General features: G+C 39.1%; 2 protein-coding genes across 9 annotated transcripts; one reads left to right on the top strand and one right to left on the bottom strand.

Annotated features, from left to right (window-relative positions):
* Nucleotides 1–83718: 83718 nt before the first annotated feature.
* On the bottom strand, nt 83719–91110 carry LOC101739762 (AP-3 complex subunit sigma-2). 2 transcript variants are annotated; one of them, XM_004933261.5, is made up of 6 exons: nt 90862–91110; nt 90312–90403; nt 89265–89376; nt 88596–88775; nt 87592–87699; nt 83719–86850 (listed from the first exon to the last, which is right to left on the bottom strand). In XM_004933261.5, exons 1-6 carry the CDS (start codon nt 90928–90930, stop codon nt 86836–86838), a joined length of 576 nt encoding a protein of 191 aa, XP_004933318.1. In that variant the 5' UTR covers nt 90931–91110; the 3' UTR covers nt 83719–86835. The 2 variants fall into 2 exon arrangements, with proteins under 2 accessions (XP_004933318.1, XP_062529204.1); XM_062673220.1 differs by lacking the exon at nt 83719–86850 and having other exon boundaries at nt 87556–87699.
* A 1559-nt stretch (nt 91111–92669) lies between these two features.
* Nucleotides 92670–141812, top strand: LOC101736498 (zinc transporter foi). Of its 7 annotated transcripts, none has more exons than XM_062672860.1 (8): nt 92670–92932; nt 130720–131063; nt 135093–135628; nt 136205–137271; nt 137825–137961; nt 138997–139077; nt 139908–140095; nt 141023–141812. In XM_062672860.1, the coding sequence occupies exons 3-8, from the start codon at nt 135200–135202 to the stop codon at nt 141161–141163; spliced, it is 2043 nt and encodes a 680-aa protein (XP_062528844.1). In that variant the 5' UTR covers nt 92670–92932; nt 130720–131063; nt 135093–135199; the 3' UTR covers nt 141164–141812. The 7 variants fall into 7 exon arrangements, with proteins under 7 accessions (XP_062528844.1, XP_062528838.1, XP_037871505.1 ...); XM_062672854.1 differs by lacking the exon at nt 130720–131063 and adding an exon at nt 93510–93568; XM_062672855.1 differs by lacking the exon at nt 92670–92932 and adding an exon at nt 113354–113594.
* The last annotated feature ends 2367 nt before the right edge of the window (nt 141813–144179 follow it).

Genomic DNA, 144179 nt, shown 5'->3' with positions numbered 1-144179 from the left:
GCCGTTGTATTCTAAAACTGAGACAGGACTCGTAGGAGCGATTTCGGACCTTTAGAATATCTAACCCTTCTATGCATTCAGAAGTTGATAGCAAGTCTGTTATCCGTTTTCATCAAGCTGGCTACATACCATACGTACTGGTGGTAGGACCTCTTGTGAGTCCGCGCTGGTAGGTACCACCACCCTGCCTATTTCTGCCGTGAAGCAGTAATGCGTTTCGGTTTGGAGGGTGGGGCAGCCGTTGTAACTATACTTGAGATCGTAGAACTTATATCTCAAGGTGGGTGGCGCATTTACGTTGTAGATGTCTATGGGCTGCAATATCCACTTAACACCAGGTGGGCTGTGAGCTCGTCCACCCATCTATTTGCATTCGATCAAGTCGTCAAACTAATAGGTACCTACGCATGACAGTAATTAAAAAAATAATCACATAAACAAATAGTAATACAGTTTTGAGAAAGAAGTTTGTTTATGAGAACGACAACGGAGTCGACGTGCAGGACAATGGCGACTGACGTTTGACAGCTTTTTGACAGACATTTAGGCGGGAAAGCGACAGCGCCCGTCGGCTCGTTAACGACGCCATGTTGGTATTGTCTTTTGTTGTTGTTTTTTTCTATTGTCTAACGCGGCACCGGGGTCACGGGTTCTCGTTTGTCTGCGCTAGACAACAGCCTGCGAGTTGTTCAATGTTTTATTTCTTATATCTCATCTAGTGAGCCTTCATGAAACAGATGAGGCGCGAAGGAAATTTCCGAGAAAAGCACCGCCAAATTGGATAGAAATACCACGAAAACATTAGGAATGCGAGGCATCTCTAGAATGTAACTCCGAGCTAATAGAACTAATAAAACAATCTAACCAACTCCATTTTTAGATCAATAATGACATGCATGGAAATCAGAGAGAGCAATTTTTTTTATTTATTAATAATCTGGTATATACTGGTTAAATACACTGGTGGTAGTACCTCATGTAAGTCCGTATAGGTAGGTACCACCACCCCGCCTATTTCTGCCGTGAAGCAGCAATGCGTTTCGGCTTGAAGGATGGAGCAGCCGTTGTAACTATATTGAGACCTTAGAACTTATATCTCAAGGTGGGTGGCGCATTTGCGTTGTGGATGTTTATGAGCTCCGGCAACCACTTAACACAAGGTGGGCTGTGAGCACGTCCACCCATCTAAGCAATAAAAAATAGCCATTTTTTTTAACGCTCTTATGAGTAGAGGTCTCATAGCTCATCAGGCGTTAAGTGGTCTGTAAACATCGCGACATTTGAGATGTGTAGCCTAAATCTCAATTGTAGAGCATAACGGCTCTCTCACTCTTCAAGCTGAAATGTATTTTTATTTTTTATTGCTAAGGTGAATGGACGAGCTCACGGCCCACCTGGTGTCAAGTGATTACTGGAGCCCTTACGCGTCTACAACGTAAATGCCGCCACCCACCTTGAGATATAAGTTCTAAGGTCTCCGACCCGAAACCGAAACGCATTATTGCTTCACGGTAGAAATAGGCAGGGTGGTGGTACCTACCCGTGCCGACTCACAAGAGGTCCTACCACCAGTAATTACTTAAATTAACTAGTCAGGTCATAAGTATTGTCACACAGTAAAAACTTTTCTTTTAGAATGCTGGCCACAAAAAAGTTTATTGAATTCGAATTTCGAATTGTTCATGAAAATGAAAATGTATACTTTTAGAATTTTGACTCATTTTTAAATATGAAGTGGACGCTTAAAGAAGACCGTGTTGCAGTTATTGCGTTGCATCGTTGCGGCTACGCGCCAATTCAAATTTTTAACATACTGAAAATTTTGAATATTACCAAAAGATTCATTTATCGTACCATCAAACGATACAATGAAGACTCTAGTGTAGATGACAGGTCAAGAAGCGGTCGCCCTCGGTCTGTTAGGACTCCAGCAGTGATAAAAGCTGTGAAGGCGCGAATTCAAAGAAATCCCAAACGTAAGCAGAAACTGTTGGCCCTTCAGATGGGGTTAAGCAGAACCACGGTGAAAAGGGTGTTAAATGAAGACTTAGGGCTTCGGGCATATCGAAGAAAAACAGGATATCGTTTGAATGCTCGTCTAATGGACCTGAGACTGAAGAGATGCCGCGCTTTGTTGAAGCGGTACGCGGGAAAAAAGTATCGGGAAATTCTTTTTTCGGATGAAAATATTTTTACCGTAGAAGAGAGCTACAACAAACAAAATGATAAGGTGTACGCACACAGTAGTGAAGAAGCGAGCAACCGTATTCCGCGTGTCCAACGAGGTCATTTTCCATCCTCGCTCATGATATGGTTGGGAGTTTCTTATTGGGGCTTAACAGAGGTACATTTTTGTGAGAAAGGTGTAAAAACGAATGCAGTTGTGTATCAAAATACAGTCCTGACGAACCTTGTGGAACCTGTTTCTCATACCTTGTTCAATAACAGGCACTGGGTATTCCAACAAGATTCGGCGCCAGCTCATAGAGCGAAGAGCACACAAGACTGGCTGGCGGCGCGTGAAATCGACTTCATCCGGCACGAAGACTGGCCCTCCTCCAGTCCAGATTTGAATCCGTTAGATTACAAGATATGGCAACACTTGGAGGAAAAGGCGTGCTCAAAGCCTCATCCCAATTTATAGTCACTCAAGACATCCTTGATTAAGGCAGCCGCCGATAATGACATGGACCTCGTTCGTGCTGCGATAGACGACTGGCCGCGCAGATTGAAGGCCTGTATTCAAAATCACGGAGGTCATTTTAAATAAACTTTAGTGTCATAAAAATCTATGTTTTGTTAAGTTCATTTTGGTATATGAATGGTTACATAATGAATAAACTTGTTTCAATTATTTTACATTAAACATGTGACAGAATTTATGACCTGACTAGGTATAATTTTGCGGGTTTGATTTTTATTACACGATGTTATTCCTTCACCGTGGAAGTCAATCGTGAACATTTGTAAAGTACGTATTTCATTAGAAAAATTGGTACCCGCCTGCGGGATTCGAACACCGGTGCATCGCTACATACGAATGCACCAGACATCTTATCCTTTAGGCCACGACAACTTCATATGGTATGTTTGCCTCGCGTCGAAAATAGGTAGTATGGTGACTAGCCGTGTGTATAGAACCCTCTACTACCAATAAAGATCGGTTGGCAATTGAAGACATGAATTGAATGGATGAAGGGGATATGATAGAATTTGTTAATTTTCAGAAAACTTGTATTTGTACTTTTTCTTGGCACATGACTTCTTCATCACATGCAATTTCTAAAAATATTCTTTAAGTCCGGAGTTTTAAGTTCTAATATGGCTTATAGGCATATAACACCTTCATTCAATGTTAAAACTCAAAAATCTTAAATATGGTATTTAACCCCTTCATCCACTCATATCTTCAATTACAATAGGCTAGTATTATTTATTTGGGAAACCAACAGTACAAAACAGACATATAATATTAAAAAATATCTATATGGCTATTATTATTATCTACTAGCTGACCCAGCAGACATCGTAGTGCCTCAATTGATAAATAAAAGCCGTAAACTTTTGTATAAAATAAACTTAAAACAAACAAAAGGAATCCGTCCGACGGGGAACGCATCAAAGGGAAAACAAAATTGTTATTTTTATTTAATTCCTAGCATTTTCATATTTATCTACCTTTTAAACCTTCTCTGGACTTCCACAAATAATTCAAGACCAAAACTAGCCAAATCGGTGCAGTCGTTCTTGAATTTTAGCTAGACTAACGAACAGCAATTCATTTTTTATATATATAGAAGAAAAAAATAGAAGATAGAAGATTGCTATTATGTATCTATTGCTATTATCTGCATGGCCCAGAGAACACTGCTATCCATTCTCCGATGAGTTCATTAGTCACTCCTTACTTTTTTTTTATTCCTACCTATGATGATAGCCTCGAGAGGCTATTTCAGCTTCTCCTTGACGTGTAAGTAGGTGAAATCACGGGGCTCAAACCGGGAGTGTTGCTAACACTGACCCTAGCAAGAGCAGTGCTTCGCGGAATCTACCACCGGATCGAAAACGCGACCCACTGAGAAGATCCGGCGAGAAACTCAATGGGCTGTGGGTCGAGCCCTTCGTCGCAAGCGACGGGTTCGACGAGGACGGTGACCGGTGCTTGTGGTACCTAAAAGCACAGTTAGTGGATCGGGAGGATCCGTAATGACGTGCTTAGGGCGACGTCGACAGTTTACCATTCGGTCCACAGGATCGGGTATGGCTCCTTACTACGCACACTGGTTGAAACGAATTGGAGATATCCTAACACAGCATACAGCTAGAAGGAGTTTTATTAATGTTTTTTGATTAATTTTATTTTTTTAAACGATTGACTTCCACGGTGAAGGAATAACATCGTGTAGTAAAAATGAAACCCGCAAAATTATAATTTGCGTAATTACTGGTGGTAGGACCTCTTGTGAGTCCGCGCGGGTGGGTACCACCACCCTGCCTATTTCTGCCGTGAACTAGTAATGCGTTTCGGTTTGAAGGGTGGGGCAGTCGTTGTAACTATACTTGAGACCTTAGAACTTATATCTCAAGGTGGGTGGCGCATTTACGTTGTGGATGTCTATGGGCTCCAGTAATCACTTAACACAAGGTGGGCTGTGAGCTCGTCCACCCATCCAAGCAATAAAAAAAAAGTTCCACTACGACATTTTCTCGTTCGCTTCATCCTTTACCTAGATTAAAAAGTTAATTTCTCATGCAAAAACGTCGAATATTCACGCAAATGCCCTGCTAATATCCAGACCGCAACTTAACCGCGCAAAACGCAGTTAAAAATAACTTCAAGTCGTGTTTAAGTTAATACGCGCTGCGAAACCTGCTATTGGGATAATTTGACGAATTTACGCGAGAAGGAACCAAGAGAGAACGAATGTTAATTATTAAATTAAGTGACTACATAAAATAATAATTTATAACGGATTGGACTATACTTGTGGAGATAACTATACTTGAGACCCTAGGTGGGTGGCGCATTTACGTTGTAGGTGTTTATGGGCTCCAGTAACCACTTAACATCAGGTGGGCTGTGAGCTCGTCCACCCATCTAAGCAATAAAAACCTCTTGTTAATTCCAAGAAAACCTTGATGAATTGAAGAGTGGAAGCCATGCCAATTTTTGCTACGGAGCAATCATGCGCTTAGAACTCATATCTCAAGGTAGGACCTGCATATTTCAACGTCTATAGGTTGAATGTGTTTTTGCAGACGGTACATGAAACTAGTTTAAATTATTATTTGATGATCACATGACGTCTGTTCTGACAACCGTTTTTTTTTATTGCTTAGATGGGTGGACGAGCTCACAGCCCACCTGGTGTTAAGTGGTTACTGGAGCCCATAGACATCTACAACGTAAATGCGCCCCCACCTTGAGATATAAGTTCTAAGGCCACAGTATAGTTACAACGGCTGCCCCATCCTTCAAGCCGAAACGCATTACTGCTTCACGGCAGAAATAGGCAGGGCGGTGGTACCTACCTATGCGGACTTACATGAGGTCCTACCAACAGTATATTTAACCAGTATATACCAGATTATTAATTAATAAAAAAAAATTGCTCTCTCTGATTTCCATGCATGTTATTGATCTAAAAATGGAGTTGCTTAGATTGTTTTATTAGTTTTATTAGCTCGGAGTTACATTCTAGAGATGCCTCGCATTCCTAATGTTTTTGTGGTATTTCTAGCCAATTTGGCGGTGCTTTTCTCGGAAATTTCCTTCGCGCCTCATCTGTTTCATGAAGGCTCACTAGATGAGATATAAGAAATAAAACATTGAACAACTCGCAGGCTGTTGTCTAACGCAGACAAACGAGAACCCGTGACCCCGGTGCCGCGTTAGACAATAGAAAAAAAAAACAACAAAAGACAATACCAACATGGCGTCGTTAACGAGCCGACGGGCGCTGTCGCTTTCCCGCCTAAATGTCTGTCAAAAAGCTGTCAAACGTCAGTCGCCATTGTCCTGCACGTCGACTCTGTTGTCGTTCTCATAAACAAACTTCTTTCTCAAAACTGTATGTAATTTTTTTTTAATTACCATCACGCGTAAGTACCTATTAGTTTGATGACTTGATCGAATAAAAATAGATAGGTGGACGAGCTCACAGCCCACCTGGTGTTAAGTGGATACTGGAGCCCATAGACATCTACAACGTAAATGCCGCCACCCACCTTGAGATATAAGTTCTAAGGTCTCAGTATAGTTACAGCGGCTGCCACACCCTTCAAACCAAAACGCATTACTGCTTCACGGCAGAAATAGGCGTATCCATTTTTATAGATATTTGATATTTATTATCTGAGTGAACTTTCCGACACACATAGCTTAGGACACCGAATCTGAGCTAACCCTTGAAAATTAATGCAATAGACTTTCAGACTATAGCTCGACATTTGTATTACAGCGGTAATAACAAAGACAATAGAAGCAGGAGCATTTAAGCCATCCAATCGAACAAATAAATATCTTCTTTTTTTCCACCTTATCCCACTATGTGGGGTCGGCACAGCTAATTTTTCTCTTCCATTCTCTTCTATCAGCCGTCATCTCAACACTCACTCCTCTCTCTCTCATATCGTCATTCACACACTCCATCCATGTCTTCTTCGGTCGACTTTTCTTCTCTTCTCTTCGGGGCCACTTTCACACTTCCTCTGATATACTCATTCTTTATCTTATCCATTCTTGTCACTCCACACATCCATCTCAACATTCGCATCTCTGCCGCATGCACTCCTCTTTCATGCTTAACTTTCGTCGCCCAACACTCAGATCCATACAGCACGACAGGTCTAATGATCGTTTTGCAAATTTTACCCTTGAGCTGAAAATATTTATAATATAAAATTTAATAACTATTAAAAATTCAGCTGGTTACTTTTCGTTGCGAGCCGTCCAATTGTCAATGTGACATTGGAAAATTGAACAGTCGCGAGTGACATGTAATTAGGCGCCTTCGCAGTTTGTTTGTTGAATGTTATATTAAATCGTTTATCATTGCCGTATACTATTTGTGTATTGATGTCTGGCCCCCGTAATGCATAACACATAATTAATGTCCTTCGAATATATGTGTCTGGTTTCTTGAATTCTCCAAAAGTTTAAGAGATGACCACGTCATAACGGATCCTCCCGTTCCATTAACGGTGCTTTTAGGTACCACAAGCACCGGTCACCGTCCTTGTCGAACCCGTCGCTTGCAACGAAGGGCTCGACGAGCGAATTAGCCCATAGACACAGCCCACTGAGTTTCTCGCCGGATCTTCTCAGTGAGTCGCGTTTCCGATCCGGCAGTAGATTCTGCGAAACACTGCTCTTGCTAGGGTTCGTGTTAGCAACATCGTCAGGTTTGAGCCCCTTGAGCTCACCTACATGTTAGGGCGAAGCTGAATTAACCTTTCAAAGCTATCAGCATAGGTAGGAAAAAAAAAAACAAAAAAAGATAGGACGTCCGGTGCATTCGTGTGTAGCGATGCACCGGTGTTCGAATCCCGCAGGCGGATACCAATTTTTGTAATGAAATACGTACTTAACAAATGTTCACGATTGACTTCCACGGTGAAGGAATAACATCGTGTTATAAAAATCAAACCCGCAAAATTGTAATTTGCGCGATTACCTTGTAGATGTCGATGGGCGTCTAAGAAAAAAAAGTAAATTTAAAACTGTCTCATCTGTGCACTAGAAGTTGAAAATCCTACGCGGCAGAAATAGGTAGGAAGAATTAGCAAAGTCGCTACGGATGAATGAAAAGGCAACTGCGGCCACAAATCAAGTAGGCTATGGTCGGGTGACTGATTCTTTTGCAGCAGATAATACCAGAATAATCTCTTAGAGGTACAGGCGACAATTACCGGTGTGTCTATAATTTCATAATCTACACATTAATACGTGAAGCAAAAAATTTGTATCCCTTTTTACGAAAATTGCGCGGACGGAGGAGTATGAAATTTCCCACATTTAGAGAGAATATAGAGAAGGAGTGCAGAATATTAATATTTTTTTAAATTATGCATAAAAAATACATTAAATCTATATATATATAAAAATGAATTGCTGTTCGTTAGTCGCGCTAAAACTCGAGAACGGCTGGAGCGATTTGGCTAATTTTCGTCTTGAATTATTTGTGGAAGCCCAGAGAAGGTTTAAAAGGTAAATAAATATGAAAATTCTCGGAATTAAATAAAAATAACAATTTTGTTTTTCCTTTGATGTGTTCCCCGTCGCACGGATTCCTTTTGTTTGTTTTAAGTTTATTTAATACAAAAGTTTAGGTCTTTTATTTATCGATTGAGGCACTGCGAAGTCTGCCGGGTCAGCTAGTCAATAAAAAAAACATGACACACAGTAACATGTTATTAGACGGACACACGCATGCATACTATTTGTTTATTGTCAAACTTTTCTCATTGGCGTCTGTGGTCAAGTTGAGAATACATTACATATTTTTTGTCCTTATTTAATATTTGTCTAAAGTGTAGTCTTGGCGAAATCTGTGATCATAGAAGTATATTGACAATAGAACCATAATAGCATAAAAAATTATAATTTCAATTAATTATAGTTAAATTTCGACTACCGGGGGTAGTAACTTTGTTTTCCTATCTATGATAATAGCCTTGAGAGGCTATTTCAGCATAACCTTAACTAGTAGGTGAGCTCACGGGACTCAAGCTTGACGACGTTGCTAACACGAACCCTAGCAAGAGCCGTGCTTCGCAGAATCTACAACCGGATCGGAAACGCGACCCACTGAAAAGATCCGGCGGGAAACTCAGTGGGCTGTGTCTGTGGGTTAATTTACTCGTCGAGCCCTTCGTCGCAAGCGACGGGTTCGACGAGAACGATGACCGGTGCTTGAGGTACCTAAAATCACCGTTAGTGGATCCGGATCCGAAATGACGTGTTTGGGGCGACGTCGACTTCTTTCCGATAAACGTACCTACCTATTGGTATAAATATCAAACCCGCAAAATAAACAAATTTGTAATTACTTGTGCTACGGCTTATTGCGGGCTAGCGCGGCATGTACCTACGGTTGTTACGTCGCCCATGGACGTCAGCAATGCTAGGGGCAGAGCTAAAGCACTGCCTACCGTTAAGTACTCTCCGCGAGCCTCGTTCGAAGGAAGACATGTCATAGCGCTCGGGAAACACCGTGGAGGGGAGCTCATTCTATGGCTCTGTGGATGAACGTATTGGATTGAACTCTGCACCGGTGGCGGCAGGTAAGATGGTATAATCAAGATGATGGGATCATCTCAAATCTCTATATATAAAAATGAATTGCTGCTCGTTAGTCTCGCTAAAACTCGCGAACGGCTGGACCGATTTGGCTAATTTTGGTCTTGAATTATTTGTGGAAGTCCAAAGAAGGTTTAAAAGGTAGATAAGTATGAAAATGCTCGGAATTAAATAAAAATAACAATTTTGTTTTCCCTTTGATGTGTCCCCGTCGGACGGATTCCTTTTGTTTGTTATAAGTTTATTTTATACAAAAGTTTGGGTATTTTATTTATCGATTGAGGCACTACGAAGTCTGCCGGGTCAGCTAGTGCGTTATAAAACTCATTAGAGTCGTCAACATAATAAGCTACCCGGCAAGAAACGTGCCTGTAACAGGGGCGCCTTTCAATTATTAATAACAACGCGAATAGTCACGTTGCGAAAGTCCGCCATTTTGTTTATCGTTTGACAGGTGTCAGAATTCCCGCGCTAAGCGCTCCCCGCCATTTGTCTATTACAATTTTCTCTGTTATGTTTGTGTTATTTAATTTACACTTCTCACGAATAATGTATAATGACGTAATTAATTTTTCGATACAACAGTACATAGACAATAAAATTGGAACCTCAACGTCAGGTTATAAGGTCAGTCATAGTGTATTGAAGCTTAGGAGCCATTTAATACCAGACTTCTTAAGGATTTTTAGACCTTCGAGCAAAGAGATCCGCTGGAAGATCTTCTAGTTTAGACGCCTTTTTTTTTTAAATACCACGTTATCAGCTGATCCCGTACTAAGTTCGTAAAGAACTTGTGTTACAGGTACCAGATAACGGAAATAAATGTAAGATTTTTATTATACACATACATATATTTAATATAGATAATATATTTAATCCTGGAAAATACGTTTTTATATTTATCATACAAGTATCTTCCCTTGGCGGGATTCGAACCCGCGACCCCCTTGTGTAGACCAAGACCATGTCACTTACCACTACACCAGACGGCCATTATGTTCGAAGATAAATTATTAAGCTCTTCATATCTAAGCTCTTGCTTCTTTTAGCTTAATACGTCTTCCACGACACCCCGACCGTGGACAGGGGTGGCCACTCGACCCAACGGAATATCATAGATGTAATTATCATGACCTCACCCTAAGGACGCTCCCCAATCATCTAAAACAACTCTAATTATTATTTGGACAGCAAAGTTCGGTCGTGAACCGTGTTTATAATATAAACCGCAATTAATAATTAAATTTCGTGTTTAATGTAGATAGCTGGGTGGTGGGGCACGCAAACTCTCAATTGCATTTGTAGGGTAGTTGTTCCAATCAACTAACGACTACAATGGAGGGTTGATTTGGAGTTAGACCTTTCCACCGTAAAACAGTCAACGCCGAATGTCTGGCGGCGGCTAATTAGCCGGACCCAAATAAGGCTTCAACGGCCTCGAAGAGCTAAATCTCTTCCAAAGGCACAGCCGCGGACCGTAACCGTACTCGTCGAGCTCGGTAAAGAGGTCGACGTGCAACCTAACCCATAGACACAGCCCACTGAGTTTCTCCCCGAATCTTCTCAGCGGGTCGCGATTCCGATCCGGTAGTAGATTAATTCGCGAAGCAATTGCTCTTGAGTTGTTAGGTCTCCCTTGGAGGCGCTTGGGTAACTGTTAGCAAATCCCGCCCCTCCTGACTGAGCCCTTGCTCGTCCACCTGTCCCTGTGAAACTGGAAAGACCTCCGGGCCACCAGTAAGCCCTCAATCATAAAAAAAGGGATACCTAACTGTTCCTAACTTTGCGAATGCATCTATAATATAATCCGCACGGGTAGGTACCACAACCCTGCCTATTTCTGCCGTGAAGCAGTAATGAGTTTCGGTCTGAAAGCCGTTGTGACTATACTTGAGACCTTAGAACTTATATCTCAAGGTGGGTGGCGCGTTTACGTTGTAAATGTTTATAGGCTCCAATAACCACTTAACACCATATGGGCTGTGAGCTCGTCCACCCATCAAAGCAATAAAAAAAAATTGTAATATAACCAGAATTTTCTGGTAATCGAAATGTGGGTCGCAAACTGGGTTTCGCACCACCCCGTCCGAGCAGTAAGTACAACAGAGAGACGGACCAATGGCATACCTCGTTGAGTACCCGGCATCGGAATCGGCTCTGTCTTCCTGATCACAGACCCCCCCCCCATTCATCACCGGGCATTACAAAACACCTTTCCGCCTCAAACAGAAATGATCGTTCGAACAAAATACCATGTCTACCCTTGAGTCGCGCCGTAAAAGTAAATTAAGAAAAATGTATAACAGATCATGAAATATTATTCCACCATTTTGAGGGTAGAGTAGGGTGACCATCGCTTACTGATATTAAATAAAATCAAATAATTGATTTTGAATAATCATTTTAAAGGCTTCTGAATAAAAGCGGTTCGAATAAAGCTATTTAAATATTTAAACAATTATAAAGCAATCTAAAGCACCACAGTCCTTACAATATTTAGCGGAGACATTCATGCTAAATGTGTTAATTAAAAAATACATAAATCCTTTTTTTTTCAGTAGGAAATCGCTGGACTTCCGCCCTAAATATTTTCAGGTTGTCTTCTGTTTGTTTTTTATTCTACGTGAATTATTAATCCTGTCATCGGTAATTTAATGAATACAGTTAATTTTTTATAAGATATGTCTAAGACCGGTCACCCTCCCCTCATACCCGATCCTGTGGACCGAATGGTAAACAGTCGACGTCGCCCAAAACACGTCATTACGGATCCTCCCGATCCATGAACGGTGCTTTTAGGTACCACAAGCACCGGTCACCGTCCTCGTCGAACCCGTCGCTTGCGACGAAGGGCTCGACGAGTAAATTAACCCATAGAAACAGCCTACTGAGTGCTCGCCGGATCTTCTCAGTGAGTCGCGTTTCCGATTCGGTGGTAGATTCTGCGAAGCACTGCTCCTGCTAGAGCCAGTGTTAGCAACACTCCGGTTTGAGCACCGTGCGCTGACCTAAATGTTAGGGTAAAGCTGAAATAGCCTCTGAAAGCTATCAGCATAGGTAGGAATAAAAATAATAAATAATAAAATGAACCGCTTTTTTTTACCAATCCATACACTCGGTACCTGTAATTGTGTAATCATTTAGTGTGACATCAATGTTTGTGTTACCTGTAATGTTCTGTGCTGATATATAACATGTTGGTACCCAATAAATCTATATCTATATATATAAAAATGAATTTCTGTTCGTTAGTCTCGCTAAAACTCGAGAACGGCTGGACCGATTTGGCTAATTTTGGACTTGAATTATTTGTGGAAGTCCAGAGAAGGTTTAAAAAGTAGATAAATATGAAAATGCTTGAAATTAAATAAAAATAACATTTTTGTTTTACCTTTGATGTATCCCCCATCGGACGGATTCCTTTTGTTTGTTTTAAGTTTATTTTATGCAAAAGCTTAGGTCTTTTATTTATCGATTGAGGCACTACGAAATCTGCCGGGTCAGCTAGTAATATAAAAAAATATAAAAAAAATGATTACGTTTTATCCATACTTTTCCTAAACTCATGGCCACCCGATCCGCCATGAGACACACCAGCTGCGCCCACAATAGCGGGCTAATGTACCGCGCCCCATGCCGTGGATACACCGTGTTTATTTACCCCACATCATCACGCTCACGCCTCCGAGGGGGAGCGAAGTCATTGTGCTCGGATCTACGGCATTAAATAGAATGTTTGTATAAAGCATCTAAATGGACTAATAGTAGTAAGAAAAGTAATTGTTCTTCACTGGTGGTAGGACCTCTTGTGAGTTCGCGCGGTTAAGTACCACCACCCTGCCTGTTTCTGCCGTGAAGCAGTAATGCGTTTCGGTTCGAAGGGTGGGGCAGCCGTTGTAACTATACTTGAGACCTTAGAACTTATATCTCAAGGTGGGTGGCGGCATTCACGTTGTAGATGTCTATGGGCTCTAGTTACCACTTAACACCAGGAGGGCTGTGAGCTCGTCCACCCATCTAAGCAATAAAAAAAAAGTATGTGAAAATATTGGGGTAATTGCTTAGTAAGCTTTTGCACAGTACTTACTTTGGACTGTCTAAAGCAGTTCGTAAAACAAAAGTACCACCCGGAAATCGGGAGATTTACAATCAATCAAGAAAAAAATAAAGCAATGAAAGCTTCTAGTTACTTTGATTCAACAAAAGTATTCAATTACGTGATAAATGCTTTTGAAAACCACGTGTATTTTTCCCTTTTTTATGTAGGTACAATTTTACCCGTGTGTAGAATTTTTTTTATTGCTTAGATAGGTGGACGAGCTCACAGCCCACCTGGTGTTAAGTGGTTACCGGAGCCCATAGACCAATGTAAATGCGCCACCCACCTTGAGATATGAGTTCGAAGGCCTCAGTATAGTTACAACGGCTGCCCGCCTTTTAAACCGAAACGCATTACTGCTTTGGACCCCGGTAACCGTACTCGTCGAACTCGAGATAGAGGTCGACGTGCAACCTAACCCATGCATCAGCCCGCTGAGTTTCCCGCCGGATCTTCTCAGCGGGTCGCGATTCCGATCCGGTAGTAGATTCATTCGCGAAGCAATTGCTTTGACTTGTTAGGCCTTCTTCGGAGGCGCTCGGGCAGTTGTTAGCAAATCCCACCCCTTCTGGCTGAGCCTTTGCTCGGCCTCCTGTCCTGGTGAAACTGGAAAGGCCTCCGGGCCACCAGTAATCTTTCAATCATAAAAAAAGCATTACTGCTTCATGGCAGAAATAGGCAGGGTGGTGGTACCTACCCGTGCGAACTCACAAGAGGTCCTACCACCAACAATTATGAAAATTATAATTTTGCGGGTTTGATTTTTATAACACGGTGTTATTCCTTCACCGTGGAAGTCAATCGTGAATATATTGGGGTCGTTGCTTAAGTAAGCTTTTGCACAGTACTGTGAACTGTTTATAAATCGGGAAATTTATAATCAATCAAGAAAAAAAATTAAGCAATGTAAACTTCCAGTTATTTTGATTCGACAAAAATTTTTATTCAATTACGTGATAAATAATCACCCGTAAACACTTAACGCCGGAGCGCTTCGCGTAATAAATAAGCTTATGAGGAAACATTTAAAAAGCTGACGACAAAATCCTGTATAATACCGTCACAAGAGAAAACCTTCGTCTTTGGACAACAAAAAAAAAAAAAAAAAAGAAACCACCCAAAAATGAGATAGAATAATCTAATCCTCTGATCGGATCCTTTAAGATGTCGCAATTTACCGAAGATACGTTGTTACAACTCTACCGAAAAACTATAAATTTTGTTTTTCCCAAAAAAAAACCACATAAACCGACCGCCATTAAGGGAACAAGTCCGTTAATTAAAAAAAAAAATTATATATCCAAAATGGCCGCTCCCGGCGTCCTTCGAGAAAAAAAAAAGAAACCCAAATTCAAATTGAACGCGGCTGGAGATGAAAAAAACAGCTTAACTAATTTCGTGGTCACACGCAGAGTTCCAAAAGAAGAAAAAAAAACGATATTGGCTGTTACCCGCAGATGACTGTTGATACTAAAATATTTTAATCCTCTTCTTATTTACACGTTGCTTAAGCCAATACTACGAACCAATGCACTGTATAATCTGTTAGAATTATCACGAAACAATATCATTTTCTGCTCAGCAACACAAACATGCCGGTTTTGCTGTGAGTGAACAAAACGCGATTTTGATTAGCGTGGGTCAAAGTAACTTCTTAATTTTTCAATCTTCAGTGCCACGAATTGACATTGTTCAGCCATACATTTGAAACATTCTAATTTTACTGTGCTCTGTCTCTGTCACGTGCATATAAAAAAGCGAGTGAAAAATCAAACCCCGTTAAAATTCGATTTTGGAATTCGACCTCAAAGAAAACACGTTCGGAAACGCGTAGTTAATACCCTAAAATCTATATCTATATCTATACTAATATTATAAAGAGGAAAGATTTGTTTGTTTGTTTGTTTGTTTCGAATAGGCTCCGAAACTTCTGGACCGATTTGAAAAATTATTTTTCCATTAGAAGCCGACATTGTCCCTGATGAACATAGGCTACTTTTTTTTAATTTTTTTTTATTTTATTTTTTTAGTTTCATGTGCGTTTTAATGTTTCCGAAGCGCAGCGAGGGCGGGTCGCTAGTTTAGAGATATTTGTAATAAAGAAATTACCTTCCTTTTTAATAGTTATCTCAATCTATTCCTGTTCATTTCTATGTCTATGTTAAGTAATATGTGTTTTCACTGATGAGGTGAAAAGTTATATTGTGTGCTACACGAGAAAAAAGGTTTTTTTGTATCTCGTGCTGTTGAGTCCCGAGCAAGCGAAGGATTCTACGATTAGAATCCTTCGCTTGCTCGGGACTCAAAATCAGCAGTCGAAACAAAAAAACAAGTTTGCTCTCTTTTTTTGAATTTCTTACCTATGCTGATAGCCTTGGCTATTTCAGCTTCACCCTAACGTTTGTAGGTGAGCTTACGGGGCTCAAGCCGGAGAGTTGCTAACACTGACCCTAGCAAGAGCAGTGCTTCGCAGAATCTACCACCGGATCGGAAACGTGACCCACTGAGAAGATCCGGCGAGAAACTTAGTGGGCTGTGTCTGAGAGTTAATTTACTCGTCGAGCCCTTCGTCGCAAGCGGCGGGTTCGACGAGAACGGTGACCGGTGCTTGAAGTACCTAGAAGCACCGTTAGTGGATCGGGAGGATCCGAGATGACGTGTTTTGGGCGACGTCGACTGCTTTCCATTCTGTCCGCAGGATCGGGAATGAAAATATTAGAGCGAAGTTATAACACTATTGTATCATCAACAGACCTTGACACGCGCGCGGATTGTCAAGTTGATCAGACGCCTTGGAGTTAATGGAAATGACGTTCAAAGATTCTGTTACAAACAAACAAACATAGATACATACCAAAGAACGCTTCTTTATCTTAACAACACGTAATGGACTTTATAGTAATATTTTAGGTACCATACGTTCTCAAGCAAGCCAAAAATAACTCAAACAACTGCCTACATCTGATGCCGCGATCGCGAGTAGTTACAAGCCTTAAATAAAACAAAAGCTTAGCATAGCGTAACGTCACACTGTTGTCATTCTGGTCAAACGTCGCAGGATCTCCGGTAAGCATTACCTAAGCATCAATCAATTTACAGACAACAACTTACATAATACCAAGCTAAGTTGTAATAAGTAATTTTATCCCTACTTAATTACTGGTAGATTAAAAGGCTATGCTACTCGCTGGTAGGTGAGCTCACGGGGCTCGATTTGAGAGTTTGCTAACACTAGCCCAAGCAAAGAGCACTACTACCGGATCTGAATCGCGATCCCCTGAAAAGACCCGACGAGAAACTGAAAGACCTGCCTATTACGGCCGTGAAGCAGTAATGCGTTTCGATTTGAAGGGCGGGGCAGACGTTGTAAAAATTTAGACTTTTTTTTTATTCCTTAGATGTGTGGACGAGCTCACAGCCCACCTGGTGTTAAGTGGTTACTGGAGCCCATAGACATCTACAACGTAAATGCGCCACACACCTTGAGATATAGTTCTAAGGTCTCAGTATAGTCACAACGGCTGCCCCACCCTTCAAACCGAAACGCATTACTGCTTCACGGCAGAAATAGGCGGGGCGGTGGTACCTACCCGTGCGGACTCACAAGAGGTCCTACCACCAGTAATTACGCAAATTATAATTTTGCGGGTTTGATTTTTATTGCACGATGTTATTCCTTCACCGTGGAAGTCAATCGTGAACATTTGTTGAGTACGTATTTCATTAGAAAAATTGGTACCCGCCAGCGGGATTCGAACACCGGTGCATCGCTCAACACGAATGCACCGGACGTCTTATCCTTTAGGCCACGACGACTTCTCTAATTAGAATAAACTTCTAAACTCTTAGAATTCATCTGTCAAAACGGGCGGCGGTATTAACGTGGCTGATGTCTATAGACTCCCATGACCAGTTAACTCCGGTGGGTCATGAAAAACCAAACAAAAATGAAGTAAACTAAAAATTTCGAAATTTAGTTTTTGAAGTTAATAAATAATTAAAAAAAAAACCTTGCGTTCTGGCACATCAACATATATTATGGTATCCAAATAATTTAGCGTAACATTGGGAGGGCCATCGCCGAGGCCTTTGTTAACAAAAAAAACCCGATGCTCCTTAATGACGGGTCGAATTAAGTTTTTAAGGGCGACGCCATCTTAGATGCGCCGCTAAAACAAAATGGCCGGCATCGTGATTATGTTATGTAACCGTAATTATAGAGGCGAAACCTTTTTAGTGGTCTTTAATCGAGAATTCGTTTTTTGGATTCATTTCCGCTACCTCAACGTATGTCTTTCTAGTCGTGGGCCGGTCTAAATAGGATAGCACTTCTCTGAATATATTTATGGTTCATTATGGCATGTAGATTTGGAAATATCCACCTGCCTTGCTTTAATATAGGTCACGTTTTGACTGTTTACTGCTAGCATAGGACCTTTCTTTTTACCTGTCGTTGCCGTAAGACTACTAGGGATTCACAAGGAGGTATCATACTAGAGTATTACAACACAGCTATAGACTGCCAGTCCAAAAAAAAAACATATAACATTTTATAGTCTGTGACAGAGATAGAAAGCCCGCCAAAAACACATAAATTGCAATCCGAATTTGTTAAACTGTATTAACTTTTTTATAAAACATTGTTAATTGACTTCGTAAACAGCTTCAAAGACTTTAGAGAGGGATACCTATTTAGTTATTAAGAACTCAAGGCGGTTAATTTAGTTTTTATTTTTTTATTGCCTTTGTAGGCAGACGAGCATACGGCCCACCTGACCGGTGCTTGTGGTACCTAAAAGCACCGTTAATGGATCGGGAGGATCAGTTATGACGTGCTTAGGACGATGTCGAATGTTTACCAATTGGTCCACAGAATCGGGTATGTAATTTCCGGCGGCCACGACAAGAGGGTTTTCGTGTCGTGCCGCCTTCTCAAAGTGGCGCAATGATGCCGACTATCTATACTTACTGATTGAGTTCCAGGTCATCATGGAGATCCACATTCCTTATAAACCACAGTGCTCCGACGGCTATCCTGCAAAAACGCAATTGAATGACTATTTGATAAACCTAAAAAGTGATTATAGAGACAGTATTTTTGAACGAGTGTCGGCGGGAAAACGACGGGCGCCAATCAACATATCGCCATCTTTTATGATACTAGATACTAATTGATTATTATAAATAGACTTGCTCAGTCGAAATTTCAATTATTAAATCCCGCATTCGAATAATAATAACGAAAGCTGAATTTATCGGCTGAATTTCAAACATTCAAAATAAAAAGATATACTAAGCTTATGATTCTGTTACTACATAAATTAATGATTTTCTAATGAAATGTTGTTACACCAGTTTATCTTGACCTATCCCAACTAACAAAACATTCCATATCAAAGCTCGGAGTGAAACTGGATATTATGTTAGAAGAGTTTAGATATATGAGTTTTGTACGCGAAAGACAGAAACAGATATATTTTTCTCGAAGGCGTTCGTCATTGGTCGAAATTTCCCGCTCGGAAGGCGTCACCTAAATATTCCCGCCATAAATCGAGTTGTCGACATTTATAACGTAAAGTTATGTTTTAATTTTTATTATTCTCTTAAGGGAACCGTGAGCGCGCGAAATTATAAACCTGAAGGCAATATAATTATTGTTTTGAAAGGCAACGTGTGTGGTCCGTGTTGTAATTAAACTGTTTTGGTTCTCGCCCGCCATTTTCCATCGGCCATATTTTTTTTAATTTGGTTTTATCGTTTGAGCTAACTAGTTCGGTATAAGGCGTGGTGTACAAGCAATTATGACGTTCTATTTTTAAGGGTACTTCTAGAAAACAGATCTGAGATAATGAATCGATTTGTTTTATTTAAATAATGATTTCTAACTATAACTATTCGTGAATGTTAATTGTTTGTTTATAATAATTTAAGTTAAGTTAGTTAAATCAAGTTTTGGACTATCTATCTAGCATGTTTCGTTCATATTTTTGTCGCGATATGAGATCGTGAAAGCGATTCTCTTGCTCCCCAGTAAATTGCAAGCAATTTCTCAATTATACTTTTTAAGTAGATGAATATGACAATTTTAGAATTATTTGTTCTTTTTCTATGTGAGGTGTAGACCCTAAGAAGATACAAATAGATCTCTAAATACTATGAGTTTCCGATAATTCGGAACCTTATGATCACCGATAGACGATCAACTAGAAGATTACGGTAATAGGACTCATTATAAGCGTAGGTGTATTGTGGTAACAGCCCGTAATGAGTTTGTAATATAGACAGCAATGTAAGTTTAAAACAAACAAACAAAACTATACAGGAAAGAGTATCGTAGAGATCTTTGTAGAGGCCTTAGAGATCTTACTGGTGGTAGGACACTTTGTGAGTCCGCACGGGTTGGTACCACCACCCTGACTAACTATACTGAGACCTTAGAACTCTTGTCTCAAGGTGGATGGCGGCTTTTACGTTGTAGATGTCTATGGGCTCCGGTAACCACTAAACATCACTCGGGCTGTGAGCCCATCCACCAACCTAAGCAATAACAAAACAATTACAAATAACAGAGCAGATCTAAAGCCGCTGCCTACAAAGCTAGCGTACTCAAAATAATGTTAGTGTTATATTAATCTACATTGTATCACGTCCTTACGGATCCATCAAACCTTTGCATTAGACGCCTTCAGCTCTAACATTAGGAGCAGGCTGAGGAACCCCGGTAACCGTACTCGTCGAACTCAACAAAGAGTTCGCCGTGCAACCTAACCCATGAATCAGCTCGCTGAGTTTCTCGCCGGATCTTCTCAGCGGGTCGCGATTCCGATCCGGTAGTAGATTCATTCGCGAAGCAGCTTTTTTTTTTTTTATTTTATTTTTTTTGCTTAGATGGGTGGACGAGCTCACAGCCCACCTGATGTTAAGTGGTTACTGGAGCCCATAAACATCTACAACGTAAATGCGCCACCCACCTTGAGATATAAGTTGTAAGGTCTCAGTATAGTTACAACGGCTGCCCCACCCTTCAAACCGAAACGCATTACTGCTTCACGGCAGAAAATAGGCAGGGCGGTGGTACCTACCCGCGCGGACTCACAACAGGTCCTACCACCAGTAATTACGCAAATTATAATTTTGCGGGTGTCACTTTTATTACACGATGTTATTCCTTCACCGTGGAAGTCAATCGTGAACATTTGTTGAGTACGTATTTCATTAGAAAAATTGGTACCCGCCTGCGGGATTCGAACACCGGTGCATCGCTTCAACACTATTGCACCGGACGTCTTATCTTTTAGGCCACGACGACTTCAAAGCAGCTGCTCTTGAGTTGATAGGTCTCCTTCGGAGACGCTCAGGCAGCTGTTAGAAAATCCCACCTCTCCTGGCTGAGCCTTTGCTCGCCCACCTGTTCTGGTGAAACTGGAAAGGCCTCTGGACCACCAGTAATCCTTTAATCATAAAAAAACCACAATGCAGCGTTTAAAAAAGCTCCGTGTAAATCGCAAACAATATTAGCTTTGAAAAAAAAAAAAACAAACGTCAATACTATTTCATTCCTTATCGTCGTTCCATTCGTTCATTAACCGATTGAATGTTGTTTATGATCTACAAAATTTTAATCGTTACAGCCGTAATAAAATGGTTCTTTGCGATAATTTTGTTAAAGTAAATATTTAAAACTGAAATATACAACGTTAGCAAAATATTTGTGTGCTCTCATTCTTTATTGCCTATAGAACGAGCACGCGGCCCTCGTAGTGTTAAGCTGTGGAGCCTATGGACATCAACAATTTAAATGCCGCCATCCACTTTCAGATTTGACTTCTATTGGATAATAGTTGCAGGAACGCATTACTGCTTCGTGGCAAAAAGGCGCGGTGGTGCTACTTACAATAAAAAACCAACCCATAGTAATTTGAATGGCGCCGCCCACTCTTCTTATTATTAGCGAAGTCGATTGAAGTTTCGCATTAATTGCACACAGCTTTCTTTTAGCGTTCGTATGAAGAATCCCAATCCACAGCATCGCAGTCCCTATCCGGGCGGGAATTCTAAGTATCCAACTACCAGTAGCTTTTTGAGTTCATTGTGAGTCCGCACAGGTAGGTACCACCGCCCCACCTATTTCTGCCGTGAAGCAGTAACGCGTTTCGGTTTGAAGGATGGGGCAGCCAAGCAAGCTGTAAGCAATAAATAAATAAAATATTTTATAATTTTTTTCAGCAATAACTCAAAAATGTGGACTTCTATAGTACCATGAATTTCTCGATAAGTGCCTATTCGGATAACTTCAACTCACCAATGTGCTTTCACTGTGGTAAATAGGCAGAAACTCATATGCCTATTCCGGTCCTGTAATACGTGAGAGTGACTTCATTAGGCACTTCTCGTTAAAGGGTAAAATAGAGAGTTTGAATCTAGCTAAGATTACAAACAGATGGCCAGCTGCTGATGTAGAATAATATTGCGTAACTCTTGAGCAGATGAAACAGTGACTCCGAAGAAGATGTCAGTATTGATTGACATTACTAACAAGTCAATTGTGACTTGAATTCTCACGCCGTAAAAACAAATTAAAAAAAAACCTTAGAATTTGTTTCTAAGATCATATAGTACACGTAAATCAGGTGTAAGTCACAACAAGGTAAGGCAATAAAATAATACAATAATAAACAAAAGGAACGCATTGTACACGTCGCCTAACAATACGCAAAAAGTATCAAACGCACAATCAATTGTCTATGGTCAAGCGACAATGACTGTTTTTTTTTCATCGTTACTTTGACACCTGTCAAACGTAACGTCAATATTTTTGGCGCGATTCGCGACGCAGTACGACTTTTATCCCATTGACGAACCGAAACTTTACGGATGAGGTAATAAAGACTACAATATTTTCGAAATTCAATGGTACAAAATTTTAGTTACGCTAGTTTAGGTAATGAAATATTCGAATTTAGAATCGCAAAATAGCGAGACAACAATACGCTTAAAGGAATATAGTTTTTAATTGGAACACAGAAAGGTGTGTTTTTGAATGTACAAACGACGTACTTAAGATTTATTACTTACGTGTACAAATTCAGTATGAAAACATTGTACGCTTGGCACAAAATTATTATTTACGGACGCGTCTAGAAGAAATCGTTTGAAAATCGCCTCCGTCGGCCGGCAAACGTTAAATTTGTAAATTTTTCGCGGTAAATTGATTATCGCTGTGTCAAAGGTTTTTTTTTCCTCGAACAAGGTACCTATACCATTTAGCTTGACAAAATATTTTACTTTTCAAATTAAGCGTAAAGTATTTTACGGTTTCTTGTATGGTTGTCGATGGTTATATTTTTTTTTTCGTTTCTTTAAGGTTTTATTGCTTTGTCGAAAATGTCTCAAAGAATTATGCACGTCATTTATGTGACATAGTTAGATTCTCCGAGGAGGTCTTTGATCTTCGGTACACCACGAGCGATTACCGAAGACGAGGATACTAAGAATTCTGATCGAAATATTTTTTTTTTTCTGGTGGTAGGACCTCTTGTGAGTCCGCACGGTTAGGTACCACCGCCCGCCTATTTCTGCCGTGAAGCAGTAATGCGTTTCGGTTTGAAGGGCGGGGCAGCCGTTGTAAGATAGGCTAGGATGGGATGGGAAGTTTAGATGGGTGGACGAGCTCACAGCCCACCTGATGTTAAGTGGTTACTGGAGCCCATAGACATCTACGACGTAAATGCGCCACCCACCTTGAGACATGAGTTCTAAGGTCTGAGTATAGTAAAACGGCTGCCCCGCCCTTCAAACCGAAACACATTACTGCTTCACGTCAGAAATCGACAGAGTGGTGGAACCTAAGAAACTCACAAAACGTTTAACTGCTAGTAAAAATTCAATAAACAAATTCAAAAGGAATTCAATAATGCCGCTAGTGGCAATGGATACCCTTCAAGCGAAATGCAAACTACAAACCCTTCGGAGGTCTTATATCAAAGGAAAAATACTCAAAGGGCCGTTTTTCTTTGTGCCACTCAAAAAGGATTAATGTGATTTCACTTGGTTGCTTCGTGCATAAACTTGTCAATAATTAATTTGATTTCGAGCATCAAATTTAGGTGGTGGTAGGACCTCTTGTGAGTCCGCACGGGTAGGTACCACCGCCCCCCGGCTATTTCTGCCGTGAAGCAGTAATGCGTTTCGATTTGAAGGGTGGGGTAGCCGTTGTGACTATACTGAGACCTTAGAACTATATCTCAAGGTGTGTGGCGCATTTACGTTATAGATGTCTATGGGCTCCAGTAACCAGTTAATACCAGGTGGGCTGTGAGCTCATCCACACATGTAAACAATAAAATAAAATAAAAATTTAGTAAAGCTACGGAACACTGCGCTAATAATAACGAAACAGGCTTAACCGCATTTGATTCACAAAAAAAAAATTAATAATTAAATTTCGAATCGCGGAACCCGAAAACAGCGCTATGCTCATTTTCAAATAAAGAACTACTTCCAATTTTAAACACACAGCCAGCTCTCTAGAGCTACAAGAGAACAGTTACGGAAAATTGTGACTTGTTTAATTTAAGAACATTCGAAATTCGAATCTATTCCGTGACCGTTTAGGACGAATGTCGAATTTGAGACGGCCTTTCAATAATTTTTTTTACTAATAGGGCTATGTAAATGTGAAATAGGTAGGTATCGATTTAAATTGTTTTTTTTTTGTTGTTCATTCGTGACTCTTTTAAATAGAAAGATATTGTTTAGGTGTTGTCAAGCGGCTACTAGAGATAATGGGCATCATGATGACATCTTCGACAGAACCATCCCGAAAAAGATCCAATGTTATATGACCTTTAAGTCATTTTGCAATTTCTTTCATTAGAATTTTGCAGAATCTAAGTTTCAATACGCACAGCCTAAAATTTAATATCTGATAATATTATATACAGCATTAAATCTTTTTGAGATAAAACAGGGATTCATTATTCAGAATTGTTTTCTTTTTCACAAAATGCTAACATTTAAAACTTTAGCGGCTTAACAAAATAAGAACAAGATAATAATTCCGAAGCTGTTAACGTATCATAGTTTTAATCGAACGTGCAAAGACCTCATTACGGAGATATACCAAAAAAAAAAACAGCCAACTATACGAGTACCATCCCTAGCGGACCACACACGTCGACGGATTTTAAAAAAGGAACGCGCTAACCGCGCCTCGTTCGTTACCTCATCGAGTTCTTTTTTCAAATTCAAAGTTTTATTATTCTTTTTTTTTTATTTCAAATCTCTCGATTCTTTTTCGTTACCGCCTTTTATAGGAACGCGCGGGTCGGTGTGGCCAGTTCGAAAAATGTTAAATCGTCTTATGTAATTTTCTTTTGTGTCGACGGGCAAACGATCTAGCGCACTGATGGAATCATCAAGGTTAGCGCGCTCCGTGAATTAGTACATTCCATTTGTGTTTATTTCTAATACGCTTTTCTATACTTCTATACTAATATTATAAAGAGGAAAGATTTGTTTGTTTATTTGTATTGAATAGGCTCCGAAGCTAAAGAATCGATTTGAAAAATTATTTCTCTGTTTGGAAGCTACACTATTCCCGAGTGACATAGGCTATAATCTTTTTTGAAAAACATTAGGGATCCTTACTAAAACTCCAATAATGTAACCCAAGGTGTAAAAAAAATACCTAAAACATTATTTACATCGCGTGCCCTGCGAAAATTATTGATGATAGAATAAAATAATGTACTACGACTTTGTAGAACACATTATTGTTTACAAAAACTGTCTCGACAGCATATGTCTAACTATTATAGTTGTGCCGCAATAAGTGTTCTTTTATTTAAAAAAATAAAACAACGTCAAATATCGTTGAAATTTTTGTTAAAGACCCGAGCGGAGCCGGAGCGGGCCGCTAGTAACTAATAAGTTTGTTCGTTTGAATTATAAGAAAAAATGGCGACACGTATTTAAGATCTACTTTATATCAACGAATATATTTGTAATTTGATTTTGTCTACTATTCTAAAACCATTCGACATTCTGGCCTTGGTAATAGTGGTATTCACATATCAGCGAATAGAAAACAGTACATGCAGTAGTATCTGAAACCTGTTAGGACATTTTGGCGGGAACGCGAGGAGTGAAGTTGTGTGATTTGTTTTATTTTGTCTATTTAGTGTTTCTTCAGATTTAAATGTGTAATAACGGTGGTTTATTAACTGTTTAGTATCTGTGAAAGTGCACAAATATGGGATAATGAAACAAAGCCGCTGGACGTCACTTCACGTCACTTCATTTTACTGAGATTATATTTCATCCCATATGATAATTTTTATTTCATTTCATTTCACTCCATATTATCATTTTTCATAAGAAAAAGAATATAAATTAAAATAAGACTTAAATTAAAGGTCTTAGTTACCAGGTCATAAAATCTCTTAAAAAATATGGAGCCTGTTAGTACTTTTTATTTTGGATCATCGAGTGAAGCTGGTGGTAAGAGGCTGTCATCTCCCGTAGGCATGGCGACGTGGTCACAGTTAGACACGAGCTCGAAATCTCAATTGTAATATCAAACGGAATTTTTATTAATTTTTAACCGACTTCAAAAAAGGAGGAGGTTCTCAAGTCGACTGTGTGTTTTTTTTTGTGCTGATTACCTCATAACTTTTGACTGGGTCAGTCGATTTTGATGATTCCTTTTTTTATTAGAAAGTTGACGCTTCCCGTGTGGTCCCATTTCAATTTAATCCAGTTCTAATAATGTTGTCCATGAGAAAACCATATAAGTCTTAAATTTGCATTAAGTACGTGCGCGACAAATAGATGAATAACTCAATAACTGAATATCACGCCAGCCGATTTATCCGATGATTATTGTTTTTAGTGTATATTAATTTGTTTTGGAATATCTTTTATTTTCTATTTGATGTCGGTTTTTGTTAAAGCATGTCTATTTACAATTATATTTCAAAAAGTTTTGTTGTATAAAACGGAACTTTAATTCTTATTTTTCCCCACCTTATCCCACTAGGTGAGGTCGGCACAGCTAATTTTTCTATTCCATTCTCTTCTATCAGCCGTCATCTCAACACTCACTCCTCTCTCTCTCATATCGTCATTCACACACTCAATCCATGTCTTATTCGGTCGACCTCTTCCCCCTCTACCTTGCACTACCATTTCCATACATCTCCTAGTCACATGCATCTTCTCTCTACGCATCACATGTCCATACCACGCTAACCGTCCGCTCCTTAATTTGTTGCTTACCGGGGCTACTTTCACACTTCCTCTGATATACTCATTCTTTATCTAGTCCATTCTTCTCACTCCACACATCCATCGCAACATTCGCATCGCATAAAACGTTCCTTTAATTACAAAGATAAATGTCGTAGTGTTACTTCGCTTAAAACTTCGCTTAGCCAAATAGTCTTTCATCGCTCGATATGATATTTGACAATTGCCTGAAACGCGCTCACGATATATCGAGACATACCCGATCCTGTGGACCGAATGGTAAACAGTCGACGTCGCCCTAAGCACGTCATTACGGATCCTCCCGATCCAGTAACGGTGCTTCTAGGTACCTCAAGCACCGGTCACCGTCCTCGTCGAACCCGTCGCTTGCAACGAAGGGCTCGACGAGTAAATTAACTCTCAGACACAGCCCACTGAGTTTCTCGCCGGATCTTCTCAGTGGGTCGCGTTTCCGATCCGGTGGTAGATTCCGCGAAGCACTGCTCTTGTTAGGGTCAGTGTTAGCAACATTCCGGTTTGAGCCTCGTGAGCTCACCTACACGTCAAGGCGAAGCTGAAATAGCCTCTCCTTTTTAACTGGTGGTAGGATCTCTTGTGAGTCCGCGTGGGTGGGTAACACCACCCTGCCTCTTTCTGCCGTGAAGCAGTAATGCGTTTCGGTTTGAAGGGGGGGGGGTAGCCGTTGTAACTATACTTGAGACCTTAGAACTTATATCTCAAGGTGGATGGCGCATTTACGTTCTGAATGTCTATGAGCTCCAGTAACCACTTAACACCAGGTGGGCTGTGAGCAATAAAAAAAAGGCTATCAGCATAGATAGGAGAAAAAAAATCCACTCGAACCCGCGAACCTTAATCACGTGGTCTCTGGTGGTAGACCGGGTAACGGTGAGACCACACCGCTCCCCCCTAATCCCCCCACCACTAGGTCAATGAAACTCTACCCGATAAGTGTATCAAATCTCCACTGAACAAATATAAGGGCTTAATACAATGCCGCTTAGATCTACCGCTACCACTTACAGCGCTTTTAAAGACGCGGTCATGAAGTTAGCGGGTAGCGAGTTGAGCAAAGTTATGTGTAAAATTGACTATGGGCTTTTTTGTCAATATGGAGTGGTACGTGGCAAAAATGATCTCTGGAAAGGCACTATGGATGACCGCAGTGGCTCCAGGTAGTATGGATGAACTCCACTCCGGTGGCGGGCGGTGCGATGGTAAAAACGAGATGTCGATATCATTTCAAACAATTCCTCAGAGCACTAAAGACCAGGTTCCCACAGATTAAGCCGTAAAAGTACTTTTAGTTCTACGGCTCTAACCGAAAAGAATACAATGATCTATATATTAATATGTGAAGTAAAAACTTTTTACCCCTTTTTACGAAAATTACGTGGATGGTGGAGTATGAAATTTCCCACGCTTATAGAGAATGTAGAGAAGGAGTGCAGAATGTTAATATTTTTTTCTAAATTATGCATAAAAAATACATTAAATCAATAAAAAAGACATTACACACACTACCATGTATTTGACACACACACACATGCATACCTACTATTTGTTTATTGTCTAACTTTTCTTATTCCTTACAGTCTGTGGTCAAATTGAGAATAGATTAAATATTTGTTTGTCATTATTAATATTTGTCTAAAGTATAGTATTGGCGAAATTTGTGATTAAGGAAGCATAATAAATAGTCTTTGACAATAGAATCGTAATAGTGTACAAACTTATAATTTCAATAAATTATAGTCGAATTTCGACTAGGGGGGGACCACTAGTTCAATCAAATCTTTAAACTCTGCCGCCCTTAAAATCTACCGCTTGAAGCTCCTGGCCGTAAATCCACCAATTCAGTAGCCACTACTGAAGCTATTCAAAACGCTTGAAGAAAAAGAGTTGAAGTCGTCGTGGCCTAAAGGATAAGATATCCGGTGCATTCGTGTTGAGCGATGCGCCGGTGTTCGAATCTCAGGCGGGTATCAATTTTTCTAATCAAATACGTACTCAACAAGTGTTCACGATTGACTTCCACGGTGAAGGAATAACATCGTGTAATAAAAATCAAACCAGCAAAATTATAATTTGCGTAATTACCGGTGGTAGGACCTCTTGTGAGTCCGCACGGGTAGGTACCACCGCCCTGTCTATATCTGCCGTGAAGCAGTAATGCGTTTCGGTTTGAAGGGTGGGGCAGCCGTTGTAACAATACTGAGACCTTAGAACTTACATCTCAAGGTGGGTGGCGCATTTACGTTGTAGATGTCTATGGGCTCCAGTAACCACTTAACACCGGGTGGGCTGTGAGCTCGTCCAACCATCTAAGCAATAAAAAAAATAAAAACACCAGCACCGCCAGTGTACTCCCGCTATCACAAAACCCCGGGCTTACGTCCCCGAGAGAGCTATATGATTCAGTTAATGCACTTAAGGGCGATTATATTAACACAATTCACATCGAGTATAGGGGCGTGACATTGCTTGTTTCAATTCATATTTATATAAGCTTCGTATTAAGCTTCTCTCCCCTCGGACTTTTCATAGAACGAATACTGTCAATGTTAATAACGTCAAAAACGCGTTAATATTAATTATTATTATTATTATTATTAATACTTTATTTCAGTTTTTTTTTTTTTTTTAAAACCATAACATTTTGTTAGTAAGAATTACTTATAATCTATGTTAGTAACTTAAAAAATCTAACACATAACTATCATTATATACATTTTATATCATTACTTTTTTTTTCTCCTTCCATGTGCCTGCTGCAAAGGCTTTTGATCAGCAGTCCCTCGATCTTGCTCGATATGATTGTCAAAAGACTGTTGCCACTGTCACGGACTCGACGCAATAACGATGCACTTCTCTTCCGCATTATTGCAAAGAAGTCATCGGTGTGAGATGTCGCAAGCATTGTGGATGCACTACAAAAGAGCGGCAGTGACAACATCATCCTAAACGCATTATTATATTAAAAGCGGTGCGGGGCAGCCGTTGTACTGTAAAAACTGAGTTCTAGGACTCGTGTCTATTTTATTTTGCTACCTATGCTGATAGCCTTGAGAGGCTATTTCAGCTTCGCCCTAACATGTAGGTGAGGTCACGGGGCTCAAACCGGAGGGTTTCTAATACTGGCCTTAGCAAAAGCAGTGCTTCGCAGAATCTACGACCGGATCGGAAACGCGACCCACTGAGAAGATCCGGCGAGAAACTCAGTGGGCTGTGTCTATGGATTAATTTACTCGTCAAGCCCTTGCGACGCTCGTCGCTTGCGACGGGTTCGGCGAGGACGGTGACCGGTGCTCGAGGTACCTAAAAGCACCGTTAATGGATCGGGAGGATCCGTAATGACGTGAAGTATTGTAAAAACTTAGACCTTAGAACGCGTGTCTTATGGTGTATGCCGGCATTTACGTTGTAGCTGCCTATGGGCTCCGGTAATCACTTACGATCAGGTGGGCGGTGAACTAAAACAATATATTTAATGCTTAGGTTATTCCAAACATGCAATATCATAAATTTGTTAATAAATAATTTAAGCGGTTACAATTTATATACCTACTGTTGACACGCAATAACTATGAAATTTATTATTGGTTAACTTACTCAACGCGTTCTTGGATAATTCTAATAATTCTACTCGATATTGATTTATCGCGGACAATTAATCGTGTATATCTATATCTATATCAGTATTTATTTATTTATTGAAGTGAAACTTCTTTAGAATCGTTGTGATTTCAAACCGGATGCAATGGAAAACACGACAGGTAAGAGACACAAATACAAAAATGTGTAGGATGAAGCCTGCAAAGAATGAGACAGAAATATACATACTATTTTATATTATCTCTCTCTCTCTCCTCTTTTATATATATTCATCTCATTCTTTTGTCGATTTACTGAAGTTTCACTTCTATCGTGTGTGAATCGCACACACCCCTTTTTTATTTTTTATTTAAACACACCAACAGCTATACACACAAAACATTCAAGTATAAAATTAAGTATTAAACTTTACAAACAACGGAAGAATAGCTTAAATTTAAATGTTAACAGTACGACATAAGAAAAAGAACATATTTAGTGACAACTTGTTTAGTGACACATGAAAAAATTTTATATTTGTTACTTTTCATTATCATCATCATTTCAGCCTATCGCCGTCCACTGCTGAACATAGGCCTCTCCAATAGATTTCCTGTGCGACCAGGTCCATTGCCACCTGCATCCAACGAGACCCAGCGCTTTTTACTAGGTCGTCGGTCCATCTAGTAGGTGGCCGTCCCACACTGCGCTTGCCAGTACGTGGTCGCCACTCCAGGATCTTTCTGCTCCATCGACCGTCCTCTCTTCGTGCTATGTGGCCGGCCCATTGCCACTTCAGTTCACTAATTCTAATGTTTAATTTTTAATCTTGAATGTTTTGTGTTTATTGCTGTTAGTGCGTCTAGATAAATACATATGAGGAGTGACTTTTCAAAACGGCTTATTTCGGGTTCCCAATTTTACTTATTTTTTTAATGCCAATCGGGACTTTTGCCTCCAGAGAGCTCAAAACAGTATCCTGAGGGTACTCTCGTCGGCGCCTTGGTATACCTACTCGAAATTCGGAAATCCACGAGTACCTGGAAATCCCAACCGTCTTGGATGAAGTTAAACGATACTCAGCCAACTATAAGAACCGCTTGAAAGCTCACCCAAACCCGTTGTCCGGCTTACTATTGCAGCCAAATCCAATTAAAAGACTCAAGAGAGCCGACGTGCTACCCTACTAAGGCGAGACGGAGCATTGGCTCTGTCCCTCCAAACCATAACCTCTCGCAACTCACCTGATTATAGTCTTGGCGACTGATCGCAGGTGTTAAAGGGGAAGAAAGAAAAAAAAAAAAAAAAAAAAAATCGGGACTTTTGTACACTCACATCGTATGACGTGAAGTGTTCGGTTCTAAAGTAGTTAAATCTCGAAGAAAATTGCCATAGAAAATGCTTCCCGCAACAAAATAGTTTAATTCACATTAATTTTCGGCCCTACTAATTATTATAGGAGTTTTTTTCAAAATGGCTCGTTTCTAGAACATTCTGTAGGCAAATTTTGTTAATACGTATCAAAAAGGCTTAACAACGTAACAAAATGGCTTATTTCTTAGGAGTGCTGAAACAAAACATCTTATTTCTTGGAGTTTGCGACTAAATGGCTTATTTCCTTAAATCATATAAATAATAACTCATAATTTAGAGTATTAAAAAATATATATACACTGTGAAATGATCTATTAACCTACCTAGATTATGTACATAAAAGTTTGTTACTAAAAATGTTCATGTAAGTTCCTGACAGAAATGATCATACAGAAATAAGCCATTTTGAAAAGTCACTCCTCATATAGATATAGAACTACTTTTTTTTTTTTTATTGTTTAGATGTGTGGATGAGCTCACAGCCCACCTGGTGTTAAGTCGTTACTGGAGCCCATAGACATCTACAGCGTAAATGCGGCACACACCTTGAGATATAAGTTCTAAGATCTCAGTATAGTTACAACGGCTGCCCCACCCTTCAAACCGAAACGCATTATTGCTTCACGGCAGAAATAGGCGGGGCGGTGGTACCTACCTGTGCGGACTCACAAGAGGTCCTACCACCAGTAATTACGCAAATTATAATTTTGCGGGTTTTGATTTTAATTACACGATGTTATTCTTTCACCGTGGAAGTCAATCGTGAACATTTTGTTAAGTACGTATTTCATTAGAAAAATTGGTACCCGCCTGCGGGATTCGAACACCGGGTGCATCGCTACATACGAATGCACCGGACGTCTTATCCTTTAGGCCACGACGACGACTACTTAGCATTCTCTCATCAATTATAAACAAAGGAACTTGGATACTGGTTTGTTTTTGAGACCAAGATACGTGTCGTTAAAAATGTCGATTCCGTCAATTATTTTTACATTTTTATTATTACACTAGCGACCCGCCCTCGCTTCGCTTCGGAAACATTAAAACACACATGAATCCAAAAAATAAAATAAAAAAAAAATTAAAAAAGTAGCCTATGTTCATCAGGGCCAATGTCGGCTTCTAATGGAAAAAGAATTTTTCAAATCGGTCCAGTAGTTTCGGAGCCCATTCGAAACAAACAAACAAACAAATCGTTCCTCTTTATAATATTACTAGCGACCCGCCCTCGCTTCGCTTCGGAAACATTAAAACACTCATGAAACAAAAAAAAAAAAACAAAAAAAAGTAGCCTATGTTCATCAGGGACAATGTCGGCTTCTAATGGAAAAAGAATTTTTCAAATCGGTCCAGTAGTTTCGGAGCCTATTCGAAACAAACAAACAAACAAATCTTTCCTCTTTATAATATTAGTATAGAAGTATAGATTTGGTTATATTCACTAAAAATCTTTGATAATTTTACCTAAATCCAGGTATACCGTTTTAGTATTTGAGTATCTAAATTTAATTGCGTATGCTTGTGGTTTTGAAATGCAAATAATAGAATCTGCAACTGATAGAGCAAAAGAAACGCTTTAAGAAGAAACAGTTCCTCTTTGTAGTCCCTTGCAGTGGACATGCATGGATATATGAACCGAGAAAGGTTGACGTCAGACAGCTTTTCTTTCCTACCTATGCTGATAGCCTTGAGAAGCTATTTCATCTTCACTCTAACATGTAGGTGAGCTCACGGGGCTCTAACCGGAGTGTTGCTAGCACTGGCTAGTAAGAGCAGTGCTTCGCAGAATCTACCATCGGGTCGCGTTACGGATCTGCTCTTGCTAGGGCCAGTGACCGCTGGTCCCTAGGAAGCGTGGTGAGGGGATATACAGCACCGATCTCACGTAGTCTATACTAATATTATAAATAGGAAACATTTGTTTGTTTATATTGAAAAGGCTCCGAAACTACTGAACCGATTTGAAAACTTCTTTCACTGTTTGAAAGCTACACTATTCCCGAGTGACATAGGCTATTGACATTTTTGAAAAAAAATAGGAATCCTTACTAAAACTCCAATAATGTAACCCAAGGTGTAAAAAAATTACCTAAAACATTCTTTACATCGCGTGCCCTGCGAAAACTATTGATGATAGAATAAAATAATATACTCCGACTTCGTAGAACACATTATTATTTACAAAAAGTGTCTCGCGACAGCATAATAACATGTCTAACTATTATAGTTATGCCGCAATAAGTGTTCTTTTATTTAAAAAAATAAAACAACGTCAAATATCGTTGAAATTTTTGTTAAAGACCCGAGCGGAGCCGGAGCGGGCCGCTATAACTAATAAGTTTGTTCGTTTGAATCATAAGAAAAAATGGCGACACGTATTTAAGATCAAATTACTTTATATCGACGAATATATTTGTAATTTGATTTGATCTACTATTCTATAACCATTCGACATTCTGGCGGGATAAGGACAAGAAGGAGACAGTGCCTATTTGTGGCGGATTGTGCTTACAATACGCCCTACGAGAGGCAGCACACAAAAGGACTCAACTTGGGACATGCATGGTCTCAGCTAACCACTTAACACAAGCATGAACCGTGAGCATATCCACTTTTAAATTGCTTTTGATGGGTGGACGAGCTCACGGCCCACCTGGTGTTAAGTGGTTACCGGAGCCCATATACATCTACAACGTAAATTCCGCCACCCACCTTGAGATCCAGAGATCTTTTTTGCCACGTACCATCCGGCTATGGAATGAGCTCCCCTCCACGGTGTTTCCCGAGCGCTATGAGATGTCCTTCTTCAAACGAGGCTTGTGGAGAGTATTAAGTGGTAGGCAGCGGCTTGGCTCTGCCCCTGGCATTGCTGAAGTCCATGGGCGACGGTAACCACTCACCATCAGGTGGGCCGTATGCTCGTCTGCCTACAAGGGCAAAAAAAAGATATAAGTTCTAAGGTCTCAGTATAGTTAAAATAGTTACTGCCACGCCCTTTAAACCGAAACGCGTTACTGCTACACGGCAGAAATAGGCAGGGCGATGGTACCTACCCTTGCGGACTCACAAGACGTCCTACCACCAGTAAAAACATGTTAAGTGCAATATAAAAATCAATCTCCCTCTACAAGAACTCTGTTCGACAATGAGAAATTTCCGTAAATTCACAGCGAAAATCTCATCAGTGCTTTCAAAATACAGTCTTTATTAACATATAAATTGTTGTTTGTGGAAGCTCCGCGTAGCTTTTAAGCGATAAGGCACGACGCCCCCCCGAATTATTCAACTGAACTTTAAGCTCGGGCACGTCGGCTATCGAGCTTTCAATATGATTGTGTTAGAAACGAAGCTTTATTTAATGATTAGATTATTTGTTGGAGGCGTCTCCGGAGTCAATTTTTACGTCCGTGCATATTGAGTTTCATGGTTATTTTTAGTATATTGGAGATTGGTGACTCTCTCTCTCTCTCTCTTCGAGACTATGCGTAATGGTAGGACCTCTTGTGAGTCCGCGTGGGTGGGTAACACCACCCTGCCTCTTTCTGCCGTGAAGCAGTAATGCGTTTGAAGGGTGGGGCAGCCGTTGTAACTATACTTGAGACCTTAGAACTTATATCTCAAGGTGGGTGGCGCATTTACGTTGTAGATGTCTATGGACTCCAGTAACCACTTAACGCCAGGTGGGCTGTGAGCTCCTCCGCCCATCTAAGCAATAAAAAAAGCAGTAACTGTTAGAATAAATTTGTAACATAATTACGTAGCGAAATGCGCATATGTGATTTTGATGCTAATTCATGAGCCCTCTACCAGAAAACAGCGCTAATGTCGACTTTGTAGCTAACCAGATGTGTTTACTTTTATAAATTAGTAGTGGTCCCGCAGTAGTCGAAATTCGACTATAATTATATGTAATTATAAGTTTCAACATTATTATGGTCCTATTGTTACAGATTTCGCCAAGACTACACTATAGACAAATGCTCGTAATATTAAAGATAAACAATACTAACCTATTCTCAATTTGACTACAGACTTTAAGCAATAACAAAAGTTTGACAATAAACATAGAGTATATCTGTATGTGTCAAATACATGGTAGTGTGTGTAATATTTTCTTTATTGATTTAATGTATCTTTCATGCATTATTTTAAAAAATATTAACATTGTGCACTTCTTCTCTATATTCTCTATAAGTGTGGAAAATTTCATACTCCTCCGTTTGCGCAATTTTCGTAAAAAGGGATACAAAGTTTTTGCTTCACGTATTAATATATAGATATATGTAGAATAGAGATCGCGGCGCTTAACATAAAACTTCCAACGTTCCAAAATCTTCTGTTACAATAATAATTAAAAATTAATAAACACTTTTATTACGACATGCTCATTTTTTTTAAAGGAAGATCTTCCACCGAGCGGTTGGATATTGCTCGGTAGACCGACGGTCCGAATGTTGTTTTTTTTTTTTTTTTCCTACCTAAGCTGAGAGCTTTGAGAGGCTATTTCAGCGTAACCCTAACGTTTGTAGGTGAGCTCACGGGGCTCAAACCTGATGACGTTGCTAACATGAACCCTAGCAAGAGCCGTGCTTCGCAGAATCTACCACTGGATCGGAAACGCGACCCACTGAGAAGATCCGGCGAGAAACTCAGTGGGCTGTGTCTGAGAGTTAATTTACTCGTCGAGCCCTTCGTTGCAAGCGACGGGTTCGACGAGAACGGTGACCGGTGCTTGAAGTACCTAGAAGCACCGTTAGTGGATCGGGAGGATCCGAGATGACGTGTTTTGGGCGACGTCGACTGCTTTCCATTCTGTCCGCAGGATCGGGAATGCCGAATGTTGTTGTTCGGAACTTGTATATATGCAACCTTATCTTGAAAATGTCGTAAGTGAGATTCAGGTATCTGTCAAATATCTTGTGTTCTATGATGGCTACCCGCCACAGATAAAAACAAAAATACCGAGCCCACGTCCCTTCAATGTCAACGATAAACATGTCCACGCGTAGACTCAACTAATATATGTTGTAATTAACACATGAATTGCCTAACTAATGAGCTTAAAATTCTTATTCGCGTCTACGAATACATAAAGGAACACACTAGAACGATTACGTTTACATTCTTAAATGCATTTATGGTTTGGCATCGCGTTTTACGAGTTTCGTTTGCCTTTTCGTGTGCAGTAAAAAAACAAAAGCGGTTTTGGCGGGAAGCAGCTGACATTTCGAGTTTTTTTTTTTTTTAATGAGTAAATAAACAATGATATCGCCCTACACATTGGTCTCGAAATGAAAAATAATGTCAACTAAATATATGACGGAGGAGAAACGCTGAAGGAATGTTTTTAAAAAGTGTGACGTCAGCATTGCTGACGTCACGATCATTAAGTTCTCGACGATGACTCATGTTTGGGCTTCCAAAACAAAACTTCACGAGAACTGCGTATATTGCACGAGAAGCATAACAACGTTACAGAGAGATCCGAACTGTACTACGGCTCGGACACGAATGAATAAACGCTAGACAGCACGGCCGTATTTATAGGACTTCGTACACGTCAGCGTGTTTACAAGTATTAAACACGTGAGCGTGTTTACAAGATTTTAAAGTATTGAAATTACAATAAAAGGGACTGTTTAACATCAATTTCTTATCACAGAGTAATTAGTTGATGATCAGTAGGTAAATAGTCATATTTGCGCCGACACGGCCATACTGACAGGCGGTGCGTGCTCTGCACCGGCCTCGTTGATTCTCGTAGGTTTTTCTTTGATTCTCATTGACCTGTAGGAATAAAAAGTTTCTCTGAGTAGCGCATCTGTTATACTTGCGTTACTTGTAACTATGAAGGTTTGAGACTTATTAATGCGATTTGATTGTAGGGTTCTCGGAGGGTATCGTAGGGTTCTCGGAGGGTATCGTAGGGTTCTCGGAGGGTATCGTAGGGTTCTCGTAGAATTCTCGGCGGTTCTCGTAGAGTTCTCGGCGGTTCTCGTAGAGTTCTCGGCGGTTCTCGTAGAGTTCTCGGCGGTTCTCGTAGATTTATTTAAGGTGTTCGGATAAGGATGTTGTGTAGTGTGATGTTGTGGCGTACACTGTGGTACTTATGTAGTGGGCGTACACTGTGGTACTTATGTAGTGGGCGTACACTGTGGTACTTATGTAGTGGGCGTACACTGTGGTACTTATGTAGTGGGCGTACACTGTGGTACTTATGTAGTGGGCGTACACTGTGGTACTTATGTAGTGGGCGTACACTGTGGTACTTATGTAGTGGGCGTACACTGTGGTACTTATGTAGTGGGCGTACACTGTGGTACTTATGTAGTGGGCGTACACTGTGGTACTTATGTAGTGGGCGTACACTGTGGTACTTATGTAGTGGGCGTACACTGTGGTACTTATGTAGTGGGCGTACACTGTGGTACTTATGTAGTGGGCGTACACTGTGGTACTTATGTGGTGGAATTTTAGTAATCAAAAATAAAAACTTATCTTTGAGTGTTGATTTTGTTGCTCGACCATGCTGATTTGTGAAGTAGATGTATAGGCTCATCGGCTGTTGCTGGAGGGTAGTCTTCTTCCGCCGATATGGTTAAATGGTCTCCAGGTTCTTGCTGAGCGGAGGCGGCATGTGATCCCACTTCTGATGACGGAGGAGAAACGCTGAAGGAATGTTTTTAAAAAGTGTGACGTCAGCATTGCTGACGTCACGATCATTAAGTTCTCGACGATGACTCATGTTTGGGCTTCCAAAACAAAACTTCACGAGAACTGCGTATATTGCACGAGAAGCATAACAACGTTACAGAGAGATCCGAACTGTACTACGGCTCGGACACGAATGAATAAACGCTAGACAGCACGGCCGTATTTATAGGACTTCGTACACGTCAGCGTGTTTACAAGTATTAAACACGTGAGCGTGTTTACAAGATTTTAAAGTATTGAAATTACAATAAAAGGGACTGTTTAACATCAATTTCTTATCACAGAGTAATTAGTTGATGATCAGTAGGTAAATAGTCATATTTGCGCCGACATATACATTAATTTGTTATAATCAAGCATTTAAACACTAAAAACATATGAGTCGTCTATTATCAAAGGTGGCAATCTGTGTATTTGGACAAAAAAAAATTATTGATATGTCAATACAGATTGAGTTGAATATAATCGTCTCCTTCAAAGAATACGGTTCAAAACCTGCATTAGATAAAGGTTAATAGTTAACCTGTTATTTACCTAAAATGTCGTTCCGAAGAGTTTTGTGACTGCCAATGGAATACAAAGTCAATAATTCGTTTTTCTGATTTACCAATCATTGTCCAAAAGTCAGATTGCCGGCTTTGATAATAGTCGACTCATATTAGACTTTTATCTTTGTAGATTTTTTAGTAATTTACAATGTTTTAAACAAGTTAAGATGCAAGCTAAATGAACCCAGATAAATTGGAAATCACTGATTTCTCTGTCTACCTATCTGCCAGTATCCACAAGAGATAATCTAGCTGTACACCATGGCTAGTTAAGGAGCTCACGGGCTTCAACTTGATAGGACCTGCTAACACTGGCCCTAGCAAGAGCAGTGCTTCGCAGAATCTACCAGCAGATCGGAAACGCGACTGGGAAGATCCGGCGAGAAACTCAATGGAGTTTGAGCGGCAATAATATTAATCTAACCAATATGTCTCTGTCTTCAATTTAATTTCTTTGTTATAGCGAGGGTATAATAGTCACCACGCTGGGCGTTCGGGCTTGTGACCACAGTTACACGTAGGATTGTGGGCAGTGGACGCAAATGAGACGCCAAGGATTTAGTTGAGTTTAGTTAAAACAAACAAAAGTAATCTGTCCGACGGGGGATATATCAAAGGAAAACAAAATTTTTATTTTTATTTAATTCCGAGAATTTTCATATTTATCTACCTTTTAAACCTTCTCTGGACTTCCACAAGTAATTCAAGACCAAAATTAGCCAAACCGGTCCAGCCGTTCTCGAGTTTTAGCGAGACTAACGAACAGCAATTCATTTTTATATATAGAGATTATTTAATACCACTCAATTATACTCATATTGTCACGTAATGACTTAAGTCAACAATAATAGGATTCTTTTAATAGATGCATCTTTAAATTTAATAAAATATTACAATTAAAACTGTTAGTTCTTAGTGGTAAAGCAAATACTTCTAAAATAATTCCTTATTGTAGGTAAATAAATAATATTAAAAAATATTTTTTGTGAACTTTATAATATTTTACCCGAAATGAGACAAAAAAAAATGAGGAATAGTCAAACACAAAACAGACCTCTATTGAATACAATAAAACATCGTAATTCCTTAAGCGTCCAAACAAAATTGATATCCTAAAAGTAATTACACAATATAATATTTCCTTATCCGCCCCCTTATTTTTTTGTTGATACACCAGATGTACTACCCGACTTGCGTCCCGGCCAATGAGGAGTCTGCATTTTTTTCTATAACAATTAACATCTGCTGTTATATGGGCAGTATTATCGAAACTCGCCCGTTTTGACTCTACTACGACTCTACGATCAGTTTATTGACTATACAAGCGCTACCTGACCCGGCTCTATGGGAATACGACAAAAATCTTAGCTGAAATTCTATCGATAGCTCTATGGCCGTCTGGTGTAGTGGTAAGTGACATGGTCACTACACAAGGGGGTCGCGGGTTCGAATCCCGCCAAGATATTTGTATGATAAATATAAAATATCTTTTCCAGGGTTATGGATGTATATTAAGTATACGTATGTGTATAATAAAAATCTTACATTTATTTCCGTTATCTGGTACCTGTAACTCAAGTTCTTTACGAACTTATCACGGGACCAGTTAACGTGGCGTGATTGTTAGTAAATATTTATTTATTATTATATTATTTTATTTATCTATATATTAATAAGTGAAGCAAAAACTTTGTATCCCTTTTTACGAAAATTGCGCGGCCGGAGGAGTATGAAAGTTTCCACACTTATAGAGAATATAGAGAAGAAGTGCACAATACTAATATTTTTTTAAAATAATGCATAAGAGATACATTAAATCAATAAAGAAAACATTACACACACTACATACCATGTATTTCACGCACACACGCATGCATACTATATATTTATGGTCAAATTGAGAATAGATAATATATATTGTTTGTTTTTATTAATATCTTTTTATAGTGTCGCCTTAGCGAAATTTGTGATTATAGAAGTATAAAATACAATAATAATAGTGTACAAACTTACAATTCCAATTAATTATAGTCGAATTTCGACTACTACGGGACCACTAGTAATGATAAATCTTTGATTCGACTATTGTTCCTATAGTTACGTTTCGGTGCGCGATTTGTTGGCGAAATTTTTCGATCAACAACGCCTATTTTTTTTTCTACTGTTGCTGATAGCCTTGAGAGGCTATTTCAGCTTCGCCCTAACATGTAGGTGAGCTCACGGGGCTCAAACCGGAGAGTTGCGAACACTGGCCCTAGCAAGAGCCGTGCTTCGCAGAATCTACCGCCGGATCGGAAACGCGACCCACTGAGAAGATCCGGCGAGAAACTCAGTGGGCTGTGTCTGTGGGTTAATTTACATGGCTAGCCCTTCGTAGCAAGCGACGGGTTCGGCGAGGACGGTGACCGGTGCTTGATGTACCTAAAAGCACCGTTAATGGATCGAAAGGATCCGTAATGACGTGAATCACCTTAATTAGCTTTCCTTATCTTAGCTTTAGAGACCTGATAAAGAAATCAGTTATCCTTGATACGGCGCGTGCTGTGAGGAGATCGCTCACTCTGGATTCCTTAATTATTTTATATAGTATTTAGAAGAAAAAAAACCTATTTTTAATCCTTTATCCTTAATCCTTTATTGCTTAATGATACAAAATTGAAATAGATGCGTCTCTAAAATAAAACTTTTTTTTATTACTTAGATGGGTGGACGAGCTCACAGCACACCTGGTGCTAAGTGGTTACTGCAGCCCCTAGACATCTACAACGTAAATGCGCCACCCACCTTGAGACATAAGTTCTAAGGTCTCAAGTTACCGAAAGAAGTTCAAACCGAAACGCATTACTGCTTCACGGCAGAAATAGGCAGGGTGGTGGTACCTACCCGCGCGGACTCACAAGAGGTCCTACCACCAGTATTTAATAACATTTTAATTGTCTTAATACTCCTAGAAGCAGCAGAGAGCTTCAACAGCTTTACTTCGGCCCAGACTAACCTAAGCCCGCGAAGTATGCTTGGGACGCTCTCTTGCCGTGGGGGTTCGCTCTGGGACTCATCATGGGCTGAGAGTGAAAAAAAAAAAAAACGCACCGCGCTAATAAAATCGTGTTAAAAAAATAATGAGCCGCCTCGTGGATTGCAGACTCACAAAGCCAGTTTCCACGTCACCTCGCGACCGGACCCTCACTCACAATAAGCTGCACTCAATTAAATACGTCTTTGTAACGTCAACGAGGCGGCGAAAAAAAGCGCGAAAGCCAAAGCACAAATTACAATGGGATTTACATAGAAAAACTGACAGCAAACCACGGAGACATTTGTTGGGCGCTCCATTGTATTCGGGAGGTCGAGGAGCGGACTTGAGCGTCGACGGCGTGGGTCAAAACGGGGGTCAATAGTTCCATCCGTTGACTGATGCAACGTTGTCGGGGTAACAAAGTCCACAAATTACTTCTAAGATGTAAACCAAAAATTATCAGGAATTTATGGTGATAGATAGGTAGACGAGCTCACAGTCCACCTGGTGTGAAGTGGTTACTTGAACTCATAGATATCTACGACGTAAATGCGCCACCCACCTTGAGATATAAGTTCTAAGGTCTCAAGTACAGTTACAACGACTGCCCCACCCTTCAAACCGAAACGCATTATTGCTTCACGGCAGAAATAGGCAGGGTGGTGATACCTACCCGCGCGGACTCACAAGAGGTCCTACCAGGTCTAAAAGGTCTAAAAACTCTTTAGCTTAAGGTCGATTGGTAACATTTACATTACGGTCTGTATTGACTCCAAATCAAGTAGATGAGGCGGAATATCCTTTTACAGCAACCACCGAGAAAACAAGTAATTTAATATTATATATCGAAGTTCAATGACACCATAATTTCGCTTACAAATAAAAAACAACATGGCCGAAAATCAAGCTTGGGTAAGCTTTGAGTTTATAGACAGAACTTGGTTGCGGGTTGCGATTCACGCAGTGGTAGATTCAGCGAAGCGCTGCTCTATGTGCTTAGTGCGAGCTTTTTAACGTTCTCGATAGCGTAAAAGTTAAGCCAATTTTGTATCATGCAATTGGAACAGCGGCAAACGTACGCAAACGATCCCATTCCATACAAACATGAGTTAACTTTTACGCTTGTTACGCGGTGAGCCATTTTGTAGTTTTAAAAAAAAACTTTATTTTAATACGCACTGAATTTATTTATCCTTTACAACAATCTGATGTTACACGGACAGATTTAGGATGTTATAAGCTTGAAGATTGGTGTCGAACTCCTAAGTTTGAAGGAGAAATAGAATTTATACATGAATAGTATTTACTAAACAATTAGTAAATGAGTCACTTAGACTATGACCCTTATTGGTAAACATATTTAGAATCCATAACGACACAATTAGTAAATGACGGAATATTACTAATGTGAATTAAATACAATATTAACTAATGTTCTAATTCCAAATGAAGATCAGATCTTCATTTGGAATTGTAAAGTAAACAATATACCTACATATGATTTAGTAACATGAGGAAATAAGTATGTTTTAATATAGTACCAATGATTTAGAACTTAAGAACTAAGAGTTAGAGTACATTATGTGTTTATGACTTAGGTACTAGTGTGAGGGGCATAACATAACACGCTATCGAGAACGTTAAACAACTCGCACTAAGCACACTGGCTAAGGCCGATATTGGCACGTTCTCTGAAGCTGAACTCCGTGAGTTCGCTCACCAGTCAATGTAAAGCCAGTACAACCCCTTGAGGCTAGGAAGACTATACAAAGCAAGAGCTCTATAAAATTCATGTTGTTGAATTGAATTTTAATGATTGTATTGATCTACCGCCGCCAATTTGCAATTATGTTTAAACAGTAAATAAAATTATAAACGAAAAGGGACCATTTAACCAAGTCCCTGAATCCGTTCCAGCACGTTGACTTATTTATATTTATAAAACGTACGTATTTGGTGTTTACTAACAAGATGTTTACGCTCCGGCGGTCCGTGTCAAAGTGCCCGCCGATACGTATGAATGGTCTTTTTATTTGTACCATAGACAATTTGACTTTCCTTTTCGGCAAAGGCGTTACGCGGTAGGTATTCTCTGGTAATCTTTTATTATCGCGCATTGTAGTTTCCGAACGTCGCATTAAATTTAGTTTCACGTTGTGGCGAATATCCGTTAAATTGGATATTTTGGCTTAGAGCATTTTAATGTAACGCTCCACTGGTCGAATGTTATGCAAACGTGTCTGTATTGTGTTTCTTTTGTTGTTATGTAATCCTATTTAAGGAGAAGTTTCATTGATATTTTTTTTCAAAGGAATTGTCGTAATTATTTCAACTAGAAATACTTCAATGGCCAATAGGTTTATCGTGAGCATTGATTTTTTTATTGCCATTGTAGGTAGACGCCCATCAGTCTGGTGGAGAGTGGTGGGCTCATGGACATCAGCAATACTGGATGGGTGGACGAACTCACAGCCCACCTGGTGTTAAGTGGTTACTGGAGCCCATAGACATTTACAATGTAAATGCGCCACCCACCTTGAGATATAAGGTCTAAGGTCTCAAGTATAGTTACATCGGCTGCCCCACCCTTCAAACCGAAACGCATTACTGCTTCACGGCAGAAATAAGCAGGGCGGTGGTACCTACCCTTGCGGAGTCACAAGAGAAATGAATGGTCCCCGCAAGCCTCGTCTGAAGAAGGGCGAACTTTCTTAACACATTTTATCATTGGATCTTAAGTGAGAGTCTCCAAGTGTATACAGAGCGACCAGATCTTCTCCCGCCACGCGGCTGTCACTCATAAGCTAATGATGCGCAGACTCCACTACGCCGTAGTGTGTCCTATCCATTATCGATGGACCATGTCTTCCGCGATGGAAGCTTGGTTAAAAGTTTTTATTACAGTCAAAGCTTTTCATTCGCGCGGTAAAAGTTCCGTGAATGTGCCGTGAATACAGAAACCTGTCAATATGGAATGTTAATTTACATAATAATTTATCGGATTAGGGAATACGTTTTTAGGCGACAAAATAAAAACATACTTTAGATGTTTTTATTAGTAATCTCCAAACGCTTGAAGAAGCTATACGTGATGCTAAGGCTGGCTGATACTTTGAAGTCTGGCTATCCAACGAGGTAACGCAGCCAATATCTTGGGAACTGTCCCTCCTTCAAGCGCATTGGAAGATTTGTTCTACTGTTTTTTTTTATTGCTTAGATGGGTGGACGAGCTCACAGCCCAACTGGTGTTAAGTGGTTACTGGAGCCCATTGACAACTACGACGTAAATGCGCCACCCACCTTGAGATATAAGTTCTAAGGTCTCAAGTATAGTTACAACGACTGCCCCACCCTTCAAACCGAAACGCATTGCTGCTTCAAGGCAGAAATAGGCAGGGCGGTGGTACCTACCCGTGCGGACCCACAAGAGAAATGAATGGTCCCCGCAAGCCTCGTCTGAAGAAGGGCGAACTTTCTTAACACATTTTATCATTGGATCTTAAGTGAGAGTCTCCAAGTGTATACAGGTCGACTAGGTCTTCTCCCACCACACTGCTGCCACTCATAAGCTAATGATGATGAGTTGACTCCACTGTGTCCAGTGTGTCCTATCCATTATCGATGGGCCGTGCCTTCCGCGATGGAAGCTTGGTTACAAGTTTTAATTACAGTCAAAGCTCTTTAGTCGCGCGGTAAAAGTTCCGTGAATGTGCCGTGAATACAGAAACCCGTTAATATGGAATGTTAATTTACATAATAATATATCGGATTAGGGAATACGTTTTTAGGCGACAAAATAAAAACATACTTGAAGTCGTCGTGGCCTAAAGGATAAGACGTCCGGTCCATTCGTGTTGAAGCGATGCACCGGTGTTCGAATCCCGCAGGCGGGTACCAATTTTTCTAATGAAATACGTACTTAGCAAATGTTCACGATTGACTTCCACGGTGTAGGAATAACATCGTGTAATAAAAGTGAAACCCGCAAAATTATAATTTGCGTAATTACTGGTGGTAGGACCTGTTGTGAGTCCGCGCGGGTGGGTACCATCGCCCTGCCTATTTCTGCCGTGAAGCAGAAATGCGTTTCGGTTTGAAGAGTGGGGCAGCCGTTGTAACTATACTGAGACCTTACAACTTATATCTCAAGGTGGGTGGCGCATTTACGTTGTAGATGTCTATGGGCTCCAGTAACCACTTAACATCAGGTGGGCTGTGAGATCGTCCAAGCATCTAAGCAATAAAAAAAAAATAAAAAAAACTTGAGATGTTTTTATTAGTAATCTCCAAATGCTTGAAGAAGCTACACGTGATGCTAAGGCTGGCTGATACTTTGAACAGAGAGTGAGTCTGGCTATCCAACGAGGTAACGCAGCCAATATCTTGGGAACTGTCCCTCCTTCAAGCGCATTGGAAGATTTGTTCTCTTGTTTTTTTTTATTGCTTAGATGGATGGACGAGCTCACAGCCCACCTGGTGTTAAGTGGTTACTGGAGCCCATTGACAACTACGACGTAAATGCGCCACCCACCTTGAGATATAAGTTCTAAGGTCTCAAGTATAGTTACAGCGGCTGCTCCGCCCTTCAAACCGAAACGCATTACTGCTTCACGGCAAAATAGGCAGGGTGGTGGTATCTTCTACCCGCGCGGACTCTCAAGAGGTCCTACCAACAGAAGTAAGCTGTATAAATTCATTTATGTTAAATTATTTTGATTTGTTTAATTGTATAAGTTCCCTAATATTATTCAGTGAAATTCCATTACAATTAAAGTCTACATTTTCTTTAGACGTAGATCTAATAAGGTCTATTTTACTTTTCTATTAGTCCATCCGAAATGAGGAGATCTGTAGAAGAACGAAGGTTGCTGACATAGCCCGTAGAATTAGTGAACTGAAGTGGCAATGGGCCGGCCACATAGCACGAAGAGAGGACGGTCGATGGGGCAGAAAGATCCTGGAGTGGCGACCACGTACTGGCAAGCGCAGTGTGGGACGGCCACCTACTAGATGGACCGACGACCTAGTAAAAAGCGCTGGGTCTCGTTGGATGCAGGTGGCAATGGACCGGTCGCACTGGAAATCTATTGGAGAGGCCTATGTTCAGCAGTGGACGGCGATAGGCTGAAATGATGATGATGATGATTAGTCCATTTGACGACGCGCTTACAAATGATTAGATACCTACATAGTGGAATCCTTTTTATCAATGTGTCTATACAGATATACTGATTAGATGCGCGAATAAATAAATCTTTGGTCGCTAATACAGGAATTGGGTCGTATTTTTTTATTCCGCGAATAATGAACACGCGAATGAAAAAGCGCGAAGCTTTTACTGTATATTAAGCTTACTATAAGCTCGTCTAACTTGTGCAGATAAAAAGAAATTCACTCTGATATTACATCCGCGATGAAGTCAATTCAGCAAAAGCTTACCGAAAACTACGTATTATTGAAGTTTCAGAACTTATTCCGTAAAGCTCAGCTTACGAGAGCGATATGAAGAAAGCGCTATCCTCGCTTAGAAATATGTAGGCACAAAAAACATTTGTCCATTCTGTGGTACAATGAAAAGTTTTAACTTTATAGTACCTTTTCTTTATTGCTTTAATGGGTGGACGAGCTCACAGCCCTCCTGATGTTAAGTGGTTGCTGGAGCCCATAGACATCTACAACGTAAATGCGTCACCCACCTTGAGATATAAGTTCTAAGGTCTCAGTATAGTTACAACGGCTGCCCCACCCTTCAAAACGAAAACTCATTACTGCTTCACGGCAGAAATAGGCGGGATGGTGGTACCTACCCGTGCGGACTCACAAGAGGTCCTACCACCAGTAATTACGCAAATTATATGTTATTCCTTCACCGTGAAAGTCAATCGTGAACATTTGTTGAGTACTTATTTCATTAGAAAAATTGGTACCCGCCTGCGGGATTCGAACACCGGTGCATCGCTCAACACGAATGCACCGGACGTCTTATCCTTTAGGCCACGAGGACTTCAAAATTATTGTTAATTATTATTCTTAATTACTCACTATTCTTAAGTAATATATTGATCGGTCTGTTACAAAAACTGTTTGTTATAATAATATGTTGTGTTTTCCGTGTTAGAGTATACGCGAAACAAACTTAATATGAATTATTTATATTACATGATCGTACATAATTGTTATGGTTTTGTTTCATTCAATTTACATATTCAATTCGACTTTGTGCTCATATCTCTTCCCCCAACTCTCTCGTTCTGCGGCGGTTTTATTAAATAAACAAGGGAAGACACGATATGTCATAGTTTAGAGCTCGTAAGAAAAAAAAAACTATCATACCATAGACAATACCGCGGGAGAACCATTTGCGACACATGGCGCCCGGGCAATATGGCCGCCGTCCTCTTTATTGGCTGTCAACACGTTCGCAGAACTATCCATTTGTGTTTTATTACTTTCAGTTGTAATATATTATTCGTTGGAAAGTATTATAATGAAATCGAAAAAGTTCTGAGGCAATTTTTCACGTGTAACGCGATAATAATGAAATAATTTTATGTAGTTTGGTTTGTATCCCATTCTTAAGACTTGACTTAGAGGTTGTTGGACAACTTTGTATACCTGGGCGCAAACTTTAGTTGTGACGGCTCCTCCAAAAATGAGATACGGAGAAGGATCGGAATGGCAAAGGGGGCCATGGCGCAACTTAATAAGATATGGAAGGATAAAAACATCTCCCTGAAAACCAAGAGCAATCCTGTACGCACTTTAGTGTTCTCCATATTCTTATATGGCGCAGAGACCAGGACCATGAAGAAAGCCGATCGCGAACGAATTGATACATTTGAGATGTGGTGCTGGCGACAGATGCTAGGAATTCCGTGGACAGCACACCGCACCAACGTCTCGATACTTCAAGAACTCCAGATAAAGACGAGGCTTTCTACCATCTGCCTACGTAGAGTTCTGGAATACTTTGGCCACATTGCAAGAAAGAATCACGGCAGCTTGGAGAAGCTAATGGTGACTGGCAAGGCGAACGGAAGAAGACCACGAGGTAGAGGCCCGACACGTTGGACTGACCAGATACGCACTACTCTCGACACCACAGTTCAGGATGCTCTACACTCGGCGGCAGATAGAGGCAAATGGCGTGGAATGGTCCCTAATAAACTCCTGTTGCGAGGAGGTGGTCACGACCCTCAGTATTGAGGAAACCGAAGCAAGAAGAAGAAGTATCCCATTCTTTAAATGCTATTGTTACGGACTTCAATACGTCAAATGAATTTTTAATACTAAGAGACTTGCACGCGCATCGAGGACCGATGATCTTACAATAATATTATAACTAACTATACGGAGACCTTAGAACTTATATCTCAAGGTGGGTGGCGCATTTTCGATGTAGATGTGTATGGGCTCCAGTAACCACTTAACACCAGGTGGACTGTGAGCTCTTCCAACAACCTAAGCAATAAAAAAAAATCGGAACAAAGTTTTTTTATTTATTGCTTAGGTGGGTGGACGAGCTGACAGCCCACTCGGTGTTAAGTGGTTACCGGAGCCCATACACATCTACAACGTAAATTTCGCCACCCACCTTGAGATATGAGTTCTAAGGTCCCAGTATAGTTACAATATCTGCCCCACCCTTCAAACCGAAACGCATTACAGCTTCAAGACGGACCCGTACGGACTCACAAGAGGTCCTACCACCGGTAAATATATATATTACATATAAAAATATACATTACAATTCCATAGATAACTTGGCTATAGGCCATGTGGTATCTAAGTTGCACTATCTAAACACTTCTCACACGTGTACTCCCTATAGAAGGCGGTCGTTACGAACTAGCATTTGCTCCCCGAGATAAACACCCAAACAAAACGAAGCTGCTGTACCAAAAATCCCTTTTACAACCGCATAAAGCGACATAATACCACCGCAAGCGACCCCATAGCGAGGGTGCGAAAAGCCGTAAACCGATTATGGCGTAGATACACCCATTTTTATGGGGATAATTGTTTTAAAGGGATCATGTCTTCGAGGGATGAAAGTAATAACAATGTTCGACTGACTCGATGGTGTAGCAGTTAGTGCTTAGGGTCATAGTTTCGATTCCCGTATCGGGCAAACGTTCGTGTGATAAACAGGATTGTCTGCTATTCGTCCGGGTGTTAATTATCTATAAGCCCGCTGAGTTTCGCGCTGGAACTTCTCAGTGGGTCGCGTTTCCGATCCGGTGGTGGATTCTGCGAAGCACTGCTCTTGCTAGGGCCAGTGTTAGCAACACTCCCGGTTTGAGCCCCGTAACTCACCTACACGCTAGGGCCTGACGCTAGGGTAGGCAGCGGCTTGGCTCTGCCCCTGGCATTGCTGAAGTCCATGGGCGACGGTAACCACTCACCATCAGGTGGGCCGTTTGCTCGTCTGCCTACAAGGGCTATAAAAAAAAAACTTTATAGGTAGAAAAAAAATGTATATTCAATGTATTTATTTAAAAACGTTTATAAGTACGTATGTCAATCTCTGGTACCCATAACACAGGGAAGTCGAATTTCGTATTAATCGTAATCACATTTTGTGATTCCGCACGAGTAGGTACCACCACCGTGCCTATTTCTGCCGAGAAGCAGTAATCCGTTTCGGCTTGAAGGCTGGGGCAGCCGTTGTAACTATACTGAGACCTTAGGACTTGTATCTCAAGGTGGGTGACGCATTTACGTTGCAGATGTCTATGGGCTCCAGTAACCACTTAAAACCAGGGCTGTAAGCTCGTCCATCCATCGAAAAAATAAATAAAAAAATCCACCAGGCTTTATTGAGTCGATATTCCATGAACCAAGAATGCTATGCAAGAATGGATTCGGCAATCATTCTCCGGGGCCTATCAAAGCTGTTGTTGTTGTTGTAGTCCTACGGTACCCCGCTGGTACATAGGACCCTCACAAGTTGTCTCCACTTGACCCTGTCTTGCTCTTGCTTCTTGACATCATTCCAGGTCATGCCGGTAATCCTCATCTCCCTCTCTCCACGATGCGTCGCCAAGCATGTACAGGGTGACCAGGTATTGTCATACCAAGCGGTCACTACTTATGCTGGGCATCAGTTTATTTGAGAATTCTAAAATGATTTATAACATCTATATCAACTCCAGAACCACACCCTGTATGTTAATCAGTGCTATAGTGATTACAATCGAATTGAAAACTCTAAGCAATGACGTCATTTACAATGGAAAACCCCCAATTCCTCGAATTTCTAACCCTTCGTCTCGTTAACGAATGACTTATGAGTTTTAACTTAATTGAAGGCATAAAAAAATTTATGTTACTCTAAATTTGTTTTTTAATTTTCATGTAGGTAACTCCTGTTAAACATAGCGAATAAATATAAAAATTAATTTATGTCCGTTAGTCTCGCTAAAACTCGAGAACAGCTGGACCGATTTGGCAAATTTTGGTCTTGAATTATTTGTGTTAGTCCAGAGAAGGTTTAAAAGGTAGATAAACATGAAAATACTCGGATATAAATAAAAATAACAATTTTGTTTTTCCTTTGATGTGTTCCCCGTCGGACGAATTCCTTTTGTTTGTTTTAAGTTTATTATAAAGAATAGTTTAGGTCTTTTATTTATCGATTGAGGCACTACAAAGTCTGCCGGGAATAAAAGAATTAATCGTAGCTTAATTTGATATTGTTTATGACGCCGGAAAATTTTACCAACACGCTGGCAAAGGATAAAAACTTTTGACACTGACAGCTAATTTGACAGACAGCCTAAGAGCACCGCTCGCAAGGTGGCCCGCAATTTCTAACCCATATTTACGTCAATAAATAAACATTGAGGACGTCGGCACATGTCAAATAAAACGGGATCGCACGGCATTCTCTTATTCTTTAAAATCACAAAGGTATCATTGTCCGAACGACAGGCCAAGCCCTACAAGACAGATAAAAACACTGTTTATTTTCGCAACACGCGCTCACAGACACAATAACAAACGATTTGCTGTACAGGAAACGGCTGACCACTTAAAACGACAAAGGCGGAGGAGGCCTTGCTCGCTTTCTTTGCTGAAAAAAAAAACACATAATTTATGGTCTCGTTTTTGACAGCTGTCAGTTTTCCCGCGGAAATCTTTTTAGTCGCGCGTGTACCATGGCGTTTGTCGATATTATGTTATGTCAGTAAACTAAATTGTGAACAACAAAAAAAAACTCAATAAATTCATTAAATTTTTCATGCCTATTCACAACATTTTATTAATAAATTAAAGTCATTCAAAAAATAAACTATTTGGACATTGCTCTATTACTCCCAGTGAAAATTAAATAATTTGAAAAACAACAGTTAATCTTTTTCCATAATCGTAAGTATTGTTCGTCGTTTAAAAAAAAATCTGTTTCTAGAAATTTCCTCATTCTAGAAAATTCTCGCGGGCAAAAGTTTCCAGATTGCTTAGATCGTTGTCGCGAACTGATCTCAATTCGTACCAAAATACCTCATTTTAAACCAATTATCGTAAAACCCAAAACTATCGATAGACGTTAGACACAACACTATCTTCTTTTTTTTTCTTTTTTCTATAAACCGACTGACGGACACAGCTGCTAACCGCAAACTGACCAGTCTAATGACTGGAATTGTTGAAACGTAAGAAAACATTAATTTACTTTCGGTTCTTAAAAATGTTTGCCAAATCCAAAAGCGGACGAATGATACAATGCTGTATATATTATTTTTAACTAGCTTTTGCCCGCGACTCCGTCCCCGTGGAATAGTTACTTTGGCATAACGCTTTTTACCCCCACTTCATTTACGTAGAAATTGAAAATATTTTTGAATTATAAAATGTTAAGGAGCTATTTAAACCCCTATTTTGAAACATTCTTTGTCGGTGCTCCACTTGTATTGGCTTTACCGCGATGTTATATAGCCTTCCTCAATAAATGGTTATCTAACACTAAAATAATTTTTCAAATCGGTCCAGGAGTTCCTGAGATTAGCGCGTTCAAACAAAACAAACTCTTCAGCTTTATAATATTAGTATAGATTCGAATACAATATAGTATCCGCCAATTTTTGAGGTTATTCATTAATGTTATTTTCGCGCGAAAACCGTTTGTCGTGTTGATTAAACTTTTTAAATTTCGTTCTCTGTTCAACAAATCGCCTATTGGCCAGTGAGTTTCTTAAATGTTGTTTTTTTTGGCTGTGCATATCAGAAAATATGCTATTATTAATAATGTTTGTATTTATACAGCTGCCTATCACACAATTACCTTTTTTTAAATCATTATATCAGAGGAAGTGTGAAAGTAGCCGCGGTAATCAACAAATTAAAGAGCGGACGGTTAGCGTGGTATGGACATGTGATGTGTAGAGAGAAGATGCATGTGACTAGGAGATGTATGGAAATGGTAGTGCAAGGTAGAGGGGGAAGAGGTCGACGGAAGAAGACATGGATGGAGTGTGTGAATGTCGGAGAGAGATGTGAGGGCTGAGCTGACGGCTGATAGAAGAGAATGGAAGAGAATCATTCACTGTGCCGACCCCATCTAGTGGGATAAGGTGAAGAAAAAGAAAAATTACCTATTTTAAGAAGCCGATAAACTTTTAGGTGTTATATTATGTACATATCATTAGCCAAATAAGACATGGTAGATTGCGAAAAAATTACGCTTTTTTTTTTATTGCTTAGATGGGTGGACGAGCTCACAGCCCACCTGGTGTTAAGTGGTTACTGGAGCCCATAGACATCTACGACGTAAATGCGCCACCCACCTTGAGATATAAGCTCTAAAGTCTCAGTATTACAACGGCTGCCCCACCCTTCAAACCGAAACGCATTATTGGTTCACGGCAGAACTAAGCGGAGTGGTGGTACCTACCCGCGCGGACTCACAAGAGGTCCTACCACCAGTAATTTATATTTTTTTATATTTTAGTTTTGTTCTAGTTTTCCTTTGACCCGACAAAGAATCAGCCATGTCTTAAACTCATTGCTTAATTATAATTGATTGCACTTGACAATTTATAAGTTCTTCATTTAACTTCGAAAGATTGTTCAATAGTTAAACATACCATTTTAATTTGACCCGCGAAATCGAACAAGTTGCTTTACAACGGAGCTCTAAACGGCACAAACGTAAAAACCAATTTTAATAGAGCCCCTTAAAGTATACACTGCTCTAGCATTTACGGGTCGATTTAAATTGGATGTTACCTGGGTACAGTCGCGTGCTGCAAAAAGCGTGTTTGTGTATACTCAGTTTTTTTTTTTTTTTTTCAATTGTTTGTTCACACAATAAGTCCTTTGAGAGGGCGTTCAAGTGATTGTTTTGAATAAACAGAGAATACCTTCGCCTACCGGTCTTTAAGCTTATTTAAATATTTCCACTAACAAACAACTTTTGTATTCGATCCCACGAAGTGTTTTTGGAAGTGTCTAATGACAGTTATGTTTTTATTTGAGTTCGTTGTTTTTTTTCTTTCGGCAAAGGAATCTTTAACTATGGTGCCCATCGTGAATGTAATTGGATTTTATTACTGAAAACACATTCACCAAACGATTAATCTAGAACAATCGATGCTAACAGATCATTAAGCATTCGTGAGCATTTAGTACTAACTTTGCGTACTAAATTAGGAAATTTTAATGCGATCATGTGACCTAAAGATCATGATTTGCATTATTATAACACCCCTTTATTAGTCATGCTTATGTCTTCAAATTTCTTTATAATACGCTTTTATTAGCTTCAGACGTATGTATGTTAGTAACGGAATCTTTGAACATGATTTTGGCCCCTTTCAAAACGTCGGATTAACTGGAAATTTGGTATACTTATTAAGGACCGATGACACGTCAGTATTAAAAAAATTCATTGAAAAAAAAAATATATATTGAAAAAATTGAAATTCAACTAAAAAATGAAAAAAAAATTGTTTAAAAAAACTAACAAAACACGCTTTCATAGAAAATCCAAAAAAAATAAATAGATAATTAATTTTAATAAATTTGAATTAAAAATAGTGTAAAAAATATATATTTTATTCTAAAAAAAGCGTGGAGTGCATGGTATCAGTAGTTATAAATATTTCACGAACAGATATGAGTAGAAGGGTTATTTTGATAATATCCTGAAAAGCACCCCACGGTCTTTTATAATAAAATCATTTTTTCTTACACTATTTTTAATTCAAATTTTTTTAAATTTATTTACAATTTTTTTGTTGGATTTTCTATAAAAGCGTATTTTGTTAGTTTTTTTAAAACTATTAGTTTTGTAAGCAAGATCACCCTTTTGTACGGTTCGTGCATATTAACTGACTCTACTATATTCTAGTATAAATTATATTATATTTTAATAGTATTTAATATTTACTAACAATCACGGCACGTTAACTGGTCCCGTGATAAGTTCGTAAAGAACTTGTGTTACAGGTACCAGATAACGGAAATAAATGTAAGATTTTTATTATACACATACATATCTTTAATATACATCCATAACCCTGGAAAAGACATTTATATTTATCATACAAACATCTTCCCTTGGCGGGATTCGAACCCGCAACCCCCTTGTGTAGTGACCATGTCACTTACCACTACACCAGACGGCCGTTTATGTAGGTATATAAATAAAAATAGCGATAAAGCCAGATAGTAATATTTTTCCCTACCTATCTATTCTTGTAACCTCGAGGGGCTACACTACAATTTACCAAACGAGTAGGTGAGCTCACGGGACTCTAACCTGGCAACGTTGGTAACCCTAGCCCTAGCAAGGGCAGTGCTTCTCTGAATCTACCACCGGATCAAAATCGCGATCCACTGAGAAGATCCGGCGAAAAACTCATTGGGTTACTTTACAAAAAAACAACGATACAATAACTATAATTAGATGAAGGTCGCTTCTTCGCTGAGCCCAAATCCATTGACTCTGGCTGAACTTGTACAACATACACAGGCGATAAAGGTTTTGTATGACCACAATGGCAACATGTAATCTCGCAATAGGCCAGCGGGGTGGTCTCAGGGTCTCTTTCGAGGTTTTTGTCATCGCAAATACAAAGACACCAAAAACACATCAAACAAGATCAATTTTCTATGCCGATTTGTGAAGAAGAAAAAAAAAATTAGGTACTAATAAAGTATTGCTTATCAAAATTTCAAGGCAATGGTTCCGTAGGTATTAAAAATTATTAATTATAGTGTTTTAATTAAACATCCATTTTACAATTAGTAAGGTGTTAATTTTTACAACGATTGAATTAGGGTTTAATTTTTATTGCTTAGGTGGGTGGACAAGCCAGCCCACCTGGTGTTAAGTGGTTACTGGAGCCCATAGACATCTACAACGGAAAAGCGCCACTCACCTTGAGACATAAGTTCTAAGGTCTCAGGTATAGTTATTAAATATAATTATTACATCACAGCGATTGAATAAAGGATTGTTAATATTGTCGAAAAGCTGTTAAGATTGGGAGCATGCTAATGCTTACCCTAGTAAGTTTTTTTTAAATGTTTGTTTAGTGTTCTGGTATATTTGTTGGCCACGCATCATCTTTTATACATACATATTTCTTCGGTGCGTGTGTTTGTCACCGAAGTCATCCTTCTTTTTTTCCCTACCTAGCTGAGAACCTTGAGAGGCTATATCAGCGTAACCTTAACTAGTAGGTGAGCTCACGGGGCTCAAGCCTGACGACGTTGCTAACACGAACCCTAGCAAGAACCATGCTTCGCAGAATCTACCACCGGATCGGAAACGCGACCAGCTAAGAAGATCCGGTGAAAAACTCAGTGGGCTGTGGCTGAGGATTAATTTACTCGTCGAGCCCATCGTCGCAAGCGACGGGTTCGACAAGAACGATGACCGGGAACTCCTCCTAAACGGCTGGACCGATTTGAATGAATTTTTTTGTATGCATTTGGGTGGCACCCTAGATAATTTAAATTCACAAATCAGCCCTGCAGATGGCGCTGCAGTCGATATCTAGGTTAATTTATCTTTCCTAGATATAATTTATAAGGCAAAACATCGCTTTCCGGGTCAGCTAGTATTCTTTCAAAACTTGCGAACTAAACCGGTTTCCAAAAACCAGTTTTCAAAGCGCATGCAAAACAAAATTGATTTCGAACCACAATTGTTGTGGTTCCCCCTAAGGAACCCTAACGAATCCGTCAAAATGTCACTCCCGAACAAAAACCGTCATTAATGTCAAAATATTTTCAAAATAACATCCCGCGCCCCTTTGTGGTCGCCGATTTGTTCGATCCTTATTATCCGTCTTGCTCGTAGCCAGCACACCTGAAGAGGAAGGTATCAGCTTCTCTTGCGTCCTTTTCGCACTTATTTCGTACGGCAATACTGTGAGCGGGATAAAAGATTACAAGTTTAAAGCTATTAAGTAGTTTTTATTTGTATTTTTTTTGGCACTGATATTACACAAAGCGGTGAAAGCGATCACTCGTGAGCTTTTTTTTATTGCTTAGATGGGTGGACGAGCTCACAGCCCACCTGGTGTTAAGTGGTTACTAGAGCCCATAGACATCTACAACGTAAATGCGCCACCTACCTTGAGATATAAGTTGTAAGGTCTCAGTATAGTTACGACGGCTGCCCCACCATTCAAACCGAAACGCATTACTGCTTCACGGCAGAAATAGGCAGGGTGATGGTACCTACCCGTGCGGACTCACAAGAGGCAAATGCGTGAACAGCCGCTATTGAAAGATGAGTACTAAGCCTCAGGTCTACAGTGCGACAGTTGCCATAAATTTCAAACCGAAATATGTTAATGCTCCACAGCAGGATTATTGCCTACCCGTGCAGACTCATATGCCATTAATAAATTTGCTAACACTAGCCCTAGCAAGAGCAGTGCTGCGCTGAATCTACCACTGGATCGGAATCGCGACCCACTGAGAAAATTTGGCAAGAAACTCAGCAGATTCGATTTATGGGTTAAGTTTCAAGTCAGAAATAATAATATAATGACAATAAAAACGCAAGATGAAATGGTAAAAATAATTTTAAGTTTTTTTTTTCAGTCAATCTATTTACGAAAAATCCTTTTTTTGTTTTAAACTAAGAAGGTTTTATATAAAAAATATACAAAAAGGTTGTTCTTTACATACGTATATAGATAATAAGCACCCCTACAAACAAAAGCAAACAAATCTATTCAATGGCAAAAATGTTTGCTTGATACGGGAAGCGAATCTACAACGCTTGGCGATATGTGTATAGTCACTCGCGTTTACATAATTATTTTTAGGTTATAAAACACTATTTCTGTAAACAACCATTATAATTATTCTATTTATAGTCATTACTTATTCACAGCCAGCTAAGGGTCGCTGAGGGTAGAAACGTACTGTTTTATTAACACAAAATAGCGCCTCTTCGAATTATATTAATGCGGCCATTTTATCAAAACGTCACAATGACAATCAAATTGGCGCGCACTCTCTACCCAGATAAACAGATTAAATCCTTCATAGCGGTTTTGTTTTCGACTGTGGCTGCTGTGTCCAAGCTTTGTAGGCGAAACGGGAGATATTTTTTTTTTCGGTAAATTTGTTAGTTGTGAAAAAAGAGCGTATGGCCCACCGGACGGTGAGTGGTTACCGTCATCTATGGACGTCAGTTTTTTTTCATTGCCCTCGTATGCAGACGAGCATATTGCCCACCTGATGCTGAGTGGTTACCGTCGCCCATGGACTTCAGCAATGCCAGGGGCAGAGTCAAGCCGCTGCCTACCGTGATGTACTCTCCACAAGCCTCGTTTGAAGAAGATATGTCATAGCGCTCGGGAAACACCGTGAAGGGGAGCTCATTCCAAAGCCGGATGGTACGTGGCAAAAAATATCTCTGGAAACGCACTGTGGATGAACGCAGTGGCTCCAGGTAGTATGGATGAACTCTACGCCGGTGGCGGGCGGTGCGATAGTAAAACCGAGTATCTTGGTATCAAGGCCAGAGTCAACCCGCTGCCTTTCGTTGAATACTCTCCATAAGCCGCGTTTAACGGAGATTCATTGCGCGACGTCATTCGAAGCAAAAAAAAACTAGTAATAGAATTATGATGGTTTCATCTCGTCACGAGCATTGGCGATTGTATCTAACAATCACTAAATTTCACACACAATAGGTTTTATTTGATTATTTGACTAGCGCGGTAGGCAGCGGCTTGGCTCTGCCCTTGGCATTGCTGAAGTCCATGGGCGACGGTAACCACTCACCATCAGGTGGGCCGTACGCTCGTCTGCCTACAAATGCAATAAAAAAAAAAAAAAAATACATCTTAATTCTTTTTGTTTGTTTTATTTTCAATAACCATTTGCTCTGAGGGCCTTACCAGACCTTAACACGATATCACGATCTGCTCTTCTATACTAATATTATAAAGAGGAAAGATTTGTTTGTTTGTTTGTTTCGAATAGGCTCGGAAACTACTGGACCGATTTGAAAAATTCTTTTTCCATTAGAAGCCGACATTGTCCCTGATGAACATAGGCTACTTTTTTTTTTGTTTTTTTGTTTCATGTGTGTTTTAATGTTTCCGAAGCGAAGCGAGGGCGTGTCGCTAGTAATTTCATATAAAAAAATTTTCTAGTGGTAGGACCACTTGTGAGTCCGCGCGGGTAGGTACCACCACCCTGCCTATTTCTGCCGTGAAGCAGTAACGCGTTTCGGTTTGAAGGGCGGGGCAGCCGTTGTAACTATACTGAGACCTTACAACTTATATCTCAAGGTGGGTGGCGCATTTACGTTGTAGATGTCTATGGGCTCCAGTAACCACTTAACACCAGGTGGGCTGTAAAAATATTATCGATCGTTTTAATCATGCCGGGACAGTCTACGTCAGCACGAAACGCTTGGTAACCCCGCCGCACACGGATCCTAAAACACAAACGTCACGATACATTAAAATTTTAAATCTCCAATTACGATTCGCGTCACATACGATGTTCAACAAAACGGAAACAGCATGTAACGTTTTATTTACGTGTATATATAAATAATATAATCGTTGTATTTATCGCTTCCGGTTTTATTAGTTACGTAATATTATGTTCCGCCCGAATGAGTTTTGTGCTGTTTGCTTTTAGCGGTCCTTAGTCGAACGTGAAAACCTTTTTAAATTTACTCATCGCCGTGCGCAAAGGTATTTGGTTTAAACGACACTAGATGATGTTTTTTTTTTTTTGATAGCGCCATCTTGTTGTGTCTTTAAAGCGATTAGTTGCCCTCAATTAAGAAAAATAGTATTATTATTCGCCAATAGATGTCGGGAAGAGTTGATTATTGAAAACACGAATAAAACAACATTTTCTGAAAATAAATCGTAGCTAGATCGATTTATCGCCCCCGAAATCCCCTGTATACTAAATTTTATGAAAATCGTTGGAGCCGTTTCCGAGATTCAGATTATATATAACATATACAAGAATTGCTCGTTTCCCACTTCGATAAAGCGGCACGACACGAGAACCCTCTCATCGTGGCCGCCGGTAACTACATTCCCGATCCTGCGGACAGAATGGAAAGCAGTCGACGTCGCCCCAAACACGTCATTTCGGATCCTCCCGATCCACTAACGGTGCTATTAGGTACCTCAAGCACCAGTCATCGTTCTAGTCGAACCCGTCGCTTGCGACGAAGGGCTCGACGAGTAAATTAACCCTCAAACACAGCCCACTGAGTTTCTCGCCGAGTCTTCTCAGTGGGTCGCGTTTCCGATCCGGTGGTAGATTCAGCGAAGCACGGCTCTTGCTAGGGTTCGTGTTAACTTCGTCAGGTTTGAGCCCCGTGAGTTCGCCTACTATTTAAGGGCACGCTGAAATGGTCTCTCAAGACCATCAGCTTCGGTAGGAAAAAGAGAAGATCCCGCAAAGCGTGAAACAATTCCTGTCAACGTGGCCCCTTTGTGCTGGACTTCTTTTGATCTGACTTTGTTCAAAGCGCTACCAATCTTGACAGCATCACTGGCTAGTCCAAAATGAAGATTGCCTGATAAAATCATCGAAATCGACCGAGCCACTTCGCAATAGGTACCTACATAGCGAATAAAGACATACAGACTTTTATGCTATGGAATGAGCTCCCCTCCACGGTGTTTCCCGAGCGCTATGACATGTCTTCAAACGAGGCTTGTGGAGAGTATTAAGCGGTAGGCAGCGGCTTGGCTCTGCCCCTGGCATTGCTGAAGTCCATGGGCGACGGTAACCACTCACCATCAGGTGGGCCGTATGCTCGTCTGCCTTCAAGGGCAATAAAAAAAAAAAATTAAAAAAAAAAAAAAACAAAAAAAAAAAAAAAAAAAAAAAAAAAAAAAAAAAAAAAAAAAAAAAAAAAAAAAAAAAAAATTATTACACAAACACAAGAAAAGTGCCAAGGGAAGTTTTTTTTTAATTCGCTGATAACCTAAGGGGCTATTCCACGCGCGAACGAATTTGCTAACACTGGCCCTAGCAAGAGCCGTGCTTCGCAGAATCTACCGCTGGATCGGAAACGCGACCCACTGACAAGATCCGGCGAGAAACTCAGTGGGCTGTGTCTGTGGGTTTTTTTTATTGCTTAGATGGGTGGACGAGCTCACAGCCCACCTGGTGTTAAGTGGTTACTGGAACCCATAGACATATACGACGTAAATGCGCCACCCACCTTGAGATATAAGTTCTAACGTTTCAGTATAGCTACAACGGCTGCCCCACCCTTCAAACCGAAACGCATTACTGTTTCACGGCAGAAATAGGCAAGGCGGTGGTACCTACCCGTGCGGACTCTCAAGAGGTCCTACCACTAGTAATTACGCAAATTATAATTTTGCTGGTTTGATTTTTATTATACGATGTTATTCCTTCACCGTGGAAGTCAATCGTGAACATTTGTTAAGTACGTATTTCATTAGAAAAATTGGTACCCGCCTGCGGGATTCGAACACCGGTACATCGCTACATACGAATGCAACGGACGTCTTATCCTTTAGGCCACGACCGGTGCTTGAAGAACCTAAAAGTTACTAGTGCAGAAACCTTGATACTACCTCAGACTGATGGGTGTATTCAAGGGCTCAACCAAGAGAAGAATACTTGCTAACATCGAAGATTTGCTGACATATGCCCTTGGCTTGGTAGTGTATCTACCACCGGATCATAATAGCGACCCGCTGAAAAGACCCGGCCACAAACTCAACCCCATAACCTTTTGTCGAGTCATAGATATAAATATCTCGTCAATTTTATTATATTGTTTCCACGCACGCGTTTTCGTCATTAATAAAGTCTTAGATGCGAACTAAAATGCATCATAACCCTTTAAAGTTTTTATTTATTTATTTTTAAATATTCATTTGTCAAATAAAACGTGACCCCAATAGCGGAGTGGGCATTAGCAACGTGTGAGGTCGTATTCGCGCCAAAATGTCTAATGGCCCTTTAGAAGCGGCGTTGGCTGTTCGATTTAGAATTTAAAAAAAAAACCGCGAACGTCATTCTTTGTTTAGAATGTCATGGTTGGTTTATGTTTTTTTTTTTTCGGAGGCAAAGGATTTGCTTTGCTAGGGTTGCTGTTATTAGTATAATGATATAGAAAAATCTAGGATTTATTTTTTTGATTGATGTTCCGTTTGCGCGTCGCATATCCCATAAAGCTGCCATAGCTTTTTATATTTTTTTTATTGCTTAGATGGGTGGACGAGCTCACAGCCCGCCTGGTGTTAAGTGGTTACTGGAGCCCATAGACATCTACAACGTAAATGCGCCACCCACCTTGAGATATAAGTTCTAAGGTCTCAGTATAGTTACAACGGCGGCCCCGCCCTTCAAACCGAAACGCATTACTGCTTCACGGCAGAAATAGCTAGTTGCAATATCATAATAATAATATCTATTAACTAGGTTTTTATATACTAGTTCTAAGGTCTCAGTATAATTACAACGGCGGCCCCGCCCTTCAAACCGAAACGCATTACTGCTTCACGGCAGAAATAGCTAGTTGCAATATCATAATAATAATATCTATTAACTAGGTTTTTATATACTAGTTCTAAGGTCTCAGTATAATTACAACGGCGGCCCCGCCCTTCAAACCGAAACGCATTACTGCTTCACGGCAGAAATAGCTAGTTGCAATATCATAATAATAATATCTATTAACTAGGTTTTTATATACTAGTTCTAAGGTCTCAGTATAATTACAACGGCGGCCCCGCCCTTCAAACCGAAACGCATTACTGCTTCACGGCAGAAATAGCTAGTTGCAATATCATAATAATAATATCTATTAACTAGGTTTTTATATACTTACTTTTAAAGACGGACCTCATAACGACAAACACGCCAACCGAATATGCAATTTGATATCTGGAATCTGTTATCGGTAATATCAACGATAAATTCAACATGAACCACTTGTTTAGTTTGGATGGTGACCACAAAAATCGGGACCAAGATTCACTTGCCAGCAAATATTTGAAGGTCGTTGTGTCTATGGATGTTCTGTCTATGTGTGTCTATATAGACTGAGGCACAGGTGGACCGCATTTTTTTCCTACCTATGCTGATAGCTCAAGGCTATTTCAGCGTAACCTTAACTAGTAGGTGAGCTCACGGGACTCAAACCTGACGACGTTGCTAACACGAACCCTAGCAAGAGCCGTGCTTCGTAGAATCTACCACCGGATCGGAAACGCGACCCACTGAGAAGATCTGGCGAGAAACTCAATGGGCTGTGTCTGTGGGTTAATTTACTCGTCGAGGACTTCGAAGGTTCGATGAGAACGATGATCGGTGCTTGAGATACCTATAAGCACCCTTAGTGGATCGGGAGGATCCGTAATGACGTGCTTAGGGCAACGTCGACCGCTTTCCATTCAGTCAGGATCGGGAATGTAGTTACCGGCGGTCACGCTGAGAGGGTTCTCGTGTCGTGCCGCTTTGTCGTGGTGGCGCATTGATGCCGACTGTAGATACTTACTGATGGACTCTAAGACCAGGTCATCATGAAGGTCGATGTTCCTGACGAACCACGGGGCTCCGACGGCTATCCTGCAAAATCGGGATTGCATAACTTGGATGAACCGCTTTCGTTGAGGTGTTCAGTAAATCATCAAGTTTAAACCATAATCAAATCAAAGATCGTCCAGAAAAACCGGTCGAGTTCGCCTGACATTTAATGAAAATTAACTATTTATTTGCACATACAAAAAAAACACACTTATCCTTAAACGAGCCATCCGAAAAGAAACCCTTATACGATTAATAACAAAAGAACATTAATTTTGTCAAAAATGAATAAATCAATCAAAAAAAAAAACTGAGTTATGTCACTTAAACATACTTATCGTGTGTTTTAACAACAATGGCCGATTTTCGCGGCGTCCATATAAAGTCAATGAAGTCGTTACTCAATTAAATTGATGCCTTCATAAATGTTTTCCGAGATCGACGATCGAATTAACTGAATAATAAATAATCATGTGTAATGTTTTATTGAAGACTCATTCGTCTGATGCGGATTGAAAAAAAAAAAAAAACAAAAACAAAACAAAACAGTGCCGCCAACTTCAAGGAATGAAAAATTCAATATGGCGTACCTATGTATACGATTTTTTGGATGATTAGAAATCGCTTTGAAATGTTTCATTGTCGCATTACAATTATTAATCTATACTAATATTATAAAGCTGAAGAGTTTGTTTGTTTGTTTGGTTGAACGCGCTGATCTCAGGAACTACTGGTACGATTTGAAAAATTCTTCCAGTGTTAGTTAGGCCATTTATTGAGGAAGGCCATATAGGTATAACATCACGATACCAACGAGACCAATACGAGCGGAGCACTAATAACCTCCTCTTTTGAAGTCGGATAAGACTGATAATACTTTCGGTGCATTCGTGTTGAAGCGATGCACCGGTGTTCGAATCCCGCAGGCGGGTACCAATTTTTATAATGAAATACGTACTCAACAATTGTTCACGATTGATTTCCACGGTGAAAGGAATAACATCGGATAATAAAAATGAAACCCGCAAAATTATAATAAATTACTGGTGGTAGGACCTCTTGTGAGTCAGCGCAGGTAGGTACCACCACCCTTTTTTTTTTTCGGAGACCGAACCTCCTATGAGGTCCCCGCGCATAAGGGGCGCACGGGGTATGTGAGACTCAACGATCTGCATGGTGTTGTGAGCAGACCGCGGGCCCAAGGATTTTAGGGCCCACCCACTAAACGACTCCCTTGCACTCTTACACCCTGGTACCACCCTATTTCCGCCGTGAAGCAGTAATGCGTTTCTGTTAGAAGGGAGGGGCAGCCGTCGTACTGTTAAAAATGAGACCTTAGGACTCAAGTCTCAAGGTAAGTTTTTATTTTATTTTATTGTTGTAGTCTTGTAGGCAGACGAGCATACGGCCAACCCGATGGTAAGTGCTTACCGTCACCCATGGACTTCAGCAATGCCAGGGGCAGAGCCAAGCCACTGCCTACCGTAAGTGGCGGCATTTACGTTGTAGATGTCTATGGGCCCCGGTTATCATTTAACACCAGGTGGGCCGTGCGCTCGTCCAACCATATAAGTAATAAAAAAAACTAAACTAGTCTATGTCGATCCTTATTGCCCGTAGTTTCGTTGTGGATCACTAAAAGGACCCGTGTCGTTTAAAAGGGACTATAACTGGGTCATCTAGATGATATCGACGGGCCCCTAATGGCCTATTGTCTTGTGGAAGGTCGTTATAGAATTCCAACTTTTTTCTTTTCGCTTTCAACTAACAAACACGCATTGTGACTTCACATCAGAAAATAATTATGTAGTCACCTTATCATAGTAAGTTGATTTCCAATCAGTAGGATCGATCAATAAAAATACATTAGAAGCAACTAGTATGTTATGGTCCGCATTTAAGGAAAAAAAAAATATGGTTGTCTGCAAAGTCGGTTTACTGACGATAGTTGAACGTGACCGCGTCATAAGAAAATACTGATGGAATGGTTTCATTTTTCAATTATCGCAATTATCGTTGCTATAAACAATTGACATCACATTCACTTTTCACTGAACTTCATACTTGACGAAAACATGTAAATGTATTATTGTATAGCAGCTGTCCACGCGGATGCATCGCTCACTCAAGTAGGAGAGAGACAGATGTCGAACGCGGCCGAACGCGGAGGCCGATTGTGCCTCTTTGTCGCTCGTTGCGCGCTCTCGCTTGCACTTCAAGCCTTAAATGGAACGCCTCAGAGCGAGGTAATGCCGCATGAGTCATGTTTTTTCGTGCGTGCAGCCGGCTCCATCGAATTATAAGACGTTGTCACGTCAATAATAAAAAAAACCGGGACACCGGATAGGAACAAAGTTTCTTATTATAAAAATATTAATTTTAAGTTCTATTCGAGGTATAAAGAAAATAAAACTGGAGGTTTCGCAACAGCCCACGGTCATTCGGTAACGTGCGAACTTATTGTGGTACACTTCATTCACGGCTGTTTGCATAAGAGTTAGTGTATTGCGCAAACGAACGCTCTGACTCGAAAGCTCCATACGATCCGACATTGCTGGTAAGTCAGCGGCGCGGGCATGGTGTGCGTGGGACGCACTTGTTTCTACATCGTTAGCTCAACGCTTCTATGGCTTCCTAAGTAGCTTCATCTATACTAATCTATATCTATACTTCTATACTAATATTATAAAGAGGAAAGATTTGTTTGTTTGTTTGTTTCGAATAGGCTCCGAAACTACTGGACCGATTTGAAAAATTCTTTTTCCATTAGAAGCCGACATTGTCCCTGATGAACATAAGCTACTTTTTTTATTATTTTTTTTATTTATTTTTTTTGTTTCATGTGTGTTTTAATGTTTCCGAAGCGAAGCGAGGGCGGGTCGCTAGTATACAATAAAATCAATAAGCTGATCAATATATACCCCATGACACCCCAATGCAAACATCCACTAACAAATTGGCTTCACGACCTAGACTACGAGCAAACAGAGAACTTACCCCAGACTGTGAAGTAATCTGCTTTTTTGTTTTTGAGCCCAATTAATCAATTAATTATTTATACCTATGTAATAGTAATAATAAACACGCATAGATGCAGATACTCACACATACACAATACAACATGCATACGCGCACACACTCACATATACACATATTCACACAAACACACGCTCACACACACACAAACACACACACACATTCACACACACACACGCGCATAATAACCTTAAATGATGACACCTACTGATCTCTCAACACTAGTCCGCAGCATCTGTTTACGACTTAACCTAACCTAATTTATGTTAAGAAGGAGGGAACCTGGAGATCAGTAATACAGGTATTTGAACCTAGTACAGACTTCAGCTCTTTCAAAGGCTTACAAAATAAATTATAAGGTAAAATTTTCATGATGTACTATACCTTTAAGAGAGAAATAAATAATATATTATTATTATTGTTATCTTTAATATTATTTGTCTATAGTGTAGTCTTTGCGAAATCTGTGATGACTTTTTGGCGGGAACGCGAGGAGTGAAGTTGTGTGATTTGTTTTATTTTGTCTGTTTAGTGTTTCTTCGGGTTTAAATGTGTAATAATGGTGGTTTGTTAACCATTTAATATCTGTGAAAGTGCACAAATGTGGGAAAATGAAACAAAGCCGCTGGACGTAACTTCTCGGGATCCTCCAAAAAGTCCACTGAAAAAATCTTAGTAAATGACCACCAATTTACTGAGATTAGATTTCATCTCATATCATTTCATTTAATTTCATCCCAGTTGATTAATGTCTCAAATTAATCATTTACATTTCATTTCACTCCATAATATCATTTTTCATAAAATTAAGAATATACATTAAAATAAGACATGACTTAAAGGTCTCAGTTACCAGGTCATAAAATCTCTTAAAAAAAAAAAAAGAAATCTGTGATTTTAAAATATATTATACTCTTTGACAATAAAACCATAATAATGTTCAAACTTATAATTTCACTAATTATAGTCGAATTTCGACTACCGCGGGACCACTAGTTATTATTAATCTAATAAACTAAACTCAAAGCCAATCATTTTTGTCCGCTGTCAAAGTTGTCAATAAACAACCAAGGAGGAAAGAACACAAGAAAAACAACATTCAAATTAAGAACGCGACGAGTGAGTATTCCACGAAAATAAATTTGTTATCGAAACTTCGTAAAACGAAAACAAAAACAATGCGGAGTAAAGTAAATGCATTAATAAGGGGCCGCCGCTGTGTGTGTATCTGTTTGGTTCGAATCGTAAAATTAAAAAAAAAAACGTGTTCGTTTTTTAAAAGGTCCAATGAAAAATCGCGGTTGATACGCGCGTAATGCCCTACCGAATTTTGAAATCGGAAACTTTTTAGAATAACGAAATGCTTAGAGTATCTTTTACTATACAATGTTTTTTGTTTTTGTTTTAGTTGCACAAAATATTATTTTTGTTATTTGATTGAAACTCTATATCGTAGGAAAATTATTATTTAAATAGTAACTCTGCTATTAAGTTAAAGAAAAAATAATTATGTTAAGACAAAATTTGTTTGCAGATTAGTTTACATATTTTTGGCCTAATTTGTAAGATACCCGGTTTAGAAGTGCAACTGTAGCATTGGTCAATCCTACAGGTATCATAAAATGTATCGACCTCCACAATAACAAAATAAAATAATAAATAATAAAAATAATTTATTGCCTTTCACACTAAATAAAATAAAAAATAAATAAAAGAAAAGAAAAAGGCAAAAGGAAGTTGCTCAGCTAATACTGCTCAAAGTCAATAAATGGAACAGCGCTAATTTTCAGTCACCCCGTTTCCCTTTGGTTCATTGTGAGAATGAAGGCTAGGTACGTATGTACAGACTTAGGATGTGGTATAAACTAGTATACAAATAAGAAAAACAAAACAAAAACACGTGTAAACTAAGGCACTTGGGGATTTCCGCGGCTAAGCTATTGCATAGCATTTATTATCAAGTTATGCAATTATAATTAGACAATAATAATTTAATAATAAAACAATAATAAAATAAGACCGCGCTATATTTATAAACATTAACAAAAGTAAAAAAGCAACTGTCCCCTTCACACTCATAATCTAGACCGCGCGAGAGAGAAATGGGCAGACTTTTCATGATGCGCATGCAGTGCGACGTCACGCCGAGCGCTTATTCACAAACACTACACAAGCGCAACGTGTAAATGTGTTGAGCGCGAGCTACATAGTAGGCGGAGTGGGGGTGTTAGGTTTTATTTTCGTTACGGAATTTCTTGATTCGGTCGCCGCGCTCAAAGCCCGCGATAAAAGCTATGCAATAGCTTCAAAATCAAATTAAATGGTGAGCCCGAATAACAAAACATACATAAGCATACACAGTATAAACAGCCTGTGAGCAGCCTACAACGAAACAACAAAGAAAATAAAATAAAACACGACATTTACACTTGTACATTATTAAAAAGAATTTTATTAAGAGTATTGACAATTTATGAAGATTTTGACAAACATGGAATAAAGTAATTACTATAAATACTGTTATTTTATTGTGAGTCCAATAAAAATGTTTTCCAATGATAAATAAAGCCATGCTTTGTTCCAATAAAAACAGTAACATAGCCATCTATATACTGGTGGAATACGTGCCATACTATCTGTTGCTATTACAAAGTAATCAAAGGTTGAAGAGTTTTATTGAAACTTTTAATATGAGTGTCAAGATGGCGACCTTAATTCATTGGATTGTGTTATTCGACTCCGCTTACCGCTTAAACAATATCGATAGCTTTCAACATACAATTATTTACTGGTGGTAGGACGTATTGTGAGTCCGCACGGGTAGGTACTACCACCCTGCCCTATTTCTGCCGTGAAGCAGTAATGCGTTTCGGTTTGAAGGGTGGGGACAGCCGTTGTAACTATACTGAGACCTTAAAACATATATCTCAAGATGGGTCTCGGCATTTACTTTGTAGATGTCTATGGGCTCCGGTAATCACTTGACATCAGGTGGGTTGTGAGCTCGTCCAACTAAGCAATAAAATAAATAAAAAATCACTTCATAAAACTCGATACAGTTGAAGTAATGAAAACTTTTAGCACAACATCGACTCCACGACTGGCGATTGTCGAAATGCACAAGCTTAAGGAAAAAAAAAGAACAAGAACGTTCCGAATTCAAATCTCCCGCCGCCGTATATAAATTTGTACGTTGGCGACGAGACGTTCCTCTGTTTTTTTTTTGTTTTTTTTTTTAATTTTTTTTTCTCAATTCATTTCAAAATAACACAGCGTTTACCGGTAAAGTGCTTCCCGATTTTTAAGTATTTTTTTATTACGTTATTAACATTTCGCTTGAAATATATATATTAAAATACAAATCTGCTTATTTTATTCGGTTTGTCGCATTGAAATTTAACGAAATGTGACTTAGCAATAAATAAGCTTATACATATATAGTATATTACCGTGGAACCTAGTATACGTGTAAGATTTTTTGCTGTTGCTTAGGTAGGTAAACGAGCTCACAGCCCACCTGGTGTTAAGTGGTTACTGTAGCCCATAGACATCTACAATGTAAATTCGCCACCCACCTTGAGATATCAGTTCTAAGATCTCAGTATAGTTACAACGGCGGTCCCGCCCTTCAAAGCGAAACGCATTACTGCTTCACGGCAGAAATAGGCAGGGCGATGGTACCTACCCGTGCGGACTCACAAGAGGTCCTACCACCAGTAAAAATGCTACCTACCATTGTGAGAGCTTGGCTTTCCTATGTTTGCCAGTTGGCACTGTTCCAACTCCATACAAATACAAGTAAACTTTTACGTTATGAGAACGTTAAAAGCTCTCACTAAGCACACAAAACAATTACAACAGGCACGAAGAACTACCACAAGACTTGCACAGCTCTCTCTAACCAAAGCTTCGACGGTAAGCATCTCATAACCCACACAGCTCTCCCGAAAAAAATAAAAACTTATTCCAAGCAATAAATAAATAAATACAATTGGATTCAGAAATATATATCCCACCGCGAACGACGTCGCGGGAACAAATTATCACGTCTGCCTCGGTGGATAGATTTCATAATATACCAAAATTATTTTTGGTATTTAACAAATACGGGGTGTTCAAAATTGAGAATAAAAATGATTTACTAACACGATATCTGGCATTGTGACGCTCACGTATATTCGTTAGGTCGTCTTGGCCTAAAGGATAAGACGGCCGGTGCATTCGTATCAAACGATGCGACTGGGTTCGAATTCCACAGAGAGGTATCATTTTTGTAATAAAAAAATATTTACTGGTGGTAGGACCTCTTGAGTCCGCACGGGTAGGTACCACCACCCTGCCTATGCAGTAATGCATTTCGGTTTGAAGGGTGGGGCAGCCGTTGTAACTATACTGAGACTTTAGAACTTATATCTTAAGGTTGGAGGTGGGTGGCGCATTTACGTTGTAGATGTCTATGGGCTCCGGTAACCACTTCACACCAGGTGGACTGTGAAAACTCCATCCATACTACATAGAACCAGTGCGGTCATCAACGGTGCGTTTTCAGAGATCTTTATGACCAGCTACCATCTGACTTCGAGATAAACCTGAGCACTATGAGACATCGTTCTTCAAACAAGGCTTGCAGAGAGAACTCAGAGCGACCTTGAGCGACGGTAACCAACTGACCTTCAAGTGAGTCGTATGATCTTCTGCCTAAAAGGCCAATAAAAAAACATATTATATTTATAGTCTGTGGCAGAGATAGAAAGCCCGCCAAAAACTCATAAATTGCAATCCGAATTTGTTAAACTGTATTATCTTGTTTATAAAACATTGTTAATTGACTTCGTAAACAGCTTCAAAGATTTTAGGGAGGGATATGTAGTTATTAGGTACACAAGGCAGTAAATATATAGTCTATGTATGACTTCATGATAATAATTTACGATTTAATCATTACTGAAAATGATCAAGAATATTCTCGCTTCCATATTGCAAGTTAATTCATCTCTGAAATAATAATATGTATTAACATAAATTAACAAGTACATGAAACAATATTATGTAAAAAAAAAATCGCTTCTAAAATATATCGAACTAAACTTACAATTAATTTTTTTTTTTTTCCTGATGACACCTTTTTTTTATTGCTTAAATGGATGGACGAGCTCACAGCCCACCTGGTGTTAAGTGGTTACCGGAGCCCATAGATGTCTACAACGTAAATGCGTCACCCACCTTGAGATATAAGTTCTAAGGTCTCAGTATAGTTACAACGGCTGCCCCAACCTTCAAACCGAAACGCATTACTGCTTCACGCCAGAAATAGGAAAAGAAATTCACCTCTCAAGCTATCAAAACGAAGATATAATATTATTATTGTATTGTCAACGTTTTATTGACGCGCGCGCGAATTGTCAAGTTAATTAGACGTCTTGGAGTCCGTGGAAATGACATTCAAATATTCCATTACATAGTTAAATAGACTAGTGGTCCCCGCAGTAGTCGAAATTCGTCTATAATTCATTGAAATTAAAAGTTTAAACATTATTATGATTCTATCGTCAAACACTATTATAGTTCAATAATAATACACATATTCATATAATCTATATAATACAGACTTCGCTAAAACTACATTATAGATAAATAATATTAAAAACAAAAAAAATATTAATCTATTCTCAATTTGACAACAGACTTTAAAGATTATCAAAAATTTTCACAATTGACAATACACAACGAGTAGGTATAATAATATTTACTAGAGGTCCCGCAGTAGTCGAAATTCGACTATAACTAATTGGAATTGTAAGTTTGTACACTATTATGATTGTATTTTATACTTCTATAATCACAAATTTCGCCAAGACTACACTATAAAAAATATTAACAAAGACAAAAAATATTTAATCTCGATTTGACAACAGACGTCAAGAACAAAAGTTTGACAATAAATAGTATGCATGCGTGTGTGCGTCAAATACATGGTATGTAGTGTGTGTAATGTTTTCTTTATTGATTTAATGTATCTTTTATGCATTATTTAAAAAAAATATTTGCATTGTGCACTTCTTCTCTATACTCTCTATAAGTGTGGAAAATTTCATACTCCTCCGTCCGCGCAATTTTCGTAAAAAGGGATACAAAGTTTTTGCTTCACGTATTGATATATAGATACCGCGCGAATAAGGATGTGTTAGAAGAAATCCATTTGCCAACACGATGTATGTACATTAAAGAACAATAATAGAAAAATCAAAAAACGCCGCCCGCGTGGTCCCGTGGGCGATAAAAAACATCCTCCGTCCCGCTCTGGCATCGTTTAATTACAGCAGGCGTCTCTTTCGCACGACAAAATGGACGCTCGAATTAATACCACACCAACCTCCCGAGATCTCCGCTTAAATAAGACGAAACTTTAAAAACGCGGGTCCCTCCACTATTCACCTTTCCAATTTTCTTTTATAACAATTTACCTTACCCGGATAGGTATAATAAATCGCTCGTATTTATAACCACGAAGCAAAAAACTTGTTTTATTCCATAACTATTCCCTGGTAGTCTTAAAGGATATTCTAGCTACGCTCAGACTGGTAGAGCTTACGGGCTCAATCTGAGAGAGTTTGCTAGCACTGCCCTAGCAAGAGCAGTGCTTCGCAGAATCTACCAGCGGATCGGAATCGCGACCCACTGACAAGATCCGGCGAGAAACTTTGCTTCTATGGAGGCAAATAACCACTGCTATGTCTGTGGCAATAATTATAGACGCCGGTTTTGCGAATTTTTAAACTAAAATCTCTCGACATTAAAACAGTGTCAAATGGTATGTAGTATTGCACGATAGACCGACGGTCCGAATGTTGTTGTTCGGAACTTGTATATATGCAACTTGTATTTACTGGTGGTAGGACCTCTTGTGAATCCGCGCTGGTAGGTACCACCAGCCTACCTATTCCTGGCATGAAGTAGTAATGCATTTCGGTTTGAAGGGTGGGGCAGCCGTTGTAACTGTACTGAGACCTTAGAACTTCAATCTCAAGGTGGGTGGCGCATTTACGTTATAGATGTCTATGGGCTCCAGTAACCACTTAACACCAGGTGGGCTGTGAGCTCGTCCACCCATCTAAGCAATAAATAAGAAATGCAAGCTTATCTTGAATATCGTAAGCGAGATTCAGGTATTTGTCAAATATCTCGTGTTTTCTAAATCTATGCCCTCTATGGCTACCGTCACAACCTAAAACCTTCTTACCATCCTAGTTGAGTAATTTGCCTAATTTATTGTCGGATCCTCTTCATCAACTCTTGGTGCTTTTAAGTCATCAACGTTCTCATCGAAGAGATACAACTTAACCCAGAGACATAACCCAATAAGTTTCTCGCCGGATCTTCTCAGTGGGTCGCGATTCCGATCCGGTGGTAGATTCAGCGAAGCACTGCTCTTGCTAGGGCCAGTGTTAGCAAGCCCTCCAAGCCCGCCAAACCCGTGATGAAGCTGGAAACACTCCTCAAGGACACCAGCTATGATGAAGGGATTTTTTTTTATTGCTAGATGGGTGGACGAGCTCACAGCCCACCTGGTGTTAAGTGGTTACTGGATCTCATAGACATCTACAACGTAAATGCGCCACCCACCTCGAGATATAAGTTCTAAGGTCTCAAGTATAGTTACAACGGCTGCCCCGCCCTTCAAACCGAAACGCATAACTGCTTCACGGCGGAAATAGGCAGGGCGGTGGTACCTACCCGCGCGGACTCACAAGAGGTCCTACCACAAGTTAATTTACGGAAACATAATGGAGTCTTAAGCAAGGGGTCATTTAAAGTCGGTCGATTCGTAGTCAAAGAAATGGTTGAGTCAGGAACATCGTGAAAGTAATTATTACCTCGGCGTTATATAGCTATATATTTTTTTCTGATTTACCCAAATTACTGGGTGCACCACGATTTCGGAGAAACTGTGGATATTAATTTCATATTTTTCAATTACATTTAAGTCCTCATCAGAGAAATCTTTGGCTTGTTTTCAGCTTTCGCTTCAATATCAACGGACCACGAAAAACCTTAAGCTGATTTTATATGAACACTAGCGACCCGCCCTCGTTTCGCTTCGGAAAAATTAAATTTTATTATTGACTAGCGACCCGCCCTCGCTTCGCTTCGGAAAAATTAAATTTTATTATTGACTAGCGACCCGCCCTCGCTTCGCTTCGGAAACATTAAATTTTATTAATGATAGCTGAGTCCTGTTATTATCGTGCCGCGGGTGACGCTGCGGGGCGAAACTAGTCTAAAAAAAGTAGCCTAAGTTACTCCTTATACCATCAGCTACTTAGCAGTGAAAGTCACGTCAAAATCGGTCCAGCTGTTCCAGAGATTAGCCGGAATAAACAGACAGACAGACAGACATACAAAAATTATAAAAAATGTTATTTTGGTGTATGTACCGTATATATATTCATATGCATCTAGTAAAACTGGTTATTTCAATATTACAAACAGACACTCCAATTTTATTTATATGTATGTATAGATAAGAAATATTATAGATAATTTTCAAATACAAAAAATCGTAAAATTCGTCTAAATTGTCATGAGAGAAAGTGCCCTATATACTATTTACCCAGCTTCTGTGGAGTCAGTAGTTAGAAGTAAAAAATCGAGCGAACTAACCCACAGACACAGCCCACTGAGTTTCTCGCCGGATCTTCTCAGTGGGTCGCGTTTCCGATCCGGTGGTGGATTCCGCGAAGCACGGCTCTTGCTAGGGCTTGTGTTAAGGACGTCACCGAGTTAAAGCCCCGTGAGCTCATCGACTGGCTTGGTGAATCTAGTATGACCCCTCGAGGTCACTAGAATAGGTAGGAAAAAAAATATATAAAAACCTTCAGTCTTCAAACGAATCAATTACATACAGTATTATTTGTGTTGCCGGTAAATTCTTAGGAGCGAACTAATCTATCTACCCATTTTCTAGTTTTGAGTGTTACCACTGTTTTTACTAAACTTGATATTGGATTAAATTCCATTCACAACAAGAAGCTATCAGCCAGGTAATTTTTATTTATTTTTTTATTTATTAGGTTCACAATACACATCACAAGCTGAAAAGATACATAAAAAACATAAATAAAAAGAAACAAAATCTGGCTTGCAACATAAGTTATGTGCGCACGATAAAACAAGACATATTAATGCTGAATTTGTACAACAACGTTCCTTACAATTACGACAAAACAACACGATAACGAAAACTAATCTAACTTATAATAAGGAAAAAAAAATATTCACAAAATAATACATTAAACAATTATATTAACCTACCTATCACTAACGTGGAGGATTTGAATTGAACATTTTTCTAAACATAACTGACCTACAAGTAAAAATATCCAACTCAGTTGACGATCTTGCCAATTCGTTATAGGTAAATAAAGAAATCTATATATTAATACGTGAAGCAAAAACGGAGGAGTATGAAATTTTCCACACTTATAGAGAATATATAGAAGAAGTGCACAATGCTAATATATTTTTTAAATAATGCATAAAACATACATTAAATCAATAAAGAAAACATTACACACACTACATACCATTTATTTGACGCACACACGCATGCATAGGCTATTTATTGTCAAACTTTTGTTCTTGACGTCAGTTGTCAAGTTGAGATTAAATATTGTTTGTCTTTGTTAATATTTTTTGTAGTGTAGTCATGGCGAAATTTATGATTATAAAATACAATCATAATAGTGTACAAACTTACAATTCCAATTAATTATAGTCGAATTTCGACTACTGCGGGACCTCTAGTGTTAGGAAAATGTTAAAGAAACAATTCAGTGAACATAAGACTGTGTGTTGTATGACTGTGTATTTGTGATAACAAATTCTCCGATCATATAGCTAATGTGAAAAAATCCTTAACATTTCATTATTTATACTCAACCTATTACCAAATTACCCCGCCATATTGGATATCACGAAAAAATAATATAATCCGTGGCCGCGGGATGACTTTATATTATCTATGGAACAAATTGGAAAAAAAATTGTCCACTGCAAACGAATATAGAACTTACTGCATAGATAAGATGTTATAAGGTTTTCCTACATAATCATATGTGTCGTTAACGATCATTATCGCTTGGCAGTGTTTTTTCCTAAATGATAATAATATATGGGTTAGGTTATTATGAGAATTTTATTTTATTTTCATGTTTTCTTTTTTAAAGACGCCATTACTGATTTTGTTCATCTGTTTCTAGATTTCATAATTACATTCGAAGTGTGTCTGTTTTAATTCTTTAAATAATTATTTGCTTCAATCTTTGTTCGTAAATTAGATGTCTGTTTTTTATTCCCGTTTGCTAGGCAAAGAGATCGTCAAACTATTTCAACCACATCTTTATCTTCTATCATACAACGTTATTTTTAGTATCATTTTGACTTCTAGTATGTCTCTTTGAAACACATTGACGTAATTAATGTAACATTACAGATTTTTTTGATGGGATTTTATGACCTGGTAACTAAAACCTTTAAGGTCAAGTCTTATTTTAATACATATTCTATTTTTATGAAAAATGATATTATGGAGTGAAATTAAATGAAATGAGATGAGATGATATGGGATGAAATATAAACTCAGTTAAATGGTAGTCATTTACTAGGACTTTTTCAGTGGACTTTTTGTAAGATCCCGAGAAGTTACGTCCAGCGGCTTTGTTTCATTTTCTCACATTTGTGCACTTTCACAGATATTAAACAGTTAATAAACCACCGTTATTACACATTTAAACCTGAAGAAACACTAAATAGATAAAATAAAACAAATCACACAACTTCATTCCTCGCGTTCCCACCCCGGAGCCCAGAGACATCTACAACGTAAACGCGCCACCCACCTTGAGATATAAGTTGTAAGGTCTCAGTATAGTTACAACGGCTGCCCCACCATTCAAACCGAAACGCATTACTGCTTCACGGCCGAAATAGGCAGGGCGGTGATACCTACCCGTGCGGACTCACAAGAGGTCCTACCACCAGTGCATTATCTGATATGTAATTAGCGTCTAATGTGTGTATATTTAGCTCTTTTGGTTGATAAGTTCGCATGACACTAGTATAGTCTATCAATATTATCATCATAGTTTGATTGTAAATGTGTTTATTTATTTATTCAAATCACAACGTCTGCGGAGTCTGCGGAGGGACTTCGGTTCCCTCTGTATTTTGTACCGTATGTTCCATGGGGAGTGAGTGCTCTGAGGAATTGTTCGAGATGATACCAGCATCTCGTTTTTACCACCGCACCGCCCGCCACCGGAGTAGAGTTCATCCATACTACCTGGAGCCACTGCGGTCATCCACAGTGCGTTTCCAGAGATCTTTTTTGCCACGTACCATCCGGCTATGGAATGAGCTCCCCTCCACGGTGTTTCCCGAGCGCTATGACATGTCCTTCTTCAAACGAGGCTTGTGGAGAGTATTAAGCGGTAGGCAGCTGCTTGGCTCTGCCTATTGTAAACAAACTTCGTTGTCACTTCACTTCGCTCGAGGCAGGATAATTAAGATTACCTAGTGTTCACAGAATGCCAAATCAAGGTCATTGCGAATGCGAAGTGATGGAGAATTTCGTACTAAGATGCGAGTTCTTGTTTGAATTTTAGAGAATCGCAATGCAGATAGATTAAAGAAACATACATTATCTACCTGGAATTCCTATATGCAAATTCGTAGATTCCTATATTATAAAATGGAATTGGAATTTTAGGAATTTTTCTTTTGCTTCAAATTTAGTCGCGGAATACCCGAGATCCTTTGACCTTCTTATTGGTGGTGAAGCGTTTGGTGAGCTCACACGGTTATGTACCTCGAACCCGCCTATTTCGGCCGTGAAGCAGTCTCTCTCTCTCTTCGGTCGGTGCCTCACTGCTGAGGATCGTGACTCCGTCTGATTCCATCAACCAGCTGTCTCCAGCGATCCCGTTTTGTAGCTTGGTGGAGTGCGTCGCTGACAGGTATCACCAGTTCCTCCACTATTTGGTCCGACCATCGTTTGGGACCTCTACCCCTAGGCAGTAATTCCGCTTAAATTTTATCTGGATAAAGGAATCGCCCTACCTTACATCGGCATAGTAGCTTATATTACCGCTTATCTTCCACCGACTGGCGAATCCACCGTCAGTAGCGAAGCGATTTAAAACCACAACCCAAGGCCATAGAAGAATGCACAAAGTGGGAATGAGTTGCTCGCTCCGGGCATTTCAATATTGCAAAAATAGTTAGGTACGTTATAATAGCTCTTGTAAAAATGAATATTAAAAAAAATTCTAATCTATCTTCTATCTATTTAAATAAAAATGAATTGCTGTTCGTTAGTCTCGCTAAAACTCGAGAACGGCTGGACCGATTTGGCTAATTTTGGTCTTGAATTATTTGTGAAAGTCCAGAGAAGGTTTAAAAGGTAGATAAATAAATGAAAATGCTCAGAATTATATAAAAACAAACAATTTTGTTTTACCTTTAATGTGTCTCCTGTCGAACGGATTCCCTTTTGTTTGTTTTAAGTTTATTTTAGACCAAAAGTTTAGGTCTTTTATTTATCGATTGAGGCACTACGAAGTCTGCCGGGTCAGCTAGTGTTGAAATTTTTTTTTCTTTTTGTTTGGTTTGATTTGATTACAACACAAGATCAAACGTAGCCCCAAACAGAGCAGGCGACACCAAAGAAAACCATTAATAAGAGCTTAAAGGTGCCTTCGAAAAAAAAAACCTTTTGTCGCGTTAACTTCAACTACTTTAGACCACCCTCGTTCAGACGCACCGCTGCCTCCCGGGACCCAGGTATAAGACACCTATGACGGCCAGGAGACGGACAAACGGACCGCCCGATCGTAAATCAACGCATTGTTGGACTGTAATCTGTATACGTATGTCACAATATTGCCGGTGCCTAAATAATATGAAGCTTTGTTGTGAGTTCGCCAATAGAAAAAAAAAACTCTCCAATTTTTCGGCATTCCGTGTGATATTTTGTCATTAAGCGCGCGCGAATTGTATATTTTAAGTATTTGAATAGTGATGTTACGTGATAAAATCTATGCTCTTTTCATCAGAACGTAACTCTTATATTGGCTTCTAAATAATCATAATAATGTACTTTCCGAATCCTAAATTCCAACCGGGCAAAGTCGAGGAATTTAAATAGGAAAACGGACCCTCGAACTAGACCGGGAAAACGCTTGAAGTCGTCGTGGCCTAAAGGATAAGACGTCCGGTGCATTCGTGTTGAAGCGATGCACCGGTGTTCGAATCTCAGGCGGGTACCAATTTTTCTAATGAAATACACGTACTCAACAAATGTTCACGATTGACTTCCACGGTGAAGGAATAGCATCGTGTAATAAAAATCAAACCCGCAAAATTATAATTTGCGTAATCACTGGTGGTAGGTTTTATTGCTTAGTTGGGTGGACGAGCTCACATCCCACCTGGTGTTAAGTGGTCACTGGAGCCCATAGACATCTACAACGTAAATGCGCCACCCACCTTGACATATAAGTTCTAAGGTCTCAAGTATAGTTACAACGGCTGCCCCACCGAAACGCATTACAGCTTCACGGCAGAAATAGGCAGGGTGGTGGTACCTACCCGCGCGGCCTCACAAGAGGTCCTACCACCAGTAAAAATCAGGCGAGAAACTCAGTGGGCTGTGTCTATGGGTTAGTTCGCTTGTCGGACGGTTCGGTCAACGGTAACCGGTGCTTGAGGGTCCTAAAAGCACCGAAAGTGGTTTGGGAGGATCCGATAAGACATGCTTTGGGCGATGGCGGCTTTCCGTTGCCCCGTCGCTTGGGTCGGATAAGATGTGTCAAAAGCTACATCTATACTAATATATAAATCTACAGTGGTTTTTAGGGATGGTCCGTTATAACTACTGAACCGTGCATCCGATTGACTTGAAACTTGGTATCCATGTAGAAAATACATGTATGGATAGACTAATATTTATATGAGTATTGGACTCCCTAATAATAATGACAATAAATAATAATGTTATTTTAAATGCCCAGCGAGTACGGCTAGTTAACTTGAAATAATAAACGAACAGAACCAGTAAGGAAGGCGATCAAGACAGTGCCGCACGTTGTCGGTCGAAATTTCGGTGCGGGAGGAAAGCAGATTGTCAGACGGGCGTGCCGTGTGCGGCTTTTAATAACAAGGAACTAGTGCAGCAATAATTTACAGACACAGCCCACTGAGTTTCTCGCCGCATATTCTCAGCGGGTCGCGTTTCCGATCCGTTAGTAGATTCCGCGAAGCACTACTCTTGCTAGGGTCAGTGTTAGCAACACTCCCGCTTAGAGTCCCGTGAGCTCACCTACACGTCAAGGAGAAGCTAAAATAGCCTCTCAAAGCTATCAGCATAGGTAGGAAATAACAAAAAAAGCGAACCTTGCGAAGTTTAAGCTGTGTCATTGCGTGTTTTTATATTTGGACGCGTGTTCGGCTGGTCAGTAGCGTTTATTGGCAGATGGCGACCACAGACTGACCCTTACAGCGTTCCTTAAGAGCCCTCCACAATATTCGGTTGCCTTTTAAAACTCATCTTTCTGTGCAAAAGATTTTCGTTGTTTTAGTTGTTTAGGTGGGTGGACAAGCTCGCAGCCCACCTGGTGTTAAGTGGCTACCGGAGCCCATAGACATCTACAACGTAAATTCCGCTACCCACCTTGAGGTATGAGTTCTAAAGTCTCAAGTTCAGTAAAACAGCTGCCCCGCCCTTCAAACCGAAACGCATTACTGCTTCACGGCAGAAATAAGCAGGGTGGTGGTACTTACCCGCGCGGTCTCACAAGAGGTCCTACCACCAGTAATTACGCTAATTATAATTTTGCGGGTTTTGATTTTTATTACACGATGTTATTCCTTCACCGTGGAAGTCAATCGTGAACATTTGTTAAGTACGTATTTCATTAGAAAAATTGGTACCCACCATCGTAGGGATCATCCACGTGAATGCGACTTTATAAACGTAACTTTCTAGAATCATAAATATATAAGTTAACTTAAACTTATAATGTTTACTTAAACATACCCTCTCAGTCGTGTGTGCTGACCACACGAGTGCACTGTAATTTTCGACAATTTACAGGTAGTTTAGCTCTTTGAATGCGAACCGTCGATATATCGTCTCTCTGTTAATGCGTTTAAAATGCCGAGCGTCTGAATATAGACTATTGTGCGGTTTGATTTATATTAGGTATCGACCTGTACAGATGATGTGTGTATGTAAATAATGTAGGTAATTCAATTAGCCACGAATAGCTTATCGATTTAATCACTTCATATAGGTAATATAAATAGGCGATGCTTGTACCTACTTGTAATTTATCAGTTGATTTTAATAGTGCCACATTGTGTCCAACGCTTGTGTAATTATGAATCATTTTTCAGACATTCTTTCATGTAGATATTTTAGAAAAAAGATGTTTTTATGTGAGAGTGTGTGAGAACATAATAATATGAGAATTAGTACAGAAGTATTTTTGTCTTTCTCAATATATGTATAGATATTTTAAATTTAATTGCCTATTTTTGTAACAGAATATGCGAGAATATTTTCGGATTTTGCGATTTTACGGCTTAATCGAAGAAGACTAATGACTATGAAATCGTCAAACATTGGAAGCAGCGAAATAAGAAATGCTTTATAAAATATAGATATTCATTCGAGGAATTAATGTAATCACTAAATTTAACCGCAAAATTCAACATATTAATTGAGATTGGTAACAATGCTCAATTTTGTGAAGAACGACTTGAATATCGGCATCTGTTTTGTTCAACCAAAATATTTTAAATAGTGCCACCTAGTGCTGAGTAGCAAAACTAGTTCAAGTTTTAGATATTATCAAATTTGTTTTATAGATGGCGCTAAATCAAAGCACCACATTTCCAATTATTAAAACGTTGAGTTCACTTAATTCGCTCTATCGCTACAAGATGGCATGCTAATCAAAAAATATCCTACTTTTTAGGAAAAATAATGTCTTCGAAATTTCTACTTGTCGATTAACTGTTTTTTTTTTTTTTTTCTTTCTATGTTTTCTGGGAGATCGCAATTTGATACGTTTCTGTCCAGGTTACATATCCCCGTGATTAGCTGATATCACGTCTCTTCCAATGTCAAAGTCCACAGAAATATTTCGCAAGTTGATGGCGATGCGATATGAGTAGGGTTAATTTGTTAAAATTAAGCATGTAGTTACCGAAATATCATAAATTTGTTTTTTTAATACGCAAACTATGCCATAGGCCTAAACTGGATTAATGATGCTTTTAGGTACCTCAAGCACCGGTCAGTCTTTGCCGAACCCGTCGCTTGCGACGAAGGGCTCGGCGAGTAAAAAAAAAAGGATCTTCTCAGCGGGTCGCGATTCCGATCGGTAGTTGATTCAGCAAAGCACTGCTCTTGCTAAGGCCAGTGTTAGAAGCACCTCCGGTTTAAACCCCGAGAGCTCACCTACACGCTAGGGCAATAGCCTCTCAATGCTATCAGGCATAGGTAGGGAAAAAAATAGGCCTAAATAATGCAATAATATTTGTTGCCCGTTAAAAGTAATAGCTTTTTATCGCCTTATATTAACTACTAAGGCGACAAATTAGTTTCCATTTCACTAAAGCGCAGAACCAGGAATATCACAAAAATCTCAAATCAATTACAGTTGAAAATAAAACAAACTTTATTGGTCATGGAATAACATAAAATATATTTATTAAACTTATATACACAGTAAATCTTTTTTTTTTTTAATCAACGATTTTAAACGCCATTTACCCGACGCCACATAATTCTTGTCATCTGACTAGAAGAAGAACATTAAAAACACGTTTCGGCGGGAACAGGCGCCATTTTTCACTATTAACCAATAATCGCGCTAATATTTTACGAATAAAATGACGTCAGATCCAATTTATTCAAAAAGTATTTTTATTCCGAATCTAGTTTAGTATTATCAGCCAAGTATAATCTGTATGTTAATACGTGAAGTAAAAAAATTGTGGACTTCTTGGCGGGAACGCGAGGAGTGAAGTTGTGTGATTTGTTTTATTTTGTCTATTTAGTGTTTCTTCGGGTTTAAATGTGTAATAATGGTGGTTTATTAACTGTTTAATATCTATGAAAGTGCACAAATGTTGGAAAATGAAACAAAGCCGCTGGACGTAACTTCTCGAGATCCTCCAAAAAGTCACTGTAAAAATCTTAGTAAATAACCACCATTTTACTGAGATTATATTTTAAAGCATATCATCTCATTTCATTTAATTTCATCCCAGTTGATTAATGTCTCAAATTAACCATCTTCATTTCATTTCACTCCATATCATTTTTCATAAAAATATGAATATAAATTAAAATAAGACATGACTTAAAGGTCTTAGTAATGTTCAAACTTAATATTGATTATGGTCGAATTTCGATCATTATTTTTCATTAAAGTTTAAAATATTGAATTTATTATTAAAGAACTATCTAATGTCAAAATTAAAACATTCGCGGATTTTTTTTCATGTCCGCATTGAATCTGACTTGAGAATTTCGCGGCTGAAATATCGTTCAATGGTTCGACAAAATCGAATTTAAATTATAGATACCTATGCAGTTAAAGATAAGGTTTGAGTTTTCTTAATAACGATCGTAATAATATTTTGGAATGTTTTTTTTATGTACGTATATGTATATTATGTATAATTATATATTTCACTGGATTGGTACACCGCGCGTAGTTCGTTTCCAAATGACTCTTGTTCACCTGATGGTTGTCTGGAAGAGATCGCTCTTAGCGATAAGACCGCCAATTGTACTTTTTTTGGTATTTAATGTATCGCACTGTTTATTTGTTTTTTGGTGTATAATAAGGAATACTCTCTCTCTCTCTCCGTCCTACGGTTATCTTCCCACTTAGGTTGGCCACAAATGACGTCACATTAAAAGAAATTGCGCTGTCGATTAACTAAAATGCGTGAGAATTACGGTAAAAATAGTCCTGTTCCCTACTAATTTTACTTCTAACGACGAGACATCAATAAAAATCAATCAATCACTCAGTTATTGGAATTTGTTGGGAGAAACGCAGAGTATTAGAGAATCTAATAGCAATACACACATACGCATACCTGCGCGTTAACTTGTATAGGTACTTGCTTCATCTATAATTGAGTCGACTATTATCAAAGCCGGCAATGTGACTTTTGGACAATTATTGGTAAATCAGAAAAACGAATTATTGACTTTGTATTCCATTGGCAGTCACAAAACTCTTCTGAACAACATCTTAGATAAATAACAGGTTAACTATTTAATGCAGGTTTTGAACCGTATTCTTTGAAGGAGGCGATTATATTCAAATCAATCTGTATTGACATATCAATAACATTTTTTTTGTCCAAATGCACAGATTGCCACCTTTGATAATAGACGACTCATATCTAGAAGATTGCACAAAGTGGGAATGAGTTGCTCGCTCCGGGCATTTCAATATTGTAATAATTGTTATGTTATTATACTCATGTAAAAATGAATATTTAAAAAAATCTATAATCAATAAAAAAAATCTAATATTTAAAAAAAAAAAAGACATGCCCGCTGAGTTTCTTGCCAGTTCTTCTCAAGATGGAGGTTAGTTCTTGTAAATTGGCGGTAGTTCTTTTGACGTTCAACAAGTATGGACTTTCATTTATGTTGAATAAATTTTTTTTGATTTGATTTAATATATATACTAATATCTACGGTGGTTTTTACGGATGTTCCGTTATAACTACTGAACCATGCATCCGATTGACTTGAAACTTGGTATCCATGCAGAAAATACATGTACTTAATGGATAGGCTGATATTTATATGAGCGCTGGACTCCCTACACCAGTTGGGGGGGCGTTAATGATGAGAATCTTTGTGGGGGGTGAGAAATAATAATGTTAATTTTAAATGCCCAGCGAAGCGGACGGGTACAGCTAGTTCATTGATAATTTTATAGTGCAATCTCATTTTTAATTAAGTTAAAATAGATGATTTTTTTTTGATAACGCCATCTTGTTGTGTCTTTAAAGGGGTTAGTTGCCCTCAATTAAGGAAAATAGTATTATTATTCGCCAATAGATGTCGGGAAGAGTCATAAAGTTGATTATTGAAAACACGAATAAAACAACATTTTCTGAAAATAAATCGTAGCTAGATCGATTTATCGTCCCGGAAATCCCCTGTATACTAAATTTTATGAAAATCGTTGGAGCCGTTTCCGAGATTCAGATTATATATATAAATATATTAATATACAAGAATTGCTCGTTTAAAGGTATAAGATAAGATAAATACCTTTCTATAGTTTAAACAGTATTGACATTTTCTTATGTCATCAGAATTCAATGGTACTGATAAATTATGCTATTTCACATTGAAGACGAGAATTGCACGGTGAATATTTTAAATACTCATGAGTGCTCATTATCAAAAAATTTCCTGAGTGACTCATTGAGTGATGCCTCGCTAGACTCAACGTCGCTTCTTCTTTTTGCCCTTCTTCTTGGTGAAGTCAACGTTGCTGCCGCTTAGGTCCTGGTACCCCTCCGTGCTCCTACCCTCGTACTCTGGGAAGGTGACGCCGTCGGTCTGCTGGTAGTTCTCGGAGAACGACTCTGAGAACCTGGTGCTCAGACTCTCCGAGCCGAAGAACTTGTTGGCAAACGTCTCCGTTGGCTTGTGGATGTTCTGGTACTTGTCGTTTTGTGGGTAGATCGAATTGATTATGTTCGTGGCTATGGTAGCGGGCGTGGCGTTGTAAGCGCCTTGTTGTGTAGGTCAGAATTTCAGATCCTGAAGAAAAAAAAAGAATTATGACCATGATAGAAAATTCAACTAAAAAATAGAAATTTTAATAAATATGAATTAAAAATAGTGTTTGAAAAAATTGTAAATTTAATTGTAAAAAAAAGCGTGGGTTGATTTTCAGAATATTATCAAAATAACCCTTCTACTCATATCTGTTCATAAAATATTTATAACTACTGATGCCATACACGCCACGCTTTTCTTTTACAATAAATTCATTTTTTCTTACACTATTTTTAATTCAAATTTATTAAAATTTATTTTCTTGTTTTTAGTTGGATTTTGTATAAAAGCGTTTTTCTTAGTTTTACTATTATTTATTTTTCATTTTTTAGTTGAATTTCAATTTTTTTTTTTTATATTGAATTGTCATCGCCTCTTTATAAGTATACCAAATTTCGAGTTAATGCGACGTTTTGAAGGGGGTCAAAATCATGTTCAAAGATTCCGTTACATACATAATATATACGTCTGAAGCTAATGAAAGCGTATTAAAAAGAAATCGTAGACATATAATTCAATAATTACCATTTTATTAATGAAGCAATTTCTGAATGTATAACTGGCCTTGCATAATAATGAATACACATGCAATTTTTTTTTCCTTGCTTACATGAGTGGGCGAGCATATAAGCTACATAAATAAATAAAAATTGCATTCAATTTTGCGAGTTTCGATTTTTATTACGCACGATGTTATTTCCTTCACCATGGAAGTCGACTCACCTTGATGGCCTGCGGGAGATCGGGCAGCTTCATGTCCCGGAGTTGCTGCGGTAGGTTCATGCTCTTGACTGCAGAGACAGCTCTGGCCGGGGCAGCTGATATGCCGGCCTGGAAGTAACATTACATCATACGCATTACCACCAGACCATAGGATCCATGGAGCCTAATTCTTAAAAAAATTAAAGAAATTATTGACTGTAAAATAAACATAAGGAAAATGTTCTGGGAATCTCTCGAGAAAGATTCCTAATTTTTATATGTAATGTCAATAAAAACCATGCGGTATCAAACACATCAACAAAAATATGGATTATATTCTTTTAAGAGCTCTTGGCATTTATAGGATCTGAAACTATTCTAGTTTGCACTTTTTATTATATTCACTTATGAATGTATCGGAGACTTTTAATTTAATTTTCACCCTTTTCTAATTATGGTATGAGTAGTTTAATTAAGCCCTAAGATGGGCTCATCCATTGACCTCGTACTATCTACAGGCTCTTATGTCGACTTATCTACCACTTTGTGTCATATTGATCTAGAGGATAAGACGGTGGCGGAATTTACACTGTCATTGTATATGGGCTCTAATCTACAATCTGTATGCAGCGTCTCCTCAAGTACTTCGGACACGTGGCCCGACAAAATCCTGAGAACTTGGCAAGTTAATAGTTGTGGGTCACGTGGAAGGAAAGAGAAGTCGAGAAAGATTGCCAATCAGGTGGACGGACATTGTCAAGGAGGCCACAAACACCAGCGTCCCGGGCGCCATTAAGCAGGCCGAATGCAGGCAACATTGGAGGAAGCTGGTGCAAAAACTGGACCAAGGTGGTCACGACCCTCAGTAATGAGGAAACGACAAAGAAGAAGAAGAAAAAGAATGGGCTCCAATAACCACTTAATATATGGTGGGCCATGAGCTCGTCCACTCATGGCAAACCCTTGATGTGCCAAAATAGGATCAGGCCATTACAGCAAACTTTCTTTTAGCACGACATAGGTACCTCAGCTTTCTGCATTTTATTCTGCTCCTGAAGCCTGCAGAGTATCTCAGCCATGTTTGTCTGCAGCACCATGCCTCCCATCACGAGCTCATCCAGCACCTGATGGGCCGCATCAGCGTGGAAGATCAAGTCCAGCTCGCAGACATTCTCGAAGCATTTATCTAAAGTCTCTACGAATACCTGTAAAAACAGAAGCCGTCAACCATAATAATCATAATAGCGGTAGGCAGCGGCTTGGCTCTGCCCCTGGTATTGCTGAAGTCCATGGTCGACGGTAACCACTCACCATCAGGTGGGCCGTGTGCTCGTTTGCCTACAAGGGCAATAAAAAAAAGGTAAAAAAGATGACTATGTTAATATTAATTATGGGAACTAAGTAATTTTAGCTTTTGGTACACAAAGTCAACTTTTACAAGACGTCCTAGACACTATTTTATGACATCATGACACTATTTCATTGTAATCAGCTAATTAATTTGAACACAAATGTAATCATATCACTAAATTCTCAATACACTCAGGGTTTTATGGTCTGATTAATGAACTGGTCAAAATTTAATTGTTTCATAATTGATAAGACGTCATCTTATTTCAATTATCATTAAAATTACACATATTAGAGTTCACGAGAGGTATGGTGTACTTTTTTTTAAATCCAATCATACAAACCTGTATAAGATCTAGTATACCGAGTTCACTCTCTGATGAATCAACGCAGAACACGAAATATAAGGTCGCATAGTGCCTGTATATTAATTTGTAGTCTGAACCTCCGATTAGACTGAAACATACATAAATACTATTAACCTCTATTCAACTGTCCTATAACTAATAATCAATAATAATAAATAAATATTTACTAACAATCACACCACGTTAACTGGTCCCGTTATAAGTTCGTAAAGAACTTGTGTTACAGGTACCAGATAACGGAAATAAATGTAAGATTTTTATTATACACATACATATATTTTAATATACATCCATAACCCTGGAAAAGACATTTATATTTATCATAAAAATATCTTCCCTTCGATTCGATTCGAACCTGCGACTGCGATGTAGTGACCATGTCACTTACCACTACACCAGACGGCCGTCTCCTATGAAGTGAGTTTAAACATTCTCCACTTTCTATTTTGTTTTACCATAGTCTGCATACTGAAAACCAAATGGCCCATTCCGAGAAAAAAAAAAAAACTGGTGTACCAGCTTGAGATACACAAGGGAGTTTCTTGTGGTAATAAAACTCCAGCACTTGATATGATTCTTATATTATTGAAACTGTGACATGTACAGTGTGCTTGAAGAGCTGGTAATGAATGATTGAATGATAGCTAAATACAATATGTTACTATACTGTGATGCTTAGCACCTTAGATGGCTAGCATCTTTGACATTTTTATAAAAGAATTGAAGGCACTAGCCTGAACAACTGGTTTTATTGCTGTATATAGTACATATCTTGAAATCACTTTCTTCCAAGAGATGACGATCATAGACCAACAAAGATATTAAACACAATTTATTCAATTGAAACTTTCCACTTTTGTATAAATAACAAGAGATAATATGCAACTTAGTAAGCTTTTTAAGTTAAGAGCTTAAATTTGGCATCATAGCTCTAGATTGGCACAGAGGTGATAATTATATGTTTAGCCTGTGAGATTAAAGGTAAAATATAGAATATGAATGTGATGATTACGATAAACCAACCTGCCTCCTTCAAGAAAGTTGCACACATTATCATCACGTTTCGAGACTAATTGGAATGTTTCTTTTATTATTTGCTGTTGCATATCTTCATTCTGAAATTTAGATAATTTTTTTTATTAGTGTATATGAGTCGTCTATTATCAAAGGTGGCAATCTGTGCATTTGGACAAAAAAATGTTATTGATATGTCAATACAGACTGATTTGAATATAATCGTCTCCTTCAATGAATACGGTTCAAAACCTGCATTAAATGAAGGTTAATACTTAACCTGTTATTTATCTAAGATGTCGTTCCGAAGAGTTTTGTGACTGCCAATGGAATACAAAGTCAATAATTCGTTTTTCTGATTTACCAATAATTGTCCAAAAGTCACATTGCCGGCTTTGATAATAGACGACTCATATGTTTCTTTTGCTATCAAGTTAGCGAGAGTAAAGTAAACTCGTTTAGGATTGTTTTAAACTTATAGCTTAATATAGTAATTGAAGAACCGGAAATCATTTGTTTTCTACATCAGTATCACTTGTGCAAATAGGCTTTCACTCACAAAATATTGGTAGAATTTAGAGAGGCGTGGCTTCCCATGGTTGTTGAAGACTAATATAGCTTTTATCATTTCGGACTAAAATTCTGTATTGTTCACTAATTAAACCAAATCAATATTCATTGAGTAAAGTCAACGGAGTAAAGCTCGCTACGCTATGTGTAAAATTATTAAACTACAAACACAGTGACAGTGATGTTCAATATCGATCATAGATTATACACTTAAATATCGATTATCTATCAAAGTCATACTGTGAAGGCAGATTTATATTGAGTCAGTAACTAGCGTCAGTGCTGGCGCCAAAAACTGACCCATACGATTTATACGCAGTCAGTACTTTGTCAGTAGTCGAGGTTATTTCTTATGGTGTACACACGTTTGTAAAGTCAGTGTGGAAAAATGAATTCTCAAAAACAGAAAAAAATCAGAGTTAATAATTTATTGAGAAAATTTACCTTTGTGATGATGCAAGAACTAACTGGTATGTTAGAAGAAATATCTAAAAAGAAGCGAATTCGGGTAAGAAAATGGATAGGTGCCAGTGATCAAACTGATGGCTCAACTCTGTTGTTAACCCAGTTGAGAATTGAAGATCCTGGGGAATACAAACTAGCTTTGAGAATGACGCCAAAAGACTGATGATTTACTTATGTTGTTATCGAGCTCTATTCAGCGTCAAGACACATGAGAGACGCCTTGCCAGCCAATATTCTGTAACGCTGTTGCACGCATTTCTTTATTTCTATAATTTTGTGATTTATTATCTCAATATAATAATAATCTTGTTCATTGTGTCGTATGGAGCGGACTGACACCGAAAAAATGAAGCGGGAATATTGAAGTCAGTACTGACACGACAGTACTGTACTGACGTGAAATCAATTTACACGATGGCACTGCCAGGTCAGCACTGACTCGGTAGCGCACTGACGTTAGTTTAAGCGTTAGCTCGTTATAAATCTGCCTTGACAGTAATAGTAACGACAGTATTAGTAACCTAGCACTGAAAAGGCAAAAGTATCCAATTATTCGAATAAATCTCTTAGATTAATTTATGTTGTATTGAAGATCTTGCAAAATTAAAAATTAAATTTTTTATTAATGTTACTTACTTTTCCGTCGCTGTGAAAGTTCATTTCTATTAAAACAGCTGCAGCCCTAACATCAAACCCCCAATATTAACGGGCATCAATATTAACCGTAGATCTCGCAAGGAAACAACAATATTTCGTTCTAACAATCGAGCATCGTAGCTATGAGTTCAACGGCAAAGACTAATGACACTTTTTGATTTTGGATTACCCTTCTTTTTTTTTTGGACCGGGGGCCGATCCTCCTACGAGGTCCCCGCGCCTAAAGGGCGCGTGGGGTATATGGGACTTTAGGGCCCACCCACTAAACGACTCCCCTGCACTCTTACACCCGATGTCCGCGCGGCGCCACCCCGAGGACGCCTGACCGACGGTCGTCGAGGCGATAGTCGACGACCAACGACGTTGGTCTCCGCAGTACGGCGGCCCTACCAGACCGCCCGAGCCAGCCTGCCGGGTCGGAACGCGATACACCGCTGACCGGGTATCTTGCATTACCTACCCTAACTTTCTTAGCACTCTACTTATTGATTAAATATATAAATAGTAAGCCCCACTACCGTCATGTCCATGGCTTATTTCTAGAAAACAGGTTAACGAAAGCGTCGATGAAGCTTTTTTACTTTACTAATTTCATTAATATTTAAGTACAGTTGTGTAAAATGAAATGAAAATGACAGTTGTTTAAGACTTCCACTGTCTAATCAAACGCCGCTGAAGTCTCAGCATATTGCCGCCCTTGTAATAATTTAGAAAGGCCAAAACTACGAATACCCATTAGCCGTAAAACAACTAATAAAAAAACTTAAAGTGTGAACGAGACAAGCTGTAGTTTGCGATTAAATGAATAGAAAATTGCAAAAATGTTTTAAATATTGTGTGAAATTCGTGTCTAGTGCCTATATCTTATAACGATTAAATAGTGTAGTGTTAACTAAAACACGTAATAGTGGTCCCACGACTTCAGCAGCGGGAAATTGGTAAGTATATGTCAAATGGAAATGGCATATTTTGTTGAATGTTGACTTATTTGGGTGGCCGGCGCCGTGCCTCTGAAGCGGTGTCGTATGGCCGATAATAATCTAGGTAAAAATTAAAGTTATTCATAAACTACATTACAGACAAAACAAAATACTTAAATTAGAAAAAAAAATCCATTATTTTAAGTTTCTTCAGAATATTTTGCAACGCTTTTTGGCTTATCAATTACATTCGGATCACGCTACGGTGTCAACTTTTATAATGGAAAGTGATCGCTGTGCTATAAACGTGAGCAGGGTTGAAGATACTTATATTATTGTTTATCATATTTGCATAAAAAACAGCTCCTTAATGTCGACTTGAAATAAAAAGAAATTCACGCAGACTGCTCTTGATCTAGTTTCAGAATTATTCTATTTGAAATAATTGAGTGTTTCAATTTATTTTAATTTTAGATTAATTAATTACGTAGAGAACTACTTTTACAAATAAGATAATGTAAAGTAAGTTGTTGAGGGTGTATTGAATGCTTAAATGTATGCATCACATGATGATACTGTTTTATTGACATTGTAGGTAGATGATGATGGCAGAGGAAGTGTGAAAGTAGCCCTGGTAATCAACAAATTCAAGAGGTAATTAGGTATGGACATGTTATGTGTAGAGAGAAGATACATGTGACTAGAGATGTATGGAAATGGTAGTGCAAGGTAGAGGAGGAAGAGGTCGATTGAAAAAGACATGGATGGAGTGTGTGAATGATGATATGAGAGAGAGAGGAATGAGTGTTGAGATGACGGCTAATAGAAGAGAATGGAGAGAAAAATTAGCCAGGCTTAGTGGGATAAGGTGAAGAAAAAGAAGAAGAAAGTAGACGATTATACGGCAGTCTGATGATGAATGGTCACTGTCACAGCCAAGCAGCAACCTACAGCTAAATATTCTCCCTTTATGTTTCATTCTTTAATTGATTGCTTAGACACGTGGAGAAGCTCACGGCCCATCTGGTGTCAAGTGGTGAGCAGGTAAGGGGAGAGTCCATAGACATCAACAACGTGAATACAGTCACATACCTCAAGATATGAGTGTTAAGTCATGGTTTTTAGATTACAATGGCTGCACAATCCTTCAAACCTGTTTCACTACAGAAATAAGGAGGGTGGCAGTACCTGCTCTTCAGGCTGTCAACATGATTCATATTGTGATGTCCAAGAAATCTAGTCAACAAAGTCAAAAGTCAACAAAACCAATTTTCATAAATTTTATCTATCTTAAACAGAATTAAATTAATAATTAAGTACTACTTCATTTTTATAATTTAGGCAAACATCTGAATAAATAAGTGTTGAATTTTACTTAGCTTACACAGCTTATGACATAATTAATGGATTTTATTTGGCCTAAATTTACAATGCTCTTTGATGTAGATAGCATCTATTATAATAAAATAAAAGCACATTTTAAGCTAACTAGATCAAAAGACTAAAAGATAGGAAAGGTGTTTATCCTCTGTATCAAAAAATAAAACGTCAAACATATCATCACAATCTCAATTCTATGCTGAAATTGTTTTTTGTTTTCCTCAAGACTTATTATTTCAATGTAATTATTTCTGTAATTGTTTGTTAAAGTGAGTGTATCAATGCTGACCTCTATGAGTGTAATAGTAAAGTAACCATACTGAGTGTATACTTTTGTAGCACAAAACAGAACCTTTAAAATACAATTTGTTGTTTGATAAGGCAAGCAACTCCGAGGAACTCAAACCTTTAATAACACGCCACTATTCAACTGGAGACAAATAATTGAAGTCTTAATTGCTTTGATACACTTTTTGGAATGCATGGCTACTTTGTCAAAAGACTGCATTTGATAAATTAACAGGGAAGTTTGGGTAATTGCTCGAAACCTTAGTGGCAAAAGTGTACTCATAGATTTTAAAACTCACTTGACCAACACTAATGTTGTTTGTATTTTAATTCAATTTTGTATACATTGCCCAATTTCTGACTGTAATGGCATCTATCATAAAAGAAAAGGTATCAAAAGCATAAATTGTGTTACTGGAATTCACAAGAAAACCTATTTAAACAAGTTCTGAATGACAACCGTCTAGTCTAACGAGCAAAATTGCCAGCTCTCTAAAAGATCTTCGGTTTATCATTCCAGAAAGTCTAGACGGTGATATTATATGAATTTGTCAATTAAATTTAATGTATAATTTTTAAGTATCTGACTAGTCCCTACATTAATAGTTGTGTGCCAATTAAATGTTTTCATTTATACTTGTTGGGCTTGTATAAGAAACCATAATATTCATACAAATTCTTAAGCATCAACGTCAAGTAAGTTAAGGTCCCTCATTTAATACCTAACTTTTACAAATATTTAAAAGAAACCGAAGATTACATATATCGACGCTTGAAAGGCAAATGTGACTAAGCGTGAACTTTACAGTAGACTAATTTAAAGTTGAAATACCTGAAAACGAAATTTATTTTAACGAATCTAACTGTAGTAGAATCTAGCTAGTAGCTGTAGGATTGAAATGATTTTAATAGACATAGAAAATATATATTTTTTGCGCATCGAATATGGTTATTGCCTATCATTTATGTACAAAGCAGTTATTGTCGCTTAGTTACGTTTGCCTTTCAAGCGTCGATATACTCTTCTTCAACCCGTTTCCACCCAATGCTGAGTGCAGGTGTCTTCAAATGCATTCCATTCATTTCGGTCTGTTGCCTTTCACATCTAGTCTCTACCAGCCACTTTGACCAGGTTGTCTGTTCACCTCGTTGGTTATGATGTCCAGCACAAAGTTTCCACTCCAGTACTTTTGTCCCCCATCATATATGATCAGCCCACTTCTACTTTCTCCGAGCAATCACTTTGGCTATGTCCGTCAAATCTGTTCCCTATCCCGTTGAGAAATGCCTAATATATCCTGTTCCATAGCCCTTTTATGTGAATTCGAAGTCGTCGTGACCTAAAGGATAACACGTCCGGTGCATTCGTATATAGCGATGCAACGGTGTTCGAATCCCGTAGGCGGGTACCAATTTTTTTAATGATATACGTACTTAACAATTGTTCACGATTGACTTCCACGGTGAAGGAATAACATCGTGTAATTAAAGTCAAACCCGCAAAATTATAATTTGTGTAATTACTGGTGGTAGGACCTCTTGTGAGTCCGCACTGGTAGGTACCACCGCCCCGCCTATTTCTGCCGTAACCATACTGAGACCTTAGAACTTCTATTTCAAGGTGTGTGGCGCATTTACGTCGTAGATGTCTATGAGTTCCAGTAACCACTTAACACCAGGTGGGCTGTGAGCTCGTCCACACATCTAGGCAATAAAAATAAAAAAAAAGAATTGCATTTAGGTCATAATTTGCTTCGTGAGCTTTCATATCTCGGCCCCATATACCATAACAGGGAGAACTCTTTACTCGAATGTAGGACGCTTCACAATTTCACACTACTACAAAACTACATACGATATGAATAATCTTTTGAAATGTGACTTTTTATCTAAAAATACGTATTACAGACATTCTTTCTATCACTATGCGTGTGACGCGTTACACGGACCGCTCACTGACCTACGCGCGTTGAATTTCTTACACCCACGCCTCAATGGACGCGTTGTATTTCATATGAATCAACGGGCTTAGGGAATGGGGTGGGCGTTTTATACGCCTTTCGTACGAATGAATGTATGTAATGCTTTGAATGCGATGAAATTTTCAACCACCCTCTAGGTTGTTTTATATGATTTATAATAACTGTTTATTTTTTAAAATATGTAAATATTAATATTAACAGACGTGCTAGTAGTTTGTTCACTTCCGTCACTGTAGATTTCGATCTATATTGTGAGTACAGCGTGTTGTTTTTGTTTTTCGTGTTTTGTACAGGGTGTAACCATTAGCAAACCCTAAGTACTTTTTTTATTTTTTATTGCTTAGATGGGTGGACGAGCTCACAGCCCACCTGGTGTTAACTGGTTACTGGAGCCCATAGACATCTATAACTTAAATGCGCCACCCACCTTGAGATATAAGTTTTAAGGTCTCAGTATAGTTTCAAACCGAAACGCATTACTGCTTCACGGCAGAAATAGGCAGGGTGTTGGTACCTACCCGTGCGGACTCACAAGAGTTCCTACCACCAGTAAAGATCCGGCGAGAAACTCGGTGGTACCACCAATAGAAGTTTTTGACACGGTATTGGTTTGTGGTGATATGGGTGACCAGTGATAATCACGAATCGCTTTGTATGGATTCCTTGGTTTATGAAGAGGACACTGCGTGCTGTAAGTAGTTCTTTGAAGTCTATCGTCCTTCAGGTTACAATAACAATTTGACGGAAGGGTTTCGTAGGGTAGTTTAGAATTTTCCATGAAAGTTGCGCATTTTTTGAACTCAAACATCTTCTTCTTTGTCTTCACCTTATCCCATTATGTGGGGTCGACACAGCGAATTTTTCTATTTCATTCTCTTCTATGAACCGTAATCTCAACACTCACTCCTCTCTCTCCTCATATCGTCAATCACACACTTCATCTATGTCTTCTTCGGTCGACCTCTTCCCCTTCTACCTTACACTACCATTTCCATACATCTCCTAGTCACATTCATCTCCTGTCTACGCATCACGTGTCCATACCACGCCAACCGTCCGCTCTTTAATTGGTCAACATCATCTCAAACATTATCAGTGTTATTGACGATGATAGTACAAAGCTGCCGGGCTACCAAACGATAGCACTAAGTAACCAGACTAAGTATTGAATATTTTGAATTACAGATAAACGAGATTTTACTATTTATAATCATGTGACCAGTATTGATTGACCCAGATCGCGTTCGGCTTGCTGTGTACACTAACATCGCAGTGATAGCCTAGATTTAACTAGCATAAGTCAGTTTATCTCGGTTGCAATTTTCATTATTTTATGGACATAAGGGGTGACTTGCACCTGCTACATCACTGTGGATGAAATTCGTGTCGCCGGTGGCACTTAGATATGTGGTCGATTACAGTCTATTGCATGACATCTGGATATTTTCCATTCTAATGCTATACAGATGAAAATAAAACCTATTCAGGAAAAAGGAAAGTTTTTATTTTTTCGTCACTGTGGAACTCCTGCGGATTCATATCGTCAATCACCAGACCAAAGGTCAGGTTTAAGTCACCCGAAAGCTATTCTGACTTGCATTTCACGACGATAATAATCGAATGATAATTGGCTTGGCGTAAGAATTTCAATTCCAGACACAGTTGGTCCATGATGAAATCTGTCCTTAGTACTCGTCTGTAGGAATAGAGTATTTTTTTTACCCAAACTTTTCCACTCCTGGCCTCTAATTCGTGTGGCTCCAACATTCATTCGGAGAACTTTTTTTCCCCTACCTATTCCCGGGTAGCCTATATTTGCAGCTACGCCCGGAAGGGTAAGTGAGCTCAAAAAATCAACCTGAGGGAATTTGCTAACACTAGCCCTAGCAAGAGCAGTGCTTCGCAGAATCTACTACCGGATCGGAATTGCGACCCACTGAGAAGATCTGGCGAGAAACTCAGTGGGCTGTTGCTTTGGGTTAGTTCGCGCGTCGAACTCTTCGTCGTAATCGACGAGGATGGTGACCGGGTCCCTCGTGATATTTGACGGTTTGATTGAGCAGGTTTCATGACGTTTTTTCTTTGGACCCAAAATCATGTGGAACGTTTTGAAAGCAGAGACACCCAGCTCCTTCCCTGATAAGATTTCCTCGTGTCGAATCTTGTGTCGCAACACGTGACGTTGTGCTAACCCTGACCGATGGAGGTCGCGGGTTCGAAACGCCGATAGTGCTGATATCAAGTGCGAACGCCATCTTGTATAATTCCGAAAATAGAGAAACGATGTCATACGATTTGGAAGGTAAATTTTCAGAACTAATGACTAATTACTATATAAGCATAATTTACGTGTGATTTTTGTCATCACTGGAAATAGGTAGGAACCAAATATCTACATGTATCGAGGGTTGGTTTAAGTAAAAAATTTTCAACTTTACTTCTATAGAGATCGGTTCTCCTGAGCCATTAAAATTTTAAAATTTGGAAAATATATGATAACAAAATAACTTCTTCAGCTATTTGAATGGAGTAAACATATTTGAAGTTCAATTAAAAACATTGAACTGTTGATGATAACGTGGTTAGCGTGGTATGGACATGTGATGCGTAGAGAGAAGACGCATGTGACTAGTTGATGTATGGAAATGGTAGTGCAAGGTAGAGGGGGAAAAGTTCGCCCGAAGAAGACATGGATGGAGTGTGTGAATGACGATATGAGAGAGAGAGGTGTGAGTGTTGAGATGACGGCTGATAGAAGAGAATGAAAGTGAAAAATTACCTGTGCCGACCTCACATAGTGGGATAAGGTGGAGAAAAAGAAGAAGAAGAGTGAACTGTTTATGATAATACCCAAATAAAACGCACCTTTAATTACAAAGATAAATATGGCGTATTAAGCGAAGTACTGCTTAAACCGAATAGTCTTTTACCCCTCGATATATTCTTCATGTTCTTCGTCATTACCTCATTACTGAGAATCGCGACCACACGTAAGCAAGTATTGCCAAGAAGATCGGTCCGCCGCGTGATGGAACTCCTGTTGGATGCTGCCTCCAACTATCCTCTTTATAGTGCCCGACCATCTTACTGCTGCCACTTGACCCAAAATGAGAAACTTTTCCAAACTATGCCTTGGAGACCGCATGCTATGTCCAAGGCATAGTCTGTAACTTCTCGGTATCCTCCAAAAAGTCCACTGAAAAAATCTCAGTAAATGACCACCATTTTACTGAGATTATATTATTTCATCCCATATTATCTCATCTCATTTCATTTAATTTCATCCCAGTTGATTAATGTCTCAAATTAATCATCACAATTTCATTTCATATTATCATTTTTCATAAAATTAAGAATATAAATTAAAATAAGACTTGACATAAAAGGTCTTAGTTGCCAGGTCATAAAATCCCTTAAAAAAACAGAATGCCCGCCAAAACTGTTAATGTTAACTTAGTGTTCGATCTTGGCAAACGGTGGCTAAACGCCTTGTGATGTTTAGTTCTTGCAGAAGTGATTAATTGGTCCTCATAGCAAAGGCAATGGTTTGCATAAACATCTACGCGCATATTAATTTAATTCATCAATCACTTTTAAATATTTCTTACCAGTCTAAATATCGGTGTCACCTTGTGCTGTGACTATTTATTGGATTAACAAATTCAAGCCGTGGATACATTTAAAGCTCCTATATTTGGTAATATATATGGTAAACCAGTTATTAAGTCGTCATGTAGAGTTTAAGTCCCGAATCCAATTCAACAGCCACAATCTTATATATGCTTTTGCCCGCGACTCCGCCCGCGTGGAATAGTTACTTTGGCATAACGCTAAATTTTACACCCACTTCATTTACGAAGAAAGTGAAAATATTTTGAAACATTCTTTATTGGTGCTCCACTTGTATCGGTCTCATGAAGTTATATAGCCTATAGCCTTCCTCAATAAATGGGCTATCTAACACTGAAATAAATTTTCAAATCGGACCAGTAGTTCCTGAGATTAGCGCGTTCAAACAAACAAACTCTTTAGCTTTATAATATTAGTATATAGATTTCAGTGGACTTGTAATGGTAGAAATCCAAGAAGGGACATATCTGATTTTGCCGAATTCCATTATTTTCTCTCTTCTTATTCGCTTGTAACCTAGTGGGCCATTCCAGCTACGCCCATACGGGTAGCCAAATCCCTGAAGGTGTATCGAAAACGCAGTGTACAAACCTTCAAAAAAATATCTCATTTATCAGATCTAGTAGTTATAGACTATTGTTGTGAGAGCGTGATTGGGACTACCAGAGCAACAGATTTTACTAGGGCGTCTTGTGAGCCCGCACGGGTAGGTACCACTACCCTGCCTATTCCTGCCGTAAAGCAGTAATGCGTTTCGATTTGAGGGGCAGCAGTCGTTCTATTAAGTTCGCATTAAAGTTGTTGTTGTCAATAGACTTCGATGATCAATTAGTACCAGATGGGCCATGAGCTCGTCCATCTTAGCTGAAACAACAAAAGTTTTATTATTATTTACAGTAGCTAATGAAGTCGGTCCAGCTTTCGGTGACCATACTCTTCATTTACTCAAAATTATCGTAAACATTTTAGTAATACCTCGAACGCTAGCCAATAAGGATGGCACCACCGAGATGCTTAAATTATTTATTATACTATTACTGCTGGTTATTTCTATAAATAAAATAAAATATTATGTGACATGATTCAGAATTATAACACTCGTGTGTGTTTGGCGTTGCAGCAAATCCAGCAGGGTTGGCGTTTGTGGGTAGATGAGGATTTAGTTTATTAAACTCTGTATTCTGCAGATTTATAACAAACATTTTTTACTGGTGGTAGGACCTCTTGTGAGTCCGCACTGGTAAGTACCACCACCCTGCCTATTTCTGCCGTGAAACAGTTTCGGTTTGAAGGGCGGAGCAGCCGTTGTAACTATACTGAGACCTTAGAACTTATATCTCAAGTTGGGTGGCGCATTTACGTTGTAGATGTCGATGGGCTCCAGTAAACACTTATCACCAGGTTTTTTTAAGGTCGCTTCACTTATCATTAGTCGCTCCCCTGGTTTCCCTCGCATTAAATTCGTAGTTATAAAACCTTGAACTCAGCTGGTGTTAAGTATCAGACCCCATGGCGCGGGCAACGTCGATTCATAGCTCCGTTTTTACATCAAAAGATACAACAAACAGATTTCCACATTATTTTGTATTAATATTGTACGTAATATAAAGTGTTGGTATTGAGATAATCTAGATTAGAAGCCGCGTTCAAACTGCGTATAAAATATTAAAAGCTACCGGAAATAATTTTATATTATTTTAAGCTTAACATGTTGGACTATTTATACAAAAAAAAATTGGTATTAATATGAGATAGTGCCAACCCTTTTTTTTTAACGCTGGGGAATCTATTTACGGATACCCGGTCGAGGGGAGTAACGAACCGGGGGCTATGTCGGACTCCGGCGCGTCCTGAGAGTAAGAAGGGGAGAAGAGAAGGACCTCGATCCTCCACCTCCCCCAATTTCTCACAGGAGACTACGCCTTGGAATAGGCGCGCGAGGCACTTGCTGCGCAGAACCGACTACCGACTAAACCCCATCGAGCTCCACCACACCGACTACACGAAACTTACGGTACCGCAGTGCGCGCCGAAAGAGATAGTGCCAACCCTACGACGCGTGACGTTTGGCAAACCGCCCATTGGGTCGAAATCTTGCGTCAAATAACAACGCGCGTGAGAAGTGATCGTATGTTGCACGAGATAGCAGTCGGAGCTTACATTTATTTGGGTTTTTTTTTTCTTTCGTAACAGCACTATTCTGCCGCGAAGCAGTAATGAGCTCCGATCTGAACTGTGGGATAACTCTTATACTCCTAACCTAAACATTAGCCGGCTGTCTCGCCGGATATTCTCAGCGGGTCACGATTCCGATCCGGTAGTAAGTTCATTCGCGAAGCAACTTCTTTTGAATCGTTAGGTCTTCTTTGGAGGCGCTGGAGTAGCTGATAGCAAATCCCACTCCTCATGACTGAGTCCTTGCTCGCCCACCTGTCTTGGTGCAACTGGAAAGGCTTCTGGGCCACCAGTAATCCCTAAATCTTAAAAAAAGGTCTTATCTATACTAATATTATAAAGCGGAAGAGTTTGTTTGTTTGACCGCGCTAATCTCAGGAACTATTGGGCCGATTTGAAAAATTATTTCAGTGTTAGATAGCCCATTTATTAGGGAAGGCTATAGACTATATACAATAACACCACGGTAAGACCAATACAAGTGGAGCACCAATAAATAATGTTTCAAAATAGGGGTTTAAATAGCATCCTTAACATTCTATAATTCAAAAATATTTTCACTTTCTACGTAAATGAAGTGGGGGGTGAACTTTAGCGTTATGCCAAAGTAACTATTCCACGCGGACGGAGTCGCGGGCAAAAGTTAGTACAATATAACTAAGACTTCGATTTTCCTCCTCCTCCTCCTCTCGGGTAAAAGTTACAGGAAACTTCATTCGTGGATGTCAGCCAGGGGCACTGCTGGTAACAGGTTCCGTGGCGATACGATAATTCAATCCACCGGACCCCAAAATATTCCCAACAGCACAGTTATGGCCGTACCCATCTATACAAAAACACTTTGCAACTCCAAACCATGGCAACACCGGTGAATGCAGAATCAGTAAATTAAAAAAAAAAGTTAAATAATAATAAACGTCAAATGTATGTACTCTCGTTAACGATTACGAAAACGTAATGAACTCAAATCTCAGCCACCGTAGACATTCTGACCAACATTCGGAAACAAATAAAATACGCGCCAATTTCCTAGCTTCCTAATTGCCAGCCTAAAAACCTCAATAAGTCATATTCACGAGATCCATGCAAATTGTGACGAAAGGCTTTTTTTGTGTCAATCAATTAGAGAACGAGAATCGAATATAAAAAAAAAAACTGTTCGGAAAAAAGTATATTCAAAGACAACAAAGGGCGGGAACAATTTGTGTAATGGAGCGTAAGCTTATTTGAAATTGGAACGTTGCAAAAACGCATCCTTCCTATTTCCTTATTAGTCGATTCGTTTTTCCCGCGCTTCTTGACGTATAAAATGTTGTCTTCGTTCGTTCGGGTCACAGTTCCAGGGTGACAGTCATCCTGTTAGGACCTTCTGTGTTGTGCTCATTTTCATTTGGATTTTCATCGTATGATCGGATTCTTAATAACGGTGAGTGAATAATTGTTAACCTCGAATGTCAATTAAAAAAAATGCATTTCTGAAACTAATAATGACTTAGTTTGTTTTCCAAACTAATTGTTACGATACGAACACGAACATTATTTATGCCATTTTTTTTAAGGGAATTTATGATCTGGTAACTGAGACCTTTAAGTCATGTCTTATTTTAATTTATATTCATATTTTTATGAAAAATGATATTATGGAGTGAAATGAAATGAAGATGATTAATTGGAGACATTAATCAGCTGGGATGAAATTAAATGAAATGAAATGAGATGATATGGGATGAAATATAATCTCAGTAAAATGGTGGTCATTTACTAAGATTTTTTCAGTGGACTTTTTGGAGGATCCCGAGAAATTACGTCCAGCGGCTTTGTTTCATTTTCTCACATTTGTGCACTTTCACAGATATTAAACTGTTAATAAACCACCATTATTACACATTTAAACCTGAAGGAACACTAAATAGACAAAATAAAACAAATCATACTTCTTCACTCCTCGCGTTCCCGCCAAAAAGTCCATTTATGCCATAGATGAAAAATGTCATAGATTAAAAATATAAACATATATGTGTCACAATGTCACTTACCACTACACCAGACGGCCGTTAATATAACAATACGATAAGCGATTTCTAGCATTTTAAATATTCAACTCGCAAAACTTAATAAGTATACAATAATAAATGTCATCGCTATATGTTGTGCTCTGAATTTTCTTCAATCAATTATAATTATTGTTAGGGGCCCAAATTAAAGTGAACGAAGCGTGAAACATTAATAAATTGTAGCCTCAGGGATTGGTTTGAATACCATCAATAGCTCTCGCAGTAGTTAGGCAACGTGCTGCCCACGATAAACAAACTTCAGATTATGCATTGACAATTACAATGGCCTCAGGAACCACAGAATATCTTGGCATGTCTACTAAACCAGTACATTGATCTTTCTAAGGCCGCATTGTCCATATTACAGGGTTTTTGTTAAAACTCTTAATAGGTACTTGGTCGTGGAGACGTCGTGAATTCTGTCTACAGTCATATTTTTGCCACGTACCATCCGGCTATGGAATGAGCTCCCCGCCACGGTGTTTCCCGAGCGCTATGACATGTCCTTCTTCAAACGAGGCTTGTGGAGGGTATTAAGCGGTAGGCAGCGGCTTGGCTCTGCCCCTGGCATTGCTGAAGTCCATGGGCGACGGTAACCGCTCACCATCAGGTGGGCCGTATGCTCGTCTGCCTACAAGGGCAATAAAAAAAGTATATTCTAAATTTCCTGTTAACTTTTGTGATATCGATAACTTTCGTGATATCGATTTTCGTGATTCTGAATTTGAATTTCAGTTATTCATTATATGTTTTCAAATATTACTTACTGTGTTTTGGTAACGATTTCGTAAGTGACTAGCTGTACCCGTCCGCTTCGCTGGGCATTTAAATTATTATTTCTCACCCCCACAAAGATTCTCATTATTAACGGCCCCACAAATGGTGTAGGGAGTCCAACACTCATATAAATATTAGCCTATCCGTTAAGTACATGTATTTTCTACATGGATACCAAGTTTCAAGTCAATAGGGATGCACGGTTCAGTAGTTATAACGGAACATCCGTAAAAATCACTGTAGATTTATATATTAGTATAGATTTCCTCCTAAAACCTATCATTTATGTTTTTTAAGTGAACATATCAATTTTTTTATGTTAAAAATTATGTATGGGGGGCGTAAAAATTTTAGGAATGTTACAGTGGGGCATGGCACAAAAAAGGTTGGGAAACACTGAGCTAAACCGTCCATTGATTTCACAATGCACCATTCCGTTTTGTTACCATGCACCACGTGTAAGCTTACAAACATTGAGCCACCAATAAAAAGCCTAACCTTGACTCGCAGACAGACTTACACGCAAACGCCACTAGATCGCATTCAATAAAACGTCAATGACGTCCGTCTATTTCTCATCGGGTTCAACGTCCAAATGACATGTGTCAAATCTGTCTTGTCACTGATGACGTAACGCGACTCGCAGTCGGTAGTAAATCGATTTACGAGTAAAAATGCGACTTAAAGACTATTAAGAGGTAAGTAAGAATCCGATGAACGGGGGTGTGTCTTAAAATTCTAAGTGACCTTCTGTCAAGGGGTGTGAGGGAGTTAAAACATAATATTCTTACGTATAGTTAAAAAAGTTTGAATGTGCCTTTCCTAATGAATAAACGTGAGCATTAGGTAAAGTAAACTATGAAATATATTTATGTTGGTTCTTTTAATATCAATCGTTTTCTACAGAAATATTATGAGTCCGTATATGAATGGATATAGGGTAGATAAAAAAATCGGTTGTCTGTAAAGTCGGTTTACTGACGATAGTTGAACGTGACCACGTCATAAGAAAATACTGATGGAATGGTTTCATTTTTTAAAAGAGAATTTTAATTTTATTTGTTTGATAGATATTTTGTATGGATATAGAGAAGGAGGTAAATGGAAATCACTATTGAATTGGTCGTGAAATTTATTGCCAGTTTAGCCACGTGATCGTGGAACGCCTCAGAGCGAGGTAACGCCGCACGAGTCGTGTTTTTTCGTGCGTGCAGCCGGCTCCATCGAATTATAAGACGTTGTCACGTCAATAACAAAAATCGTCATCACGTATAGAATATCTTCAAACAATGAACTTCGAAATACTAAACGATATAGAAAAATGATATTTCGTACACACAACATAAAACTTAAATGAGTTAACATCGTGCTTCTCAATCTTAATTAAGGCACTGGTATCGGCGTCGACCCCAATACGATCACGCGAGACGTCAGAGATTAAAAATATAAACAGAACGCGCAATGGGCGTTTTATTGTTTTATTGCCGCGTGTTATCGTGTGTGACGTGTATAATCAAATCAAATCAAATCAAACTTTATTAGCTAAAACACGGTTTACAAAGTTGTTGATAGTTATTTTATAGAACAGCGTGTTTCTACCAGGTTGGTGTACAAATATTATTCAAATTTATTTTCATTAAATGCACTCAGTAAATATATTATTTAATGATTTATCATTTAAAAAATCGTTAACTGTATAATAACATCTTAAGTTTAACAATTTTTTCAAGCTCTTTTTAAATAAAAATAATTTGTCTTTTTTTATAGCATCAGGTAGCTTATTATATATTTTCGGTGCCATACACAATATACTAAATAGTATAAAGCTAAAATGGGGAAATTTTCAATATGCACAATTCTTTCCGGGTAGAAATGTTTCAGGGATACTATACAATTCAATTAAGGCAACAATCCGCTTAAAGTACTGTTAGGCAGTGCTTTACCCGGTCAGTACGTTCATCCATTTTTCCTTCTACGTTATCGTTGGTAGCTTCAGGGGCTAATTCAACTACGCGCGGACTGGTAGGTGAGGGTGAGCTCACGGGGCTCAAACTACTAACATCTACAGGTTCACCGATATAGTCCAATAGATAAATAATAATTAGATATAATCACAAATCAGTTTCGCTTCCGAAGGTTGACTATGGTATTGAATGAAGTTCAAAAAAATTAAAGGCCTTTGCAGTTAAAATAAAACACTCCAGAGGAATTCTAATATACAAACGGACAAAGTAGCTTTGAGTTTTTGATTTTTAAAAAAAATTGTCCAAAAATTCCAACCTATGAATGATCATCAATGAGAAATAAATAGTTTTGTCGACTTGGGATATAGTATATTATTAAATTTGGTATTGGAGCGATTGCATTCTCTTAAGCCTTGTTCGGACTAGGCGAGTATTTTAGTCGAGTACTGAGTAATTTAGTGGCTAAACTATTCGCTACTGCACAGAAATCGTTCGCATTACGGTCCAGTACAGTACACAACTGAGTGGTGTTTTGCAAGATGAACAGGTTGCAACGCAATAGATTGAATAAACTGATTAAGCTAATCTTAATGGTTATTTTGGAATAGGTGGATGAGGAAATTTCTGCGATTAAGAAAAATAAGTTATGGGTACGAAAATGGATCGATAGAAGATATAAACTAGGAGCTACGAAATGTCTTCTGAAGGAATTAGCATTGGAAGAGATCCCAAAGAATACTTCGATAGTTTGAGAATGTCCGAAAGTTGTGTGAATTTTCTGTTAACGAAAATACACTCTCAAATTCAGCGCAAAGATACCCATTTGAGAAGTGCCACTAATGAACTCGACTAATCAACAGGTTCGGACTTGTTTAGTCAGTGAGCCAGTGAGCAAGGACGCGTGGTGGGAGGCGCTACTGGCCCGAAATAATAGAACAAAATGGATTGACTTGACTAAATTATTTACTAACCTACTCGACTACATTTTTGGAGCTCAGACACATTTAGCTACTAAATTACTCGGTACTCGACTAAAATACTCGCCTAGTCCGAACAAGGCTTTAGCGATTGGACTATACACGTTTTATAATGTGTGACTTTGTGTCTAACTAGTTTTTTAATATAATGGATCTTTTTAAAAATTTCTTGGATGAAATTTTATCCATAGAACCAATTATGAATAGAGATTCTCAATTTAAAAAAACAAGGAAAAATAAGAACAACTTCGCTTAAATGCCGAATAGACGGCTTTTTGCTTTTTAAAAATAAATGTCTAACGTACATCCAAAGTTAATTAAAATGTTATGACTAATTCATGTAGAGATGTCATTTGCCAAGATTTTCTAATGTACCCACACATAATATTGCAATGCAGTCTAAAAAAAGAAGTTTTCCGAAAATTAATGGTAACGAAGTATTTTTAATACAGTGACTAATGTCTCGAGCCATAGCGGCATTCGTTTGGTAAGGCCATAGCTTCCTGCTTACCGCCTGACAGGTTGTGGGTTCCACTACGTTTCAAGAAAAATAGACAAATATATCAAAACATATCTGCAAGATCGTTTCAGGAATAAAATATATGGTCTAATAATAAGCCAATTCAGAAATAATTTCCGCACATAAGACTGGACGACATAATTTGTGTGCTTCTACATATTTTTTATGGATTATCCGATTACAAAAAACTACATAATCTTTGACAATAATATCTTCTATCTTCTATATATATAAAAATGAATTGCTGTTCGATAGTCTCGCTAAAACTCGAGAACGGCTGGACCGATTTGGCTAATTTTGGTCTTGAATTATTTGTGAAAGTCCAGAGAAGGTTTAAAAGGTGGATAAATATGAAAATGCTCGGAATTAAATACAAATAACAATTTTGTTTTTCCTTTGGTGGTTGTCCCTTGTCGGACGGATTCCTTTTGTTTGTTTTAGGTTTATTTTATACAAAAGCTTAGGTCTTTCATTTATCGATTGAGGTACTACGAAGTCTGCCGGGTCGGCTAGTTACTTAAATATTAAAATTTCAATTTAGAACGCTATTATCAAAGTGTAGTAGATTATACAAAGCCAGTATCTTAGAGCCATGCTTATGTAGTCACTTCTTCGATGAGCAATGTATTTAAAACAAAAAAACCTTTAAGACCAAATCGGATCAGGAATTCCTTATACTAGTGTTGTTCATGGTGTCGATAAATTTTATAGAGCAAAAAATACGTCACGTGTAGATTGGTTAGTTATTCTCCCTTGCACTAAAAATGTCAAGAAATTGATAAAAAATAAAGGCTTCAACATACATTTATCGGGTACTGTATCTAGGTTTGCCTTACGCCAAAAATATTATCACTTAAACAACACTAAAGTTATATGTTTTATTCTCTAATTTATCTCAAGAACAACACGGGCGCAAATGACGAACAACGGCCCAGATTAGTTACATCGAATAGCATGACAAAATGAATGACACATTTGTGTCATTAAAAACTTATGAGCACGGAATTAAGTATCTTAGAGAGCTGAAAAGAAAACTGATCATTATAACAAGTAATTTAAGGAAAAATATGGACCGTTTATTTTGAAAGTGCTGTAAGTCCATTTTCTTTTGTTTCGAGAAAATTAAAGGTTATATTTGTATATATTTGTTGATTTAAATATACAGGCAAATCATATGAGGTCTGGCTATACCTCTGTCAATTGGACTTACACCACTTTTATAATCGATTATTATACAATTTCATTTACCGACCGATTTGAAGTTGTACAAAACATGGGATTTTTTTGGGAAATTAAACACGGACTAGTTGTATATAAAAAATTTACATTAAATTAAGCATGAATTACGTGATAGCTCATTCTTCTCAAAAACGGACTTACACCACTTTCAAAATAAACGTATGGACCGTTTATTATGAAATGAAACAAAAAACGCCACTGCATTGAAAGTACTGAAAAAAAAATTGCAAAGATAAGGTAATCGTCTAGCTTCCAGTATTTAAATCGAAAATACACACAAAAATATTTTTTAATTATTTGTTTGCTTATAGAAAACTAATGAGGATCGTTTATTTTTATCTCAGACGTTAAATTTGGAAACATGCAAGTCTCGCTTCTGCAACTGAAGCGATTCTAATTACACATCATGTGTTGAAATCCGTTGAAAAGGTTTAAGCTGTAGAGCGTGCCAACAAAATATTAATTTCATCAGATTTCGTATTTTAGTCGCGCAGCAGACTTCAATTTTATTGCAACCTTGATCTTGTCTCAAGGTCGGCGGTGTCCTCCACGGTGGGTGTCTGGGCTCATGCAATCACTTATCACAAAATGGACCGTGAAATTGATCCTCTGCATAGAAACAATTTCGAATGTGCAATTTTTCGTCCTGTTAGTCCTTATCGCGTAAGGCATTATCGGCACTACTAATTACCCTCTTCGTTGTCGGAAATCGTTCAAACACCGTAAAATATAATTGCTGCGTAAGCGAAGTGTTGTTTAAATTTTAAGAGCTGAATTGCGCCTATCTGTTATGTAAATAATAATCTGTGGTCGCCGTGATAGAGAGGTGGACGTCATAAAATTTATCTTACTCCGGATTCTGTGATTCCCGGCGAACTGAGATACTTTGATCTCGTTTGAGCCACTGAAAAGATGGATTGTGTCGGTGAAACGGAATCGATAAGAGAGCTTGTGTTGATTATTCATGATTGAAATGCCAGACGAAATTGTTGGATTGATTGATTTTGAAATTTGACGGCAGACATGATTTATGGTATTTCGGATAAGATTGGTACGCCGCGCCGTCGTATTGAAGGGAAAGGAGGGTGAAGAGATATACGACAAAGGGAAGATCTTCCACCGAGCGGGTGATATTTGCTCGGTAGACCGACGGTCCAAATGTTGTTGTTCGGAACTTGTATATATGCGCTTTATCTTGAAAATGTCGTAAGCGAGATTCAGGCATCTGTCAATTATCTTGCGTTGTATGATGGCTACCCGCCACAAGGGAAACCAGGAAAACGTTATTGATATTGAAATATACCCGCATCCCTTCCCGTTGGGGTCATAAAAGGGCGTTTAGGGATTCAAATGGGAATGCTAAAGCGTATTGTATGTCCGCGCGAGTAGGTCAGATATTGGGAATCGAGAGCAATTCTGAGTAGGTATCGGGTCTGTAACTGTGCTCAGTGACGTCACTTGCCGTCAAACAGTAGAATCAACATACAAATTAACACTTATTACTCTTTAAAAAAAACCGGCATGTCTATTCGATAGGGTTTTACTGATGTGATTTTATTTTAGACTTTGTCTTTTTTTGCAAGACCCTTTGGCTTGTAGGCTTGCACGGATAGAAGATCTTATAAGACATTGGTTATACGTTACAATTGACACAATATATTTGGAGTCAAAGAAAGTCTCTAAATGTATTCTTTGAGATCATAATATTATTAGGTGTTAGCTGTTTGAAAAACTGACCTATATAGTTAATGAGGTTTTTTTTTTTAAATTAGATAACTTATTGATAAGCAACGCATTTAGTGCCGCTACAAACATTAAAATATGAGGTCCGAGTCTCCATTTTATTGGATTACGACTGTCTCAAACTGAAATGCTGTCAGGAGGAAATAGCTGGACTTCCGCCCTTCACTGGGGATGGAGGGCGGGGCATGTTGGAGTCGACCTGACTAAAACCTCCTGTTCCACAACCCACGTCCGAACCTCGCATGATACAGAACTCATGAAAAGGCTAAGGGGGGAAAGTGAAGCGTCTAGGGCGGAGCACATCTCTTCCATCACCTTCCCCCTCAGGGTCAGAGTTAGCAAACTCTCTCAGGTTGAGCCCCGTGAGCTCACCTACCAGCCAGAACGTAACTGAAGTATCCCTTTAGGCTATAATATAGGTAGAGAAAAAATACCGCCATCACGAAATTCACCGGTCACCGTCCTCGTCGAACCCGTCGCTTGCGACGAAGGGCTCGACGAGCGAACTAACCCATAGACACAGCCCACTGAGTTTCTCGCCGGATCTTCTCAGTGGGTCGCGTTTCCGATCCGGTGGTAGATTCTGCGAAGCACTGCTCTTGCTAGGGTCAGTGTTAGCAACTCTCCGGTTGAGCCCCGCGAGCTCACCTACTAACGTTAGGGTGAAGCTGAAATAGCCTCTCAAGGCTATCAGCATAGGTAGGGAGGAAAAAAAAAAAAAAAAAAAAAAAAAAAAAACGAAATTCGTTATCAGAATTTCTAACTACGGCCCGTCTGCTTTACACATACTCTATGTTCATATTACAAGTTTTCCTTGTCAAAACTAAGCTGACCTCGTCTCGCCCGTTCTTACCTTTAATAATGAATGACCGAAGGCTATCGTGACATCCTCCTTCTACCTCGATCATATTGTGTCCAGTGCGTCGACACGTGATCGATATGATACATCGCTTTAGGTGACCCGATAAAACATTGTTACGTCGCATGACTAGATAACTTTTACATTTATCTTTTAAAAAAAAAAAAAATGTTGCACTTAAGTTATACGTGCAGCGTTTTTAATACATTTTAGTGGTCCCACCTTAAAAATGTAGTAATGTTCGAAATAGTGAAATTTAAAATGAAAAACATTGCCCTTGGCGGCAAACATAGGCAAACGTTCCAATTCCATACAAATTTGATATAACTTTTACGTTATCGAGAATGTTAAAAAACTCACACTAAGCACACTGGCCGCGCCATATCTATTATGCTTTTAATGTATGCTCTCAAAAATATTTTTTTCTTTGTCATTTTGATTTTAAATTCAGAACGTCATTGTGGATCCCAATCTAGTTAAATAAAAGTCGATATATGTGTATGCTCCACATAAATTTCAAAAAAAATGGCGCGATAGATTTCGATGAAATTTTCAGGAAATCTTCAGCTTAACATATTAGGCCCGCGGAACTGCTTCCAACAACTGTAGATCGTCAAGTTCCACATACCACGCACGGCCCTTAGTCGCGGACACCTCGTATGAGGTTCGTACCCCTGCCAAAAAAAAAAACTGGTCCTTTGATGTTTGGTAGTGCTCGGTTCAAGTCCAAATAAAAAATCGGCCAGCAAAGCGAGCCGAGTTTGAATAGTGATTAAGACATGAACGGAAACCGACTGCTCCGGTACGTGACGTGTCTGCGCATTCTACTCTATGACATCGGCTAACGCCTCGTTACGTTACGTCTGTAGCGAGGCGAGCGCGTAACGAAATGTTATCGTCCATATTCTGTAGCGTCGTAACGCGCGTCGAGGCAGCGCGCGCGCTCGCAACGAAATCGAACGCATTTTAAATTCAAAAAAAGAACATTTTCGCATTATTTTTTTTGTTGTTGGCAGCATCACCGTTCTGAATAATAATATAGTTTTTGGTGTGCAAGTATTATTGTTTTACGTCTGCATTTGTTTTATTGCGGTGAGTACGTACCTATTTGTTTTGTTTTAAAATTAAATTTCGAACATTGTTCAAACAACGTTTTCGGCCACGTCGTTTGAGCGTGTTTTGTTTGATGTTGTAACGCGTGGGTTTCTAAATTCAAATTTATTCTATTTTGCTGTTTTAATGTACTTAATGTACTCCAGTTTCAACCTGTAAGGACATGTTAAGATCGAAAAAAGCTTAGAACCATACTTGTAAATTTTTTTTTTTTTTCTTAGGTGGTTGGACGAGCTCACAGCCCACCTGATGTTAAGTGGTTACTGGAGCCCATAGACATCCACAACGTAAATGCGCCACCCACCTTGAGATACAAGTTCTAAGGTCTCAAGTATAGTTAAATAAACATGCTTTAACAAAAACACGACTTCAAATAGAAAAAAAAAAAGATATTCCAAAACAAATGAATATACACTAAAAACAATAATCATCGAAATCGGTTGGCGTGATATTGAGTTATTGAGTTACTCATCTATTTGTCGCGCACGTGCTTAATTCAAATTTATGACTTATATGGTTTTCTCATGGATACCACTATCGGAACTGGACTAAATTGAAAAATGGGACCACACGGGAAGCGTCAGTTTTCTAATAAAAAAATAATCATCAAAATCGATTCACCCAGTCAAAAGTTATGAGGTAACAAACATAAAAAAAAAACACAGTAGAATCGAGAGCCTTCTCCTTTTTTGAAGTCGGTCAAAATGTTATCTAGCCCGTGAATCAAACCTTGAGTGACATTGACGCGTCTGGCACACGAGATGAAACGCGCGCAACGAAGGAACATACAAAAAAAAAGTGTTTTTATTAAAAATGTCTAGAATTTTTCATAGCGAGAGTGGCACAGCAGCTTCGATTGCTCTTACAAAACTAGGTCGAGAGTACTAAACGGGACAGATGTTTTTTTTTACTTAGATTGATTTAAGTGTTCATGTTTTAAGTGTAGGCGTTGCCTTAAAAATATAAGGTTTTTTTCTTATTGCTTAAATGGGTGGACGAGCTCACAGCTCACCTGGTGTTAAGTGGTTACTGGAGCCAATAGACATCTACAACATAAATGCGCCACCCACCTTGAGATATAAGTTTTAAGGTCTCAAGTATAGTTACAACGGCTGCCCCGCCCTTCAAACCGAAACGCATTACTGCTTCACGGCAGAAATAGGCAGGGCGGGTGGTACCTACCCGCGCGGACTCACAAGAGGTTCTATCACCAGTAATTACGCAAATTATAATTTGGTGGGTTTGATTTTCATTACACGATGTTATTCCTTCACCGTCGAAGTCAATCGTGAACATTTATTGAGTACGTATTTCATTAGAAAAATTGGTACCCGCCTGCGGGATTCGAACACCGGTGCATCGCTTCGACGCGAATGCACCGGACGTCTTATCCTTTAGGCCACGACGACTTAAATAATACGAAGGTGCTGGTTATTGATGCTACTAACTGTATCCACAAATCGTTTTGCTATTCATAACAATAAAATTCAATTCACCTCTATACTTCTTATCTTGTACACATTAAACAATAATAATCGGCTTATAATTAAGCGACCGCATCGAAGTCAATGGAAACTTTTTTTTTTTCAATATATGTATATAAATTTAGCTTGACAGTCCGTTGTGTTTAAAGTCAAGGAGATACTTAAATCTGCTAATTGTGATGAAGACACACAATTGTTGTCTTTTTAAAAAGAAAAAAAAAAATTGCGAACAAAACTCCTTTTTTTTAAAGTCGGCTAAACGACGACATTCTTTTTATGAAGAAACGATTGGATCGTTCGCCGTTAAGCGAAACATGAGTCACACATTCTAAAAATACATTGCCAATATCACGCAACAACGCCTGCATGCTGTTCTCGCTCTTATTGTTAGATACTTAAAGATGTTTTTCCTAATCGTGCGAAGTTCACACACTGCGTTTTAAAATAATGTGTACTATGAATTCAGGAAAAAAAAACATGCAATTCCAAATTCGAATATTGTTTGTCTGTACTTTCAAATAATGTAATACTTAATATACGCTTTATTTTCGTTAGCGTAAGGTTCAAATTTGTACGGAGTATATTTTTTGTGTTTAAATATTGCTAATTTTTTCGTTAATTTCTTAATGAAAAAGTACTTTACCTTAGTTAATATTTATTAATTTTATTCTTAGAGAACGGAGATAAATTTTTATCAACGCATTTTTAGCTTTCATACAACTTAAAGCTACTAAGGCAAATGATTTATTCATTTGTATACAAAAAGAAAAATAATAAAATATTAAATCATAGATTTTATTGTAATATAGACCTTTGAATTCGAGAATTTCAATTAAACCTTCGCACTTTGAGCTTAGAATGATTATAGAGTTAATTCCGCAGCGATTGCAATAATAAGTCTTATTCGTTCGTGTTAAGGACCATATTTGTAACTGACATGTATTAAAGAAGGCTAATGGAGTCAAATGCATCAATTTCAATCGATCTGTGTTACGTAACACCATACACAGGGAGTTCGTAAATTAATATGTAATAAATTTTTTTAAATACACAAACCGACATTAATGTCTGTGTATTATATGTATACTAGAGGTCCCGCAGTAGTCGAAATTCGACTACAATTGGAATTGCAAGTTTGTACACTATTATGATTGTATTTTATACTTCTATAATCACAAATTTCGCCAAGGCTACATTATAAAAAATATTAACAAAGACAAACAATATTTAATCTATTCTCAATTTGACAACAGACGTCAAGAACAAAAGTTTGACAATAAATAGTATGCATGCGTGTGTGCGGCAAATACATGGTATGTAGTGTGTGTAATGTTTTCTTTATTGATTTACTTAATGTATTTTTTATGCATTATTTAAAAAAAAAATTAGCATTGTGCACTTCTTCTCTATATTCTCTATAAGTGTGAAAAATTTCATACTGCTCCGTCCGCGCAATTTTCGTAAAAAGGGATACAAAGTTTTTGCTTCACGTATTAATATATAGATAGTATGTCTCTTGTTATTTGAAAACTGCTATTTCAAGGTAGTGTAATGATAAAAATTTAAGTTATTTGGACTTTTTTTTACGGGTGGTAGGACGTCTTGTGTGTCCGCACGGGTAGGTACCACCGCCCTGCCTATTTCTCCCGTAAAGCAGTAATGCGTTTCGGGTTGACGGGAGGGGCAGCCGTTGTACTGTTAAAATGAGACCTTACAACTCATGTCTCAAGGTGGGTGGCGGCATTGTCTATGGGCCATGTCTATGGCGGCATTGTCTATGGCTCATAGACATCTAGAACGTAAGTAACGTCTAAGCAATAAAAAAAATCGGATTTTCTATTGCTTACACGAGTAGACGAGCTCACGGCCCACCCGGTGCTAAGTGGATACCGGAGCCCATAGACATCAACAGAGGCGGCGACGATAATTGCCTTCAAACCCACGCTTCACGCTCTTAATAAAAACTATAAAAATTAGATTATTTAAATCACAAATTCACACAAAAGCGTCTAATTGTAACCAAGAACAGGCTTGTAACGAATTCAATGGAACGCGCCGCAACGCCGTTAAACGGAAGAAAAAAAAACGCGCCATTCTAGAAATAACTATTACGTGTACACAATAAAATTAAAACATCCTGTACGTGAAATGCAAACGCACGATTTTCTATCCTATTTCAATGCAGTTAAGTATCATTTAACCGTGCAACCGATCTCAGCGGTCCGACGTCGAACCACGTCACTTCAAACAATGCATTAATAATATCGATCTTATTGCCGCGTTTTAAAGGTGATTTTTGTACGTGTCGCTTTCGGTGGTCTGATTCGAATTTTAAATTGTACGAGCGTGTGTCGATAGCCATTTTTGATAACGTCTTATAAATCGATGAGCACCGGCTGCAAGCACGAAAAAGTGTCACGTTCCACCTGAACATGAGCGTGCAAGCGAGAGCGCGAAACAAGCGATAAAACCGTCTTCCATATTGAAAATACTTTACGGTAGACAGCGGCTTGCTCTGCCCTTGGCATTGCTGCATGGGCGACGGTTACTGCCTACAGGGGCAATAACAAAATAATTAAAAAATAGATTTTCGCCGACGGGTTTAGACAATTTAAAACTAGAACCTCACTTATTTAAAGTGAGGCCAAACTAATGATCACCGTAAGAAGATTCGTTTGAAATCGTTTGACGCTCGACAAAAAAAGACTCCGTCTGGGTATTGAACCCGGAACCGACCGTCGCAGAACGATTCAGATCAGCGAGGCGTAACCCGAAATCGTTTTGATAAATTAAAATGTATGTATTTAAAAAAAACAATACACGCACGTGCTTGCTATAGAGGTATACATTGACAAATGTTCTCGTGTAACTTCTGTGCTCTGTTTGTTTAGTGCAAGTCTTTTAACTTCTCCATCACGTAAAACTCCACCACGTTTGCCGCTAGGGGCGCTGTTCCAACTCCATACAAATTTGCGTTAACTCTCACGCGATCGGGAACGTTAAAAAACTCGGACTGCTGCCTTTGAGCTGCTAGGTTTCCTGCGCGCTCGGGTAGCTGTTATCAAATCCTTCTGGTCTGCCAGATATATAGTCCGTGCTCGCCCATCTGCCCTGGTGAAACTGGCAAAGCCGCCAGGCCGTCAGGAATACCTCCCTCCAAAATATAAAAACCAGGATAGCGCTACTCAACTCGCAACCTAAATCTCAGCTTACTGCCAAGCGTCAAATATGATTTCGACCTTGCGCGCCGTCTGCTTTTTCATTATATTACATTGAGTGCGTTCCAAAATTGATCGGCCGTCTGGTGTAGTAAGTGACATGGTCACTACACAGGGGGGTTGCGGGTTCGAATCGCGCCAAGGGAAGATATTTGTATGATAAATATAAATGTCTTTTCCAGGGATGTATATTAAATATATGTCTGTGTATAATAAAAATCTTACATTTATTTCCGTTATCTGGTACCTGTAACACAAGTTCTTTACGAACTTATCACGGGACAAGTTAACGTGGCGTGATTGTTAGTAAATATTTATTTATTTTAAAAAAGTACCTGGAATTAATGTTATCGTCAAAGTAATCATGACTAGTAAGAAAAGAGCCGTGATGATAGATAGCGTTACGAAGTCGTATTTTCGTAACGATAAGTAACGCCGTTACACGTTAGGTACTTACCTTATCGCTAGTACTTGATAAGGTTCATTTATCGCCTTAAACTACTTTAGTTCCTTTGTTTGCTTTAAGCTAACAGTATGCCGCATACTTGCATACTGTATGCGGAACATTTTTTTGAAGCGGCAATGTAATCTAAAGTACAGGCAGCTGTCGCGTGATATCCATGATTTTTATTAGTCGTAGGACGTCTTGTGAGTCCGCACGGGTGGGTAGGCGCCATCACCTCGTCTATTTCTGCCGCGAAGCAGTAGTGCGTTTCGGCTTGAAGGGCGGGGCAGCCGTTGTAACTATACTATGAGACCTTAGAACTTATATCTCAAGGTGGGTGGCGTATTTACGCTGAAGATGTCTATGGGCTCCGGTAACCACTTAATACCTTAGTATTTGCTTTTTTCCCCCTGCAAAATCATATATTTTTTTATTGGCTTTATCGCAGACGAGCATACAGACCACCTGATGTTAAGTGGTTACCGTCGCTCATGGACGTCAGCAATGCCAGGGGCAAAGCCAAGTTGCTGCCTACCAAAAATCACATGGAAAGAGCTTACGAGACAACAAATTAATGAACTTAATTTAGTTGCTTACCTCCTCCAATATAAATTGAGTTCTGTACCATAATCCGTGTACTTCTCTTAAGCTATTTAATAACTACCATCTACCCTCCTTTTTTACCTTAGCCTTGAGAGGCTATTTCAGCGTAACCTTAACTAGTAGGTGAGCTCACGGGGCTCAAACCTGACGACTTTGCTAACACGAACCCTAGCAAGAGCCGTGCTTCGCAGGATCTACCACCGGATCGGAAACGCGACCCACTGAGAAGATCCGGCGAGAAACTCAGTGGGCTGTGTCTGTGGGTTAATTTACTCGTCGAGCCCTTCGTCGCAAGTGACGGGTTCGAAGAGAACAATGACCGGGCCTACCCTCACACAAAACAATAGTAAATCTGCAATGTATAACGCGGTACGTGAATTAAAGGTGCGTAAGTTCGAAATTCGCAGATCAAACCTCACTTTTACGCGGCTGATGTTATTTTTCTGTGGCCTTAATAAGCAGACGAGCTAAAGCCCACTCTGTGTTAAGTTTCGTTGGTTGAAAGAGTCTTTCAACCTCATAATACGCCAAAGCACTACTTTTTCTTCTTCTCAGTGGTACACTCCTGGCGGAGTGGTCGTAGTTACGTATGTCTTAATGCTTCGTTGCGGCTTTTGAGAGACTTCTCCATCTCTCTCTATTGGTAGCGGTTCATGTACATTCAGTAAGGGAACACTTACGGCCGTTTTCAATAACCTATCTATCCCTAGTTTCGGTTACTAAAGATAGACAAATCTATTCTTTTGTCCTTACTTGCGTTCCAATAACCTATCGACGGATAGCAGTTCCTATCGGATCTGTCTATCTATCGTCGGGAGGACGGATAGCCTACAAAAGATAGAACGCTCATACAAATCGTGCTTACTCCCGTTTCAATATAAGTTTTAAGTAATTTGTAGTAGAACGAAACGTATCAAGAGGCTCGGATAGATCGGGAGGGAAGAAGCTATCTACTGTTGATTACAGAGAGATAGCACTTATCCGTGACTGTGAAACGCAAACCAAGGATAGATACGCTCTTGCTGATATTCGGAGATAGCCATCTATCCGTAATCTCAGATAGTTTATTGAAAACGGCCGTTAGTAGATGACTTAAGTCTGTCCACCTTGTGGGTGATCGGTCGCGAGACCGTTGACCGTCTACTCTTCCTTGAGCCACCAAACGTTCCAATGAGCTTTCATTACCAATGATATGTCGAAACATATTAAGGATTCGCAATTGCACAATCGACGAAAGCCTTTGATATGGAGCTCTTTGAGGATGGATACATTGGTGCAGTACTAGAAAATCATATTCCTCGTCGTCGGAGGATTTTAGGTTTTTTAAAAATAATTTCTTGACATCACACACAAATTTCCTTGAACAGTTTTTTTTTTATATCGCTATCGAGCAGTATCTCTTATCGTAAGATAGTGATGTACTCTTTAGATAAACGATACATTTCACATATTATTATTATAGTATGTATTTACGCATATGAATGTGTGGTCATATCAAACGTGTGTCTGTGTGCAGTACTATTATATTTTTTCATCAAAACGATTTCTTGTTAATTGGTATGTAGTGTTTTTGAAGTGAAAACTTCTTTAGAATCGTTGTGATTTCAAACCGGATGCAACGGAAAAAACGACAGGTAAGAGACACAAATACAAAAATGTGTAGGATGAAGCCAGCAAAGAATGAGACAGAAATATACATACTATTTAATACAGCGCCATCTGTGAGATTTTTTAATACTAACGTGTGTATGAAAGCTCTTGTAGTGAATTTTAATTTAGGATTATAAGTGAAATTAAAATATCAATTCACAGAGGGCGCTACCTTACAATTATTTACTAATGACAAAATTTTACATATACTTAAGACGTTTAGTATAATTGTATTTTAATTTTGGAAGGTTTCACTTCTACCACGTGTGAATTGCACACATGTATTTTTTTTTTCATGGCCATCCTTGTACCGCGGCTTCGCATGCGGACCGTATTTGATTTGTAAATCGATTGAAACAACGCGCAATGGACTACAACAGCCATGAAATTCATCGTAGGGTTAGTTCAATCTTAACACGTTACATCATTGCTCGAATGAAATTGAAATTGATGAACGCTGTGATTTTTTTTTTTTTTTTTTTTTTTTTAGTTTATTCTATACAGTAAGCTGTCGTAAGACATTCAACCGTAGTTTTGATAAAAAGAATTTCGGCGGTGCATGCACAATGTCCATTGACATGTCCATATCAATTAATCTACAGTAGATCTAGTAGATCTTGAGGCACTCTTCTTCTGAGTCTTCTAGTAGTCATTAGGTTGTCCATTAAATGCTTAGCAAGGTTATTCGGATGGGCTTCCAATCTTACACAATATGCTTTAGCTCGATGGATTACTTCATGTTTGACTTTTCTTATGGCAAGATCATAATGGATTCTTTCATTTGTAACATACCATGGTGCGTTCACTATCATCCTGAGCGTTTTTGATTGAAATCTTTGAAGTATTTCAATATTTGAGTTTGACGCAGTACCCCACAATTGGATGCCATATGACCAAATGGGTTTAATAACAGATTTGTATAGTAAAAGCTTGTTTTCAACTGACAGTTGAGACTTTCTATTAAGAAGCCAATACAATTTACGTATTTGCTGACCCACCGCAAGACGCTTGGTGAATATATGTTTTCTCCAAGTCAGTCTCCTATCCAGGTACATCCCTAAGTACTTTGCATTTTCAGATTGCGGGATCTCTATATTATTCAAGGTGACTGCGGGACAAGTTTGTCTTCGAGTGGTGAAAGTAACTTGTACAGACTTAGATTCATTCGCTTTGATACGCCATTTTTTTAGCCAAGTGTTGATATTATTAAGGCTGTTCTGTAGTTTATAAGAAGCTTCGTTTGGATCATCGTCCATGGTCATTATTGCGGTGTCATCAGCAAAAGTTCCCATTATCGTACCATCAGTTTCGGGCAAATCAGCTGTATACAATAGATATAAAGTGGGCCCAATGACACTGCCTTGGGGAACACCGGCATTAATTGAATGGAGAGGCGATATTTCATCGCCGTGTTTAACAAAATAATATCGGCTACTCAAATAAGATTCAATGAAAAAATAGAAGTTGGAAGGGATCTTCTTTTTAATTTTGAGTAAGAGTCCTTCATGCCAAACTCGGTCGAAGGCCTGAGATATATCTAGGAAGGCAGCCGTGCAGTATTTTTTTCCCTCAAAAGCTCTATTAATATATTCAACAAGTCTGTGAATTTGTTCGATTGTACTATGTTTCCATCTAAAGCCAAACTGATGATCTGGGATTAGTTTTTTCGTTTCAATAATAGGATTCAATCTTGCGAGAAACAGAATCTCCATGACCTTGGACGGTACAGGGAGCAAACTGATAGGACGATAAGATTTCACGTCCTCGCCACTTTTTCCAGGTTTAGGTATCATCTTAATTTGAGCTACCTTCCATAAGTGAGGCACAAACTTAAGTCTGAAAATAGCATTGTATAATTGGGTCAAGAAAGTAATTCCCTCTTGAGGTAACTCTTTTAAAATAGTTGCTGTTATTAGATCATATCCTGGTGATTTATTAGGGTCAAGATTCTTTATGACAGATCTTGTTTCGGATTTACGAATTTTTTTGAAGGGAACCTCAATAACATGCTCATTCAATTCCGATTCATTGGCAGGCATAGCCGAATTATCCATCGCATTTAGTGTAAATACATTATCCAGGTGTTCAGCAAAGGCCTTAGCTTTGTCTAGGTCGCTAGTGGCCCAAGTTCCATCAGATTTCCGTAGAGGAGGTTGGTGGTTTATAGGACGTTTAAGGTATTTGGTAGCCTTCCATAGCGAATAGTCTGTTTTCGATGTGGCATCCAGCTCTTGCATATATGTATTTGTTTTTTCGTTTCTCTCACGAGCCAAATGTATTTTCAATTTTGTAATACTGTAATTAAATATTTTTTTGTCATCAGGATGCCTCGTAGTTTGCCATCGTTTTCTTAATCGCCTTTTTTCTGATAACAACGTTTTGATTGAAAGAGAACATTGCGATGGTTTTACAATTGGTGGGGCGGGTGTCGCATGCCAAGCAGAATGTTGTACAACAAAGTTAAAATGTTCAACACCATCCGCAATGTCATCCTCTGTTTTTAGAGGTAGATTGATGTCCAAAGAGCCAGATACCAATACACGAAAGTAATCCCAATCGGTCCTGCAAGAATGCAGTCTACATGTTTTCATTTTCCTGGCTATATTTCGACTGAGCGTTATTATGACTGGGGAGTGATCAGATGAGAGATCAAAACTGGATGTACACTCTATACATGCATTATTGATGCCTTTTGTGATACAAAAATCTAACAAGTCTGGTACCTTCCTTTTGTCACTCGGCCAATATGTTGGCTCGCCAGTTGAACAAACATTTAATCTTAGTCGTTCAATGCAAGAAAGTAACTGTCTTCCCTTCGTTGTCACAGTTCGAGACCCCCAGCTTGTATGCTTAGCATTATAATCTCCACCAGCCATAAATCTATGTCCTAAGGAATTAAAAAACTTTTCATAATCTTCATTCTTAATGTTATGTTTTGGAGGGCTGTAAAGTGCCGATATGGTGATGGGTCCCACCCAGTCTTGAACAACGATGTTTGTTGCTTGTATTATATCAGTACAGTAATGAGATCCTTCATAGTGCTTGATGTTACTTCTGATTATAATTGCACTTCCTCCGTGGGCGGAGCCATCTGGGTGCATAGTGTGATACACATTATAATTTGGTATATTGAAGTAACTCATCTTGGTGAAGTGTGTTTCTGAGATCAGAAATATGTCTATTTTGTTTACTTCAATGTATTTTTTAACCTCTAAGGTGTGCTGTGACAGGCCATTGGCGTTCCATAAAACTATTTTGATGGAATCGAACTTGGTATAAGTTTTGTTGTTAGAGATATAATTAGATTAGTCATTGTTGTTAGTTGTGTCATTATCTGTTTCATCATATCCATTAACTCCCGTATGTCATTACTATTATTGTAGGTTTCATTATATTTATTATTTCCATTTGTATTATGATTGATTGTATTATGATTATAATTATTATTATTATTAGATGTAGGCATATTTTCTGATAAGTGAGCTGTTATTGGGTAGCCAGCTAACACTTCACTATATGTAGGGTTTCGCTGGCTGAGTTGAGGATTAGATTGTTGTTTAGACATTTTGTATGCAATCTGTGTCTTTTTCTTTTCATATTGTGATGGAAACCTGATTTTCTCTAACTCCCTATAGATGCTACATCCCTTGTAATTTGCAGGATGATTTCCACCACAAAGAACGCATTTAACATCATCAGATCTAGTTTTCCGACTACATTTGGCTGATAGGTGGTCTCCTGCACATTTTATGCATTTCGGACTCCTTCTACAATAGGTTTTAGTGTGACCATATTGTTGGCAATTTCCACACTGTGGTATTTCTCGTTTAGGTCTTGGAGGCTCAAATATTACTCTGCAGTGAAGGAGGGATTTTATGTCGTAGATAGATTTGTTATTTTCTTTCTGTTTGAGTTCCACCGTAAACATGGGTAAAGGTTCCTTAGTGATCCTGCGTTTAACATTCCAGATATTTGTACATTCATGCTCAAGGAGCGACAGAGCTTCTTTTATGTCCTCTGGATCAGTAGATGGATGCATATTTTTTAGCATCACTTTGAAGTTTCTGTCTTCCTTTGGTTTGTATGTATAAAATTCAGTTTTTTTGTTCTCAAGTTCTTTGACTATGTTTATGTAAGTATCAGGAGCTTTTGGTTGAATTTTAACACGTTCGTTTGGTAACACTTTAAGTTCATAACTATCATCTCCAACATTGTTTAAAAGTGTTATAAGAGGCTTTATATTGCTCACTCTGTCTACAAATATTGGGGGTGGTTTAGGTAACTTCACCACAGTATCGGTTTTATCCGTGGGTTCGCCGGGGCTATCAACCTCAAGATTAGCAAATCTGTTTGATGTAGAAAATGGATTTGAGAGCCAGTATGTATCAAGTTTTTTTTGCTTTAAAACTCCATGATTGTCCGGACTAGACCGTAGTCTTTTGCTTCTAAGTACGTCGTTCCAGTCTTCTGTCTGTTTATTAGTTGGCGTAGGTTGTGGTTTATTATTAAACATTCCTTTATGGAATATTTGTTGTGATAAAATTTTCGTTTTGTTCCTATCTTCATGGGATTGCAAAATTTTGCCCCCCCCAGAATCCGTGGGGCAGCCTGAGTTTCGCACTGGGCTCTGCTCAGAGAGGGATTCCCCAGCCTTGATACAAGAGCTGGAACCCTCCTGGGGTAGTTTGTTCTTAAATCTTGCTTCCATATTTAATTTTATTTATGCCTACAATCGGGCAGACGACCTAGCCTTTGGTGAGCCAACACCTATGTACAAGGCAGCACTTGGTTTGTTATTCGGAGTACCGTCTCCTAGACCAACAGCCAACCAAGGCTTTCGAGGATGGTCTCCCCGGGTCCAAGCTTTGATTAGAGTGGCGGCTCCTACTCGCCACTGACGTCCAAATGTCATTGGGTTTAGCACCGCTTTATAGAGACTTCCCCGCCACGAGAAATCCCGGTGCCCCTCGAAATGGACCGCTCAATTGTCCGCGACTGCACATGGCAGCTAGCATCCATATCTGGAAGCCGTTTCGCTATCCGCAACCTGCGACGCGCGTGGTGGCACAGAGCATGTGCCATCTGGGAATGGTGCCCAGACCACGAACGCTGTGATTGTATATTAAAATATGAACCTTATCTATGTTGAGATTTGGGCGATTTGGTCGTGCGCCGGTCGTTGCGACTTACTAGATTTTCCTGTGACTAAGCCACAGTCATAAATATCGTTATATTCTTGACTTCCTCGGGTTTCGGAGCCAACTAGATGTGAGTCTGCTGATCTCATACAGTGTGTATGTATACACACCTATCCACCTAGTACCTGCAGACTGGGTTAGCAGGGAAATGAAGAAAGCCATAGACGATTTTCTAAGCTAAGCAAGATCATTGTGCCCAGGGTATTATAAGGCGGATGTTGCGAATCCCATCGACTTTTTTTTAACTCTTTTTTTAACCTTAACTAGTAGGTGAGCTCACGGGGCTCAAATCTGACGACGATGCTAACACGAACCCTAGCAAGAGCCGTGCTTCGCAGAATCTACCACCGGATCGAAAACGCGACCCACTGAGAAGATCCGGCGAGAAACTCAGTGGGCGGTGTCTGTGGGAACGATGACCGGTCCATGTACTAAACGCCGGACCAAAGGCTGTCCGCTATCTGCTTCCAGCTTATCCTCGCGTGCTACGGTCACATCGCTCGTAGAGACCCCGATAACTTAGAGAAGCTGATGGTAGTTGGTCAGGTTGACGTGAGAAGATCACGCTGACGCTCATACAGCCGCTGATCAGATCTGGTAAAGATGCTCACCGGCCTGCCAATAACCGAGGGCCGTATGCTCGTCTGCCTACAAAGGCAATAAAAAAAAAACTTGCACGCGGTTAGCTCGTCGTGTCACGCGCCTGCTCTTTTTCCGCGCACTTTTAACGTACATTGTCGATTTTTTAACAAAAACGCAATCCAATTAGTTATTTTGCTACAAGGGCAATAAAAGAAAAATAACTGTTAAAAAATCGGTTGACAAACAGAGAAGACAGTGGTACTCAACTGTTTTGTCTTAGTCTATTTATACATATATAGAGATATGAGAGCGATGGCATTTCGTATCATGATGCCCTGCTCCACTTAAAACCAGAAAGGGCACGAGCTCCATAATCATCGGAAACCTGTCGTAATAGTGACTTGTTATGTAAAATTGAAAAATATTATAAAAGTCAGTTGCCGAACGTCCTTGTTATACATTATTTAATAAGCAACTTCCATTCATAGGAAGCGATTTTTGTGAAATTGGTGGACCAGCTCACAGCCCACCTGGGTGTTAAGTGGTTACTGGAGCCCATAGATGTCTACAGCGTAAATGCGCCACCCACCTTGAGATATAAGTTCTAAGGTCTCAGTATAGTTACAACGGCTGCCCCGCCCTTCAAACCGAAAGGCATTACTGCTCACGGCAGAAATAGGCGGGGTAGTGGTACATACCCGTGCGGACTCACAAGAGGTCCTACCACAGCTTCGAGATTAGTTGTAGAGTGACGTCGACAAATGAGTTTTTGTCTCGCTCGCACGTCGGCACCGTAACAGTGGCGTACCGTATCTTGGAATACGTTCTTTTTTTACAAGATCAAGGTCCAATACGTGAATCCACACTAAGAAGTTTCAAGTTCAATCGTGTCTGAATCGATTTTTGGCCCTTTTATTACTGACTAGCGACCCGCCCTCGCTTCGCTTCGGAAACATTAAAACACACATGAAACCAAAAAATAAAAATAAAAAAAATAATAAAAAAAGTAGCCTATGTTCATCAGGGACAATGTCGGCTTCTAATGGAAAAAGATTTTTTCAAATCGGTCCAGTAGTTTCGGAGCCTATTCGAAACAAACAAATCTTTCCTCTTTATAATATTAGTATAGAAGTATAGATAGCTGCGTTTTGATTAGAAAGAAATATAAGAAACTTACGCAAAACATTCCTATCTTTCGAACGAGTGAAAAACTGAATGTGAAAGTAAATATACAAAAGGCAACTTTCATATCATTTGTGTTGGTAAAAACGAGAATAATTATTAGCATTAGGATCTAGTGACGTAATTACTGGGTGTGTCGTTGTATTTGGTATCATACGACTAAGGACGCAGGTTTGAGTTTGGTTATTGAACAAGATTTCTAGGGCTTACCGGTTACCTGTTACAGGACCCACCTGCTGTAAAGTGGTCTCGGGAATGCCGCCATCTACCTTGACCGGTCATTATTCTCGTGGAACCCGTCGCTTGCGACGAAGGGCTCGACGAGTAATTTAACCCAGCCCACTGAGTTTCTCGCCGGATCTTCTGAATGGGTCGCGTTTCCGATCCGGTGGTAGATTCTGCGAAGCACGGCTCTTGCTAGGGTTCGTGTTAGCAACGTCCTCAGGTTTGAGCCCCGTGAGCTCACCTACTAGTTAAGGTTACGCTGAAATAGCCTCTCAAGGCTTATCAGATTAGGTGTACGTATTTCATACAAGAAAAATTGGTGTCTGCCTGCGGGGTTTGAACACCGGCACAGTCGCATCGCTTGATACGAACGCACCGGCCGTCTTATCTTTTAGGCTAAAATGACTTCGAGACCATACAGCTTAGACGCTATGATTAGTATAATTAGTATTTGCCACAGAATGTACTATACTTGAGACCTTAGAACTGATATCTCAACTTTACGTCGTAGATGTCTATAGGCTCCAACATCAGATGGGCTGTGAACTCGTCCACAGATCTAGGCAAAAAAAAATAATGTTACATTATATATATTGCGCAATGCTCTTTATCTAATAAACGTAACCCGATTATTGTTTAAAAAAATAAAATAAAACTGGATCATTGAACTCACTCAAAAGTAAGGTGTGTTTTGTTTTGAACGCGAATATAGATTACTGGTAAAGCGAATCAATCTATTAATGACATGTTTATCATTATTATCTGTAGGTTGATTAAATTACCTATCAATCATTGGTAAAAAGTTTATTTGGTAATCTGTACCTACGTGGTGTAAAAGAAAGCGATTGGTAGAAGCGAAGCAGAGAAGATAACGAATTTAGTCAATATCATTTACAAAGAAGACGGTAGTCATTTTCTCGGTAGAAAATTCTCATTATATAAGTAAGGTGGACAGATCAATTATTAATTTTAGGTTTAAATCTGTTTAAAACACAAACTATATGAAGTACACGAATCTTTTCAAAAATTTTCGCAATTTTCACATATACTGGTGGTAGGACCTCTTGTGAGTCCGCGCGGGTAGGTACCACCACCCTGCCTATTTCTGCCGTGAAGCAGTTAATGCGTTCCGGTTTCAATGGTGGGGCAGCCGTTGTAACTATACTTGAGATCTTAGAACTTATATCTCAAGGTGGGTGGCGCATTTACGTCGTAGAGGTCTATGGGTTCCAGTAACCATTTAACACCAGGTGGGCTGTGAGCTCGTCCACCCATGAGTCGACTATTATCAAAGCCGGCAATGTGACTTTTGGACAATTATTGGTAAATCAGAAAAACGAATTATTGACTTTGTATTCCATTGGCAGTCACAAAACTCTTCTGAACGACATCTTAGATAAATAACAGGTTAAGTATTAACCTTTATTTAATGCAGGTTTTGAACCGTATTCTTTGAAGGAGACGATTATATTCAAATCAATCTGTATTGACATATCAATAATATTTTTTTTGTCCAAATGCACAGATTTGCCACCTTTGATAATAGACGACTCCCATCTAAGCAATAAAAAAAAAACGTATTCAGAAAAATCCGTCCAAAAATGTTATGTTCCCGTAAATCTGTCCGAAATTTTGCAGGCATTTACCCCTCGATCGCGATGACGCGATATTTATAATTTACAAAAAATATCTTATCACTAAAAAGGCTAGGTAGGACAAACAGGAAACTATGTCTGTTTGTCAAATCTAAAAATAGTATAACTTTAAAAACACATTTATCTCTTTATCCGATCGATAAAAGGTGTTTATTTAGCGAAATCGTGTTCATTGATTTAATCCTTTATCAAGGACTAGCGGCCCGCTCCGGCTCCGCTCAGGTCTTTAACAAAAATTTCAACGATATTTGACGTTTTATTATTTTTTTAAATTAAAGAACACTTATTGCGGCATAACTATAACAGTTCTACAAAAAAGTCTACAATAATGTGTTCTACAAAGTTGTAGGACATTATTTTATTCTATCATTAATAGTTTTCGCAGGGCACACGATTTAAAGGTAATTTTTTTTACACCTTGGGTTACATTATAGTAGTTTTAGTAAGGATCCCTAATTTTTTTCCAAAAAAGATTATCTAAGCCTATGTCAATCGGAAATAGTGAAGCTTCCAAACAGTACGAGGATTTTTCAAATCGGTTCAGTAGTTTCGGAACCTGTTCAATACAAACAAACAAACAAATCTTTCCTCTTTATAATATTATTATCCGTTATCAATGATACGCACGGCGGATGTGTCGGTATCAGTTTCTTAACTAAAATCGTTCACAACAGGAAACGCCGAATGATTTTGTTTATTAGCTCGATACGATTTTGGACCTGATCTTGGGAATTTGTCGAGGCCAAATTCCCAAGATCAGGGACCCGTCCGACCCGTCTATCTACAATCTGTATGCAGCGTCTCCTCAAGTACTTCGGACACGTGGCCCGACAAAATCCTGAGAACTTGGAAAAATTAATAGTTGTAGGTCACGTGGAAGGAAAGAGAAGTCGAGGAAGATTGCCAACCAGGTGGACGGACACTGTCAAGGAGGCCACAAACACCAGCGTCCCGGGCGCCATTAAGCAGGCCGAATGCAGGCAACATTGGAGGAAGCTGGTGCAAAAACTGGACCAAGGTGGTCACGACCCTCAGTGATGAGGAAACGACAAAGAAGAAGAAGAAATTAATTGAAGCTAAATGATAAGAAAGATAGTAAAATAGTCTGTGCTAGGCGCTAGATATCAAAGGGTTAAAGTTGCTGCTTCTCTCACCAAAGCCATTATTAGAAGAGGATGATAGGTCCCATTTTGCGGGCCGCGCTAGGTAAGACAGTGCCTATTTTCTTCCTACCTAAGTTGGTAGCCTTAGAGGCTTGTTCCAGCGTAACCGAGCCAGTAGGTGAGCTCACGGCTCTAACCTGAGGACGTTGCTAATACTAGCCCTAACAAGAGCAGTGCTTCGCAGAATCTACCACCGGATCGGAAACGCGACCCACTGAGAAAATCCGGCGAGAAACTCAGTGGGCTACATTCTCGATTCTGCGGATAGAATGGAAAGCAGTCGACGTCGCCCAAAACACGTCATTTCGGATCCTCCCGATCCACTAACGGTGCTTTTAGGTACCTCAAACCGTCGAACCCGTCGCTTGTGACGAAGGGCTCGACGAGTAAATTAACTAACAGACACAGCCCACTGAGTTTCTCGCCGGATCTTCTCAGTGGGTCGCGTTTCCGATCCCGTGGTAGATTCTGCGAAGCACGGCTCTTGGTAAGATTTGTGTTAGCAACGTCGTCCGGTTTGAGCCTCATGAGCTCACCTACTAGTTAAGGTTATGCTGAAATAGCCTCTCAAAGCTAAGGTAAAAAAAAAATTGGGCCTAAAATTGCCTAAACAAAATAATAATCTAGTCGTGAACTTGTGATTCGTCTTTACATGGAACACGGTACGTATAGAGAATCCCTTGGCCTAAAACTTACATAATAACATAGAGTAGTTTGTATGTCCCTTGAGATATACAGGTATGGAGATGATAACCTTCGCCTTGAATACAGAGGTCAACAAACGCGCTCGATTATAACTCTTATTGCCTACCGATAAGAAACGTTATTGGTTTAAATGTTTATTTGGTGTGTTTACATGGATTTAGGCCGCGTTCCATAATTGAATCGCGATGAAGAAAAAAAAAAATTGTAGTGCACGAATGATTGCATAACATTCAAACTCGGAAAACACTTTCTAGTCGCTCCTTGAACTTGTGAACACAGTTGCGATTTAAACAGTAGGTTTGTTACGATATTTTTTTTATGAATTCACGACTATTTTATGTTTACATTGTGGACGTTATTAAACGTGGTCTAATGATGTATCCGTGATCAAAGCGCTTGCAACACGTTGAAGTTTTAACACGTTTTAAGTCGTCGTAGCCTAAAGGATAAGACGTCCGGTGCATTCGTATCTTGCGATGCACCAGTGTTCGAATCCCGCTGGCAAGTACCAATTTTGCTAATGAAATACGTACTTAACAAATGTTCACGATTGACTTCCACGGTAAAGGATAACATCGTGTAGTAGCAAAATTATAATTTGCGTAATTACTGGTGGTAGGACGTCTTGTGAGTCGGCACGGGTAAATACCATCAGTCTGCCTATTTCTGCCGTGAAGCAATAAGGCTTTTCGATTTGAAGGGCGGGGCAGCCGTTGTAATTATACTAAGACCTTACAACTTTACTCATGTCGCGAGGTGGGTGGCGGCATTTACGTTGTAGATGTCTATGGACTCCGGTGACTACTGAGCATCAAGTAGGTCGTGAGCTCGTCCACGCACCTAAGCAATCAAAAAAAAGCTTGTTAGCTCGTAAAAATCAAATACTTTAAAAACTGCATTACTATTTTCGAATGCGCTGTGCACCCACGGGCGGCGTATCTCTAAATAAAATGCAAGATGGCGTACGCGATGACGTCACAGGAGTTCTAGATCTGCTAATTTTTGTATCTCATCCTTGACTTTAGCGCGAATTTTAAATCTGGAACGTTTTATTTTTATTTGTTTTTAAAATTACAATTACGTAGGTAACGCGCCCGTGACTTCGGTCATTTCTCGTTACGTTGGCAATGCGTTTTTTCTTGTTCATTGTCATTGTAATGTTGCCTATTGACATATAAATATAAAGAATATTTTAGTTATTCTGAAGTACAACTTTTTTTTTTCAATTGGCGGTTAATCGATGATCAAACTGACTGTCCACATGCTGTTAAGTAAGTGGTTAGCGGAACTAATAGACAATTAGAACGTGAACATCGCTACCCACCTACCTCGAACCCTGAATCGATTGCCGAAACGCCTGTCCGATCCCTCAAAACGTGACAGCTCTGTGGCAGTATAAGGCGGGATCGCGGTGACTACCTGTAAATATAAAACAACATTTTGATTGGTGTTCCAATGCAATATGCATCAAATCGAAATCAAATAGTCAAGGTAGACGAGCTTACAGCCCACCTAATTTTAAGTGCTTACCGGAGCCCATAGACATCTACAACGTAAAAGCCGCCACCCACCTTGAGATGTGAGTTCTATTCTAAGGTCTCAGTATAGTCAGTATAGTTATTTTCAAGTATTTCGAATATTTAATCTATGCAATAGCAAAAAATGTAATGACAATGTAAACCACTGACATAAATCGTCATTGTGGTTTTAATTATTTTTTTTACTGGTGGTAGGACCTCTTGTGAGTCCGCACGGGTAGGTACCACCGCCCCGCCTATTTCTGCCGTGAAGCAGTAATGCGTTTCGGTTTGAAGGGCGGGGCAGCCGTTGTAACTATACTTGAGACCTTAAAACTTATATCTCAAGATGGGTGGCGCATTTACGTTGTGTATGTCTATGGGCTCCAGTTACCACTTAATACCAGGTGGGCTGTGAAGCTCGTCTGCACAACTAAGCAATAAAAAAAATAAAGTTGAATTACATAATCTTAAATACTTCAGAATATATTTAGCCGACTTCAAAAAAAAAACAGACGAAGTTCAAACAATTGAATAGATTTTTTTTGTATGTGTGTTCACACGTGTGGTCCCATTTATATTTTACGAATTTTGTTGAAGTCGGTTTTCTTGGTTTTTTTTTTTTCTATTATATCTTAATTATGCCTGTGATTAGGTAAAATAAGATTCGTAATTAAGTCAAAGGTCAAGGCCCGAAGTGATATCAAACATTATGTATAAAATAACCTCAAATGAAAAAGATTGAGTTATTTAATCGGTGTCTCAAGCGGAAACGCGGCGATCAGTTGAGACGACTAATCATCGGTTACAAGGTCGACTGACGAGAAGCGTTCATGTGGAAAATTGAAAGAAAAAAAAAAGTATACAATTTTTTTTTCTTTTTTTTCGTTTTTATGAGATCGAGTCCTTAGTGAAATAAAACCTTTTTTATTATTTAATCATTTTATTTTACTAATACAATTTGACGCATCTATCTATCTATCTATAAATGAATTGCTGTTCGTTAGTCTCACTAAAACTCGAGAACGGCTGGACCGTTTTGGCTAATTTTGGTCTTGAATTTAAGTTTATGTTATACAAAAGTTTAGGTCTTTTATTTATCGATTGAGGCACTACGAAGTCTGCCAGGTCAGCTAGTAATTAATAAATTGACTTGTACTTATTGGTGTTCAGTCTAGGTTTCATATCGAGCAGTGAAAGGTAATTTGGTTAAAGCGAAATTTTTGCAGCTTTACATGAAAGCCAATTAAAGTTTAAAATTTTAGAATAAAATATCGTAACAAAAAAACACGCACATCTAAGCAATAAAAAAAAAACTGCCACTTGATTTTCTAAATTTTCAAAATTATACAAAATAGTTCTTCCTGCTCGCAGTCAATCCCGAAACAGTAACAGAGATACGCGGCCGATATAAGTACCGTATGGTACCTTAATCTCAGTAATGTCTCAATATCGCACTGGTGATTTGAAAATAATCATTAACCTCCACTAATAATACAAATACTCGAACAACCTGTGATCCGAGGTCACGATTTTTTATTTTTATTGCTTAGATGGGTAGACGAGCTCACAGCCCACCTGACGATAAGTCGTTACTGGAGCCCATAGACATCTATAAAGTAAATGCCGCCACCCACCTTGAGATATGAGTTCTAAGGTTACAATGGGTGACCCACCTTTCAAACCGAATCGCGTTACTGCTTCACGGCAGAAATAGGCAGGGCGGTGGTACGTACCCGCGCGGACTCACAAGGGCACTTTGCAAACTAGATGTTATTATTATCACTATCTTAAATCCCTTAGAAAGGTTTAAATTAAAATAAATTAATCTATTTATTATTTGTTCGCAGACCGTACGTCGGAAAGTATACGAAAAGAAGAAAAAAAACAAACACAAAATTGATGGACTTAAATCTATAAATTAAGCTCAAAAAAAAACACTTAATTATAAGTCAAAATGTCACATCATTTGGTGACAGTTTGCATGTTTTGTCTACTGTGCGCCGCCCACACTTGCGGCTCCCACGTGGACATACAGACAGATGGAGTCTCGGCACACGAACCGAGGCTCGAGACCACGGACCACATGCCCCTCGAATTAGAAGAGAAAAGGAGGCTGGATTCGAGGAACCGCTACCATCAGAAGCTTCAGAAGATCAGACAGAAGGATCGCTTGAAGAGGGACGCGAAGAATGTCGACCCTGAGTTGTATGTAGCCCAGATATTCGGCATGTACGGGGACGCCGCTAGTATGACCATGAACCTGACCGGCTTCAACAAGATGCTTGAAGAGCTAGACCTGCATAAGCTGATCGATGGTGGCCAAACGACCGACAGCACGGCCTACTTCCACGTTCAGACGTCGAAGGATGAAGAAGTTGTCAGCGTGAGTCGTATTTTTGTACATAGTAGTAGTTCTATTTTTTCAGCTGGAAAGGCAAAGGTATCCCAAAACATGCAGCCTAAACTTTTGTATAGTATTCTTTTTTTATTTTATGAAAAGTGATTCATTTGAAACATTAATCAATTGGCATTTAATTAAAAGTTTAAATGTAATCTAAGTAAAATGGTGGTTATTTAGTGGACTTTTTGGAAGATCCCGAGAAACTATGTTCAGTAGCTTTGTTTCATTTTCCCACATTTGTTCACTTTAACAGATACTAAAAAGTTAATAAACCACCGTTATTACACATTTAAACCTGAATAAACACTAAATAGAGAAAATAAAACAATTATCATTCAGGGTGCGAGTTTCGCCACCATCACTATAGATTATCAATCGAGGAAAAGTAACCAGCCAAGGTCCTTAAAACCAACAGCTAATACTGCAAAGCTAATAAAAGCTAGTGCTTCCGTATAGCTTTAACGTTATTCCAATGAATTTGAGCTCCAACCTTAGCTTTGGTTTTATCGATCCTTATGAAAGAAAAGATTTCATGGTATTTAAAAATTTTGATTGCAGTGCGTTAACAGTTCAGAACTGGTTACAACGGTGAACACGAGGTTAAAGCCCCACGACCATGGCCACGGTCACGAGGATCACACCCACAGCGACCACGACCACGAACTCCTAATATCCAAAGACACGTTGAGGTCAGTCTGTCCAATATTGCTGTACCAGAAACTAGCAAACACGTCGATAGAACGTTCTGGATGCGTCAAAGAAACGAATCTACTGGTTCGCCACCACCGAGACTTGGAAGAGAAGGAGAACGCGTACACGAAAAACATGTTCGCGGTCTGGCTGTATTCATCCCTGAGCATAACCGCGATCAGCGCCTGTGGTCTCCTAGGCGTGGCGGTCATCCCTGTCATGCACAAGACTTATTATAACCATCTGCTGCAGTTTCTGGTGGCTCTGGCCGTAGGGACGCTGTGCGGGGACGCCTTGCTGCACCTGATGCCTCACGCGATGAGTCCCATGCACGACCACGAGGGCGGTGGACATGCGGTGGCGGAAATGTCGCACGACGACGGAATGTGGAAGGGATTCGCCGCCATGCTGGGCGTTGTGTTCTTCTATTTCACAGAGAAGGGATTAACGGTTGTCGTTGAGTGGAGGAAACGCAGGCAGAAGTTGGAGGAAGACAAACTTCCGACCAGAGTGCGCGTCCTTAAGGACGAGACGGTCGGGGGATGTTCGGGTGGTTCAAAAGCTCCCATAACGAACACAACTTCGAACAGTCTCATGAAGATCTTTAAGCGGGACGAAAAGGGAGATCCCACAACGAAAACTTGCAAGCACAAATACTCTGAATATCCTTATTGTTATGATGAAATCGATACGGATACTCACGACGAGCACCATCTGAGGGACGGTATACCGCCCAGCCCTAAAGCGAAGCACAACTCCGTAAGCGTGGTCTCGTCCAACGCCCTCAATCCTGAGGGCAAAGAGGAACCCACAGCCAAGGACTGGCTGCTGAAAGCCGAGACCACTCCTGCTGTTGTCGAAATGAACAATATCAAACACAAAGAAGACGGGTCCAAGGATCTGAAGGATGGCGGCAGTTACACAGTTATATTGAGGTCAGTGTTTGTAGCTGTTTGTCAGTATCGGTACAAATGTAATGGTGGTAGGACGTCGTGTAAGTCCGCGTGGGTAGGTACCCTCCACCCTGTCTATTTCTGCCGTGAAGCAGTAATGCGTTTCGGTTTGAAGGTTTGGGCAGCCGTTGTACTACTATACTGAGACCTTAGAACTTATATCTCAAGGTGAGCGGCGGCATTTACGCTGTAGATGTCTATGGGCACCGGTAACCACTTAACAGGTGGGCTGTGAGCTCGTCCACCTATCTATGCAATAAAATAATAAAAATATTAAAAAAAAAGTTTCTGCATGATCGCGCTGTTTCAAGGGCACAGTTTGATACGCCATTAAACTTTTTTTAAAACCATTTTAAACTTTAAATGACCCCCCCTCTCCTCCCTGTAAATTCGTAAAAATATCGCTCAAACCAAATTTCCTTTCACGCCTCGGTATATTATAAGTAATGGTAGGATTCCGGCATACATAACAAAAAGACAGTTTGTATTTTTTGAAGACTACCCCCTAATTTACGAGACTGATGTGTTCCAACAGGGAACATTCTAGAGCGCACCACGGTCACTCCCATGCCCATGGGCACGTGCACGCTCCACCGTCGTCGATAGCGTCCGTGGCCTGGATGGTGATCATGGGTGACGGCCTCCACAATTTCACAGACGGCATGGCCATTGGTGAGCTTTGAAATAACTAGCTTCGACTTTAGCATCATTCAACGCGACGAACTTATTGAGGCTTATGCGAAATTTGAATTCTGTATTGACACACCAATATTTATAACATAACTAGCTGACCCGGCAGACTTTGTAGTGCCTCAATCGATAAATAAAAGACCTAAACTTTTGTATAAAATAAACTTAAAACAAACAAAAGGAATCCGTCGGACTGGGGACACATCAAAGGGAAAACAAAATTGTTATTTTTATTTAATTCCGAGCATTTTCATATTTATCTACATTTTAAACCTTCTCTGGACTTCCACAAATAATTCAAGACCAAAATTAACCGAATCGGTCCAGCCGTTCTCGAGTTTTAGCGGGACTAACGAACAGCAATTCATTTTTATATATATAGATAATTAGTAAAGTATAATCCACCCACACATCGCCCTGTCTATTTCTGCCGTGAAGCAGTATTGCGTGTCGGTTTTAAGGGTGATGCAGCCGTTGTAACTATACTGAGACCTTGGAACTTATATCTCAAGTTGGGTGGCGGCATTTACGTTGTAGATGTCTATGGGTAACCACTTAACATCAGGTGGGCCGTGAACTCGTCCACCCATCGGTGCATAAAAAAAACCGCTTCAATAGCCAACTGAAATTGGTAAGACGAAACTGGATATCGGTAATTAATATATCATAGCCGCTACGGGTTGCTGTTCCAACTTCATACAAGCACTGAGTTAACTTTTACGCTATCGAGAACGTTAAAAAACTCTCACTAAGCACATAGACTGTGGAAGCGGCCGGCTCGCTAAAAATTTAATGTTGATAAAGCCCACTGAGTTTCTCGCCGGATCTTCTCAGTGGGTCGCGTTTCCGACCCGGCGGTAGATTCTGCGAAGCACGGCTCTTGCTAGGGTTCGTGTTAGCATCGTCGTCAGGTTTGAGCCCCGTGAGCTCATCTACTAGTTAAGGTTACGCTGAAATAGCCTCTAAAGGCTATCAGATTAGGTGGATGAATACAATTGTGCGTCTCTCGTTACACAGGCGCAGCGTTCGCATCCAGCATAGCAGGTGGATTCTCGACCGCCATCGCGGTGCTCTGCCATGAACTTCCTCACGAGCTGGGTAAGAAACTGGATCTGGCATTGTTGTGCGTCACAATGAGACTGGTTGTTCAAATATTAGCGCATTATTTTTGCCTTTATTTAATCGACTTCAAAAAAAGTGGTTCTCTATACTGGGATGATTTTTTAAATATCTATTTTTTTTATCTGACAACCCTCTGGCATCCTTGTCGAATAGTCAGGGTTTTTCTGAAATAGAAAAAATAAACATTCTGAACGATCAAATTAAATCTTAAGCTACGTTTCTGTGAACATATTTACTAAACGCTGCAAACAGTACTTAAAGGAGAACAACGTCTTTCGTAGCTACGTTTGACAGCTGTCAAATTTGACACGTGTCATCGTGATGTTTTTTTGTTACATCGTTGATGTTAATTAATACGCTTTTATTAGCTTCAGACGTATGTTAATATGTAACGGAATCTTTGAACATGATTTTGACCCCCTTCAAAACGTCGGATTAACTCGAAATTTGGCATATTTATTAAGGACCGATGACAATTCAATATTTTAAAAAAAATTGAAAAAAAATTGAAATTCATCTAACTGAAAATTAAATAATAGTTTCAAAAACAAAAAAAAAACGCTTTTATAGAAAATCCAACAAAAAAGTAGAAAATAAAAAAAGCTTTTCAGGATATTATCAAAATAACCCTTCTACTCATATCTGTTCATAAAATATTTATAACTACTGTTACCATGCACCCCACACTTTATTTTACAATAAAATCATTTTTCTTACTCTATTTTTAATTTAAATTTATTAAAATTTATTTTCTATTTTTTTTGTTTTTTTTTAAACTATTATTTATTTTCAAATATCGTTTTCAGGCGATTTCGCGGTGTTACTGAAGGCGGGCATGTCTGTTAAGCGTGCTGTCTGCTACAACATACTGTCGTCGGCTCTGTGCTTGGCGGGGATGGTCTGCGGGGTCCTGGCCGGGCACGCCCCCTCGGCAACCAGGTGGCTATTCGCAGTGGCAGCTGGCATGTTCCTCTACATAGCCCTCGTTGATATGGTAAGTTCGATCACAAGCGAATCCCGATTGTGATGCGTGGGTGGCGCATTTACGTTCTAAATCTCTATGGGCTCCAGTGACCACTTAACACCAGGTGGGCTGTGAGCTCGTCCACGCAACTAAGCAAAAAAAAAAACATGAACTCGTGGCTTAAAGGATAAGACGTCCGGTGCATTCGCGTTGAAGCGATGCACCGGTGTTCGAATCTCAGGCGGGTACCAATTTTTCTAATGAAATACGTACTCAACAAATGTTCACGGTTGACTTCCACGATGAAGGAATAATAACATCATCTAATAAAAATCAAACCTCTCATTTGCGTAATTACTGGTGGTAGGACGTCTTGTGAGTCCGCACGGGTAGGTACCACCACCCTGCCTAGTTCCGCCGTGAAGCAGAAATGCGTTTCGGTTTGAAGGGTGGGGCAGCCGTTGTAACTATACTGAGACATTAGACCTCATATTTCAAGGTGGGTGGCGGCATTTACGTTATATATATTTAGGGGCTCCAGTAACATAACACCAGGTGGGCTGTAAGCTCGTCCACCCATCTAAGCAATAAAAAAAAAAACCTGCGACATTAGTGGACTTTATCTTTTCATCCAAAAACCCCTCAAATGTAGTTACGGTATCACCATTTTTGTCTAATTCTGCCGCGATGGAATGCCCCCCATGATAATTTTGAAAAGAAAACAATAACAAAAATTTAACGGTCTAAAGAAGTTTCACTTCAATATATACTTTTTACTCACAAAAGTTTCATTTTTACCCCCCAATATTTCATTTTATACCTCATTTGGGGTAATTTACCTCGGTTCCCCGACCGCTGGACTAAACCCTATCGGTTCTACGGAGACCGTTAATTGTCTTAAACCACCCCCACAATTCAATTTGAGCAAATCAAACATTTCATCATGTTCGTTCGCAGATGCCTGAACTTAGCACGTCTCACAGCAACGAGGGTACGCTATGCCAATGTGTGCTGCAACTGATGGGTCTAGCCAGCGGCATCGGTATAATGCTGGTCATCGCTCTATACGAAGACGACCTCAAAAACCTGTTCGGCTGAAAGTGAAAGTGCCAATTTTAATAAAAATCGATCGTTGCCATACGAGAAAAAAACGTTCTAAAGATCAAACAAAATACCGCAAATCTTAAATTTGTTTTTCTCGTCTGGCAACCTCGCTCGTTCGAAGACTCCAAAGAAGACAATGTGATCGTTAAATGTTTAAGAATTCCAAGTGCTGTTCGACCCGCGTGCCTAATGTTCCGTTCGGAGACGTCAAAGTGACAGCTGTCAGTTTGACGTTTATCCCACTGACAGTTTGTGAGCGTGTCTGACTGACCTCGGCGTGTGTTCCTTTTTGTTTACGCAATTTTAACAACGGCAATTAAGGAAGACCTTTGAGTGAATCTTAATAAGGAGTCCCTTCTTTATAAAGGACTAAGAACTGTTCAGTGTGTTCCTTCCGTAAGCGAAAGCATGAATTAAACTTAAAAGTATTACTTACTACTACTTACAACTATATTAATTTTAATTTAAAGTGTCTACATATAAATTTTTTTTTTTTTGTATTTTTAAAATCGAAACAAAAATAAGTTTTTCGTAAATGTAAATATTTTAATGATAAATGTACTTAAGATTAATGATACGTTCACAGTGGATAAATAAATAAATATACATATATATATATACTTATATATGTAAATTAAAATCATAATGTGTTTTATGTGCGGCCTAATTAACAAATGTGAATCTTCTTTAGTGACAAACCGTAATTAACTTGAATAATTATTAACTAATTAACTAATTGGACAACGGATATTGATTCTTAAAAGTGATAATGAATGTTAACAATATTAAAATTAGCTCATTGACTAAAATGAATTGATTTTAACATTTTTCAACAATGCATAAAGCATCAGTGGTTGGCTTGTCGTTTCTTTGGCCCCAAATGACGTCAGACATAATATGTGATTGTAATAAAAACATTTATTTAAATATACTTTACAAGGCAAATAATTTATTATAAAAAGAAGAACATAATATTCCTAAATAACCTGAAAGTACAATACTTACTTACTACTTGATTGTAATTGTGCAAAACAATAAGCTGTTCCCTATTTTGATTTGAAGCATAAAGCTGGTCTAAATTGAAGATCAGGTTCAATTCTAAAGTTTGACCAGACAGTGATGAAGAAAAATCTTTATAATCTGACTGTATCGGTGGTGTAGTAGCTAGCATCCTTAACTGTTGGGCTGAGGGTCATCGGGTCGATTCTGATATTGAGCAAACATCTGTGCAATGAACAGACTTGTTTGCTCTTTGACTGGGTGCTTAACCATATACTCACATATCACACATATGGTGCAATAACTTATGTGAAATTATGTAATCGCCATCGGAGTAGAGTTCATCCATACTACCTGGAGCCGCTGCGGTCATCCACAGTGCGTTTCCAGAGATCTTTTTTGCCACGTACCATCCGGCTATGGAATGAGCTCCCCTCCACGGTGTTTCCCGAACGCTATGACATGTCCTTCTTCGAACGAGGCTTGTGGAGAGTATTAAGCGGTATGCAGCGGCTTGGCTCTGCCCCTGGCATTGCTGAAGTCCATGGGCAACGGTAACCACTCACCATCAGGTGGGCCGTATGCTCGTCTGCCTACAAGGGCAATAAAAAAATAATAATAATAATTTTCCTGGAGAAACGTTGGAAAATTCAACATCTTATATAAGTTCTGCTAGGCTATAGAAATGAAATGATAATATTTTAACTTCATCAGTAAAAGTAAACATCTCGCTCTTCTCACTAATAAGTGAAGCAGTAATGCGTTTCGGTTTGAAGGGTGGGGCAGCCGTTTTAACTATACTGAGACCTTAGAACTTGTATCTCAAGGTGGGTGGCGCGTCTACGTTGCAGATGTCTATGGGCTCCAGTAACCACTTAACACCAGGTGGGCTGTGAGCTCGTCCACCCATCTAAGCAACAAAAAAAAACTATTAAAAATGCATTTTCTCATACTCAAAAAAACCTAACCCTAAATCCTTTTCCGACTATCGACCTATATCCATTCTTCCTTTCCTATCTAAAGTCCTTGAACGCCTTATCCATAACCAGTTGAGTTCGTTCCTTAATAGTCATGATCTCCTGAATCCCTTTCAGTCCGGTTTTCGTCCTGGCCATAGTACAGTCACTGCTCTGGTAAAAATCACCGACGACATACGCCTGGGTATGGAAAACGGTCAGTTAACTGTGTTGACACTGCTGGACTTCAGCAATGCATTCAATACGGTTGATTTTGACATACTACTTGCCGTTCTTCGCTCCTTCAACATATCTCCAACTGTGATTGAATGGTTTCGTAATTACCTGTACGGACGCCGACAGTGTGTTCGCCTTGGTGAATCGATTTCATCTTGGTGCAATACATCTGCCGGAGTGCCTCAGGGTGGCGTTTTATCTCCTCTTTTGTTTTCTCTTTTCATTAATTCAATATCTTGTAATCTCACTTCGTCCTACCACCTTTATGCAGACGATCTTCAGCTGTATTGTCAAGCTCCACTTCCTCAGTTACATGATGCTATTCGAACTATGAATAGCGACTTACACGTCTTATCTGAGTGGAGTAACGCGTACGGCCTTAAACTGAATCCAACAAAAACGCAGTGTATAATTGTTGGCAGCCAAAGGACATGCAGTAAGATAGAGTGGACACATCTTCCCCAATTGTCTCTTGACGGGATAAACATCCCGTTTAGTGACACCGTTAAAAATCTTGGTGTTATCATTGACCGCAGTTTGTCATGGGGACCACAACTGGTGTCAGTCAGTCGCAAACTATTTTCCTCTGCAGGTTCCTTACGTAGGTTGCGTAATTTTCTTCCAACATCTACTAAAATTGCACTTGCACAGTCTCTGTTACTCCCCATTATTGATTATGCCGACGCCAGCTATCTTGATCTAACCGAGGCCCAGCTAAATAAACTTGAGCGGCTTCAAAATTTTATCATAAGGTTTATATTTGGTTTACGCAAATATGACCACGTCTCTGAGTATCGAGTTAAGCTCAAGTGGCTTCC

This window comes from Bombyx mori, chromosome 2 (assembly GCF_030269925.1).
Source record: "Bombyx mori chromosome 2, ASM3026992v2".
In the NCBI taxonomy this organism is placed as follows: domain Eukaryota; kingdom Metazoa; phylum Arthropoda; class Insecta; order Lepidoptera; family Bombycidae; genus Bombyx; species Bombyx mori.
The sequence above is the reverse complement of the archived record's forward strand: the minus strand, read 5'-3'. Positions and strand labels throughout refer to the sequence as shown.

Bases quoted from the DNA above. Each gene is read 5' to 3' on its own strand.
- LOC101739762 (XM_062673220.1), bottom strand. From the start codon at position 90,930: ATGATAAAAGCTATATTAGTCTTCAACAACCATGGGAAGCCACGCCTC. The intron at 90,404-90,861 runs GTGAGTGAAAGC...TCTAAATTTCAG, and splicing joins CTAAATTCTACCAATATTTT to AATGAAGATATGCAACAGCA. The intron at 88,776-89,264 runs GTTTGTATGATT...CTGTTTTTACAG, and splicing joins GTATACTAGATCTTATACAG to GTATTCGTAGAGACTTTAGA.
- LOC101736498 (XM_038015577.2), top strand. From the start codon at position 135,200: ATGTCACATCATTTGGTGACAGTTTGCATGTTTTGTCTACTGTGCGCC. The intron at 137,962-138,996 runs GTGAGCTTTGAA...CTCGTTACACAG, and splicing joins CACAGACGGCATGGCCATTG to GCGCAGCGTTCGCATCCAGC. The intron at 139,078-139,907 runs GTAAGAAACTGG...TATCGTTTTCAG, and splicing joins TGAACTTCCTCACGAGCTGG to GCGATTTCGCGGTGTTACTG.